This window comes from Miniopterus natalensis, chromosome 16, assembly GCF_054644295.1.
Source record: "Miniopterus natalensis isolate mMinNat1 chromosome 16, mMinNat1.hap1, whole genome shotgun sequence".
Lineage (NCBI taxonomy): Eukaryota > Metazoa > Chordata > Mammalia > Chiroptera > Miniopteridae > Miniopterus > Miniopterus natalensis.
This window is the reverse complement of record NC_142096.1, coordinates 23,764,997-23,909,175: the sequence shown is the minus strand read 5'-3', so window position 1 is coordinate 23,909,175 and position 144,179 is coordinate 23,764,997. Positions and strand designations below refer to the sequence as shown.

At 40.6% G+C, this 144,179-nt stretch overlaps 3 protein-coding genes, 3 non-coding genes and 1 pseudogene across 7 annotated transcripts; 3 read left to right on the top strand and 4 right to left on the bottom strand.

Annotated features, from left to right (window-relative positions):
* The window catches only part of LOC107532151 (mesoderm-specific transcript homolog protein-like), an 11,781-nt pseudogene extending 3,933 nt beyond the window's left edge, over positions 1-7,848 (top strand).
* A 36,708-nt stretch (positions 7,849-44,556) lies between these two features.
* Positions 44,557-45,572, top strand: CRH (corticotropin releasing hormone). The gene has a single exon (XM_087825172.1). The coding sequence runs from the start codon at positions 44,557-44,559 to the stop codon at positions 45,199-45,201; it is 645 nt and encodes a 214-aa protein (XP_087681298.1). The 3' UTR covers positions 45,202-45,572.
* Positions 45,573-46,707: 1,135 nt separating this feature from the next.
* Positions 46,708-86,770, bottom strand: TRIM55 (tripartite motif containing 55). 2 transcript variants are annotated; one of them, XM_016206416.2, is made up of 10 exons: positions 86,490-86,770; positions 85,789-85,961; positions 80,403-80,568; positions 78,461-78,556; positions 67,026-67,259; positions 66,657-66,679; positions 66,429-66,553; positions 64,931-65,196; positions 63,329-63,616; positions 46,708-47,558 (listed from the first exon to the last, which is right to left on the bottom strand). In XM_016206416.2, the coding sequence occupies exons 1-10, from the start codon at positions 86,655-86,657 to the stop codon at positions 47,436-47,438; spliced, it is 1,662 nt and encodes a 553-aa protein (XP_016061902.1). In that variant the 5' UTR covers positions 86,658-86,770; the 3' UTR covers positions 46,708-47,435. The 2 variants fall into 2 exon arrangements, with proteins under 2 accessions (XP_016061902.1, XP_016061906.1); XM_016206420.2 differs by lacking the exon at positions 63,329-63,616.
* A 6,047-nt stretch (positions 86,771-92,817) lies between these two features.
* On the bottom strand, positions 92,818-92,890 carry TRNAA-AGC (transfer RNA alanine (anticodon AGC)). The gene has a single exon. It is a non-coding gene; the product is annotated as a tRNA-Ala (tRNA).
* A 738-nt stretch (positions 92,891-93,628) lies between these two features.
* On the bottom strand, positions 93,629-93,722 carry TRNAY-GUA (transfer RNA tyrosine (anticodon GUA)). The gene is made up of 2 exons: positions 93,686-93,722; positions 93,629-93,664 (listed from the first exon to the last, which is right to left on the bottom strand). It is a non-coding gene; the product is annotated as a tRNA-Tyr (tRNA).
* A 346-nt stretch (positions 93,723-94,068) lies between these two features.
* Positions 94,069-94,141, top strand: TRNAR-ACG (transfer RNA arginine (anticodon ACG)). Its single transcript has one exon. It is a non-coding gene; the product is annotated as a tRNA-Arg (tRNA).
* Positions 94,142-105,875: 11,734 nt separating this feature from the next.
* On the bottom strand, positions 105,876-134,550 carry DNAJC5B (DnaJ heat shock protein family (Hsp40) member C5 beta). Its single transcript, XM_087825171.1, has 4 exons — positions 134,432-134,550; positions 118,694-118,907; positions 114,577-114,748; positions 105,876-105,970 (listed from the first exon to the last, which is right to left on the bottom strand). Exons 1-4 carry the CDS (start codon positions 134,548-134,550, stop codon positions 105,876-105,878), a joined length of 600 nt encoding a protein of 199 aa, XP_087681297.1.
* Positions 134,551-144,179: the final 9,629 nt, after the last annotated feature.

Here is a 144,179-nt window from a genome sequence, read left to right as displayed (position 1 = left end):
CTGGGATCCAGGCAATTGGGGTTCGATTCCCAGTCAGGGCACATGCTCGTGTTGTGGGCTGCAGCCGATCAATAACTCTCTCATCATTGATGTTTCTATCTCCCTCTCTCCCTCTCCTTTTTTCTCTCTGAAATCAATTAAGATATATTAAAAAAAAAAAAAATCCAGCAAGATTTAAGGTAGATTCTTCTTCCTCCTCACTTTGAAAATGGCTTAAATGTCATTCCCTGGCCCTCCCTGGGACAGGGCACTAGGTACAAGGCTTCTCTGTTCCGCCCCTCTCCTGCCTTGGGGGTTGCTGGTGGCTGGCAGGCACCCTAGACCTTCTTTCAAGCCTCCATCCACCCTGGTCATTGATTCTTTCATCCTACTCGAGTCGTGCTGTTTTACAAGGTTAGGCTTCTAAGCTTCTGTTTCTTCCCTGTCTCTGGTTTGCCTGGAGCCTGGGTCTAGGGCAGCTGCCGGCTCATTCACTACTTCTTGGGGCAAGGAGAGGCAGTGTGGTGAAGCTTAGTTGTGGAGGTATGTGGCTTTCCTGTGTGACTCACATGACCCTCAGCTTGGGCTTGGGCTGGGACTCAGGGCTTCTTGTCCCATATTACCGCACTTCTGTGGGAAGGGAAGGGGGGGAGAGGAGCACGTTCTTGATTTTTCCAGGGCATTCAAGTGAACCCCCTGTGGTACGTGTTTGCTGGCTTATTTAAGATACTCCTTATTCCAAATATGCTTTAAGATACCTAACAAACATTTATAAAATACAGATTAGAAAAAGCTGAGAAAGGAAGAAGAAAAACAAGACTAGAGACAAAAAGGTATAGACACTAGGCCAATTCAAAAATGCAGACTGTAAAATCTTTTACTAGCTTATGGGTGGATGACAACTTTGCTTCTCTCACAAGCAACACAAAGGACAGCACTGTCCCTGCCTGCCATAGGGCTAATGTCAGTTTCCATTGCTGACAGATTCATGAGGGACAGAGGTGCACTGGATCCCAGCCTCAATGTGCTGGGTAAGGCTCCTCTTCAGGCACATGTTCCTCCTGAGGACAGTGTAGACAGGGCAGGCAAGGCTTCCAGTAGTGGCAGGACTGAAGCAGAGAAAAGACTGTGTGCTTTGGAGTGAGGTGCATTTCAGTTTTAATCCACTGTTCTGCATATTGCTGCGTGAAGTCAAGTAGTTTTCTTAACCTTTCTGAGCTTTGGTTTCTGCATCATAAAATGGGCCAAATAAAGCTTACCTTGTGAGGACTGAATGATCTATGTAGACTCAAAATGTGTTCTGTGAATGTGGCTGTTAGCATTGTCACCACCAAGATGAGCATGTTAATTGATAATTGGCTAATATTTATTGAAAACTGACTATATAAGTAGCTATGCTGCCTTATTCATCCCCACCAGAACCCTGGGAGTAAGACATTATTACTTTTCTTTTAAGATAAGGAACAGTAGATTCAGAGAAGTTGAGAAATTTGCCATGAATACCGAGACTCCATCTACCTTGCCTTTAAGAGGTTAAAAATAAAAAGTGCTTCAAAGAGGAACTTCAGTCCTGCTCAGGGAGTATGATAGTAATATTCATTGCAAAAATAATAGGTAACCCTTATTGAACACCTTTTTGTGTTAGGGATTGTGCTTATGCATTTTACATGAGTTATCTTACTTGATCTTTAAAACAACTCTCTAGTATAGGTATTGTCATTATGTTTGTTTTATCAGTGATGGCACTGAAGCTTAGAGAGGTCACCTTAGCAAGTTAAGGATCCAGAATTACTGAGACAAGCACAGGAGACTTTATTTTTTCAGCAACTAGCCATTGAATAGTTGCCGTGTCCCAGGCACTGGGCTAACTCCTGAGGATTCCACGATGTGCAAAACATACAGGATGGCTGCCTTCACAGTGCCTGGGAATCTCGTGAGGGAAGGAGTCACATCCAGCAGGATGGGGCTTGGGCCTTGATCTCCTGTCCCTTATCCTGGGTTGCTTCTTTTACACTATGCTGAGGGGAAGCTACACGTACCGCCCAGCCTGCCCGGCCATTCTAATTTTTGTAAAAGCCAGATGGAATTTCACCAGAGTCAATGGCCTCATTTTCTGGACTGGTGTTTTTGTTTGGTTTTGCTATAGAACTTTTCCCCAAAATGGAATTTTCCATATGAGCCCAATTTTGAAACAGAACAAAGCTGGAACTTTCTGGTTGAAGGTAGGGAATGGGTCTCCCCTCTCATCCCCAGTGCCACTAGGGGCACATCCCCAGACTGAGGAGAACCCACTTTGAAACTACTGGTCTGGATCATCGTACTTGGTGCTTAGGATGGGAAAACAGACATTGAGACATTTTCAGTCAAGGAAACAGTCCAGTCATGAGAAAATTTGTTCTTTTGATTCGCTTTCTCCCTTTGGTTTCACCCTCTTATATAATTATTGCTCACTAGTATCTTTACATGATGATCGACAGAGAAGGTCAATGTTATTATTAACAGCTAGAAAAAGCTTATGTGGGAGAAGACTGGAAATGGGGATTTTTCATTGATTCAGCTTCTCTGGGCTCTGCCAACCCAGTAACCAGAGACAACCAGGAAATGTTGCAAGGTTGAGGGCATTTCCCCCCACCGCCCCCTTTTAGGCCATTTTTTATTTGTTCTGTTATTTTTCCTATTTGTTTTTAATGTTTTTAGTTTTAAGCCCCCTTATCCTAGGATCTAGCCACTTGAAAACCACAGACCTAAAAGGAGAAAGAGCTTATTCCTTCCTTGATCTGTAGGCATTAGCAGTTGTCCATGTGATTATCATAGTCACATAAATACATATATGCACATCTACAGACAAGGGTGGGGGGAGAGAGAATGGAGAAAGAAAACTTTTCCTCTGCCCTCATAGGTTCAGTTTTTGGAGGCCTGCAAATTGAACTGACAAAAGACAAAGTAGCAAGAGAAAAGACATATTTTTATTCATGTAAGTATGTACATGAGAGTTCACAGAAAAATGTGGCTCAAAGAGGTGGTTAGAATATGGGATTTATTTATCATCTTAATAGGGGAAGGTAAGAGGAAGTAGGGCCTTTACAGAAAACATATGACTTCTTAATAGGGGAAGGGGAGGGGAACAGAGGACACTTATGGGAAAATAAACGACTTTTTGGAAAGATAAATGGGCTCTTAGGATAATAAATGGGAGATACTATTTGTTTTTTTGACAGTCTATTTAGTTGTGGTGTTAAGAGTCAATTTTCCCTGGTTACTTCTGGGAACAGGATTTATGACCATTGAGTTCTTTGGAGAGGCTCTGCTTTTAGGCAGAAAAGGGATTTCAGGAACTCAAATGCCTTCAGCTAAAAATAATTTTTATGTTACAGTGGTGTATTCTGGATCCCCTCATGGCATATGTACTTCCATGATCCATGCCCATGTCCCATTAGGCACAGAGTTCACAGCTGGTGAGAGGGATCTGCAAATGATGATGCCATTTCCAGGATTTTTTCTTGTTTAAGGAGTTAAGCCTACTCTGAGCAGAGGTCATTCATCGTCACCATAAGTTTGGGATTCACATGCTTGGGAGAGCTGGAAAATGCATACTTATTACCATTTCTATCACCTCCTTCTGTTCATTGCATAAAACCTCTTGATTACTTGTCAGATAGCAGACATGGTGCTAACAACTGGGAATATAAGAATGAAAAAAAATCCACACTTTTAAGGAGCTCACAGAATAGTAAGGTATAGTCATGAAATTCATAATTAAATATTGTATGACAAATACAGGGATAGAGAAAGGCTCACAGTGCTTTGGCAACTAATGGAGAATTCTCAACTCTGCCAGGGCAGGGCAGAGCATGAGAAAGGACTTCACAGGGGAGATGGCTTTTAAACTGAGTTTAGAAAGATGGATGGGAGATCACCCAGGGGCACAGGGACACTGCAGGCAGAGGGAATGTATAAAAAGGCATGGGGACAAGAAACCTCATGGAGTGTTTTGCAATTGCTAGTGATGTCATGATTAGAGCACAGGTATGAGACTGGGGTTGTGTGTTAAGGGGAATGCAGATGATGAACCTAAAATACTGTCTCAGGCAGGCTGGGAAGGACCCTAGAGCACCTGAGCGAGAGAGTGGAGGACAAGTTAGAGGGAGAGATCACTGTAAGCAAGGGGCCCAACAGCAGAAATGGAAACCAAATTGTGAAAATGGATTAAGATTTATCCCGTGAACAGCCTGCATCTATATAGAGGCACTTCCACTGTCTACCTGGCTGCACCAAGGGGAAACTAAAAGTTAAATAGACTCCAACAGCAAGTCGGAAAAAGTTGAGCATGTTCTGAAATATCTTTTTTGGCTTCTAGCTTTGATTATTGTCACAGAATATGCACAGCCAGGAAGGAATTATACATATGTATTTCCCAGTGGCTACTGCTAAACTAAAGGGAAAAGAACATTTGCATTTCTTAAGGAATTGATTGAGATTCGAAAGCCACACTGCAAAGTTAATAGTAAAAATGCACAGCTTGAAAGACTTCGCTTTTTGGCATGAAGAATACAGACCAGGTTTACTCTGTCACATAGTTATTAATTGTTTATAATGAGACATTTATAGCCACTCAAGAGGCCTTTTTGATCCTTTGGGAAGAGACATGGAGGAAGAGATGTCTGTAATTCTAGCAGAAATTGCTGTATAAATAGATTTCAATGTGTGTTTAAAAAGAATAAAATAGGAAAAAGCATTTTGTGAGGTGAAACTTGTCACACAAATTGAAACTAAATACAGCTTGGGGGGAGGGGACTTGGGAAATATACATAAGTTAAATGTTTTTCACTCTGAAGCATTTGCTACTGGAAACCAGCATTAATATTAAAGAGGTTCTGGAACCAATTTTAATGTGTGTGTATGTGGTGGCTCCGCGACACCAGCAAATAATTCTCAGACACCAGAACTAATAGTGTCAATTCTGACCCTATCTACCCAGAGATAGAATCAGATTCCACAGATAAAGGGCTCTGTCCCACAAGATGACTCTACTTCAGAGGCCAGTCACAAGCCCAGGTTGTTACCTGTGCTTCTAACCAACTGGCTATAAATCAGAGGTTCCTATGACTACCTCCTTGGGTTTGATTAATTTGCTAGAATGGGTCACAGAACTCAGGAAAACCCATTTACTAACTAGATTACTGACTTATTACACAGGATATTAAAGGATACAAATCAGCAGCAAGATGAAGAAATAGGGCAGGTTCCCAAAGGACTTTCTGGCTTAATGGAGTTTGGGGCCTGGCAAGGTGGCTCTCTGAAAAAGGGCCAATGAGCTGTTCTTTCTTGGGTTTTTACTGAAGCTTCATTACATAGTCATGATTGACTAACTCATTGGCCATTGGCGATGAAGTCAATGTCAAACCCCTCCCTGGAAATCAGGGGTGGGACTGAAAGTTCCAATCATACTGTCTAAACACAAGGTTGGCTCCTATTGACAATCAGCCCCTACCCTTGGGTCAGGGCCATAGGTCCCCTCATTAACATAACAGAAGACACCATTGTTGCTCTCATTACTTAGGGATTTCTAAATGGTTTCTTCCGAGCTGTGAGCCAAGAAACGGGGATGAAGACCAATATATATTTCTTTTTGTTTTTTGGGTGTTGTTTTTTTTTTTGTTAATTCTCACCTGAATATATTTTTTTCCATTATTTTTAGAGAAAGTGGAAGGGAAGGAGGGAGGCAGGGAGGGAAAGGGGGGGAGAGAGAGACAGAGAGAGAAACATCGATGTAAGAGAGGTTGCCTCTGGTAAGCACCCCGACTGGAGCTGGGGATTGAACCTGCAGCCCAGGTACATGCCCTTGACCAGGAATCAAACCCATGACCCTTTGTTGCATAGGCCAGCGCTCTAACCACTGAGCAACACTGGCCAGGGCAAATCTATATTTCTTATTATTAATCAAAATATCACAAATACTGATTAGGAAATTAGCTAACAATTTAACGTTAAATAATTCACATTGATTTTGATTTAATAAGCATCATGTTAAGTAAATAGCAAATGTTTCCTCAAAGCAATAGTACTGGAAATTAACTGTCATGGAATAGATGAATTCCTATTTCTTATGGAGTCATTAAGTTCCATCAGTTGCCTGATCTTGAATGCACAATGACAAGACAGGACAGTTAAATAAGGATTTAGCTAAAACTAGACTCAACCATGTTACTAATAGTAGGGGTGGAATATAAAATAGTAGCTAAATTTCCTCCTTGCTTCATACATCCAAGCAAATGGTTCCAAGCTCCGCTATTGCTATTATTTTTAAATGTCTTGAAGCTGGGCTGTGTCTCTGAGAGGAAGTGTTGATGTCTAATATCTGTGCTTTCTTTTATGTTTGGCATTTATGTCTATTTAGGAATCTTCATTATGCTATTCCGTTTCTCCCAAAAGAAGATAAAAGTTTGATTGTTTAAATATTGTTGTTTATGAAATTATATATTCTTATACAAGCAGTATATAACTACATCTTTTTTTTTCTTTCTGGAGATTGTAAAATATGGTAGTCCTCTCTAACACCTGCCATCGCCCAACACACACATACACACGCTCCCCTGTTCACAATTAATAACATAATTTTCTAGTCATTTCATTAGTTTCACATGCAAATGTGTATATACACACATATATTAGTATAGTGGTTATTTTATCTTGTTTTGTTTTGCAAAGAAGCATCTGTGCCTTGCTCTTTTCCACTTGGTATATCTTAGAGATCTTTTATTCCAGTACAATTGGTCCTCTTTGTTTTTTCTAATAACTGCATAGTATTCCATGGCATGGATTACTATAATTTATTATAGTAATAGTAGTTAGTTTTAGGGCTCCCTCCCCCTTCAAGTTCTTATTGTTACAAACAGTGTTGAAATAAATATCCTTTTAAATATGGTGGGGATCGGGACATACTACCAGAAACATGGTACCTTGGCATATTGTATATTTTAAGCTGAGGGAATTTGAGAAATGGCAGGTGCAGGAAGGACTCTCTGATCTCTCCCTTCTTCCCTGTGTGGGTCATAAGACCCTCATGTGAGGAGTGCCCTCCCTATGCGTGGAGGAAAGAAGCATCCTTATCTCTGAAAATGGAGGGATGCCAAGAGGAATACAAATGAACTGGCTTTGCTGGGTTTCTCCTAGTTTATACCTTTAGCTCATACCCTTCGTCCTATTACATTTTTCTACAACTTTCAACTCTTCATCAAACCTACAGTAAAAATGCTCTCAGGTTTAACTACTTCTTCAGGTCTTTGTTTTCTTATAAGGGCTCCTGTGTCTTGTAAAAATTATATTAAATATAGGTTCAAGCAGAATTGATCTAGTCGGCTTACCATAAAGAGTCCATGTCTGTCGAATGTAGGTATATTTTTTGATACTCACCATCCTCTCCTTATGTAAAAGCTTCTCTAAGATGGAGACTTGCTGTCACCCATCCTCACACAGTTGATGAACTCCTTTGTATTCTGTCAAGGTCTCATCCCAGCCTGTGGGCCGTACCCCTGACCCTCTGACAGTGAGCTGTGGGACATGTGGGCAGGGATATGCAACAATTATGGGAACTTATTTCACTATTGACAGTCTCTTTCAGTACATCAATCATAGGAAGAGGTTTACGAAACGCTGGGTGGGATCTCGTGCCTCTGTAACAAATCCCATTCATTTTATATACGGCCTTTGGATCTGGTGAATCCCTATCCAGAGTTTTTGGAGCTGTACAGAAAAATACTGCCAAGGTGCACAGTGTCAATTCTGGATGATGACATTAGCCACTACCCACAACTAGAGGGTCCCACGATCTTCCTGAATGCATGTATGGGCTTCATCAACTCCTTCTGAGCTGGAAAGAGTAGCTTCCCTGTATTACCTCCCTTACTCCCTTATCTGTTGTGTATTCCACTTAGAAAGAAAAGCCCAAAAGAGGTCCTGGCCACCAAGCACTCTTCTCTTACAAAGGTCCACCTAACTCACATTGGTGAACAACATACAGTAAAAAGCCAGTAGAAGCTCCAACTAAGGGCAACCTAATAATCCACCTCTTATTCCTTTGACATCTGATCAAGTATATGGACTTGCCTTTGCCTTTGTTTTATTAGGAAATTCTGATAAGCACTACTACTCACAGATGCAGAAAGATAGACATTCTTTTGCATAAACGTCTTTCAACAAATATTTAGAAGCACTCATTTCTGGCCTAGCCCCAGTTGGCATCTTAAAGAATGAGGAGATGGTGACTGCTTCCCTCTCTTTGAATGGCTTTAAGGGCACCTGTTTTATAAAGTTTTCTATGCAGCACAGCTTTAAGGGAGAGTGAGTCTCCCCTGTGATAACTTTGGATTTATTTCATCAGCTACACCTAATTATAGACATTTTGTTAAATAGATTTTGCTTTAAATAATACAGTATTCTAAGTGTACTTTAAGACTATGATTTATGTACACATATTATATATATTTTAGAAGGGTACTAAACCAGCAGATACTTACTCTGGCAGAGTAGTGAACCTTATTAAACACATTTAACTTCTGAATAAATTGAACTAAATCTAAACTATTTACATTTCCTAAAAAAACACAGGACATTAAATACCAATAGCATCTATGCCAGGGAATTACTGTTATTAGCTGGAAAGGCCAATTCTAATAGCAAGTAACAGTCTGACTCTTCATACCTCAGTGCTTCGAAGCACACCCCTCCTGGGCTAAAGTGGAGGGGAGGGGAGTATACACAGCCCACGTTACCATGTTGAGTGTATACTGATTCCTTTTATGATGATTGCTTTACTTCTCACTGGTTGTCCCAGAGAGGCTTCCTTGCGTAGCTCCCCAATTCTTGTACTTTACAGACAGGAATGTTCCAGAAACTTTAAGAACAAATTCTGAAAAGCCTATGAGCAAATGGTGCCAAATACTTTTTTTTAAAGCCACAGTTTCAATGTTTTAGTCAAAACAGGATTATTAAGTGATTATTTTAAATTCTTTTTTTTAAATTAGCAACTTCAAGTATAATAACTGAAAGTGGAATATGTGTTTATTTTCTATTAATAAAAATGAATTTTGACCTAAAAATGCACACACCACTGAGTATTTGTTGAGCTCATTTGGACTAAGCATGTCATGGAAATAATCTCATATAAGCCTCACAGCACTCTTGGCATGGGTGCTTTTACTACTCCTCACTCACAGATGAGCACATCCAGCTAGTGGCTGATCTGATCTAGAACCTGAACTCTGATCAACTGATTCCAAAAGAGCCTGTGCATTTTATTTCCCACAGAAAGGTGCCTTTTCCATCTCCCCCCTTCCACCACTTGTTCTTGTGAACAAGACACACCTCAGAGCCCTTTTGTGGCATGTGTCTCTGTGCTAGTGTCATATTTCTGGAACTCGGCTAAAAGTCTGGTATTCAATTAGGACAGAAATCAAATGTCTCCCGTCTGCAAAACCAGCGCCTTGCCCTTCCTGAGTTAAAGATTCTCATTTACAGCTATTAATATTGAAATAGATGAGATCTATCATTGTATCAGCCATCAATTTTCCCCTGCCTTCATTGTAGACTGTGGGATAGTTCTGGGCACAGTTCAAGGCACCTGGGGAAGTAAGGAGAGGAAGCAGAGGATTTGAGGATTTAGGAGCCAGAGGGCTCTTAGCTTTTTATCCTTAGGGCCCTCACCAAGAACCCAACTATGCTGGCACCCTGATTTCAACATTCCAACCTCCAGAACTTTGAGAAATAAATGTAATGATGAGAGATTGCAAAGAAGTGAGAGAGGAAGAAACACCAGTACTTCCTCCCGACAAGTCTGGCTCCCTGGATCAGGCCCTACAGAGGCTTTGGTACCTGGGAGCATGAAGATGCTGGGTGCAAAGCGGGGGGGCACAGAGGTGAGACCAAACTTGATCTTTACTTTAAGGCCAGTCCCCATTCCATGTAAACCTCAGTGTAAAGTTTTTCAAAGGAACTTTAAAAGCAACCATGAGGAAGAGAAGTGGTCCTGCCTCTCTGAGCAGCATCCACCACACCGGACTCCCTCTGGGGCCCTTCAGAGCCTCATTCAAAGGGGCCACACATCAGATTTATGCTCCAATGAGAGCGAGTTTGTGGAGCAGAACAATGTGACCTGTGACGGATAGCCTGGAACTTTTTGAAGTCCCAAACATTTTAATTATCATGAAAAATTTAGCCCACTTCAAATGAGGTTTTCACAAGCCCCATATACATCGGAATTTGCTTGAGAACATGAAATAAAGTTTCCCATGGCATTTGCAATGTGGCCGGACCCCCACTTATACTGGACCTCACTATGAGCACCATCTGGGTTTACCTACAGAAGATACACTCTGTGCATTTCCTTTCTGAGGTGTGGTTGGGGACAAAGCACAAGGGGAGGGAAGGAATTGAAATAGGGAGAAAGTGGATGGAACTTAAGTTATTCTCTATGACAGGTGGCCTTTAAAGTTGTCAAAATGAGACTGAGTCACTGCTCTTATTCAGCTGACGTATTGGACTAAATGTGAGAACACATTTAAAGTACATAGGAAATGCTTGGCATTTAAGTGCTTAATAGAGCCTTATTGACAATAAGAGCAACATTATTTTATTATTTTAAAAATATATCTTTATTGATTTTAGAGAGAGGAAAGGAGAGAGACAGACAGACAGAAACATTAATGATGAGAGAGTCATTGGGGATTGAACCCGCAACCCGGGCATGTGCCCTGACCGGGAATTGAACCCCCATCGCCTGGATCCTAGGTCGATGCTCAACCGCTGAGCCACGCCCGGCTGGGCAACATTATTTTTTTTATTACCTTCCCCCTCCCTGTAATACCCTCTCTCCTTTTCCCCACCTGCCTCATCTTACCTGTCCTCCTGTGTTATCCCTGAAGTCTTCCCGACTTGGTCTAGGTCACAGTAATACATTCTTTGTTTAATGCCATAGAACTTATATCTATACCCTCATTGGGCATAGACAGCATTTTACCTTGTATTCTGTTCTAGGCACACAGATATCTCACTTGAAGATAAAAGTGAAGTAGGTGGAGGTAGTGATTAGAGCATGGAGTGAGATGCCAGAATGACTGGGTTCCATTATTTCTTAGCTATGTGAGCAGGTGACTTAGCTTTCCTAAGCCCCAGTTTCCTTACTTGTAAAATGGGAATCTACAACTTACACATTTATCATGAAGATTTAGAGATAAATATGCAAAGCACCTGGTACACAGGAAAAATTTTATTTATTTATTTATTTATTTATTTATTTATTTATTTATTTATTTATTTATTTATTTATTTATTTATCTTTGTATCTCTGTCAGAGAACCTAGAAGGAAGGACACTATTCATTTCATAAATATTTGAAATAAAATTGAATCGTGTTTTTTTAATTGATTTTTGAGAGAGAGAGGAAGGGAGAAGGAGAGAGAGAAAATTAATGTGAGAGTGAATTAAATAGCTGTGGCCCCCCCTCCCTGCACACCCCCTACTGGGGATCAAGCCCACAACCCAGGCCTGTGCCCTGACTGGGAATTGAACCAGCAGCCTTTCAGTGCTTAGGATGATGCCAACCAACTGAGCCACTCCGACCAGGGCAGAATCATGTTTTTGCAGTCATTTTAAGATAAAGGTTTTATGAAACTGGTACCTTCCATACTTTCCTGGGCATATAAATCCCTTGGAAAATTTAACTTGGTAGATTTGGAGTAGAGAATTTGAGTGTGATGATTTTCACACCACTTGGCAAAACAGCTGTAAACTCAAAGGATGATTTAAACCCTTCACTACTATGTAAGGGTATCTGCTGCATAAAAAGAATGGACTTATACCAGTCTCTTTATAATTAACTCACATTGCTGTCCAACCTCTTTGGGCAAAGTGACCACAAGAAGAGGTGGGTAGTGTGAATAAGTAGCACTGCCATCTTCCTACCATTGGGTTAGAGCCATTAGCTGCTAGAGAAGTTACTGCATTTCTAAGTGGGCGACAGAGTATTTTCGTAATTGAATGAAATCTTTATTGAATGAAATTTTCAATTTATTTCAAGGCTGTATAATGTGGTAATTAGAAGCCTAGTTATATCTGATGCCCTGAATGGCGATCCCAGTGTTATCTCACAATAGTCACGAGGCCTGAGCAGAAAATTACAAGCACTTCACTGTGATAATTGCCAACCTCAGAGAGCTCCAAGGAAAGAATGCCCGTGGAATCAATGGCTTTGAAAAGCTAATGCACTGCTCCAACATCAGGCATTGTTATCAATAAAGAGATTTTGTCTTTTATGAAGCTGGGGTTGCTAGAAAGGAAGTTCTTTTACATGACACTGGTTTCTTTTTAATTCACCAGTTCATAATGAATTGGTTCTATTGAAGCATGAACTAGGCTGAGACCAAGATGAAAGAAGAGCAACATCAAACAGGGAAGAAAAAAGAACATTCAGTCCAGAAGCATTTTCCATTGTGCAAGGATGATCTTGAAGATTTTCTAGCGGTAGCATTTGCAGCTTTAATAGCAAACTTGAAATTTAAGCTCAATCTACTTTCAGGCAGCAAAGGAGTTATCTTTAGAGATGCCCAATATAATCTTAATATTCAGATAGATTCAAAACTAATAGACAGCAACACCTGGAATATTTCACAGGGTGTAACCCAAACAAAGTAATTTCAGAAAAGTGGATAGTGGTCTGTCTGCTCAAGCCTCAAAATCAAGAGATTAACCAAAGAATTTATATGCATAAATGCATAACCCATGGACACAGACAATAGTGTGGTGAAGGCCTGGGGTGAGGGTGGCTGAGGGGTAGAAGGGGTCAATGAGGAAAAGGGGGGGCATCTGTAATTCTTTTACCAATAAAGATAAATTAGAAGGAAAAAAAAATCAAGTACAGAAATCCAAGAGGCTGGTGTTTGAACTCCTGGAATAGGAACTGAAAGACTGGCCACAAAGCAAGGATATATACACATGAGCTGCACATACTACCTCACAGCATATGCTGCTTGACATCATTCCTTATAAAAACCATTTCTTCATTTCTAAGTCTTTAAGTAAATGGTGTTTTTCCAATAGACACTATATTATCTTACCTGAAAAAGGCGAAGGACTTCCCAACAGAGTGAATAAATGTTGGAGAGCAAAACCCCCCAAATCTGCTCTCTTCTCACTTTGTAAAAATGTTTTTGAAATATTGATGATATTGATGTCACACTCTTTAGATGGTTGTACATATGAAATGGTTGTTTGTTTGAGATTTAGTGGTACTGAGGGGTTTTATTTATGATGAGGAAGTCATACAAGTGTGAGCTATGATTACATATTATATATAAAACATCTTTATATAATATATATAACTCATATAAAAGTGGCTTGCAAGTTGAAATATTACATCATGTGGACTTAAGTTGGAAGCAAATTCTATGATATGTCATATTTCCAGACTGGTATGTGAGATCAAGACCCTTAGGTACTGAGTTCACCTAGCTGCCTGCCCAGGCCTGCACATCTCATGATGGTGTTCATGAAATAAAAATAATTAGATTTTTCTGTGGTTTTTAAAAATTATTTGAAAAGAAAGGTAACCCAGTGTTGCTGATAGAAGTAAGGAGAAAGCTGAGGTTGAGGACAGTTATAGTTCTTAAACAGGAAACAGAAGTTTGGGGTAAATCAAGCAGTGGAATGTAAAATTCAGCAGTGACCCGGTTCTATGAATATAAGCAATTCACCATATATTCTCCACAAAAAGAAGGAAAAAGTACTTTGTGAAAGAGTTTCAGCTGGTGTCTCAGCTAGTACAAAAATTGCTCATCAAGTGAGAGATAAAATTTTAGTGGAAATTGAAAAGACAATTTGTGGTATAATGATATGCACAAGAAGCCTGTGTCTATACAGAAAACTGAGTTGGGTGAAATCTAGAAATTTCTATAATTAGGATCTTGGGGATTTGTGAAAAACTAGATACTTATCTTTAAAATGAATTAAGTATTTGAAGAAATTTACATCTATATGTCTACCTATTATCTATCATCTATCATCCATCCATCCATCCATCCATCCATCCATCCATCCATCCATCCATCCATCCATCCATCCATCCATCCCTTCTTTTGTAAAAACCAGGAGTGCTGTGTATCAGGCACTGTGTTTGGAGGAGGGTTATAGACTTCAAGGGATATAGACTCATAAAAGAGAAGGTCTTTGAAAGAACACTTACTATGAATTAAGGACTGATCTGGTGCAGGATTGGAAAGAGCATAACGCTTATGGTTTATCTCTTCTTATCCATTTTCTACTCACTCTACTTTTCTATGTTAAAGAATTTGACAGGTAGGCAAATCCACTAAAACTTAACAATCCCTTGATTTTTTTCTTATCAATTTTTCTTCAAATAATCCTTAATTGGTCCTGCAAATTGTACACCATAAGGCAGTTTGTTAACAAGATATATATAGAGCTAATACAGGAATGAAAGCAAGAGTTCTCACTTTGGTTTTCCATGACTTCCTATGGGTTTCTGGTGATTTGAAAATAAGCATTATGAATTATTTCTTGTTTCTAAATGTGCTTTCCACATGGATGGGAGAACCACCATCGGTGCCAGTGGTTAAAGTGGTTTCTGAAGGAGGACCCAGAATCTCAGACTAGCTTTTTAGCTTTCAAGATATCAATTGCCTCCCCTTATTCCACTCTTTTTCTCCATTTTCTACATAAATACTATAATAGCAAACACATTATCACACAGTTATTAAAGAGCCTTTCCTATATTAACTCATTTATTGGTTACAGTTACCCTAGGAGGTAGATGTTGCTATTATCCCCATTTTACAGATGAGGAAGAGGGACTCAGATTGTCACTGTTCACCATTGCACAGCTGGTAGATTGCAGAGCCCAAATTCAACCCCAAAATGTCTGGCCCAGAAGGGTCCATCTTCACTGCCTCTCACACCAAAGTTAACCCAGTGAGGGAAATATCCTTTATCCACCATATCCTCACTCACTATTGGAGGAAACAAAGAGACTCAAAGAGGTTTTCCTTCCAGTGGATCTTCTATTGCCTGTCCATCTCCATCTCATTTGCTTAACTCATGGGAAAAGGGCAAATATTACTAGAGCTTTAAAGCATTTCTCATTGGGAACTGGGAGAATCTTAAAACCATTTCCAAGTATGCTCTGGTTGTAGTCATGGCTCCATGTCCTTTAGACACTATAAGATAATTAAGGTGATAAACGGTCCACAAAAGCAGACATGGTATTTTCTGTTAGAAATGTGTCTCCCTCACTCTGCAACCAGTAGATAATGAGTTGCTGTCTGGTAAACAGAAGCTGTTTGGCTTTTAGGAATTTCAGTTTCCCCTGTTCCTCACCGACAACTAGTGGGTACTGGATGTGATAGAGGATCTGCATCAGTTCTAGACTGGTGCCAGGCCACTCCTTCCCTGACCAAACATCCCCAAAGGCCTTTCACTCTCTCCCTTTAAAGCAGTAATAAAATATGCCAGAAATAAAAATCAAAGTTCTCATCTTAGCTCACAAAATGGTTAAGCCAGCTTCATGTAACCTTGACCTTTTTTCTGTGAAACATTTTTTGAAACTATTTTAAGTTGTTGACAGAAATTCCATTTGAAAAAAAGGTTAAAGTAGTTTTCACTGGGCTGAGGGGACAAAAAATCACAATGAGCTAAAGTTCCAGGGGCTTAATTGACCTATTTCTGCCAGTTTTGCAAAAGTGCAACACCCTCATCCTTCAAGAGGCTGGATGACAGTCAGGGCGATCCATGACAGGCATCCTCCCTGTGTCTGGAATTTCTCTACCCATCTGCCCAGGTGACTACTCAAGGGCGTGTGGTGACCAGGCTGTCCTGAGCAGCAGGAGAGCAGGAGACTGCCTTCTCCTACTGAATGTATTATTCCTGCCTTTTCCTCCTTTTTCCTTCCCTTTGGGACCTCAAAGAATACATTTTGATTGAGGGGAAAATACAACTCAGAAGTGAACTCATCTAGGTGTGGTCATGAGTGTTTTGTCCTAGCTGTGCTGGATCTGATCTTATCAGATGTTACGGGGCACTGAAAGAATATGGCACATTCCTTAGATTTGTAGGACCAGGTCACAGCTGAATTTCACAATCCACTTCTTGATTTATCCCAACCTTCTGTTTTATAGTTAAGAATTTTAACTACCTTTGACCTCAACTTTCTCCCTGCTTTTATCTGCAAGGAAACCCCATTGCTCACTTTTTCTTATTTGTTTTCTTTTCCTTTATTTTACTAATCACAGCAGTTTCTATTGAAATAATTCAACCTTGGACTGAATGAAAAAGAAAAGATACCTATTTGTATGTCTGAATCTTCCATTAGACAGCGACTTCCCTAAGGGACACAGTGACACAGGGCAAAACTCATTAGTGTCCATTAAGTAAGCAAATAAACATTTTGGCCACCGTAAACTGGCTGCATCACATCCATTCTTTTCAATGACCTAAATTTGTTGATCCTTGGTGCCAGTTTCCTAAGTGTGAATGAAGCCTATGCTTTACCACATACCAACTGTGTGATTCAGAGCAGATCTCTTAATGTCTTAGTGAGTCATTTATTAAAATGGCCCTATTTCATTGGGCTGTTGAATGGTTACATTAGACAATCCATGTGAAATCTTATAGAATTGCCTGGCTTACAGTAACTTATTTCTGGCTCAATGCTTGTGCTTCCCACAGGACACCCAGGTGAGTTCTTTTTGGTTGACGGACACCTCTGATGCTCAGCACACTTTCAGAGTAGAGATGACTGGTTGGTCCTTTGTGTGGTGTAGGCTGAGGCACCTGGAGACATACTCAATTTTTAGAAGCATTAAATAACAGCCACCTTATTATGCTCACATATCCTCTGGGGCAGGAATTCAGAGTGCAGTGGGGATGTTGTCTATTCTACAGTGCCTGGTTCCTCAGCTGGGAAATGTGATTGGCTGGGGCTGGCTTCACCAAGGCTTTGTCACTCACATGTTTGGCACCTGGGCTGCTGTGTTAATTTCCTAGGGATGTTATAACAAAATACTACAAATTGGGTTGCTTCGAACAACAGAAAAGTTCTGGAGTCTAGAAGTTTAAAATCAAGATGTTGGCAGGGTTTTCCTCCCTCAAAAGCCTCTAGAGAAGAATCCTTTGTATCTTCCAGCTTCTGGTAGTCTCCAGGTGTTCCGTGGTTTATGGCAACATAATTTCAATCTCTGCTTCCGTCTTCACATTCTTGTCTTCTCTGTGTGTCTTCCCTTCACGTGGTGTTCTGTCTTTGATAATAATAAGTTAAGGTCCTACCCTTTCCCAGTATGACTTCATCTTAACTAATTACATCTGCAATGACTGTTTCCAAATAAGGTCACATTCTGAAGTACTGGAGGTTAGACTTCAACGTATCTTTGGGGGAGATACAATTCAACCCCATAACAGTTGGGGTGACTAAAAGGCTGGGCTTAGGTGGCCACTATTGACTAAAGCACCTACAAATGGCCTCTCAGACTTGGGCATCTCACAGCTTGGTGGCTAGATTCTGAGAGGGAGCATTGTGAAAGCAAGCGTTCCAAGAGAACCAGATAGGAGCTGCATGGCTCTTTATGACCCAGCTCTGAAGTCACACAGTGTCATTTCTGCTGTACTCAATTTGTCAAACCAATCACAATCCACCCAGATTCTACCACTTCATGGGAGGGCTGTCAAGGAATGTTGGAGCTATGTTTTACCCCCCTCCTGTCACACACACAGCTTGGGAAGTTTTTCTGAATTTTCTCATTTTGATTTCCATATTAAAATACAGAACACAGGATCTCCTCTGAGGAAATAAAGGCTGCTCTCTCCTACATTCCATAAAACATTTTGCAGCGTCATTTTGAAGATGGAATACTAGGCTAAACTAGTGTATTTTTATATTTTAATTTAAAAAATATCAAAGAATTTTAAAACAGAAAAAATTAGACTGGGAAAAAGTATTTTTGAAAATTATTTTTATGAGCTGAAAATAGACGACATGACATGAGCCATTGACAGGAAGCGGGAAGAGTCTGTTAGGCAAGAACACAGCGATCCCACAGCAGTATAAGAATCAGGGCTGTGGCATAAGCCTACTCGTTGCTGCTTGATTTTAGAGAGCAAACTGCCAAAATGTTGTGGAGAGGTGATGTGAATATCAAATCATCCTACTTTTTTCCTAATATATTCCTAAATACACTCAGCATATACTTTCTTATTGAGCTTTCTAAAATGGGGCCTGGAAAGGCAGGCAGATATATGACCATCTACTGCAGGGACAGATATCACTAAAAAATATGACTTACTACATGTATTTTCCAAAAACATGCATCAAGATGTTCATAGCAGGGTTATTTGAAGTAGCCCCCAACTGGAAGCTACCAGTATGCCCACCAACAGCAGAACGGGCCCAGTATAGTTATTAGCAGTGGGATACTATACCGCATAGTGACGAGAATAATCTACAGCTACACCCAACAATGTGAAGGAATCTCATGAATGGTGGTGAGCAAAATAACGTAGATACAAAAAAGAACATACTGTGGGATTTCAGTTTTATAAAGTACAAGCCCAGCAGCAAAACGAATCCATGCTGTTGTAAGGCTGGTTAATAGTTACTCTTGGGGAAAGTGCCTGGAAAGGGTGAAGGGAAGGGCTTCTGGTGATTTTCTGTTTCTCTATCTGGGTGCTGGTTGCATGGGTGAGCTCAGTTTGAGAGGTTCTATGCTTCTATTATTTTTCTGGATGTATATTTTGCTGGAGTAAAAAAAAAAATTTTAAAAGACCTGCACTCAACCACCAGGCTATGACAGAGAGTGAGTACGTCTTACTAGAGAACACACAACTTGTGTTGAGACTTATAGTGTTCATATCCAAATGGCTGGCTTTCTTGGCCTTTCTGGTGATATGTTTTGTTTCAGCAAGATATTTTTATTTTTATTACAGTAAAATGGGTACTGTCGCTGAAATCTGTAAAAAATGTAGTTTAATTCTGGTCCTTGCTTAAAGGGTGAGTCAAGGAATAAGGGGGCCTTTGAAGGGACCCAAGACTGTAGAACAAGAGAACCATTGGCTACATCAGCTGGGGAGAAGAGAGAGTACCGAGGGAACAAAAATGCCCGTTTACAATATGGACTTTGCTGGCTTTCCTTTCACCTCTCTTCCCTTCCCATCCAGGGCTCTCACTAGCCAGGATCTTCCAGGATTCCATTTTTTGTTCCAACTTCCATCCCTCAGTTCCATTACCCATGTCCTACTCCCCAGGATGTTCACATGGAATTCTGTGAAAACTTTTTCTCCTTTGGGTGTCCTCCTTGTTTTACTTTCTCCACTGGGACTGATGGCCACCTATCTTGGGGGTCTTGGTCTTTTGTGACAAACCACACTCAGCAGGTTTCCTTGAGGCCAATTTTCTCAAGGGCCTTAGAGCCTTTGGGGCAGCAGACCAAGCTTCTAGACTCCATTGCCCAGCAACAAACCAGTCACAGATCAGATGCATACTGTATATGGTGTGTTTCCCATGCAGTGGCAGGGAAGGAATGGAGTGCATTGGTTATTTTGTCAAGTTGGCAGCAGCTCCCTTGAAGAAAACTGCCACTGCACTGATTGAAAAGAGTGCCTAATGAAAGGAAAAAGAAGTCACGGGCCAAGTCCTGAGCTGAACAATTCCTCGAATGCAGCCATAGAAAATGTTTTCCAGGGCACTGTGTCCACATCACTGACTAGGAAAGTTTCCCCATGGTTTGAGCAGCACTCTGCTTCTCCTGCCTTAGTGAGGTGAGCAGCACATTTAACTTCAGCTCCTGAGACCTTCTGCAAACCACCCAGGTCTTCTCCATTCCTCAGCTGTGTTTGAGCAAGCAGATTGTTTACTAGTAAGGAAACTGGCACTGGCAGCTTCTCAGGCTCTGATGAGAGAAAAGAGATGTCTTCACATCAGAACAGTTTAACTCTAAATGTAGTGTATCCACCAATTGAAATTTAGAGAGAGAAAGAAATTTAATTATCAGGTTGTGGTGAGTAGTGTCACAATTACTTGAAATATGAGAAATACATCTTTTCAACAGCTTAGAGGCTACAGCTCTTATCTTTGTTTCTAGTATGGGCACCTCAGACAGGGCCCAGAAGCCCCAGCCTATAACTCATCATTTCGTTAAACACTCAGCACAGGAAACAGGAAGTATTTGACTGCAGTGTGGAATGTTCCCTATTAGTCATATGGTTCTATTGGCTCAGCTCATTCTTGTCAGATTAATAGATATATTAGAGGTATTTAGAATTAGAAGGATCTAGAGAGAATCCTGTCCCATGTTCTCATTAAAATTTTTTTTTTTTTAAATTAAGAAACAACTCTAGGGCCAGTGAAATTAAGTTACTTGTCTGAAGTATTACATCAGCCACAGAGCTGGGACTGTAGTTCAATTTTGCACCCCCTCCCCAACCCACTAAAGACTCTTTACTGTGCCACTCTGATGACACACTTCCTGTAGAAGTCTTTCACTGTTAAAATGAATTCTTGCCTGAGAGGTGCATGTCTCTAAAATGAGGACCGTTTTGGAAATAATCAGGAAAGAAATAAGATCCATCAATCCCCCACCCCCTGTGCCCTCTTGTCTCCACAAATCCAGAATATCCAGCCATTTTCAGTGTCCACTGTGAGGCTGAGACTGAATACCGAGGATCTCTAAGCAGCCTGCTTCAATCTGTAATCACTCTGGGGGAGTTGGTTGTATGCTGAGCCATTAATGCTGGTGTAAGGGTCCTTAGGGGGTCTTAGGGAGTCTTTGTAGATGGCGGCTCTTCTGATTGAAGCCCAGGCATTCAGTTCTTTGTGGGACACTCCCCCAACTGCCATCCCAAGTCTACACCATGATTACCAGATACCCAAGAGAATAAAAATGTCTCTTCTTCTCCTTGAAGTCTTTCTGGCATTGGAAGACCTAAGACAGAGGCAAAACTTTCAGCAACTTTTGGCTGGGGTTTAAATTTAGGTCTAGCAGAATTTAGATATTAGGAGACTATAGTGTTTACTTAGATAAATTGCCTTTTGCATGGCATTTTTTATTCTCAGAAGACACCCATAGTGAGTCCAAGAGAAGATTCTGCTCAGAGTTTTTCCAGGCAGGGTTACAGCTAATAGCAGTAGAGGTGAAGGAAGCCGTAGCCAACACTGTGTGCCACACTCAATACTGCAAATCATGGCCCAGTTAAGTGACCTGACAATTCTGAGTTTCTGAGCCCATCCCCATGACTAGTGCAGCTGTCAGAAGTAGATGGGCCAACTCTAGGAACCGTGAGTATATTTTAGAAAGATGTGAGATTTTAGATATACAAGCTCTTCTATTTGCTTATACATATTTTCAATGTCTAGCTCCCACTCCCTAATTTATTCAACAAGTATTCCTTCAACCTTTGCTGGAGAATCTTGAAACAAGCTGATAAATGAGCTTTTATTAAGCTCATACTCTGTGCCAAGCACTTACACATACATTATCTCTACTGAATTCAAAATATCATTGTGTGTTAGGTTCTCTTTCATACAGATCCTGAAGTTGTGGTGCAGTGAAGTTAGGTAAATTGTTCAAAATACACAGAGACACAGAGCCGTGACTCGGACCTGGGTCTGCTGGTTTGGGGTTCTGGGTAGTTTCCTACCAGATTCGCCTCAACCACCGAAATTGTTGACAGGAAACGTGTGATTATTTTACCAAAAAGAATCCTTCAAACTCAAAATCTTTGGTCAACAGTCTAACTTAACTAAACACATAAATAATAGTGACTTGATATAATGGATAATAAATGCAATGCAATTTATAGTCTACTCAAAAATGCATTATACACCTTTTTGACAATAGATTTACCTTCATTATTGGCTCAAAATTAATTTTAAAAAATTGTTTCCTGAACTCACATCAATTTAAAAGACAAATAATCTAGAGATCAGCTAGAAGTCAGCCTGGGGCCATGGTGGGTCATAACTCCAAGGACCCAAATGTCAGCAGCAATATACAATCACAACAGCATCAATGACTAAATCTGCAAGTGGAAAAAGCACACACAAGTCACCTTGTAGAAACAATTAAGTTCTTTAAGAGTCATGCAGTTCTAAACCTGGGAACCCTCACAGCTAAGAGGATAAACTTTCGAGTCTGAGAAAACAGGTTCAAAACTAGGCTCTGCCTGTCATGTACCAGCTACCAGCAATTAGGAAGTGAGTGAAACCTCAACTAAGCCTTAGTTTCCTTCTCTGAAAAATGGTGTGTTTGGGAGTGGATCACAGTGGATTAGGATACCTCCCTGAGAGGATTACTGGGAGGCATAAATGCCTCTTAGCACAGGGTGGGGCTCATGGAAGATGTACGGGTGGTGGCAGCTGTTGTTATTATTAAATATGATGTATGATGATAAGCAAAATAATAGCTTTACACATTTACACTCAGTAAATTAAATTTATATCAGGAAGCCAAAGAGTCTCCTGGATTAAACATCTGATGAGAGCTTAGACAGATTGACCTTTACAGTTCATTTCAACCGTGAGGGGCTTGATTTTACAAGCCCTTTTAGGAGTTGAGTGCTAATTTTAAGCAAGATCCTAGTGTCATGTTACTTTTAATTAGGTGGACTATTAATGAATAGATAAATAAAATATAACAGAAAGAAAACCACAGATGGAACTTGCATTCATCTCCACTCTTGTGCAAAACCTCACAGTAAAGGCATTTAAAATACATGAACCTATAAGAACAAGAGAAGGGGAGAGATGATGAGAGAGAGAAAATTTTGGAAGTTGGAAGGCAAATATGAGGGCAGTAACATGCTTAGTAGATCAGGGGCAGTTGAAAGCTGTGTGTATGTGGAGGGGAGAAGCCAACAAGAAAGAGTGAGAGAAAAGCAAGCCAATTTTTATGTGGAACCTTGGAAAGGCTTAGAATAGGAAACACCCAGAACCGCTGAAGGCAAGGGTGCTGAGCAGGGCTGAAAGCAGGCTTGGTTGAGAGTTGGCTAAAGGAGCACTAGGACCCCAGGTCTCCCCCTTGCCACTCAGCCCAATGGCTGCCTAACCCCACCTCTTTCCCAGCTTTTCCACAATCACCTCTGGCCATCTCATAAGAATTTTTCTGAATTTGCCACAGCCTTTTTCAGTCCACTTTACCCCAAAGCATAGATACAGAGCTTCTCTTCATTCTCCAGTGCTTACTAACACAATATGAAGTAACCATGTTCAACAAACTTTATACTGAAAAACGGGAAACCTAAAACAAGATACTGTATATCACTATTCCCAGATTCCATCGTCATGTTCCTTTGAACATGGTAGACAATCCTCTACTAGTTCTCTTGCTCCTCTGGCCCTCACCCTCTGCCCCTGGAACAAGGGCCTGCCCTTCTCCATGCTTGGAAACCCCTTTATCTTGTGTTCCCAGACCTACAGTCAAAGTAAAGGGAAACCTGCTGACAGTGTAATAGACAATATAATAGTTGATAATATCATTGGCAGATCTCGCCCAATCTGAAGATAGAATTTGTCATTGTTGTAGTAACAAACATTCTCCATGTGAAGCATCTAAAGTTAGAGCATTCCTTCTATTCAGGGCTTCTGCAAGACCAACAGGTAGTAGCTACTTCTCTCTGTCCATGACTAAGGAAAACTCACAAAAATGAACCAAGAACAAATGAAAGATGACTTACCCTCAAGAATGTATTCTAAATTTTACCCAAAAAAGCAAATGCTTCTAACAACTCTCTAGAACCAGTTAAAAAACAACAATGACCCAAGTATATCAAGATTGAGATAGAATCTCTGAGCAACAAGAAATTGTTGAGATCTTTCTCTAAGTTATCATTTGGCTTCCCATGACATTTCCTTTCTGATTCCCCACACAATATTTGTTGTTCCCTTTTTGGTGTTCTCGTTGTTGTACATTTACACAAACAACAATATAATTTATAGCTCTATTACAGCTTACTAATGTTATTTGTTAGTGGGACTGTCTATCCTGGTAATTGTGAGCTATTTGAGGGCAAAGAGTATTTTAATTCATCTTTATATTCCTGGCACATAGTAGGTACTTGGTAATGCTGCAGCTGAATCAAATTAGCTGTGGTGAAAAAACAAAATACTTCTCCTCAGTCAGCATTTGTGTTCTAGGATCCATTCCAATATGCTTCCAACTCAAAAATGTGATTTATGAGACAGGCAGAGAGTGAATGGAACTGAATTTTTGCAAAACAACTTCTCTTTAAAGGTGGGGGGGGAAGTCATCCACCTTCCCAAGCTAGCTATTCTGTCCCACATCTTGAAGCGGTAAAATAATGGGTGCTGCGTTCAGAGAGGACTCTCAGAAAATAAATGAAAATCCAACTTGAGTAACGCAGCCATAGACTAGGAGGGAAGTGACGAAGGGTATCACTATCATCCTGGTATTTTTAGAAATCCTTTGGTGACAGGTCAGAGTTTTGAGAACCAGAAGATGATAAAAATAATCTTATTTCACAAAGAAGGCGCTCTCTCTCTCCCTCTCCCCCCCCCCCGTATATATATCAGGCTGATTTTGAACGCTGCTTGAGAATGTTAAGAAAATAATTTTAAGTGTTAGTGAAATGATAGGCTTTGGGGGCAGACCCAGGCTTGCTTTATAAAAGATGTATCTTGGTGGCAGTGGAGGTGGGGTAAGAGACTTTAGTGATGTTGGCATCATAAAAAATCAGCAGTAGATGTAGGTTTCATTTCCCAAAATTTCAAGAGAAGGCTCCACCTGATAGAATTTCATGAGAAATATAGAAAACTGGAAGTGGCTTTTGAAGTTATTAGAGGTGCCTGGGGAGTCCTCCTGGCCCCCACCAGGTGACCACGCCATCCAGGTCTTAAGGCGCCTTGTTTCCCTTTATGTTCAGACTGCAGGGTTCCGTCAGGGTTCCGTAAGGGTTCCTTTTGCAGCTTCCCTTTGTAGCTATTGCTGAGTGGTCCCATAGCCATGTATCTAAAGGAGCGTGGGGCTCCCGATTTCAGGTAGAACTGACCCACTATTTATACTCAGCCACATGCCTCTCTAATTGTTTAAGATTATTAGTCTTAAGTAGGACAGAGAAAATATCATAAATAGTTTGTTACCTGTTCATTTAAGAAATAATTTAGGCTGTTTATATATTCTAGCCACTAAAAAGAGAGCCTACGTGTTTATTTAAAACATTTGTTTCCTTTCTCATTTAGAATATACTACTTTAATGTAAAAAATGATTCTACAAGATTTATATGTAAGCTGCTCTTTTCTTCATACTTATTTCACTACCATTTTATTTCTTACGTTTCTTCAGTCTGAATATGAGCCTTGAATTTATTCCCTTTATGTCTATTTTGAATAATTTTTAAAACATGAATTAAAAATATAAATCCACATATCAAGGATTTATGAGGATAAATCCTTGTGCACTTATTTCTTTGGAGTGGAGAGGTGACCACTGTCAATAATCTGAGTTTATTTTACTGAATAGTAGAATTTTGGTAAATTGGGTTTTACTTTGGCCAAAGAGACCTGACTATAAGACTGATATAATATTGAAATGTAAAATTAAGAAATATGTAGGGGCCAAAAGAATAGTATTCTATGCTACTACAGTAAAGCATAGTTGACAAGAGAACTTTTGAATGGCTTACGTCATTCACAGTGTGCCCCAGGACAGCTCTGGCACTGTTCTTGGATGACATCCAGTGTTGCCTCTTTGGGGTGATTTGAGGAGTTTTGAGCTGTTTGCTTCAAAGTGCCACCACATCAGTACACCTGCCACAGGGCGCACATGTTCCTCCATCTGTCAGGACTTAGGTGCTGAAGGCCTCCTGCAGAATGCAAACGTTTCTGGGAGGGACAATACATCAGTACATAGCATCTGGTATCATTAGTTATCAAGTTAACTGGCCCATCTAAGTGTGGCTCAGAGAGAAGGGGGAAGGAGGAAGGGATCTGGAGAGGCAACGTTTTTCTGGTCCAAAAGGAGGGAGTACCACACATCTCATCTCTGAGCAGCCAGTGCTGGGGGAGGGGAAAGGAGAACACTGAGATAAGGAAGGAGGAGGGATCAGGTGTGTGGGGGGACCACAATGACTTCACAAAGTTGCTATGAGGCTGCAGTTTCTAATTTGGCAGAACCACGTGAAATAAGTAATATTTCAGAGGCAATTTATATAAGTTCTCTCCAGTTTCTCATGGAGTTTCCATAGATCAAAGCCTCTGCTGTTATAGTAACATAAAACATCCTTTCAGAAACTGCACAGCCAGAGCTTGACACAGGTAACTGGAGTGACCCAGCTCCCTGAAGACAGGTATTGGGAGGTTCTCTCTGGCAGCCATGAGCAGCCTCCCATCAGAATCTCCCTGAAGTTCTCCACTCCTGGCAGTCACCTGCCCTGGAAGCATTCTCCTCACTGCAGCATGAGGAAGAAAGGCAGGAGTACCTCCCTGTGACTTGGGACTTGCAAAAGATGTCAGGAATGAGGGTGAGTCAAACATGAGGCAAAGTGCTGCAGTTGGGGGCCCAAATGATCCCTGCCAGTGCCTTTGGAGGCTGTACACTGCTATGGTGCCAATCACTTAGGATGAGTCTCTCTAGGTCCTTTGATGGGCCGTTAAAGCCTTGGTGAATTGTGCTGACAGATCACCAATGCTCATGAGCCCAAGCAGAGAAGAAGGCTGTAGGTTGCCAGCCCTCCTCCATGGGATTCCCAGAGGAGCTAACTTATAACCACAGGACAGTGCATTTATATAAACATGTCACTGGGGGATTGGCTCTGGGGCAGAGGATTTTCTGACTTTGCTCCTTTCTTCCCAGCAAGAGCTATAATGTAGTGGGAAAGAAAAAACTTAGAGCGACGAGGCCATGCATTCAATCACATTCTAGCAATTAAAAGCTCTTGTCATTCAGGACAATTAATTTAGTCTCATTGCATCTCATCTCAAAAATGCAGATGATTATAATAATTGCTTCGTAGAGCTGTTGAGAAGATGAAATAAGGTCAGGAGTGAAAATCTGACATTTATCAAAATAATGTTTGTGAGATTCCCAGTGGCAAGAACTGGCTTCTGATCAGAGAGTTAGTCTTTCTAACTCAGGTTCCTTCTGAGTAGCCTAAGCTTTGGGAGCACTTCCCTGGGATTTTAGATATGACAGGAATCTTAGAAATCATTTTGTCCAGCCATCATACTTTAGTTTGTATTTAAATTCATTCTTTATTAAAGAAATGCCTGTGTACATTTTTAAATAAAACATTTATAATGAAAAAACAAGTTTTCTACCCTTAGTGCACCTCAGATCCCACTCTCTAAAAGATAATATCTTGATGAATTCAATTTTAGACATTATCTTGTATTTGCTGCTCGATATATGAGTATTTAGTTAATTATACCTAGCATCTATACCTGTCCTCCCAATATAGTCTTACCACTATTTTTAGTTTCTTCATGGCATAACTTTGTAAGTTCAAAACTTAACAATTTTATTTCTAAATTTATCATGAGGCTATAATCCTTGACTTCACACTTTGAAAGATGAGGCTATTGGCACCCCTCCCTTCCCTTCACCCCTCTTCACTGCTTCCCACTTCCCAGTTTCTATCATTTGAATTTTTATGTCTAAGTTGCTAAAGTTGGTGATATTTACATTTTGTTTTAAAATTCTAATTAAGTGCATCATTCCTCGTTTATAGGTTGTTTATAAAGGCTTAAAATCAGTAAACTGTTTACCTAAGTGGTTAAGTAAATGTGGTTTACTATAGAGCCAAGTGGAAGACAATCATTACACTGCCTCTCATGTTCAGCATTTTGTTTTTCCCGGAGTTTCTAATTGAACTTTTTTTCTTTATCACAATTTTGCTCTTGTCATTTGCTCACTTTAAAATTTTTAAATTATATTAGCTATTCCTCAAGTCCTATTTCCCCCCCCAGGGGGCTTCCATTCTCCTCTGGTTGATTTCTAGGTTTGTGTTCATATTTTGTTATTCTGAGACTTGTCTTTGCTTTTTTGGGTTGAAGCTCATGCTTTCTGGATCCTAAGATTTCTGTGTGCTTTTTGTTTTTTATTTTTTATCATGAGGCTATAATCCTTGACTTCGCACTTTGAAAGATGAGGCTATTGGCACCCCTCCCTTCCCTTCACCCCTCTTCACTGCTTCCCTTTACGGGTTAAAGCAGATACTCCAATAATTTCCTGGATACAGGACTGCCTCAGACAATTCATGGGCTCATGTGGAGTATAGTGTTTTATTGGACCTAATTTAGAATATTGGTTAAAGATGAGATACTTGCTTTTTAATACTTAATCAGTGTATGTGAATAGTTTTTTTTATTTTTCAGTTCTTTGTGGTCAAATGCACTATTCCTGACTATCTCCCACCATGAGAAAAGAGTAGCAATACTATTAGTACTCAGAATGCCAAGCTCTTGAGAACACATTGCATTGAAACAATATAGATCTGTATTTCTGCAATTCTGAAATGCCATTTATTGAATGCTGGTTCTATTTTTAGTTAAGATGCTGCATCATCCATCATGCCACTCCTGTATATTGGCTTCCAATGACTCTCTCAGAGGTTGTTGCTATATTTCATTGATGATGACCACAAATGCAAGTCTTATCCGGAATACACAGGAAAATGTGAACAATAATTTATTTTCTGCTTATGTTGAATTTACCACTTGGAATTTTATAACATAAACATAGAACAATATGTCTTCCAACTCTGTCTTCTCTTAAATGTTTTATGTGGTAATTGCTGCATTCCTAGAAAGGAACTAATTTTATTTTAATGTTAGCACTCTGCCTTCCATCCACTGCCACCAGTGGAGAGGACTGTAGGAGGAATGAGAAGAGCAGCCTTACGGGCACAAGGAATGTCTGTCCCTCATATGGCATGGTTTCATTCAAATGAGAAAGCATCATGTCCTCACATTAAAGGAGGCAGGAGAGGACATCATTTGGGCTCAAACAAAATGAAGGATACCACCTGCCACCCTGGGATGCTCTTGCAGGCAGCACCATAACACAAAGCCAGGCAAGAGTTGACAGACACATGGGCCCACACATGTAGCTCAAGCCAAGAGTCCACAGTGTTGAACCTAGAACTTGTCCTGTATTCTATGTTTGAGAGTCACTTAAAATCATCGTGTCAGTGCCATTCTGGCAGTCCAGTCTCACGTAATTCTGTGAAAGATGACACCAGGCAGCAGGAGCAATTCACTTGCCAAGATGCCCTCCTGGAACCAGGGTTAGTTCAGGACCTCAGGAAACCCGTGCATGAGTCCAGAACTCCTTGGGGCATCTGGACAAGCTCAGGTGCAAGAGAGATTATAAGAGAGCACTGGGAAGGGGATGAAGGGGACGGGGGCCATGTGGATCCTGGTTGAGGCTTAGGTGCCCCACCAGGAGGGTTCTGCTAGCCCTGGCTGGCTCCAGCCACTAGAGGAAGGAGGCCTTAGGAAATTTCAAAGACGATATTTTGGAGATCAGCTCCCATGAAGAACCAGATCTGAGCTTGGTTTATCCAGCACTGCTAAGTCCCAGACCCAGGAGGGAACTTAGAACTTAAAGAAAATTACCCCTAAGAGAGTAGGAGTCTCAAGGTGTGAAATGTAATATTTTGCAGTTTATGCATTTCTAAAAATGGCTTTTTCTGCCCTCGTCCTTGATTGTTGGGTTGAGTATGGAATTCAAGGTTGACAACCATTTTAACTCAGAACTTAGAAGGCTTTTGCTCCACTGCCTTCTCAGATCCAGCGTAGCTGATGCAGAGATGTTTGAAGGTGGTCAGAGTTCTTATTTTTTATAGTTATCTTTTCAATTTTTCTCTTTCCTGCTGAAGCTTCTTAGTATCTTCTCTTTATTTCTGACATATTGAACTTCTATAATACGGGGTCTAGATATATATGCATGTAAGTGACTTAGGTAACTCATTGTCATGGGCACTTGATTGGCATCTTAATTTGTACGTTTATGTCCTTTGAATCTTGGAAAATCCTTTGGGATATCCTTTGGTTTCTTCCTCTTTGCTTTTCTCCCTGTCACTCTATGGTTAGATGTAGGACCTTTTGGATTAACCCTCTATATATCTTACCTTTTATTTTTTCACATCTCTTTATTCTACTACCTGGTGGTTTTATTAGACTTTCTCTATAATCTATTTGAACTTCAGAGTCATATTTTAATTTTACAATAGTTCTTTCTTGTTAGCTATTGGTAATTTTGTTAATGCAATAACTTTTACTCTTTCTGGGAATATTAATTAGAGAATTTTTTATTATTCAAGCATTTTATTTTCATTATATTTTAAAGAAGTATCAAAGTTTGAAAAAAAGAACAAAAACCAAAAACTGAAAACTGATCCTTTACTTCAGATAGTTTGAGAATCATTGTAATTATAGATTTTAAATATATATATATCTTTATTGATTTCAGAGAGAGGAAAGGAGAGGGAGAGGGAGAGATAGAGACATCAATGGATGAGAGAGTCATCACTGATTGGCTGCCTCCTGCATGCCCCCAACTGGGGATCGAGCCCGCAACCCCGCAACCTGGCATGTGCCCTGACCAGGGATCAAACTGCTATCTCCTTGATCCTAGGCCAACGCTCAACTGCTGAGCCATGCCTGGCCAGGCTCATTTATTCTTTTAGTTATTTCCCCAAACTCTCTGGCTGATGGCAAACCTTGCAGTGGTGTGTGTGTGTGTGTGTGTGTGTGTGTGTGTGTGTTTGTATACTCACACACACCCAACTACCTGCCTGGGTCTGTGTTTGTGTGTGTTTGATGTCTGTGCATTTCCATGTGGCATGTGTACGTGTGCGCATGTATTGGGTGCACTAAATTTGGGTTTGCTCAAAAAGGAATAAACAGAATTTTATGAGAATAGCCCAGAGTACAGTGCTATTATTCAGTGCTTCTTCTAAGAACACACATGCTCAAAGTTGCTCATCTTTACCCTTTACATCCACAAAGCACTCTGAGGTCTCTTTTAACATGTTGATGGATAGTGATTTGACCCCAGTCTCCTGTCACCTGCTGCCTGCAGGGCTCCTGTTGCCCATCAAAGTCAGCTCTGATGAAGTTTTCAAAGCACACACAGCAGGTACAAGAGAGCTGCACCAATGGGCCTCGACCCTCTTGTCCCACTCTGAGGAGGGGCCAAGAACTGCGACCCCTGGAGCCCACAACCTTGAACAGCTGAAGGCACCGAATCCTGGGCTGGGGAGTAGGAAGAATGCTGTGGACTGAGTCTCCAGGGAGTCAAAAAAGGGAGAGATGGAGATGAGTCTGCAGGGGAAAGCACAGTGTGGAAGGAAGGAGGGCAGGGTCCAGTCATTTTTTTGTCCCATTTCTTCAAACATTATAAATGCTAAGCTAGAAGGGACTCTTCCATCTTCTTTTCCAGTATCCGCCACAGCGCCCAGCAGACAGTAGTGTCTGGATACTGGTTGATTGATATGTGTATCCTAGTCTCTGTTTCAATAATACTTACATGGGATTTTATTATTCATGTATTCAACAAATATTTATCGAGCACTTACTTTGTGCCAAACATTATTTTAACTCTGGGTTACAATGGTGAGCAAAACAGATGAAAATCCCTGCCTTTATGGAGAAATAACAATAAATCAAATAATTAAGATCAAATGTGATTTCTAAGGAGAACAAGTAGAAAGCAGAAAGAGAATTCAAGTGTGTAGGGAGAATGGGTTAACATTTTAGATATGGTGGTCACAAAAGGTGTATAAAGACTTGAGAGATTTCCTCAGGTAGGGGATGAGAGGCATTTTCCTTTTGGTTCATGCTGTAGTAGACTCAGCATGTCGCTTACAAAGTGGATGTTTCTGTTTGGTTGGTTTCCGTACATCTTTATTTGCCTCTTAGAAGAATCGGTGCTCCCTCACTTCTGTCTTGGCCCATCCCTTCACTAGGCACTGGGTTTCATCTTGCCCATCTTCTTCAGATGTTTTACTCATGGATATGGAACTCTCACCTTTCTGCGAGCTCAGGTTGAAACTTGCTTTAGTATCTTCCTTCTTAATAAACAAACACCCTTTCTGAACACTGCAGCTGCCTCTTCCTACCACTTTATTCTCTTTTCATTTTTACAACAAAACTTTTAGGAAGAATGGTCCCAATTCACTGTCTTCACTTCTGCTTCTCAACCCATTGCTATATGAATTTCCTCTCAACCATTAGAATGATACTTGTGAGGGTCACTGTGTAGGTTATAAAACCTGTCACTTGGCCTCGAACCACTTTTCTAGATTCTTCCTTGGGATCCTATGGCCAGGAGTCTGCAACTCTATTTCTCCTTTGTCATCTGGTTTCTACTGGGTCTTGCTGAGGGGATATTAGAGGGAGACTGGCCAGCAAGAAGAGGCAGAAAGGGTTTGTTCTTCCCATTTGCTTGCTGATTTCGCCAGCATCTCGCCAGCATCAGCCCTGCACTACAAATGTAGTTAACTGGTTCCAGTCTCCTGCTTCTACCAGCACTATCAGAGCCACCCTCATTCCCCCTTCCACAGAAGCCCCAGCCGCTGCTCTGCTCGGTCCTATCTTCAAGCTTCTAAGGTATCAGCTCCAGCTGAACGGGATCCCCACCCCTGAGTCCCAGCTCCCTGAGGTCCTTCTCTGAGCTCCGGAGATATCAGAACCAGCTTGGCAGCACCCCTCTTTAAAGGCCTGAGCCCAGCCCCATGGGACCTCTCCTCCATGGGCCTGGATTCCAGGGGCTCCCATCTCTGCCCTTTGTTTCCCTGGTCCAGGGGAGTGAGTTATTCCCTGCAGTTAAAGTTCTGTGCTTTCTCAATGTTCCCTTTGTTTTTTCAACTCTCTAACCTCTGTTTACCCAATTCTTTATATTAAATCTACTCTATTGAAATAACTAGGGTGGTTTCTCTTTTGCTAACTAGACCCAGATGGATACAGTCATCAAAAGTCTCCTGGTTGCCAAATGCAATGGATCTCTCTCAATCTTTGCACTATAGTACTTCTGTGCAGTATTTTACTTTTCTGACTAGAGCTCTCCTGCCCACCATGCCTCCAGCTTCATGATACCATTCTTTCTTGGTTCTCTTCTAACTTTTGAACTACTTCTTCTCAGTCTCCTCCATTATCTCTTGCTACCCCTTAATGCTTGGCTTTCCTTAGTTCCCTCCCTGGTCTTCTTATCCAGCTCCTCCCAGGTCATTATGAGCCATGGCTTCAACCTTTTGCTAAAGATTCCGGTTCTCCAGCCCTGCTCAGACTTCTCTCCAGAGCTCATACTCCTGTTTACAACTATTGCTTAGATATTTCTACCTGAATATTCCCCAGGCTCTGCAATCTCAGTGTTTCCCAAATAAATTTTGTCATCTAATTCCAAACTGCTCTCCTGCTATGCTTACCATCTGCCCCACTGCCTAAGGCAAAACAATGATGAGATTGGTTTGGACTTCTCCTCTGCCTCACATCCTACCTTTTCTTGCATTTAACATTTCTTGAGGCAATGGGTTCCATCTCCAGCCCCTGCCATAGTTCAGATAATAAAAGCTTATAGAGCACGTACTCTGTTCCACTAGATATATTAAGGACTTTACATAAAACTAATTTAATCCTCACAGCAATAACCCTGTGAGGTGAGTCCTATTATTATCTCCATTTCACAGATGAAGAAACTGAGGCACAGAAGTTTATATGGCCTACCCAGTCACACAACTGGTAAATCACAGATGTGGGATTGGAATCCGAGAAGACAGGATCTTAACCATGCTGTTTGACAGCTTCTCAAGCACCTTGGACTGATCCCAGCTGAATAGGTCTAAAGGTTTCTGACTAGTGCCTCTGCTCTTGTCTTGTCCAGCATTGTGCCTGGCACACAGGAGGGACCCAAAAGTGTTTACGCTTATCATCATTTTACTTGTTATCCATCTAGTCGAACCAGCCTGACTGTGTTTTCTAAAATGCAAATCTTCCCTTGTCATTTCCCTGCTTAAAGCCTCACTGGGTCCCCAGCAGCCCAGGATCAGGTTTCAGGTTCAGAGTCGTTCAGGAGCTGGCCGTTACTGACCTTTCTAGCTTGGCCTTCAAGCACTTTCCCCTTTGCACAACTTCACACATGACAGGAAACCACCTGTAATTCTTGGAACACCCGGAGCTTCCTCATAGCTCTGACCATTCCTGTTCTTCCTTCCAGTCCCATCTCAGGTATTTCCCCCTCCATGGAGCTCTTCCCAAACCCTTCCTCTTTTCCCCGTCAGAGTAGACGTCTTTCTCTGTTCTCACAGAGCATGCACCACAAATGCTGTTGTTGATGACATGCCTTCCTCAGTGGGCAGTGGACACCTCAAAGGCAGCAGGGGTTTTACATGTTCATTTTTCTCTCCAGCATTTAACTTGGAGGCTGGGACATAGGAGATACTCAGTAAATATTTGGGGGACTTGTAAGAATTGTTTTAGTACCTCTGGCCAGTTGAGTTCAGTGGTTAGAACCTGAATTGGGGCCTAACTCAGGGCACAGGTGTATCTGCTGAGGGATACAGCCCTGGGGACAGTCACAGAAACGGAAGTCACTTGTATCAGGTTGAATTTAGCAGTGTGATCTTGGCTGCCTGACAGTCCTTAGAATAATATAAGAAAACTTTTACAAAACAGTGTGACCTGCACTTGGCATTGAGAATCCAACCAAATGCAAAGGCAGCTTGCTAATCAGCTCCTTGTGTCTTGTCTCATGTTGTAAGAAAAAAAAGAATCATGCAAATGTCGTATAATTGTCTGTCTTCATTATGTGAGCTTGTTCCTCACTTCATTATGCACAGAATTTTAAAGTTCTTTCTGCCTCCTTCCCATTTCAGATAGCTAATCTGAAGGCTCAGGAAAGGTGCATATTAATTAGCAGGACACCATAGAACAAATATTAATTTAGAAACTGGCGTGAAGCATAGGCATCAACTTACACCCTCGGTTAGAGAATGAGACACTGCGCATAAGCCTTCAAGGCCCAGCTATTTGGGGAGGTTTGAATCTATTCTGAGGAAATGCAAAAGCACGTTTGTGAGTAGATTGTCCTGATTGCTCCTGGGAATGGCAGTGAAGGATGGATGGAATGGATGTTGAGCATGGTATATAAATAAGAGGTGTGAGGATTAAAATTATAGAGAAAAAACCAAAAGCAAAGAGCGAATGACTATGGATAATGCCTGGATAAATTTTCAGGGATGTTCCCACTGAGCCCAGCCATTTTAATCAGTGTTCTCTTGAGTGACCAGAGCATAAACAGTATGGCATTCCTCAAAATCACACCTTGTGGTTACTGCTGAGGGCTGAGACAGCCTAGGAGCGTGCCGTGACTACGGGGCCTGTTCCTTTACGACCATATAACCCACCCACCCCTCCCCAGAGCTCCTGGGGAATCTGAGTGGAAAGAGGAGAGGGAGAGAGCATAGGAACTCTTTGGGGATCCCAGCACTCTTCCACATATCAGCTGGGGGACATCAACCAAGCTACTTGCCCATTCTGAGCCTCTGCTTCTTCATCTATGGGATGTGGATAGTAATATGGACTTCCTCACAGGGTTCTCGTGAGGATTAGAGAGCAAAGGGAAGTGAGGCTTCTGGAAGGAGCATAAACAAGGCAAGCCACTATTATACTTTTCCTGACCAAAAGGGAGAAAGCTACAGGATTGCAAAGTTCCCAGAGGAAATGTCTTAATGGGCAGTTCCTGAGAACCTACACAGCCCCTTTCAGCAACCCCCAGAAGATTTCTGATAAAACCCCAGCAGATATAAACATAGATTGACATTTTTATATTCCATCAAAACCCCAAAGTCCCAATTTCCAGCCATCGCTTATGTCTATTCTTAGCTGTATTCTTGATTCTTAGTCAAGTATGGAGTTGGCCCAAAGATGGTGCTCAGTGTTGGGGAGAGGTGACGTGGTTTCAGGGGCTCTGACATTGCTTTGGGGATGTGACTGAGACTTGGACAGACACAGGACTCTGCTTTGAGCCATCCCCTTCTTGGTACTCCTAACACCATCCCGACCAGTCTCACCACCCTGGCCCTGAACTAGGGAGTCTGCCTGTGCATATGGGAATGGAGGTCTCAGTGGTACTGCTCTCCATGATCAGGAGCCACCCCCGTGATTAGATGCAGAAATGGAAACGGGAACTACCACAGATCTTTTGGAGAAATCCATATCTCCAGCTTCAAGGAGTTTAGTGAAAAGTCCACTCTTCCTCCATCTCCCCAGCAGAAAGCCCTATGAAAAGTTAGACCAGTGGAGAGAGATCCTGTTTATAAGTACTTGAAAGGTGCAAACATTAAGGTAAGAGAAAACTGAAGGGCTGCAGAAGAGACTATCTCAGAATGTCTTGTGGAACAGGATGAACGTGAAATTACGAAGGAAATGAAGTGGAAGAGGCCTGCCAGTCGGGCTGGCCTTCGGGAAAGGCACGAAGGTAGTGTGCCTATGTGCTCCTGCTGCGTCCCTCAGGCTGGAGGGTGGACCTTCCAAGGACTGATTCAGGAAAACACCTAAGATGAGTAAAAGGCAATTTTTAAAATATCTGGTGAATGATTATTTTCTATTGCCTGTCAGAGCAGAGACTAAGAATGACATAATAGTAAGGTTGTCTGGGAGCATTTAGGGCATGGAGAAAAAATGAACTCTCAGCCAGCTTGAAGGCAGCGGGTATCCAGGTCACATTTGGATAATCTGATGGGTCTGTGGCAGCCTGCAGGGCAACATAGGCTTCTACAAGAAGTGGGGGGCCTATTGGCCTTGGGATAGAAAAGATATGTATATATTCTTGTAGTTTATTTTTAATTAGGAATGTTGTTTTTAACCCCCCCTTAAGATGCAAAATTCCCTTTTGAGTGCACCTACTTTCAGTTAAATCAATAAATGTTTAGGTTGAGAATAGAAGTTTCAACAGAGAAATAATCCTTAAATGAGCAGACATTTACTAAGTAGAGAGACATCAGCCAAAAGATACTTCCCAAGTCTAAATGATGCTATTCCTAAGTAAAAATGTAGGGAGACAGGTAGGATCCTAAAATGCTTATTGTATTACTAAGTGAAAGAAAGCCAGTCTGAAAAGGCTATCACATGTGTGATTCCAACTATAAGTCATTCTGGAAAAGACAGAACTGTAGGGATAGTGAAAAGATCAGTGGTTTCCAGGGGTTGGGAGGGAAGGAGGAAGATATGACTAGGTAGAGCACAGGGGATTTTTAGGCACATGGAAGGATTCTGTGTGACACCATCAGGGTTGATACACAACATTATATGCATGTGTCAAAACTCAAACATATGGAGCCTAATAAATACTGGATACAATGATAGGCTCTGAGGAGCTGAGATTAGATAGAATCACTACCTTCAATTATAACAATCTTATCATTAGCCCAACATCAATGACTAATGTTAATTGAATGCTTCTTATATTCTAGGCCCTTAATTCCATTATCTCATTTAATCCCACAAACCTAAGAGGAACAAATAAGGAAATTGATATTTTATAATCATTTGACAAACAAGGAAATAAGTTTGGGAAATTTAAGTAACATATCCAAAGTAATCCAGCTAGGAAGTAATAGAGTCAAAACAGTACTGAAATAGTTTCACAACTGCCAAACTCAGAAATCTAGTATGTCCCCACAGGAAAAGGAAGCCAGGTAACACTCTTTACTTACAAAGTTGTGTTGAAAAGTTTTATTCTTAGTAAAATCTTCAAGTAAAGATATTAGAATAAATTCTGTCATAAACAGGAACCAGATATGGTGTTCTGCTTCAAAAAGCTGAATAACTTTCCACAGAAGAAATCTATCAGATTATTTAATTGTATTTCTCCATTCAAATAAAATCCCTTCGTTGCAATTATTGTTGCTGATAAGATGAAAGTACATTAAGCACAGGCAGAACTTCACAGCTATTAAGAATTAAAGTACAAAGAAAACAAGTTGGAAAATGAGGTGAGGCTCAAATATGTGTCTGTGTTTAACTATATAAATGGGAGTGTTAAATTCACTACAGCTTGATGTGGTTAAGTCTTTTCTGTTATCCTGGGAACATTGTTGGTCATATCACTTCTAAAATTTACATAACAGAGAACAGTGAATGTGGCAAATCAGAAATCCTTTCTTTCCCATCCGTTCAAGAGTTCATTGACTCACAGTTATGAAACCACCTAGAACTGAGGTGGCCTTTCTCTTAAGTGGGCCATACATAGTCAACTTCCAACAACCAACAGACACTTATGCGTAAGCAGTGTACTAGAAGTTACAATGGACTACAAAGAAGTGGGAAGTAAGCTCACAACAAGCTGGGAGACAGACAAACAAGCACACCCATGAAAATTAACTGTAGGTTTCATAATGATAGCTAACATCACATTTCCCATAGATGAATGACAGAAGCCTCAGAGATAAACAGAGCTACCAGCAAGGTTCACAAAAAGATCTGAACCCACAACCAGTAGCAGCATCTTTGAAATCCACAGCTCCTGAATGTTTGCTGCCCATCGTCTCTGTTCACCCCTGCTACCCTCATTGCCTACTTCCTCTTGAGTACCTAAATATCCTTCATGAAAAACCCAATGTCACCCATTGCAATCAGTTCTGTCTAGAACACTTCTGCCTTTTCATACCCAAAAGAGGTCCTCCTTTGCAAGATGGACCCACAAATTTCCACTGGGCTAAATTACTGCAGAGACCAACTCCTTCCCCTAACTAGAAAGTGTGCAAACAGACCTGACTATTTCTTGGGTAGTGAGGGAAGGCTCAGTAGCTCCTTGCTGTAAGGTGACTCTTTCCAGGATAATCCCTAGAAGCCCTGGAAATAGATGTCTCCCCATACCCTGAAACCATCTCTTCAAGGGGGGAAAGTGTCATTTAAAAAGTTTCTCTAAGAGTGGTAGAAAATGACTCAATAGCTCTAATCATGGACTTTAATATGGGTGGCAAAGAAAGTGTAGCTGGACTCCTCATAAGATGCCTTGGCTTATTATATTTCCCATCTAGTCCCACAGCAAACATGCTCAAATAAGTCTGGGGAATGCTCAGGATTTGGGGATTTACACTGAAGAAAAAATATTTTAAAACACTAGAAAATTCTGCAGTAAAAAATATGTTTAACCTTTCTTTAACACCCGCACCCCACCCCTTTTAACCTTTTGTAACACAAGTAACATTCCTAGGAGATCTCTTTGGGAATCTTTCTTTAGAGTGAAGAAATGTTCATGAATATAAATACCTATTCAGGATGCTTGGATGATGGATTTCTTTTCTTGTGACTAAGTATTGTAAGAAGATTAGTTCCTGCAAATTGCCCTTCCTGACAGAAAGTTCACACACATCCTCTCACTGCCCTCCATTCATTATCTGGAGCCTAAAACAGAAAATTCGATGGATTATGATGTAAATAGAAAGGTCAGTCTTGTCTATCAAGACAAACGCTTGTTAGAGAAGCAGAACTATGGCCCTTTTCTAATGCTCTGAATCATCTCCCCAGGGTAGATTACTTCCTAACTTCTGGAAAAATAAAGGGATGGGTAACAAAGTCCTTGCCATTTTCTGAGGAAAGGAGATAAAGCACCCAGTGGTAATTTCTGGGTGCTGAGAGATTTATTAACTGATGGGGAACTGAAAGGAAGCCCTGCCCCACCAACCCCTGAATAGGAGTGTGGCTGTCTACAGGTAGTGACCTGGGCTCTTAGAGCAATCCATAGGAGACCCTGCCATTGTCTTGTACAGCTCCTGTCATCACAGCACTTGATACTCATTAATAGAAGTCCAGTGGTAATTGTTACCGGCTATGTTGGCTCTCAGCTCTTGAGTTCAGCAAAGAAAGAATTCAGAGCCAAGAACTCTAGCACAAGAGGAAGTTTATCTATCTACCATGTTTTAACATTTGCTAGGGGCTGGAGTAATGAATATGGCAATTTATAAATACAATCAAATCTCTGTTACAGAGTTTAAAGTTGAGCCAGGAAGATACATATTGTACCAGTAATGATTTAAAAACGTGAGCTCTATGATGGAGGGCATTCATGATGTTAGGAGAACATAGAACACAGGTCCTAAACCTAATCTAGGAACCTGGGGAAGATTCCTTCAACCAATTAGTTTTCTTTTAAATAAGAGAAGGGTCTTTTTTTGTTTTGTTTCTTGTTTTTGTTTGTTTTTAAGTAGAGATTCACAATTAGGAACATAGTGTTACCTTAATTTAAAAAAAACCATATGAGCTTAGGAAAAATTCTCAAGGGAAACAACAGAATATTAACTGAGATTACCTTTAGATTCTGGAATCTGAGGAATTTTGTAGTCTTCTTTATACTTTTCTAATTTTTCCAAGTTTCCTACAAGGAGAATGAATATCTTTGATAATCAGAAGAGATCATTAGAAGTTACTGTTACCTGTGAAGCAGTTAGATATTTGTACTGTTTGAGAACCTTTCCTTGGCCCTTCCCATAGAAGCAGAAGGTAGTTAGTTATTAATCTACCTCAAGCACAATTACAAGCAGTTACCAAACCATCTGTCCACCCTAGACTGTCACTGGAGATGGTAGATTCATTTCAACAAATGTTTCAGTTAGCAAACTTGGAGACTGTCTTTGCCGTGAACTTTGCTAATAGAAGCACCCATTGGGATACTGTTATACAAGGAGATGCAGACAACAGGAATAAGCCTAGTAGTTACCTATTATTTCTTATATTTCTTTACTCATTAGATTGCTGGGCCATGCCTTTTTAATTTTAACTATACCCTATGTTATGTTTTATTTAAATTGGTTCTCCAATGACTCCTTTCAAAAAGTTATTCCTAGTTGTAAGACAGAATCTGTCAGTGGTGATTTTTATGGACTTGGGTATTTAGTTTACTGCACATGTAAGTCCTCTGCATCATGTTAATTCTCCAATCACACATCTGTATCATTATTTTGAGAACCACATCACTCTATACTTATCAAAAGATCTCTGTTTTCCAAGGTGAACTCGGTGAAAACTCAAATTAATGCATCTTAAGTTGGCAATGCATTTAAAAACCTCATGTTATAATGACAAGGTTCAGCTTAAAGGCAAACTGCAATGTGTGCACACAGAAACTTAAAATTTGGTGCCCAGAGTCTCTTTGTTCTCATGCCTAATGAGGTTTACAAGTGATCAGATTTACCAGTATGAGGAAAGTCTAGGAAAAGGCACCTCAGCACTGGTGTGTGACTATGACACTTTACCTAAACCCATCTTCTCACCAGTTTGTTCATGTTCCTCTGCTAGAAAAGGAAGTTCAAAGGGTATTGTTCTGTTATGGAAATAATAAAGGCTGGTAGTCAAAAGAACCAACAGTAACTAGTTGAGTGAATTCATGTAAGTCACTTAACCTTTCTAGTTCTCACTGAAACCAAATTATCTTCAGACATTTTTAAGGTGAACATTCAGTGTTTTGATGAGGTCTACCTTTTGCATAAATTGTGAGTAGGGACTACTCTGCACAGTCCCTGTTCCTCTGGGATGTAGGCCTTTTGTTCCTCACTTTTAGTCAGAGCCACTTTGTCCCTAACCAACTACCTACTCTAGGAAAGTCTCACAACAAGGATTCAACAGTGGTGAAGGAGCTATATTAAAACAACATCCTCCTTGTGGCCCAATAAGATAGGCCTACGGCGTGTGTCTTCTCTGGAGGAACCTCCCAGGCCTCCCTAGAGAATACCCTGGTCTTACCCCCTTCCCCATCTTCTTCTGCATCCATTTACTTGAACTTTGCCTTCTGAATCTCCTTCCACCTCCAGATTAACATCCAAGCTGATATCTGCCAATGGGGACAGAGAAGGATTCATGAAGGAAAGTAAACAAAAAAGTTGAGATTCATTCCAACTTAAAAGGGATAAATACTCACACACAAAAAATTAAGGCTCTGTATGCTCCCTACCAACACAAAACACAGCTTTCCTCTAAAATCTCAACCATTTTTCATAATCATGATCTTCTATTAACAACTCACATCTTTCCCAAGAGACACATTTCTTTCTCTGTTCCATAGCGCAATGATCCATCTAAGGCTGACTTCTGTGGAAACTGCCAGAATTTCTCTTTTTACCTTCTTTTTATTTCTAAGAGCAGTTGTAGATTGGTATAGAGCAAAATGGGAGTCGAACTATGCATTACATCATTTGTCATGTTAGCTACAAAGGAAGCAGCAGAGGTACCAGAAATGAAAATGAGGAAATTTCTGATAAACAACTTTCATGGTTATCTAAAAGCTGAATTGAATCATAGATACCGGAGCTTGGCATTGCATTTTGAATTGCACAATTAGAGGTAACTGCCTCCCACCTATATGATAGTATCAATTTAATTTGAAATGTGAGTGTGATTTTATAGTCATTCCATTCTGTGGAAGTGCCAGAGAGCATTTATTTATCAGGCTCCCACAGAGCACATCTGAATTCAGCAAAAGAAATGGTTAATAATAATAATAATAATAACAATAATAATAATAAAAAAACTGGGTGTCCCTGACATGGATACTATCATGGATGTTAATAGCATTTGGAAGTAAAATGAATGAGTTTACCTTTTTACAGGCTCACTTTGCATCAATGCAAACATGCCCTGTTATCAAGCAGCTAAAACCTTTTCCAGTATAGAAAAGAAAGCTAATGGGTGCTCTTCTCATGGGGTTTGCACTGAGTAAACTAAATAAAGATTGTTTAACTCATGCACCTCTCACCGGTCCTTTCTCTAATTTGGGAATAAAAAAAGCCCACAGTTACTTTCAGATTGTGAGAGAAGAGACAAAGGAGGAGCAACATGGTTCTGGAAGAACTTAAAATCTTCGCTGCACCCCAGGCAGACCCTGGTTTGTGCCCCTTCATCATGGGAGTAGCTCTTGCCATCATTTAAAAAACTTGAGCTGCATTTTATGAGACTTATTGGTCTTGCCTCTGCAGACTCATAATTCTGTTGCCTGTTCTTGGGGAAGAAAAAAAGAGAGGCTTATAAGATGAATGCCCCTGCACTCCCACCCCCCTGTTCTTCATTCTTACCCAGGCAGCAAGGCCGTGGGGCATTTTCTCTTAGCAAAGGCATATTTTCAGATTCCGAGGTCTGTGCAGGACAACTGGTCAGAGTAGTTAGGAGGGCAAGGGGAGAAGAGGGTCCAGAGCCACCCGCTAAAACTGGTTTCGGCTTTCCTGGCAGGCCTGCACCATGGTAGACCTCCCTTCCCTTGAACTTCCCCTTCCTCTCCCCTACCATTCGCCATCTCTTTTTCTGATCCTTAAGTTGGTCTTTCCTAGTAAGAGGCCAATATGTTTTCACACTTGGGAAATCTCATTCAAGAATTTTTGTCAATGGACAAGTCATAAGAAGCCCTTCCATTTTAGGGCTGGTTGACGTCACCAGAGAGGCAATAAATATCTGTTGATATAATTGGATGTGAGATTCGGTGTTGAGATAGCAAAATTTCTGCCCCTGGTTCACTGGCAGGGCCCTATGATTTATGCAGGAACAGAGACAGCACGCAATCGAGCTGTCAAGAGAGCGTCAGCTCATTAGGCAAATGCTGCGTGGTTTCTGAAGAGGGTCGAAGCTATAAAATCCCACTCCAGGCTCTGGTGTGGAGAAACTCGGAGCCCAGTCCGTTGAAAGACTGAAGAGAAAGAGAAGGGGGTGGGGAAACCCACAGTGGAAGCAGAAAGGAGAAGGAAAGAAAACGCCTGGTAAAGCCCCGGAGACCTTAATCTGCAGCCGGGAGCGCCCCAGAAGGTAGGGAGCGCCTAGACGGGCCGGCCTCCAACTTCGCGCCGCCCGAGCCGCCGCCGTGCCTTCCCTTGCGCGCGCCTGTGTGCGAGTGTGTGCGTGTGTGTGCGTGTGTGTGTGCGTGTGTGTGTGCGTGTGTGTGTGCGTGTGTGTGCGTGTGTGTGTGTGTGTGCGTGCGCGCGCGCGCGTTTACTGTGCCTCAAGATCCCGTAGTAGCTGGGATGGGGCAAAAGCAAACTTAGACGGCTACTCATTGTTACCCGGCCGGCCAGTTACTCCTCGCTGGCTGTGCAGACGAGCACCCCGTCGACCCCGATCCCTGAAAGGAGGACGCTGGAGCGGGGGTGGGTACGGAGGAGGACCGTGCAGCCGTTCTTAATTCGGAGGAAAACGCTGAAACATCCGAAAAGGGGTGGGAGTAAGAGCGGCTGAGACCTTAAATTTGTAGATCCTCTCTAGAGCTCGAGAGATCAGTTTCAGGAATCCCTGGAAAGGGGATTCAGAACCAGTCCCTTCGGGAGGGGGGTCTTGGAAGGAGAAGGGTCACTCCAGCCTGGCGAGGGGCTGAGCTCCGGCGCGGAGCCCGCAGGCGTCCGCTTTCCTGCTCCGTCAGTCCCAGTTCTGGGGCTTCAGCACTGCGGACAGCGCCCGCCCGAGCCCCGAGCCCCGAGCCACGTCCAAGCTGCCCGGCGGGAAGATCCCCCACAAACACACTCCCCCAAGCGCACCCCCTAGTTGAGCTAAACTCTGACCAACTCTTTCTCTCTTTCCTTCTCTTAGCGCCCCTAACATGAGACTGCCGCTGCTCATGTCCGCGGGCGTCCTGCTCGTGGCTCTCCTGCCCTGCCCGCCATGCAGGGCCCTCCTCCTGCGGGGGCCTGTCCCGGGCGCCCGGCGGGCTCCACAGCTCCCCCAACGCCGGGATTTCTTCCAGCAGCCGCTGCAACCCCTGCAGCCCCTGGGGCCCCTGCAGCCCCTGCAGCCGCTGAAGCCCCTGCAGCCGCTGAAGCCGCTGCAGCCGCAGGCTGAGCCGGCCTTGCTCCGCACGGGGGAAGAAGACTTCCTCCGCCAGGGTAACCTCAATAGGAGCCCCGCTGTTGCGCTCTGGCTAGCCTCCTCGCCCCTGTCGCGCCGCAGCGACAGCCGCCTTTCGCCCAACGAGGTCGCCGCCAACTTTTTCCGCGCGTTGAGGCAGCTGCGGTCGCTGCCCCCGCGCCGGCTCGACAGCCCTGCGCACCCGGCGGCGCGCGGCGCCGAGCGCGCCCTCGGCGGCCGCCAGGAGGCACCGGAAAGGGAGAGGCGGCTGGATTCGCCGCTCCTCTCGCTGGATCTCACCTTCCACCTCCTCCGAGAAACCTTGGCAATGGCCAAGGCCGAGAAGTTAGCGGAGCAAGCTCGCATCAACAGGAAACTAATGGACATGGCTGGGAAATGAAACGGTGCGTTTGGCCAAAAAGATTCTGCATTTAGCACAAAAATCAAAAATAAAAATACAGTATTCTGCACCATAGCGTGGCTCTGATACCATTTGTTTATTTTTATATAGCTTGAAACGTAGAGGATGTCCAGCGAGAGCGCCTGTCCCCTAAATTAGCATGCACAAAGTGTATTCATGCACAGCAATAGCAACAAAATGGTATTTGCATTGTCTACTTTTAGTTTCCATTTCTAGGTGTCTTTAAAGGTGTTTAAAACCCAGGAGGAAACGTTTTGAAGAAGCAGATAGAAGTCACCCAATTGACTTTGTTGTGGTCTGAACCAAAGAGAATGCCATTTTCTTGAGTGGGTAAGAGAAAACATGTAAGCTCTTTGAATCAACTTTTCCTTGTAAATGTTTCAGTAATAAAACATCCTTACAATCCTTGGTCAATTCGGCTGTGTAAGAGAATGTTCAATAGTTATATTTTTAATAAATGCTGCAAAGGTAATCATGACTTTATTTTTCCTCTTCAGTGATTTTTCCTGTTCAGCTACTGGCTTCCTCCAAACTGATTTAAACACAAGAAAAAACAAAATCCCTTGCATTTTTTCCTACTACAAATACAAACATAAGTCAATGGCTTACACAGATCCTGGAATCTCCCTGGGCTCATCTCTGTATCTCAGATTACTCCTCTGAGATTGAGTTAAATAATTTGAGAAGTTGCTCCCAGCTCTAAGACTTGTTAATTCAATACATGGAAGATCAATTCATAATGGAAATAACATTTAACCCTGATTAACTATAAGATGTAAACTAATTGGGGAGAATTGGGAAGGAGGAAAAGAGAAAGGTTGAGGAAGGGCATTTTTCCAAACTATAGGGCCAAATGCTGCATTTTTTTTCCTATGAGAAAGTTTCGTACATCATTCAGCTATTATTTTGCTACCATAAAATATTTTTTCTAAGCTATTTTCCAATGCCTACTTCTCACAGGAGAAACTTGATAGCCTCTCCACTTAAAACAACTAAATTTAGTTGCTATAAAATGGCACTTGAGAAAATTTTTATAAAGAATATTTTGACTTTAATAACTCCACAAATAGCCTCCTCATTTATGTCTACTCCAACCCTAATCACTGTAATTCTTAGGAATATAAACTATCTCTATTCACTTCTAAATTCAAACAACATGTCTAATTGGTTTTACAGTGCATTCACCTTTGGTAGTTTAGTTACAACTTTAAAAATTCAATTGAATGTTTAATACCTCAAAATTAATTTGGATATATGAAAATGCTTCTTCCCTTGGGACTCTTTAAATACACTTGACTAATGGATTAATAAGATAAAATGAAACACTGAATAAATCATTATAAGACTAAGTTGTTAAAAACAGCATTTATTTAAGAGTTCATACAGAGTAAAGCTGTACTTATGTTCTGAAGGAGGCATTATGGTGGGACAAATAAAACATGATTTAAATATATATACATATATAATGTATTGTGTATGTATATATATTTAAACACATGCAGCTGTATCTCAGAGGATACATGAGAAAGTAGACAGTTCCTGTTGAAAAGTTTTTTATTTTTTCAATTAAAGTGCCTGCTATCTGCATATTTAAAACTGAGATTAGAAAATGTCACAGGAAATGTCCTAGCCCTTTAGACTTCTGGACTATGAAAGTGTCACCAGAGCCAAAGAACATTTCTAGATATACATCCAGCGACATATATTACAGAAAAGAGGAAACCTTTGTGAAACATTACATACCTTTGGTCAATGATTTACCCTTTGTCCACATGTTGATAAATCAGTCACTTCTGAATTAATACTGAATTTCACTGACCATCCACATTGTTAATAAGGAAAGAGAATAAGAGCTACTATGATAGAATAACAAAAGCTAGTGCTTATCAGAGACGAGAGTGTAGTGCCCACTTTTTCCAACACTTACCACTTGTTACTGACACGCACTCACACATACCACACTTACACATCCTTCATGTTTCCCACACAATAAAAGATTTGCATAAGATCAAGTTTCTTTTTTTCCAGTGCTTTCTGCAACTGTTTCCCCTTAATACATTAGATAAATCATCTGGAATTAAAGATTTTATTTTTTTGCAGAAATCTTGTTCAGAGGTCCCTTTTATCATCTGCATCGTATTAATTTCATCTAGGTTCCCTGCTGCCTGTGTGAGTTTCAGCCAGGCAGACGGGGGCAGCAGTTGGAATGAACATCATTCATTCAGGGAGTTCAACCATGAAAAAGAGAAGACATGGCGAGCTGGCTCAGAATCAGCTCCAGTCCCACTCCCTGAAGCTGCAGCTTGTCCCTGGAGGGAAGGGTCCTCAAATCCAGTCTGCAACAGAAGAAAATCTGAGTCAGAGGAAGAAGAGGCTAGTTCTTTTGGGGATGGTCCAGCCACTTTTCTACTGGGGAGAAAGGATCATCATAATAATAATTATATAGGACATAATTATTATTAGGGATGGGAAGCAAGCTCAGGTTATCTTGACTATGGTCAAGAGCCATGAAAGTAATTAACACTCATGATCTAAAAAGGGGCAACAGTAATGCATGCAGTGGGAAGTTCTTGGGAAAGAGTTCAGGCTATTTTACTTTTTTTTTTTAAAAAAGGCCACTTGTACATTATTTACTGAAATGAAAGTTGCCTTGAAACTAATGGGAATTTGGATTTAGAAAAGTGTTCAAAATAAAGAAAATCCTGTTTTAAATGACATTGCTACATCACATGACATGGTAGGACATATTACTATAATGTCTCCACTGCTAAAGTAAGAATTTCCACTAGGTTGTGAATATATATAGTATAATTTTTGTTAAAAATGCAGTCTTAGTTTTGAGCAAATCATGAATGAAAGGACTTTTTTAAGGCCATAAATCTAATAGCATCAATATTTCTAAAAATGTACCTGTCTTTTATATAGATACCACTATAAAAGACATTTATCTTTTATAGATACCTGACAAATACAAGTTGTAATTTTGAAGTAGTTGTTCAATCTCATCTATAAATGAAATTTAGGTATTTATGTCGTTTTGAGTTTAAAATATAACTTGGTAAAATGAGGGACAATTATAAAGAAGTCCTGTTGAGATGCAATTTGAGGTATAAACTCAAACTCCTTACATATAAAGGGACCATGACAAACACAGGTCTTCCTAGGAGAACTACCAAAGACAGGCTGACACATTCTGATGACTTAGATTATCCCACTGGATTAGAATGCCACTGATTTCAAAGCAATGAGGTAGGCACATGCATTCAATCAGGTGCTCGGGTGATTTTATGAAGCTGCTAAATGAATGAATACCTGGCACAAGCAAAGCAGAACTTGGATATTGGATACATATGTAGTTTCGTTGCCACTCAAAATACTTTCCAGTGAAAAATGAATGTTTGTCCTGCACTTTACCTGATTTTACCCTAAATACATGTTTTGGGGTAGTGTTTCAAGTTCAATAAAATTATCCCAAGTCCTTATGGCTTTGGGATTATCTCTCCCAAAACCATGTTGCTCCCTAATATGATGAAATCATATTAGCCACAGTAGAATAAAACTGAAACATGCGGTTTTCTATGAAGGAACAGTTGAGACACCAAGTGCAATTGGGCTTTTACAAAAAGGCTGCTGTTGGATTCTGCTGGTAATGGGTTGGCTAACTCAGTGTTCTTGGAGGTAGAATGAACATCATCTTGACAGAATCCTGTGCCTATTTGTGCACATCAAATTCCTCTCCTCCCCACCATAGTCACCTTACTCTCACAAATCCTAAAAAAAGAAACAAGTAATCTGGGCATATCACTGATCTGTAAAATACTTTTTTCTAACCATTTTATATGAGTGGAGAGTGAAGTATGCCTAGAGGAACAGACCATTGGGTCCATTTTGTAGCCTTTTTTCCTTGAAGACAATTTCTAACCTAGAAAAACTACCCTGACAGCTGTTTTAAAATATCTAGTTGGGTCAGGTATTCTCTGCAGAGGGATATAGTCTTCGTGCAGCAACTGGTTGCTAACAAACTATTTGGGACTGCTTTTGGAATTTCTCTATATTTCTGTGCTTTTCTGTACCCAAGTTTAAAATCTATCTCTCATTTTAAATGTTTTAGTTACTAATACTCTACAGCCTTCAAAACTTGATATTAAACAGTTTGGGTTTGCTGCTTTCACACCCTCATGTTCTCAGTCAGTTATTAGATTTTCCTCCAGACAATATGTACCTTATCTTTCAGATAAGCTATCTTTCAGGGAAGAAAGGCCAGTGCCCGAGTGGGGGCCAAGAGCAGAGTTTATCCAGAGTATCTTTAGGTGAAAAATATTTTTAAAATCAGGGGCAAGGATATGGAGAAAAAGAAACTCTTTTGCTGTTGGTGGGAATGTAAAATGGTGTAGCTGTGTGTGGAAAATAGTATGGTGGTTCCTCAAAAAATTAAACATGGAATGACCATATCAGCCAGCAATTCCATTTTTGGTTATATGCTCAAAAGAAATGAAAGCAGAGACTCACAGATATTTGTACACTCATGGTTACAGCAGCCCTATTCACAGTAGTTAAGAGGTAGAAGCAACCCAAGTGTCCATCACTGGATGAATAAACAAAAGGTGGCATATACATGTAATGGAATATTACTCAGCCTTAAAAAGAAAGGAAATTCTGACAAATGCAACGTGGACGAACCTTGAGGACATTATGATAAATGAAATAAGCCCATCAGAAAAAGGCAAATACTGTATAATTCCACTTGTATGAGGTATTTAAAGTAGTCAAACTCATAGAAACAGAAAGTAGAGTTGTGATTGCCAGTGGCTGGGGTAGCGGGCACTGGGGAGTTCTTTCCTGGGTACAGAGCTGCAGTTTTGCAGCGTGAGGAAGTTCTGGGGATTGGCTGCGCAACAATGCGAATGCACTTAACAACACTGAACTGGCATTTAGAAATTGTTAAGATGGTAATTTTTATGTTACGCATTTTTTTACCACAATTAATTTTTTTAAAAATTAGGAGACGTCACATTAAAATCTGGATTTGTAGGTTCCCTTGACAAAACGGAAATGTAACAACCCAGAAAGAACCTGCACGGCGCGCTAAGCAGTGCTGCCCCTCAGACCGCGTGCGCTCTCTCCTGCTGGCCGCACGACCAGTCCTCCCTTTCGCCTCCTCATGCGAGGCTGGTTTCAGTGGCTACTTATCATTGTGCTTGTACAGTTGCTATGCTCAGAGCAGAGTTAAGAGGAAAGCAAACTGTATCTTGTATTTATGCTTCTATCAACATTTTCTTTGACTTGACCTGCTTTCTCGTTAATGTTACCTTCTTAGTCTCCAAGAGCATACCAGCTAGTTACTCTTAACAAAAGGCCAGTTTTTAGTAGGAAGGTGTCAAAGGAAAGAGAATAAAATGCTCAGTGGAATATTTAGCTTGATTTTTATGCTAAATGTGATGATTTTTTTAAAAAAACAACATGCTTCTTTTGACAAGATTCTTGAAAATCAAAGCATGAAACTGCCTTCAGTGTTCAATTAGGCACCTAGCATAGGGGATATAACTGGGTGCAGTTTGGTGAACATGTTCTTGCTTTGGCTTGGGGACAGTACCTGTAGCCCCTTTTACCTGAATGGATCTCGCACCACATACTCCACTGACTGAACATGTCTGGGTAGCCACATTTAGGAGGGGAGTTGTTATTATTTTTTGGCTGACCCAAAGTAAAAGAGTGAGCTCTGCCAGGTCATTTTATCAGTAACCAGTGCCTTCAGGCTACCTCTAAGATTTTTAGGGTTCCATGAAGTGCCAGCCTCAGCCTTTCCCCAAATGGTCATCCCCCTACATCACCCATGATCCTGATCCATTGAAATTTATGTCTTATGTCCCATTCCCTCAGGCTTATCCAAGTGATAGTAACTGATGTGATGAACTGAACTGCAAGTAATATATTAATGGGTGACAATGGCTTGATGTTTACTCCTGCAAGATAACATTTTGCCTAGAAATGTCCATGTCTTATTCTGAGGGAACACTGTTGTGGACATGTTAGCCACTCTGCCAGGCCATTGATGGGATGCTAGGGACAGTGAGGAAATTTGTGTCTAGGTCCCTACACTTGGGCCTCCATCTCCTCTCTGCTGCTGTGTCAATCACAAATGCAACTCGACAGCGGGATCTGGTGACCACTGCAATGTGAAATGCCAGTCTTTCTAGGCCTATTCAGAAGAACGCTTGCCTGTCTATAACAAAATACATTACCGTAGAGGAATTTGGATAGGAGGGGTAAGGCTAGACTTGAGGCTGCTGAGTGGGCAAGCACCTGTGTCTACCCTGCACCTGCTAGGCTGGGTCAGAGAATCAAAGCCAGATGCTGGAAACAGGTGTGAGTAGGAATGCTGAGGTCATGTTAAGAATGTTTATTCAGAAAGACTAAACCCAAGCATTGGCCTGCCCCACTACTTAGCATTCCTGAACCTCAGGCCTTTGGATAGCTTACGCATTATGGATTCTGGACTGGAAATGAGAGTACAGCCAAGAGCCTAGGCCAGTCATTATGCCTGAGAAGTAACTGAGGCAGATCTGTGACTCACAGGCAAGGGTCTAAGCCCTGGAAAATGTCAGGCAGGTCTGCCATCGTGGGCATTTCTCTCACAGGAATGCAGACATTTCTGCTTAGCAGCGGAGCAACCAAGATACGTTAGGAATGAAGCAAAGAACCGTGAAAATATAGCACGCTCTCCATGAAAGCTAGAGGAAGAAGGAAATAAGTACATCCCCTACCCCCCACCCCCACCAAAGGAGCCCAAAGGAGCTCTGGAAGGAAAACACTAAGAAGCATTTTTTTCTTGGGAGGATTTTCAGCTATACACAGAGTGATTGAAGGAATGGGTGAAGGGAGTTGATTTGGGGGCTCTGTTGCCATTAGCTGCTTCCTTCTTGCTAAGGGAAGATCTGAAACCAGAGTAATTTCCTTAGGCCTATGAAACAAGAAGAAATTAAGCTCGCTCACTTTTTCTTAACCCGGAAGATGTACGGTGTATTCTGCTTGTTTTGTTTCAAGCATGGTGTCTAGGACTTGATGGGGTCAGGCGGGGAGCAGGAAGAAGGTAAAATGGGTGTGTCACAGCCTAGCAAAAACTTAAAGCCAGCTGTTCTCTCAGCTATGGACCTGGCGATTGTGTGTCCAGTATAGAGTGTGCGTGTGCTCACCATTTCTGAAAGGAGAGCTGAATCACAAAGAACTGCTAATCAGATCATTGATTCTTCAGTCAAGGGCTTCTTTGCCTTATGTTAGACAAATAGGCCAGACAGGTTCTCAAGAGCTATGGGAGGGTGAAATTATTATACCCAGTTGGCAGATGAGAAAACAGACTCAGAAAGGCTGAAGAACTTGCTCCAAATAATTCTAAGGATAAAGTGCTGAGAGTTGTTAATAGAACCACAAATCCAAAGAGAAAAAGGGCAGCTAGAGCTGCTGAGCAGATGAGACTCAGGGAATGGCCAACTCCAGCACTGGAAGCCAGCGAGAGAGACAGATTGGTCAGCAGCATGGGGTGCCACTACAGGATAGGAATGCTCTCATTTGCAATGGACAGCCACATCCCTGCAAGCAGTAGAGGCCAGAAGCGGCCACTGTCCTGTGGAGGCTGTGCCAAGGTGTCATGGGTGGTGTGTCCAAGCAGGGGAACCCTTAGTCACACTATTTTTGCTTCAGTCACATCAGCCCAGCTGAAGTGGGGGTTCACTCACTTTTCCTAGATGTGGGCTTGGCCTCTATTGTACTGCACACGCTCCATGGGGAAAGATGAGGGATCATTGGGCACCAAGCTCCAACTGCTCTATGATCTTGAGCAAGTCACTTATCCTCTGTGATCCCTCAATATAAGATAGGGAAGTTTAACAATTCCTTATATACAGTTATTGGGAGGTTTAAGTGAGAGAATCTCTATGAAAGACTGTAAATGATAAAGCAGTATACACACATTAGTTACAGCCACTGCCACGTGGAATTGGTTTTTTAGGTGCATTAACATGATGGTGGATTAATCCTTCCTTTGTGGGCTATAGTGGAAACAAAGGCATTTCATGGAAGCCACTGAGATACATAAATAAAGACAGGAAAAAATCCACAGGATGTACAACACTAGCACAGGTCTTAGGTTAAATGAGAATAATAAACAATTTAAAAACAGAGGAAGCAAAACTCAACTAGCTATGTCATAACAACTTCCCCAGAGATTTCTCCCTGGTGCCTGCGTTACTGTTTTCATGGAATTGTAGAGCTGTAGACACAGGTTGCCAGGGGAAATGAATTCATTACATTGCTCACACACAATTTATATTATATTTTCCTCTTTGGAATGGATACATTCATTTAGCTTCTTATTAAAGTGACATTTACTAAGGATGCTATTTGGTCCTGAGATGTTTAGCCTACAGTTTTAATATAGATATATATTTTTTGTCATTTTACAAAAGTCCCAAATTGACAATTATTAGGATGTCACTTTTCCAGCAGGAAAAAAAAAATAAGCCCAGAAAAAGAAAATTGCAGTTGTAGGATACAAATGAAAAAGCATTAATAATGTTAATGGAATGACCTCACTAAAGCTTACTTGTTTAAGAAAAACCTTACTCTCTTCTATAATTTGTTTCTATGTAAAAATGCCTGCATTTCATTATTATAACATCTTGTAATTTCAAGGATTATTAAATTCTGGACAATGTGAAGCAGTAAATGCAGGCCAGTCCTGACCACTGATCAGTCTTCTATTTTTACTAAGCTTTGAAATTCCAGCACAGTCAGGACACAGGGCTTATCAGTGGTTTGTAAGCTTGAATCTCCTAATTCAATCTCTCTCAGTAGGGATTTCTGTTAGAAAATAATTCGACACACTGAATCCCTCAATTAAATTTAGAGAACATAGTTACATTTTCATTTATTTCTGTTTGTTCTGGAAAATTAAATAAATCATTTCAAAAAACACAGGACCAACAGTCACGCTCATGGGAAATCATGTTTTTGATCTCCTGCTTAATTTTTTGAAATGTTCTATAATAACTTGTGAAATTAATCTTGCTCAGCAAAGAAGCCTTCCAGCCCTCCAGCCTCAGGTATCTCTCACCTCTCAGTCTCTGGTGGCAGCTGAAGTTGATGTTTGCCCCTGAAATCAGTCAATGATTTGGTCTCAAAGGTTATTTGCCTGAAAATGGTTTTATTTTTTCTGTAACACCTTGTGGAGACACAGGGCTCCCCAGGGATGCTTTGGCGTATTGTTCATTCCGATTTAGAGAAAATAGGAATATTTTCAAGGGGACTAAATCTTGGGATGATGAAAAATTTGATAAGGTCTCAGGTCTGGGGACACATATTTGTTTTTGAGAGCCTAAGAAATAAAGCCTGGGTTTCAAGAAAAGAAAAGACTCTTTGCTCCTGCCAGTCTTTTGCACCATTTAAATCATAGGTCTTTCTTTTTCCCCTTTCCTTTCCTTTCCTTTCCTTTCCTTTCCTTTCCTTTCCTTTCCTTTCCTTTCCTTTCCTTTCCTTTCCTTTCCTTTCCTTTCCTTTCCTTTCCTTTCCTTTCCTTTCCTTTCCTTTCTCCTTTCCTTCTTTCCTTTCCTTTCCTTTTTCTTTCTTCCTTTCTTTCTCAGAAGTTTTTTTTTTTTTTAATTTTCCTCTGGAAGTACCTTTATGGAGCCTGGGTTGGGAACTAAGATGACCATGGGCTATTTTTTTGGGTGACATTTTCCATACGGGCCTTGACCCCCACACATCCTTTTGCTGTTTCAGAATGAAGAGCACACAGGTGTGGGTGACCCACACTGTTCCTCAGGCTCTGTCTCTAAGCTCGTGCTATGTAGAGAGGAACACTCAGGACAGAAGGGACAATCTGCACCTTCTTGGATTAGGAACCTTGGGCCTTCCTCACTGAGAGAACAAGCCTGGTGCTGGAAGTCCCTGGCCCATGACAGAGTGACCTCTGTGGGAAATGGTTTAGACAGGATGACGAGTGAACTAGGGCATAGGTGTGTCATGAAAATGCAGAAACTTTAGCTCATAAAGCAATTTACATCAAAACTAAAAATAGGGACCCACAGACCAGTGACAACTAATCACCAGACTGTAAAATTCAGTCTAGTCACTTAAAAGCATCAGGAACCTCAGTCATCCTGGCCTTGCTATATTTGGCCTTGTGCATGGCTGAAGGGGGAAGGGGAGGCAGGCTTGTTGGATTTAGGCCATGAGACCTTCCCTATGGCCAGCCATTTGGAATGCCCTAAGGGCTGTCAGCACCTACCTCCTCCAGGCTCCTTCCCACCTGCCCCCTATCTTTTCTAAGCTACCTTCAAAGGTAGTGAATGAGGATCCTCTTATTAGTCATTCAAGAAGGCAGAAAGAAAAAGAGGAAAGATAGAAAAGAAGTTATCTTTTCTTAACACTTACCTTGGCATAAATTCTTCAAGAAGATATGACAATGCTAAATGTGAATATGTCTAAACAGAGTTTCAAAAGTGATAGAAGTTAAAAGATAAATAGACAAATCCACAATTATAGTCAGAGATTTCAAAATTCCTCTCTCAGCAATTGATAAAACAAGTTAATTAAAAAGCAGTAAGGTGCCTGACCAGGTGTGGCTCAGTGGTTGAGCACTGACCTAAGATCCAGGAGATCATCGTTCGATTTCTGGTCAGGGCACATGCCCAGGTTGCGGGCTCGATCCCCAGTGCGGGGCTTGTAGGAGGCAGCAGATCAATGATCACTCTCTCATCATAGAAAGATGTTTCTATCTCTCTCTCTGAAATCAATAAAGATATATATATTTTTAAATCCATAAGGTTATAATAGATGAACAACACTTCAAATCAACTGGCCTAATTGATATTTGTAGAACACTCCACCCAACACAACAGAAAATACAATGTTTTCAACTGCACATGGAACATTCACCAAGTTAGGTCATATTTTGGGCCATTAAGCAAATCTTAATAAATTGAAAAGGACTGGAATCATATAAAGAATATTTTTCCTCCACAACAGAATCAAACTAGAAATTAAAAAGATATCTAGAAAATCTCCCAATGTCTAGAAATTAAATATTACTCATATAGATAAGCCAGAGGTCAAAGAAGAACCCAAAAGGTAAATTAGAAATATTGTGAATTAAACAAAAATACAACATATCTAATCTTGTGGGATGATCTAAACAGTGATTAGAAAAAAATTTACAGCATTAAATGCTTTTATTAGAAAAAAGGAAAGATTTTAAATCAATAATCCAAGCTTTAACCCTAAGAAACTAGAAAGAGGAGAAAAATGAAACTCAAATTAAGCATAAGGATGAAAATAATAAAGAGCAAAAATGAATGCAATATAAAATAGATCAAAAGTAGGACAAAACAAAACAACAAACCCTAATAAAACCAATAAAGTGGAGGACTTACATTACCTGTTCTGGAGACTTCTATAAAGCTCTAATAATCAAGCCAGTGTGATACTGGTAGATGAACAAACATACAGATCAATAGTACAAAACAGAGCATCAAGAAGTAGACCCATACAATATGGTCATTTGAATTTCTATAGTCATCAAGGTAATTCTCTGAGGAAAGGATAGTCTTTTCAATAAATAGTGCTGAAACAAAAGAATATCTATATGGAAAACAAACAAACACAAAAACTAAAAATCTTTATTTACCTCACATATACAAAAGTTAACTTAACATTATCTTAGATCTAATTTAAGATCTAAAACTATAAAAAATTCTAGAAGGAAACAAGAGAAAATCTTTTGGTTCTGAGTTAAGCAATGATCTTTTAAATAGGACACAAAATGCACATATCATAAGGGCGAAAAATGACAAGTTGGACTTCATAAAACTAAAAATGTTTGATCTTCAAAATACATTGTTAAGAAAATGAAAAAGCAAGCCATAGACTGGGAGAAAATATTTGCAAAATATGTCTGATAATGGAGTTTTATCCAAAACACATAAAGAACTTTATAACTCTCTAAGAGGATAAGCAACTCAATAAAAAAGTCAGCAAAATATGGGAACAAATACTTCATCAAAGTAAATATAAGAATGACTAAGAAGCACATGAAAAGATGTTAAACATCATCAGTCATCTGGAAAATGCAAATTAAAACAAGAAAATACCATACACATCCATTAGAATGGCAAAAATGTAAAAGATTAACACAATTCCAAGTTCTGTCTAAGAAGTGGAGTAACCAGAACTCTCTTTCATTGCTGGTAGAAACACAAAATTGAATAGCCACTGTGGAAAAGCTGGACAGTTTCTTAGGAAGTTAACCATGAATTTACCACATAATCCAGCAATTCCACTCCTAGGTATTTACTCAAGAGAAATGAAAAGACACATTCATAAAGACCTATATGTGAATGTTCATAGAAGCTTTATCTATAAATAGCCCAAACTGCTAACAACACAGCAACCATCTATCAAGGGATGAATAGATGAATTGTGGTATATCGATAAGATGGAATACTGCTCGAAATAAAAAGAAATGAGCTACTGATACATGCAACAAAATGGATGAATCTCAAAAGCATTATGCTGAGTGAAAAAGCCAGTCACCAAAGTCTACAGAATGTATCTTTTCATTTATATGACCTTCTAGAGCTGGCAAAACTGTAATGACAAGCAAAACATCAGCTGGGACGTAGGGAGGAGATTAACTGCAAAGACACCTCAAGGAACTTTTTGGAGTGACAGAAATATTCTGTATCTTAATTGTGGTAGTGGCTATACAATGCTACATAATTATAAAAAGTTCTTGAACTTTACACTTAAAATAAGTAAATTTTAAAAATCACATATCTTTCATCTTTTCATTCATCTAATATTCTGTGACTGTCTCTAATGTGTACATTCTGTCTTTGCTCTACTGGGCAATTGGTTCTAAAAATGCCTTTAGGTGGACTTCAGAGTTGAGTCATAATGGATTTTTATGGGCATCTAAAGGGGTAATAACAGTTGTGTAAACATTCAGGTAAATGAGTGCCTAGGAGGAGAGCTGAAAACAGTTTGGGAAATGAGGATGTATGTAAGAGCTTCAAGGCACGAAATATATTTTGGAAAATGCAATGGGCTATCCATTGCACTGAGAATCTATTATTATTGTCACTCAGAGTGATATGCATCAGTCCTAAGTCCATAACCCTCCCAATTTAAACATCCTGAAACAATTTATAAAAATGTTAATACTAAGTTTTTTCCTCTCTAACATTGTATAAATAGATGAAACTTCTCATTGAGTAGTTGCTTCATTTTCCTGGTGAGGAAACTGAGGCTCAGAGAAATTAAATGCCCAGAGTCAGGTGTAGAAGCAGGAAGACTGGGACCTAAATCCTTTTCCTAATTTCATTGATCTTTTCAGTGCCCTAAGTCTTAGCAGAATTTCTGACCAACTTATTTGTCTATTTTCAGGCTTGAAGAATAGAATGTGAAAAGTGGATATTCTATTCTCAAAAACAACAAATAGCTATAATATTGTAAAGCTTTTCAGGTCTTGTACAACTAAAACTTCATGCTCTGGTGAAATATATGAGTTGTGGTTCTTTACAGAGGCAGAAATTTTAATGTCAAAGTCCCTATCTCAAAGCAATTGGCTCTTTGTGGAGTGTGTGGGGGCAGCGTGGGGATGGAGGGGAGATGGGGTAGTCTTCTGACCTTGAGGCAGCTGCCATGGTCCAGCTCAAGTATCAGCTAGAGCAGCTGCCAAGTTAATCCGCCAAATAGGGGGACATTTTTTTGGAAATCCCTGTTCCCTGTACAGCTCCTATTAAATAGTTTGGGCAAGTTCTTCCACACAAGGCCGTTAAACCTCACTGGGAAGGGAGAAAGGAGAATAGGGAGGGGTTTACATTACTGCTCCCACTTCTGGAAAAATCTAATTGCCACTCATATTCCCAATAAAATACCCAATTGCCCGTGGGGATGAGGGGTGGGGTGGAGGCAGTCCCTGTGTTAGCACCCAGGTATAACTGGCATGTAAGTAGTACAGGAAGAGGAAGGGCAGCCAATGGAAGCAGACTGAACCAGGCATCTCCAGGAAATGAGGCTCACAGGGCCTGCTTTCCAAGGGAAGCCCACCTGTCTCACAAAGTCCTCCCCACCTTACTGTTGTTCTGTCTTCTGAAGTTAACTAGGGCCTGGTGTAATTTTTTTGAAATAAATTAAAAAATTAACACATAGGTCATTTTCACCAAACTCTCTTAGCATTGACTGAACATATAGCAGGCATGGCCTAGAAAGGTGGAAACTTAGGGGGCAATTTTGCAGCTAAAGACTAGTTAATGTATAGAGGCTTTACATAGTTTGACCTGTGACCTCTTTCAACAGGTTTTTCTGGGAGGAATGGGGTGTGATTGGGTTCAAAGTGCATCCTGCAGACGGATGAACAGGAACCAGGGCCTTCTATGAGATCCAATTTGATGTAGTGCTGAATTCAAACCCTGCTGAGAAATTATTTTTTCTTTGAGAATGAGGGTGGGGAAGGCAACAATGCTCTTCCAGTCTATCAAAAAGCAGAGTCCTCATTCACCACTGGTGGAGAGAGTTGATGTCTAGTTTTTGCCATGAGTTTCTAACACATAATTTGACTATGTGATTAGGTGAAGAGAGGGTACATGATACAGTAGAGATTGCATGAAATCACAGGCAGCAAAAGCAAGGGCAGGTGAATTGCCATGAGGAAAACACCTGGAAATAGAACATTGGTCTTAAAATATTTGCAGTTCCACTGATGAGGTCTGAAGTGAGTTCACAGGAGAGCAAGTAAGCCTGAGATGCTTCTGAGTTTCTAAGGCAACCTCATTCCCTGACATGGGACCAGTAAAGAGAGGTCAGACCACCAGTGAATCAAAGAGGACTTTGTATTACATTCTAAATGTTCAGGGGAAGACTAATGATGAAGTATGAAATCCCAACAACCTAACCTTGCATTGGACAAATACTAAGTTAGTGAGTTGGGTTCTGAGGTGGTGAAGGCGAACCAGGCCTGCAAAAAGTTCAGAGGCCAGGAATCTGAATCAGTGGTGAGGTCTGTATCAATCTGTCCATATCCTCTCTCACGGATCAAAGACTGGTACTCCATCATACACAGATTTCCTTCTCTATGTGAAAGGCTCTTTCTCAAACACTAAGAACTACACAAGCACAGCTCTTTGCAAAAATGAATGTCACTTCACCCTACCTGACCTCATCCCCACTGCCTCACCTTCATCTCACCAGACAGGCACATGAATGTCAGTGTTCATGACATGGGTTCAGTGGATGGCAGACAAGAAGCATGACTCTCCCCCTGCAGCCTCAGAGAAGTATTGCAAGGATATATGGCAACTAAGCCCAAAACCTGACTTCTCAGAAGGTAAGCTGGACTCTTCAGACAATTATTCAGATCCACATTAGAATATTCCAATAACGCATGGAGTTTTCTCTCTCCCCATTTGCCCCACTGAGTCCATGGCCAATACTTCCTCCCACTTCTCTTCAACACAAATAATGACAGAAGTAGTTAAGCACCTGAGCAGACTATAAGGACACTCAGAACATTCTAGGGGCACAGGTTTCTGGCTGATTATTAGACAGTGGGGTCAGGTCCCACTCACACACAGAGTTATGACAGGGATCCACAAAGATCCCACTGCCTTTGCTGAGCAGGCACCTAATGAGGCAAAAAGGAACTGCATGATAGAAGCTTCCAGAAGAGTCAAATGTGAACCCGGGAAAAAGTCAATAAGCCAGAAGTAGCTGAGGCCTTTCAGCACCAGTCACCCTGAATTGCTTCTGAGCTACAAGCACAGGGAGCTGGGTCTCAGGTCCAGCAGGGTCATTTACTAAAAGTGCATGGGGTTTGAATCTTTAAATATTATTCATTAAGCTGATAACATTCAAAAGGTTATTAAAGTAGTAAGATGGCAGTCCTTCAGCAAACCTCATAACAATAATCAAGAAAAGGCTTGACTCTGAGAAAGCTGTCTCAAAAATAACATGCTGTTTGTTGACTCTATGACTTTTCTCTGGTTCTAATTCTTCATGGCTGATAAGTGAACATTGATCTCTGGCTCTTTACTAATTCAGATCTCACCTGATTGCAATCTCCCTGATGTTGCTGTACCCAGGGCATCTTTCTCTCAGGGAACCCCCTCTCCTAGGAAAGACAGTATAAAGTCTGAAGGTTCAAAGACAACTGAGAAGTCACCTAGTCCACCTGCCCACCAGACCAAGAATTGCCTATGTATCCCTAACAGGAGTCATCTGGCCACCTCCTGGGCTCCTCTGGTGTAAGGAGATGAACTGCTGCTTCTTAATCTATGGAAACCCTACAGAGTCCTTTGCTGCTCCTCCCTTGGCTTTAAGAGCAGTGAATTCCCACAGCGTCGTGGAAGCCTTTTGAAACTGGCCTCCCCCAATGGCCATTTGGAAGGTCCTTTGTTACTGGATTACTGAATAATTGCCCGTGGAGTCACTTCTGAGTCAGGATTCCCCTCCATGCATGATTAGATAGTGAAGCAATTCTCCTCAGGAAGGTGCCTTGAGGTGATTGCATTGTGGGAACTCGAGGCCATAGTATTGTCTAGAAACTTGGTTCGTTTTAGGTGGCTGAGCCTCAAGGTTGGGGAGAAATTCATCTCTGGGCCTACAGAAGAGAAACATGATAAAAGAAACTACATGAGATGTTAGTCAAGGGAAAAGAAAACATTTCCTACCCAATAAAGTAAAAATCAAGCACTGAATTTGACTCCAGATGTAGTGAAGTATAAGAAAAGCCAAAAGTGCTAGGCAGATTGCTAACTCCTGTGAGGAAACAAGAAGAAAGCTTCACTGATATTATCACAAATAATTTTTCCAACATCATTTAGATGGACTTTTCATTTTGGTTCAGAGCCTTATTTTGTGCTCCTCACAGGGTCTCTTCAGAAATCAGCTCCTCCTCACCCAGCTTCCACTAAAGATGTAAGAATTCCCACACACTTTCTAGAAATAATCAAAGTCTGCTCCATTTTTTTAAAACCTGAAGTCCACCTCAAAATGTTTACTCAAACTAAACATTTATTTTTGTCATTTTCATCTGTGAAAATATATGGCACAAATTCCTGTTACTTTTAATTTTCCAAAAATCATTTCCTTTTTTTATCTCATGAAATGGCGGTTCACTTGAGCAGACACAGTCAAGATAATAAGTATTTTTCTGATTTTTGAGAAAATGTTGTTTGTTGTTCGTAATCACCTGATGACCCAGGAGTGCGGAACTAGAGAGTGTTGGTCTGACAGCCCCTTGTCTGGGCGACACACCCACACAGCATTTAAGAATGGCTCACGGCTACGGAGTAACCACGAGCATTCTTCCTTGCGAAGAAATTGTAGATTTCTTCTATGGAATCTCTGTGCCATGCAAACATCTAACCCAGTGTTAGGAAGAAGACATGGACATCCAACTTTCATTATAAAAAGAAAAAGATCAAGTAAATGTTCCTTTTTGAAAAATCCGATGGAAGAAAATCTGTGCTTTTCTGCTCCCAGGAGCACATGCTTAGGAAGCGCTGAATTAATCAAGCCAAGACTGTCTTTGTCTAGCCGTAGCCAGCACACTCCCAGAATCCATGAATCACAGGTTATTTTCCAGAGCAGACTTAGAACTCAATTCAAACGTGCTCCTTGGGGGTTGCTGGGAAAGGCACAAAAGCAGGTTGTTAGACTTTAGAAGCCTAAGGAGGACATAGAATAGGCTGAGCCATTCTATAAGTGGCCTGGCAAAGGGGAACAGGGACACCAGCCAGTCACAGCAGGCAAAGCAGCTTTCAACTGCATGCCTAAGGGCCAGGCTCTCTGGAGCCCCCTCCCCTGGGAAGCCAGGTGTGAGGTCACCACTCAGGTGCAGAGTGAAGTCAAATTGTTTCTTCTTTGTTTTATGTGAGGCTTTAAAAAAAACAAGTCAGCATAAGGCTTGAGCAATAAGCCAGCACTGGGGCTGAGCTGTGGCTGAGATTTTCCCAAGGCCACGGTTTCTGTCTGCCACTTTGGAAGCCCTTCTTTCTAGCAGGACCCTGGGCAGCGCAGGGAAGCATTCAGACACGAGAGCGTCAACACTAACCTGAGAAGTAGCTGCAGGTGAACTAGTTGCCTTACCACTCACTGCTGCCCACTCACTGGCTGCGGCTTCTGCCACTTCTGCCTTCTGCACATTGGAATCCTCAGAACCCGGAGTCCCTATGTGCCCCAGACCTTCTCTCACTGGGGTGGAAGGCGGGTTGGTGGTAGCTTTCCGGGTTTGGCCTTTATACCAACTAGGGTAAAGCAAGGGATCCGCAGTGTCCGTTGCTGCAGGGACTGGAGTTTCAGACTCTGTGGTCTGCTGAGAGCCAGTGGGTACAACCTCCCCCTTAATCAGGACAGATATTCAAAAGTAAAGAAAGAAAAGAAGAAAAAAAGCAGTCGATTTTAGTTCCCTTCGGGCTTGACAGCTGTAGCTCCGTGTGCTGTGCTGCTTTAGCGCATGTTTTAGTTCACCCCACCCTCGGCAAGCGCTAGGGGCAGAAATGCTAACAGTGCCCTCTTCGTGGCCTCTGCAGCGCCCCCTCTTCTTTTCTGGGCTTGTCTTTCACAAGATGGTAGCCTGGCCAGGCAGACCACAGAATTCTAAAACGAAAGTTACTTACAAAACATCAGATACGGGAGAAAGGTCAAACTGTTGACCAAAATTAATTTTGACATACGTGGGCCCCCAAAACCTCTTTTCTAAAACCAACCATTGATCGTACTCTCATTTGGTTACCACCCCTCTTTCAATTTCAGTGCAGCTGGTATACTAGATTTTCAAGTATTTTAGCCTGGTTTCCTATGGAGGTAGAGCATAGACTATACCTCCATCCCTGTGTTCTCACTCAGAGGTTTAGTTCCTATAGGTCATTTCAATCCACTTTGAAAGCAGGTGCAAAAACGGGGCTCCTTTGTGATGAGTCCGCATTGTCCACAAACTCACCAGGTTAGGACCTGCCTGCTGACGGTGTCACGCAGACAGCACAAAGGCTTGGAAACTGTCCAGTGACATCTTAGAAATACAAGGTCAGCCAATCAGGAATATCACTGGGATGAGCTAATTTCCTTAGAAAATTTTTAAACAATTCTGTCAACACATAACTTCATCAAATGATAGATACATAGAAAATGAGACTTCATTTGTTTGCCCACTGAACGATAGAGTTGTATTTCAGGGTAAACAAGAGGGATATAAACTAGCCCAGCTTCTCTGTTCACTTCCTTGATTATCTGTAGAAAGTGCAAAGTTCCGAAAGTATAATCATTTTTATTTTTCACCTTTTATTACATACCCTTACCCTATCTATACCTTATATCTGTATTCAGAGCAGACTTAATCTTCATGATACTGGCTCTCTATGAATATGTGACAGACACTCAATCTCCAGACAAAGAGTGCCTCAAACTTGAGGTTGTTATTGGTGGAAAATCACGTTAAACCAAGTCTGGCCAACCAGCTATAACAGCAACGAATCTTTTGAATAACCTACAGGGGCTTTTCTCCCTAACACTGTGACTGCCCTGAAATCTTTTGTCTTCCACATACAAGTGTCCGGCATATAGTTATCTTTTCCTTAAGGTAGAATAAGTTGTTTAGGCTGTTGGGCAAGGAAGCACGCCCGCATGTCCTGTAGGGAAGAACTCAGGGACGGTTTACCTGTGTCACCGGGGCGTCCACAGCAGGAGCCAAGGCCGGAGGGGGTGGCTCTGCAGAGGAAACAGGAGGAGTCGCTGGGCCAGCCTGGAGCTCTGAGGCCAGCTGAGAGGGCTCCAAGGCTTCCTCCAGACTCTCCTCCTCTTCTGATGGCTCTGCCGGAACATTTTCTACCTCTTCCAATTGTATACCTTCTACCTCTCCCTCTCCTCCGCCTGCCTCTTCTCCTTCTCCCTCGGCATCTTCTCCTTCCTCCTCCTCTTCATCTTCTGGTAAGGTAATATATTTTGAAATCATGACAATTACCACTGCAGCCATGAAAACAATGAACGGCCAGGGCTAGGGGAATCCTCTTTAACAGGCACTTGACTTTGGCCCAAGTACACCATGCTGGAGCTTTGGGCTTCTAGTTAATGTGGAAGGGACAAACGTGAGGGGGGCCAAATCATCACCAGCTTCCTTGCTCCCCGCCAGTACGACGCGCAGTCCTCAGCCCCACCACACACCAGCCCCCTGTCCCCAGAGCCAGTTCACATTGTTATCACACTCAGTCCCAGCTACAGGCTCCTGAAGGGCTAGGACTGTCACTAATGTATCTCCATCGGATCAAATGGAAATGCAACTCTCTTCCTTATCTGAGAAAACATGTCTTATTTTAATTTCTTACCTCCTTTGTTCAGTGAATGCTGGCTTTTGCCAAAATTAATGCCATGACTGTTTTCTTAACACATTGATCTTAATATTCCCTCAAACAATATTAAGGAGAGATGATATTAAGTAATTTTTAAAAAGATGCACCCTGAAGATTCGCTTGTAAAGTTACATCTGTGGCACTAATACAGCTTCATGGCATTAGCAGTGGTCTAGCTGAGGTGTCTCATCATCTAGATGGGCTAGGACGGATCAAGGCCCTCAAAGACTGGTCAGCTCCAAGGTTATTTTCGTCTTTTCAATGATTTAATCAGGATGAATTTCCAAGGTTGGGATTTCTGGGCCAAATGGTGAAGATGCGTTTATTACTCACGGAGTCCACCTAGTCACAAGGACCAAGTTTTATTTCCAGGTGGTGACTTATTCTGTCACTTGCTACTATTCCTGCCCTCTAAAGTTTGATTAAGTGGATATGCTACAATATCTATCCAGGTGTCTTCTGTGTTTTATTTTTATCTCATCTTTAACCTTGCACCTGATGACATTTTACATCACTGTGGCTAACACTTTGTGTAGGGATGAAACTGAGATTTCATCATCACCATCAATTAAATATTTGACTACCCAGAGTCAAATGCCCAATAATGGCATAATAGGCACCCTGATATGCAAGGCTAAATAAACTGTATGATCTTGTAATGAAATAGAGCTTCACATTAGATTATAATCCTTGTAAAATTGTCACCATCCATTCTGAAAGTGATTCTGAATTCACCTTGCCTCCCACTGAACTCCTCTGCGGCTTTCACACACTTGCAATTTTGGCCAAATGGTCACAAGAACAACGAACCTCTGTAAAAATCAATTTCGCGGATTATTTTCTCTTCTCTGTTGAGGTTGACTGTGAAGTGGTTCATGTTCTCATAACCATGCTCTATTTTCTCCATCTGAAATGCCTTCGATGCTTCAGAAATTCTGCAACAAAGACAAATTGCTACTTTCTGTCACTGTTTATGGTTTGATAGCCTTGGGTAAAAATGAAAAGTATGCATTTTCCCATAAAATGAAAATTACTTACTTTTGTAACAGAGTTTTGGCATTCTGTGAAAGCAAACAAAAGACAAGCCTATTTAAATTCTTTTCATCAAGGACTGTGTTGAGACTTAACTCTTTCCTTTGTTGACTCTGAAAATCTCATAGCTTAAGTTTTAAATGCCGTAACTAACTGCTCCTTTGTACCAGAACCCTCTCATATTTAAGCAATGTCATGGTCCCTTAAATATATGCTCAGAAATTTGTTTAAATGGAGAATAAGTACATAATGGACTTATATTTTAGTTGATAAAATAGATCAGAATGAGATACATAAAACAAAAATGTGATGACAACTACTTCTCTAACGCCCACCTGCTTGGTTAGTTTCCTCTGGTGCCAAAAGGAGACTTACCTGCAGAAACACTGCCATTTCTGGCTCATCCATGAACTGGATTCCTGACTCGACCAACTTTGATACATTCTCCAAGTGATCAGAATACTTTTTGATCAGAGCACGGACATGTTCCAGCTTCTCCCCTTGGGTTCGGGTAATGACTTGGGTCATCTCATTCTTCCTCTCCTCCAGGATGCCATACAGGTAATCAAACTTCTCACAAAGTTCCTGTTTCTGCTTTTTGCAGCATTCCTGTTAGTTGGGTTAGCTAATGTTAGAAAGTGTTGGAAAGAATGTCTATTTGGAAAAATCACCTGGACATTTTAGGAGATAAGAAAATTTACTTATGTAGGATCCTTTCCCTTTTTCCTTCAGCTGTCACTTACTTATAGACACCCACTGTGTTGATGCTTTGAACATCCCACTTTTTTGGATTTTGAGCAATCCAAAATCAATCAAATTGGCTAAATGAATCAATTATTTTTCAATCTTTTGTTCGTTATAAACGGAGAATTTCATATAAATTAGGACAGGTTTTGTTTTAAATTATATATTGGTTATATAGCTTACAGGCTTATATTTTGCTTTGGAGCGTGTGTGTAAGAAAAAAACTATGGTATTTCCTGGATTGTACCCCCAGTCTCTCTCTGTCCCGCCTATACTGCTCCTGTTCTAGCTTCAGTCCTCCCGTGTAGATTCTGAAGCTTCCAGTAGCCTTTGCATGTGGGATACCCCCTTCAAGCCAACTAACACACCGCTGCCACTGTCCAAAGAATAACACTTTAACTTTACAACTGGCTTTCAAACCCCTTCATGACCTGGGCCCAGCCTTCCTCCACAATATTTCACTCCTCTCCATCACATACCAGGCCTGTGTCCAACAAAAATAAAACACTCACTTTCTTTGCTCATGTTTTCCCTCTGTTTAGAATATTCATCCCCAATTCACAGCTGCAAATGCTAAACAATCTTAAAGACACGTTGAAATACCACTTCTTCCATGAAACTTTCCTTGATCTCTATGGCTGAATGTCATCTTTTAATCTTCTGAAATTCCATAATAGTATTCATTTATGGCATATACTTGTATCCACCAGGTGCCCTATTTCTCCAGTACTGTCTAAGAGAAGGAAACACTGAATCTGGTCTTGGATTCCTGGAGAGAAAAGCTGTATGGGAAGTCAGCCTTGTCCGTTTGCACTGTGTGACTAAAGCATTTTCAGTACCAATCCAGCTCCTTTTATTGAGTCATGTTTAAATCGTAATTAACTTTCCGGTTGCCTGGTAATTGGTCGTTTTTGGTTTTTCAAGCCCCAGTAAGCTTGGTGTGTGTGCATGCCTGTCTCTTTGGACCTGACTGTCTCTGGGTCCTGGACTTTATAGGTGAGAGCAGGTTTTGAGCCACGATGATCCAACCTAGCTCTCCTGCCTGGTGGGCACTTCCTGGGTCCAGCCAATTTACCTCTGACATTTCTGACCTTGTATGACCTTTATTACCTGTTCTTTCATTTTAGTAAATGTTGTTCTCTTTGATCTCATATATTACTTTCTTCCTTTACATGAGATTCTTAAATATCTAAACTATAGTCTCCTGGGGGATAGAATCTGGGTCTGCCTAGGGCACATACCACCTTGGATAGCAGATGTTCAATACTTATCTGCTGAATAGATTTTTTAAAATCACATTTCATTTCCTCCCAACATATCTACTATTCTCAGATGACCTAAAACAAATAGTTAATTATTAAGATATACTCCACAAATGTGCAAGCAATACATCCCTCACTCCACTGCCTCCTTTGGATAATAATTCTCATCACATTTCTAAACAGTTACAATACATGAAGGAGATCTAATGCTATAGACCATTTTAATAGTAAGAACAGTATTGCTGTAATCCACCCATGCATTCACTCATTTAACAAACAATTCTTAAGCATGCCATTTGTGCCAAGCACTGTGCAAGGCTCTGGGGACTTAACAATGAATCAAACATAGTTCCTGCTCTCAAGGAACTCACAGTTCACTGAACAAGAAAGACTATGGGCCAGTAATGTAACACAACTTAGTAAGCTGGATAACTGAAATATATTAAGGATTTATACCAGGTTTTATAGAAGCATAGAGGTAGAGCCTTAATTCAACCCTTTGTGTGGGTGGAGGACATCTGAGGGGAACAGGACCCAGAGTGGTGATGTTAGCTCAGGAAAAGCTTTTTAGAGGAAGTGATGCCCAAATGTGGCCATAAAGGATGAGTAGGAGTAGAGGAGGTACCGGAGGGGATGGAAATGTGTGGAATCTCAGCAGTTGTCAAAGTAGTAAGAGGACAAGGGCCCACACAGCGTGTCCAGACATGGAAATTGCTGGGCTTACCAAATTTCCATCCATTTCTAGCCCTTTAGCTTGAGATTTAGACTATTTTGCTGCCTAGGAACTGGAGCCTGTTAGTAGCTTCCCAATCAAACTTTTTCTCTGTTTTACCTTCTGTTCTAAGCTTACCATATGCCCACTGCATTCCTGAAATATGCCTTTGATGTTCAGATGCTCTGTTTACTGTGAACATATAATGGTTTCTAGCTTGTTTTTCTAAAATAAATTGTGCACTTGAAGGATTTATAATAATGAGTATTATATTAATATGTGATACTGGCAGAATGTCTTTGTTTCAGAAAAGTTTCCTCCTATATGATTTAATATGTGTGAGAACATTCAAGTTTGTGAAAGCCAAATTTTTTTCAGTGAGACCTATGTGAAGTCATGTGTCATGGCTCGTGTATTTGCACAAGTCAAAGGTTAGATCACTTATTTGGCCCATATAATTTTTATTTAGTGGCTTCAGTGGAACACCACGTATTATTTTATTTCTATCTTGTTTTTTGTTGTTGTTGTTAATCCTCACTTGAGGATATTTTCTCCATTGCTTTTCAGAGAGAATGGAAGGGAGGGAGGGAGGAAGGGGAAAAGAGGAAAGAGAGAGGGAGAGAGAGAGAAAGAGAGAGAGAGAGAAACATCAATGTGAGAGAGACACATTGGCTGGTTGCCTACTGGTTGCTTCCTGAAGGCGCCCCAGTGTGGGGCAGAGAGTGAACCCACAACCCAGGTACTCACCCTTGACTGGGAATCGAACCCACAACCCTTCGGTGTGTAGGCTGACGCTCTAACCACTGAACCACACCAGCCAGGTCTCTATTCTCTTTTTTTAATGATTTGTACTTTATTGAATTTTGATAAAATCACTATCATTTTAATAGCAACTATCATTTGCTTATACTTTACAGTTGAGAAAATGCTACCCCATGCATAGTATATGCTTTATTATTATCATTATTATATGACTACATACTATGTAAAGCGGTTATTATATTACTTGGTACACAGTAGGCACTATGTGAGTTTTTATTAATTTAGATCCAGTTTTCCTTAATTTGAATTAGTCAGCTGTGGAATTTTGAAGCTGCATGAACTATCAGAAGTAACTGCTCCAAACCAATCATTTCATTCATTAGGTACTAAAATTAAGTCACCTTCTCAAGTGATTCTGTCATTTACTGTTGGTGCCTGAAGCCAAGGTCTTTGAACTCCTGGGTCATTGTTACCCCCACCACACCCGGCTGTGACATACTTTAAAGTAACTTGAAAAAAATTTTATGTGGCCTGCTAATCAACTGAATAGGCACCTTTTAACAAATCTGGTATGTTGCAAGTGGGCTCTTAATGATAAAAAATCTCAAATTGTTTCAGAAGTATAATCATTAATTCACTTCTTCAACAAAATTCACTAAGTGCTGCTACGTAGCAAGCATTATGAAATCTAAAAACCTACCATAACTTTCCAGTGTTCAGAACAGTAGAAAAATTATATTTTTTTAATACCCCAAAAAAACACACCCTCACTTCTTTTTTCTCTTGTTTAATATGTGCCTTCAATTTAGTTCTATGCAAAATATGGTAAGAGCTCAATCTGTTTCTGAAATAGGAAAAATACATGCTTCCTCCTTCGAATTATACAATTGGTACTTAGAAACTTTAGAAAGTAACTTAAGATGTTCAGTTTAATCTAATTCAGATTCAAGTGAGAACTACTACATGACATTGAAATTATTCTATTTTTTTCATACCCTCTGAGGTAGAAGCAACACAAAGGGACTAATGTGGGTGCCTTTAGTCTTTCTCAGCTACAAAGCCTTCAACGTGCTGGGAAAGGTGGTAAATACCAAACACCTCAGTTTATCAACTTGCCCTCCAAGGTAATTAGGGAATAATTATATGCTATGAAAGAAAAAAAAATGCTCTTAGAGGCCACCTCCCTACAGATAGTGATTACTCTGAATTTCAGTATCCACTGTGCCTTTGTAAATGTGGACCTGAAATGCTTTCAACAGTGACTTTCTAGTACCCTAAAAATGAACCCGGGAAAATGTGTACTTATGCACTGTCACAATGTCTGCAGGCAGCACACGTTCAGGGATGACTGTGACCTGCAAAGTTGATAGCAACCATGGTTATTGCTTCTCCACAAAATCTTCCTCACCTCAACAGATTTCTCCTTGCCTTTAACATATATTTTTATTTATTTGAGTAAAAAGGCATGTACCTTTAAGCCCAATTCCAGCCTATATTCCTCCCCTTCCCCCCACTTCACTGGATAGTAATTGAATCAACTTTTTTTTGAACTTTCAAGTTTATTTTTTTGAAATATCATCCATATTCTTCCTTTGGATGTCTGTGGTTCTCGTGTCCCGGGGTTGGGGCTGCGGGGCGTGGGTGCATGCACACCTGCATGAGCATGTTTACTGACTGAGGTAACCTCCATTATAAATACACTAGGTGTTGGCCTCCAGGCATATTCTGATGCAGAGCCTCAGACTGCAATGTGACCTTCCTCCTGGGTCTGCCAGGACAGTTGTATTTATTGGCTTCTTAGGAGAACCAAATAAAAGTTGTCTGCAATTCTTTACTGAAAATAAGACTCATCTCATCTCTAGGGAGAACCCAATACAGGTGCACTATAACAAAAAGAAGTCATTTTATACAGGGAAGATTATTCTGCCCATAATGGCATAGTAAAATGATGACACGCAGAATATTTGTTTCTAACCAATGCCATACTATTTGGATGAAAAGAAAAAAATCGAGCAGTAATTTGGAAGCTTTCTTAGTAGTGTGTAGGTAACTTATAATGTTTATCTAAAAACCACTGTTTAGTTGTAGCCTTCATAGAAATGTTAAAATTCACTGACTCTAATTTTTAACCACCTTTATATTTTTGTGGAAATAAGATAAAACAATACACACAACTGCAAAGAGAAGCTTTTAATCGAAAAAAATCGACAATAGATGCTCTTATTCTAAAAGAATGGGTGGCCTGCCCAGCACAGTACTGTCATAACCCCGTTTTTCATGGCTAGACTTTGAGTGGCTCTGAAATGATCTTGTTACTGATTTGTTTTATTATCTATCTCCTCTACTAGAATAAAATCTTCCCGAGAAGCAGAACCTTTTCTCTCTAATTCATCACTATTTTCCCAGCATTATTTGTGCAGATAATGCTCACATGAGAAATACGGTTTGAATGATTGAATGAAATATGACTTGAATCTAGGAACAGTCAGTGCCCATTCAAAAGTTTCTATTTTGTCCTGTTCCAAAGAAATGGGTATTTAACTGCTTATTTCAATGCTTAAAAAAAAGAGCAAGAAATAGCTATGCAACCTTAAGGAAGCCATTTAACCTCAGGCTGTTGTTGTTTTTTTAATCTGTACAGTAAGGGTTGGGATTGGGTGGTTGCTAAGGCCCCTTCTTTCTCTAAAGTTCCAATATTCTACAGGCTATGAAATGCCTCTTTATATGTAAAATGCCTCTTTGATTCCCAGCGAATTTCAGAGTGGCCATCTACAGCACTAAGATATAAATTACATGTCCTAGCCCTGCAATGTCAGTCCCGCTTGGCAATGTGCCCTGGCCACGACAGGAAAAACCTGCGACAATTGTGACCACTGCCCTTACCATATAAAGAGCGTGGCTTTGTGACCAAAATAGAGCTAAAGATAAGCTCTTGGCCCCACCACTTGTCACCGAGCAACTGGCTCTGCCTGGCCTATTCATATCTCTACCACTTTTCTCCATTTGAGACACACTTGTTCGGAGCTGCAGCTCTGGGTCTACAAGTGCCCACTTAGCTTCACTCCAAATACAGTACTTCAAAATTCCCTTCAATAAGCCAAAAAGGGGTTAAAAATGTAGACAGTAGGTTAGTAATACTAAAGAAGGAACTATATTAAGGTAAGAAGGTTCTCCCGAGGAAATCAAACCCATCCCCTCACTCATAAAGGCCCATTACAAGCACTTGGAAGAAGTCCCATGAGTGCAGACTAGAAGGAGAGCCCAGCTCTCTGCCAGGCTGCACTAGAAAAGAGACAGAGACATTAGAAAGACGCTGTCCCTGCAGGCACATGGGCTGGAGTTCAACCCCTCTCCAGCCTGCCAGCCCTTGTGCTGTGCTCAGTGGAACAACTCTATCAATGGCCTTGAGCCTTGAGACTTCCAGACTCCTGCTTTTTTCCTACCATATTGTGTTGTCACACACTTCATGTTAGAAAAATAATTATGTTATAATTTATGGAAATTCTAAAGCTTACTGCTGGGGTTCTTGGCATTAGGGGGTTTCCGGATTAGTCCTGATCATGTAGAAGCTCCTCGAGCAAACTCCCTGAAGGCTGAGGGCCAGGTGAGCCCATCCTGACTCGAATTTTATGGTTCAGTAAAAGCCACAAGACCACGGCAAGCTGAGCAGTTGTTTAATTCACTCTGCTGTGGGTAGTCAGGATGTTTCCTGGAAGAGGCTCAGCCTCCGTTGGTTACCAGCATTTCAAGTTACCACAAAGCCTCTTAGATAAAGGTAGAGCCTTCCATTCATTCTCAAATTTTCCCTCTGCAGTGAATTGCTTCACCCTGCCATCATAATTAACCAAGACTCGGACATGTTTATTCTGACCCCATTTAAAAGATGCTACAGATGCTCCAGTGGTTTAAATGACCATTAACATTAGAATAAATGTGCTCTTTCTAAGACAACTTTAAGGATGACACAAGGTGACATTTATTGCGCCCCTGGCATATGCTTCTTATTCCAATTTAGTCATCACAACAACACTGAAGAAGGTATTACTATCCCTGCTATATTGTTAAGGAAGTAAAGGGACAGAGCCAAAGTAACTTTCCTAGGGTCATGTAATTTAGTGACAGCGCTAAAATTCAAACTCTGATATGCACCCCTATGTTCATTGCAGTATTATTTACAATAGCCAAGATATGGAAGCAGCGCAAGTGCTCATCAGTAAATGAGTGGATAAAAAAATCTATGGTACATTTACACAATGGAATACTACTCGGTCGTAATAAAAGAAAATCTTACTCTTTGAGACAGCATGGATGGACCTGGAGAGCATTATGCTAAGTGAAATGAACCAATTAGAGAAAGACAAGAACCATATGATTTCACTCATATGTGGAATCAAATGAACAAAATGAACTAAGCAAAATAGAGACAGACTCATAGATAAAAGCAGGCTCACAGCTGTCCGGGGGTGGTGTGGGGTTGGGAGGTGGAGGGATTGAACAAAAATAAAAAAAAGAAATAACTTATGGACGCAGATGTGTGGTAATTGCCAGGGGTAGATGGGTGAAGGGAGGTGATTGCTGACATGAAGGAGGGAAAATGGTGATGGATGGATACTTGACTTAGGGTGGTGAGCCTAATACAGTGTATGGATGATGTGCTGTAGAATTGTGTACCTGAAACCTGTATAATTTTAACCAGTGTTGTCCTTCCCCCCAAAATAAATAAAATCCAAACTCTGAAATCTGTTCTTTTAAGCACATATTTCCATTTAAATACTGCCTTAAAAATTACGGCATGCTTATTAACATGATTCTTATTATAATCATACTTAATATTTGAAACTGCATGGACAGTGTTTCAAAGCTGTTTGGGTATATCACTGTTTGGTTTGGAAATACAGCAGATTTGTTCTCATTGCAAAATCATTGGAGAATTGTATTAAAGTTGACATTTTCACATATTGCAAATGCACAAAATCAAATACTTATCATTCAATTTGTAGCTGTTTCCCCTAGACAGGCATCCATATAAAACAGGATTATTTCTAGCCTGCCTGCCACCTGCCTCGGGAGGGCCAATATTAATAGTCTGCTCTCTTGGGGTTCAGTGACATAGGATAAGTGCCATTTACAAAGACTATAAGAGGGAGGCTACATTTTCTAGGGTTGAAGAATGAAAGTCAAGCACATTTTTCTGGGAGCAGAGAGCTCTGGAAGTACACTTCTCCACTCCCACCAGCAGCCCCCCTCCTCAGTCCCAGCCTGTCCAGAGCATCTCCGGGCCTGGAAAGGCGAGCATAGCCCCAGACCATGCTGGGCTCGGCTAGAACAGCCCAGAAGGCCCTCCACTGCCCTGCAATCCAGAGCTCAGGGAATGCCCCAGGCTGACCCACACCAGCTAGGATGGCTAGAAGAACTGGAGGTTCCTTCATCCGCCACCAGACCACAGCAACAGGGAAAATGCCACTCCCTTTCTCACACAGTTCAGACTGCCCTTTTGTGACCAGTCCTTCTCAGTGCCACTCTCATCATCAACGTGAACTCACCTCGAATGGATACATTATTTTTAAAGGACAGCAAGGAGACCACAGCGTGATTTCCCCTAAACTCAGCAGCTCCCCAAGGCCAGTCCTGGGCCAGGTGCCTGCCCAGGCCAGCTCTGCAAGACATTGCATGATTAAGGACAAAATTAGACATGTGTAGGGAATGGACACTTGACCAAAGGGCAGGTGTCAGGCCCCTCATGGGGAGAGGTGTAGTAATGAGGGAAGGATAGAGCCCACTCCAGGGGCTACTCCATTTCCCGTCCCTCAGGGGTTCCTCACCAATCAGAAAAGAGAATTCTTTAACAACAGCTCCCCACCCCCTGGTCAGCAGCCACCACAGGCTTCTCTGAAAATGTTTCCAGGCAGGTGGTAAGCAGAGACAGAAATGAAATAAACAGGTAAAAGGAATGGGCAGATTTAAGACTCCTGCCGATTTGCAGTCTCATCTTGAAGCCTTGCAAGCGACAATCACACACCCTCCTCTAGTAACCTGTGAAAGTACTTATAAAAGTGTGCCATGTTTAGCGAACATTTTTATCTATAATTATAGAGATAATAATCCTGATGGTCACTGCCAGGAAGTTCTTCCTGACATCTGCATTAAATCTCTTCTGCTGATGTAACTTCAGACATGTTCCTTCTAGTCTTGTTCTCAGTGGAAATAAAAACAGCTGTTTCCTATTGCACCCCTGAGCCTCCAAAAACAAAACTGGTTGTCAAACCTCTCCGCACCCTCTCAGTGTCCTCTGACACTGGCTTTGCTCAAAGCCAACTGCAACTCACAGGACTTTTCTCCTGCATATATTTCCTTGCCTAAAAGCCCCTCACAGAAAGGCCATTCCCACGACAGAGATCTCTGATGAAGGCCTGACCAGAGACGAGTATAGAGATTACCTCACTGGCCCACAAGCAACACGCTCCTATTTATACACTCAAGACTCATGTGGTACCACACTGGAGTGCTGATTCATGGCTTAATGTTTGAGTTGTACTTGGCCTTTACTGTAAATAAGTAAAAAGAAAAAAGTTTATATCGTCCACTTTGGAATCTCTTTGGGCTTTTCACCAAGAGAAAACTTTTCTTCTATAAATGGACCCCAGATTTATCATAGGAATATGAGTGCGGAGAAGAGAGGAGATTGACTTTCATGATGTGTGAATCTAAAATGAGATGATGCCCTGCCTGGTGTGGCTCAGCAGTTGAGCGTCGACCTAGGGTCAAGGCGATCGGGGTTCGATTCCCGGTCAGGGCACATACCCGGTTGTGGGCTTGATCAATGACTCTCATCATTTATGTTTCTCTCTCTCCCTCTCCCTCTCCTTTCCTCTCTCTGAAATCAATAAAGATATATTTTTAAAAAATAATAATAATAACATAAAATGAGATGAGATGATTATGGCCAAGGTCTTGAAGTCATCATCTAGGAGCTGGCCTTTGGCTTTTGATAGAATGTGTCTTTCTAATGATAAATAATAAGATGAAGGCATTTATCGGGCACTCACCTTATGACAAGCACTGTGCTAAGCATTTCACTTATGCTTATTTAATTCCTCATAGTAACTATAAAGTAGGTACTATGATTACCCCACTTCTACAGAGGAGAAAACTGAAAGATTGAATGTACATATGACTGGATCTTAAAAGCACAATGCTTAGTTTTTAAAAAATTAAGAAGCATAATGAGAATTACAACACAGTGCCATTTATAAAATTAAAACACATGCATTTAAAACAGTACAAATTTTATAAGAATACAGGTGAATGGAACATCAAGCATGTTAGAGTGGTTATTTACAGAGAAGAGAACAGGAGTGGGAAATGGGGATAAAAGGAAATAAATAGATAACAAGAGGGCTCTTGCCCACAGATATGAAGACAATAAGCCATGAACTGAGCAGTACAGTGCCTCAACTCTCTGCACCTGAAGTTCAATTAAAAAATAAATTACCCCCAAACTTCGAGCAGGGAGGGAGGAATAATGGCTCCAGAGCACAGGGCCAGAGACCCAGGTGTCTTACACCTGCCTCTTTGCAGCATGGCTTAACTAGTCTGTGAATCTTCAAGTCTTGAAAAGGTACCTGCTATAGAGCTAAACCTTTTTAGGATCCAGCATTTTGCCTTCAGCAATTATACAGTTTATGCTTGATCTTGAGAAAAAGTGGATTCCCTATGTTTTTTACATGCCAAACCTAAGTGTGAGCTAAATAGCTAGCCATTCATCCATTTGTTCATAAAGTTTTCATTGAGCATTTATTATGTGTCAGGTATTGGGCCAGGCAGAGGGCAAACTGAGTTGAACAAACCAGAACTCAGGCCTCCATGAGCTCCCAGTTACTGACATATTCTCTAAGCACGGGCAGGCAGATCGCTGTCTCCCTTCGGCCTTTTGCAGCCCTGCCGTCAGAGCACAGATATGCAGCTCACACCTGCACGTGAATTCCTAATGCACCAACTAGCATTTCTTAAGACCATTCGGATTTCTACAAAGAAGTTGTGCTATAAAGGCTGACAACATTCATTTTCATTACTGGGAAATATTTTTCTTGTATTTAATCTTTCAAAATGGGTTGACTGAGAAAGGACAACTCATGTAACAAAACCCTAGTAAATATGGAAAATCTGCCTTGTTGACTCGTGTGGTAACTTCTTGTCCTATACCAGGAGGTGAATATTTTAGAGACACACCAAGAAGGAGGTCATTCTATGAGGATTTCTAGTGTGGTGTTGAGGAGGCCACACCCCAGGAGTTTCAGGCTTGGTTTACACTCCTATAGAGTTTTACTTACCTCAATGGTTTTACAGGTGTCCTCCAGCTGGCTGATCACTCCCTGGACTCGATCATTGCTTCCCACAAGGACAGCAATGCCATCACTGAGCTCAGACTATGGACAGAAAAGAGGGGTGCAAAATCTTAGGGGTTTTCTAGTCAGCACCAATTGTGGATTAATCATAGTATTGTCCTCATGGGTTCTTAACCTAGAATCCATAAAACACTAAAGAGAAACAGAGAGGCTTGGGTCCGTGAACCTCCTAATCTTGTAAGTAAAATTCTGTATGGATGAATACAGAAATGCATCTGTGTGGAAAGAGGTTTCATATTTTTTATCAAATTCTTAACAGACTGTGACCTGCTAAAATCATTAAGAATGCTAAATTATAGGTCACAGATAGAGAATAGCACATTCAAGCTAAAGAATTCTAAGTATTGCTTGTAAATTGAATGAAGGCCAATATGTGACATCAGGAACCCAAAATAAGTGGTTTGCCAAGTGCAGCTGAGGATCAGTTTTACTAGGGAAATGCATATAGTAAATAGTCATCATTTATTCACTTATAGTTATTTTCTTATACTTATTCAGTATTACTTATTATGCACCTTCTAGTGCTATGTGTGCACATACTCATGTACTAAACTGTCACTACAAACTTGAAACTACTAACATTCAAGTGGTTCTAGGGGAAATTACTCTCAGACTCTCGATCTGAAGAGGAATTTGTATTTACTCCCTTCCCAAGACTGGCCTAAGGAGCAGCAGGGAACACAGGATGGAGAATTAAGAGACCTACCTGCTTGGCTCAGTTCTGCCTTTAACTTCTCTATGACACTGGGCAAGACATGTAATCTGATTTTCTCACACATTAATTATGAGAGCAGTGGTTGTAAAACAATTTAAAGCTGTAGAACCCCTTCTTCAAATGGAAGAAATGGACAAGAGTGAAGCTCCTTTGGCCAAACAGGAGGAGGGTAGAAGCCCTGCCATCTGTCCTTCTGTCCATCCCACTATTCAGTTCTAACACACTAAGACTTGGGGGCGGGAGTGAAAGGAAAGATAAATCATAAGTGGACTGGAAAATAAATATTATAATTGTCTTATTAAATCCTGCTTCTTTAACAGTTAGTACGCACTGGTGGGAAATGGTATTGCCCAAAAGTTTGGCTTCCAAATTTGATGCTAACTCTGATCCTTGGTAAAACACACTGACCAAATGTGGAATCTATGATTCTAACAGAAAGAAGTGGAGATGTGGAGCTGCTCGAATTCTAGGTTCCTAGAGTGGCTACACCTATGTGAGCACATGATTCCATGTTTATTTGGGTCAAAAGGATAGGTTCCTACTTGTCCGTGGGTGACACCATACTGGCACGTGAGTGATAAGCTGGGGAGATGCTGCGTTTGGTCAGAATGAGGGCAGTGAGCCTGAGGCCCCGGGGTAGGGGCACAGAGGAGGTCTTTCATCCGCTGGCCCAGGGTAAAAGGTTAGGAAGCAGGTTTCACCTAGCACCCTTGAGGGCCAGCGCAAGCAATGTTTTAAATTGTTCTTTAACGAAACGCCATTCATTGTCTCTCTTCCCCAACGGAAGTAAGGGAGACATGGAGTAAAAAGCTCTCCTTTTCTTATCTGTAGTCTGAGCTCAGAGTCCCATAACACTGCTCATCTCCAGCAACCTCCAAAGGGCGAAAAAACAGCCACCCTTCCCCTCCAATCCCCTTCTTGACACCCCCCCCAACACCCCACACCCCACCTCGGCATCCCTTCCCTTTCTGGCTTCGCAGCACCCTCCAGAGAATCAAGCGCAGGGCCACGGCCACGGCCACGCGCGCACAGCCACGCTTCCCACTGGACCCAGCGCCCTTCCAGGCTCAAGGCCCCGAGTCCCCTTCAGCAGCAGGGAGCCAATCACAGGGGCGCTTGGAGGAGGCCGTGGGGAGGGGGAGGGACTGTTACCTTCTGCCTCTGGAACACGTGAGTGAGAGGAGCCACCTGGCAGTCCTTGTGTGCCCCGAAGATCTTGCACAGGGAGCAGGTGGGCACCTCGCAGTTGAGACAGTAGATGTTGATGCGCTCCTCTTCGTGCTCCTCGCACCTGGGCTGGTCGGACTTCTTTTCAGGCCTGGGAGGAAGTGGCAGATAAATGTGTCAGCTCCCACTGGGGCAGCCCCGAGATGGGTGCTCAGCATTGCAAAGGCCAGCTAGACCCTGTACTCAACAGCAGCCCCACTCCAGAGGACTCCCAGAGTCCTCCAAATTCAGGTTCCCTACAACTTAGCAGTAATGTGCTGACAAATCTCTGACAACCAGCCTGGGGTGGGGGCGGGGTGGTGGAGACTGAGCTGAAGCATTTGCCAATTTCCATGGTGTTGAGTATCCCCAGCATGTCAGATTTCAAGTTATTGAAAGTTCAAAAGCCAGCTAGCGAATTCCTGAAAGTTAACACTGGGCTCGTGGGTTAAGTTAGGAGCGTGCTCCAGCACAGATTCCACAGCCTACTAGTTTCTCAAGAGAACTCCTGCCATTAACCCAGAAAGTTAAATGTAGGTAACTTCCTGAGGACTTGGCAGTGGTTGGGAGTGGGTAGTATGTGCTCAGTGAATGTGAAGAATTATACTGAAGAGGCAATAAGAAAAATACAAAATGCTGTTCTGGGGCATGGTGGACCTTGGAAGTGCAATTCTCACAGATAATCCCCAAGTGTTCGTTTTCCCAACAGGTCAGCACCAACCAAAACTTTTTCGAGCTACAGCAGGTAATAATGGAGAATTATTAATTATGTGCTAGTGAGATGGTGGCAAGCAGTAAAGAAACCAAGGAGTAGTGAAAGCCATTGTGACTTAAGGGAGAACTTGTTTGCTGTGGAATCCCCCGTAGCAGCCCAAGTTCACGGCGCATGACAGCACCCTGTGTATTCCGCTAATCTTCAGCATGGCTTGGGTGTTATGATCAAGATCAAAATTATACCAAGTTGTGGTGCTTTATGCTCTCTCTGGAGGTGTGCATGTAGCTGACTCGCCCAAAAATCTGGACTTTTTTATATATCTTATCTAAAGACTGAGGCTGTTAATAGGTACTTGAAAATTTTAAATACAAATCCAAAACCTTGTCAAACACGTGGTTGTTTAGAAGCATCTCAGATTTGGAACTGAATTTTTTGTTTAGTTGTTATAAAGATCTACCTTTTTAAAAACTGCAGGTTTTTATGGGCCATGATGTCAATTTAGGGGGTCATGACTAGCATTGTTAAAATAAAATAGAATAGCCAATACTGTGAACTGTATATAGTAAGGATAAGTATTGATATGTGAAACTTTTGTTTCAGTTGTACATATATATATGTACATACATATTTGTGTATATATGTATCAATATAGACCTGAAACAAAAGTATATATTTCATGCATATCTATATATCTACAACCGTCCATGTATGTATAGGTCACTAGATCACAAAGCAAAACATACTTCCTATGTGAGACATGAATTTAAAATGTTTGAAAACCACTAATATTGATGTGTGGTAAAATGTAGCTGCAGACCTAGAACTCAGAGGAAGGCAGTGAATGTGCTGATTTACATCTGTCACTAGGTTGAAGTTGAGTGCTTGAGACTGGGAGAAGCCCTGGGTCTGGTAAGGAAATTGCATGGACTGCCAGCTTCCAGATTTCAGAATCTGATTTTTTTTAAAAGGAATTTTTGCCTGGTCTTGTACCAATATGTTTTCTATGAAGTCTGTGACCTCCTGACTTGATTTCTGCCATCTGCCTAGAAGCTAACTGAGGAAAATAAATTCCACAACTGAGAAAATGTATCACCCCTCTGAGGACTATCTGTTTTTTCCACCAGAATGTAAGTTCTATGAGGGCAGGAGCTATGGTCTGAATTCTTTTTTGCTGGGTCCCCAGTGCTCAGAACAATGTCTTGCATAGAGTGGGTGCTCAGTAAATACTTGTTGAATAAATGAGTGAGAATTGAAAGAGAATTTGCCAGATTAATGGATAGTACTCCTGTGCTCTAACATGACTCATCTGGAAAAGGCATGTGAAATACAGGGAAAGGCTGGGGCCGCTTGGCACTCATGAATGGCAAGGAGACCAGACAACAGCCTAAAGGCTCCACTGATAAATGACAAAGCCTGCTGGGGATTGTGAGACTGGGAGTGGTGATTTGGTCTTTGTTTGATCAAAGGCTTTTCCACCTCTAAAACTTTCCCTCTCCTGTGTTTCTACCTCATAGTAAATGTTGAGCAAGCGTCTGGAGCACATTCACTGGAACTTGGCACAGGCAATGCTACTGTGGCTCATCTCTCCCAGGCATTTCCTGAGGGCAGCCTGAGTCCCTTGTGCTGTTCTGATGTCAACAGCTCTGACCACAGACACGTTATAGAACTTGGGTATATTCAGTATATGCAAATGCTGAAGACATGGAAATAGCCATAGGCTCTATGTTTAGTTTTTTATTGAGATTATTTATTTTTCATAATGCAATAGACTGAGAACTACGTCCCATGTTTTTTGTTAGGTTTTTCTTGTTTAGGTGGCAACACGGGCCCAGAGGCATTCCCCATTTATAAATGAGTATATAATGACAACCTTTAGACAACCTAAAAGATATAATAGCCTTGGAAAAAATGTGGCATGTAGAATAAAGATGTAAATGCCCTTTCATGATGTGAGGATGGCCAAGCTCACAGTTGTGGTTCAGGGCTCAGTGCCAAATGCTGGCAGTGGCTCTAGCCATTCAGTGCAGGCTACACTCAAAGAGTCTGTAGGATGCTCTCTCTGGTCTCTGAGATTGCTGGGACCATCCTAGAGTTTCCTGAAGGGTGGGCATCTGGTCTTGAAGAGGCATTTCAGGCAGTAGCTTTAGAGTCAAACTGATCTTAAAGCTTAATTTCAGCTCACCTTCTCCATGTGGTAACCGTGTGGCCTTAGGCAAGTTACTTAACCTCTTTCAGGCTCAGCTTTTACTCAAAGCTAAAAATTGGACTAAGGGTCTTCTAATTAAATATGGCAGAATTTAAATAAACACATGCATTTATTTGTTTCCTGTTGAAATCCCACTAAAATAAGTGACCTTGCAGTACTATTTGAATGTTTAAAATTATATATATGAATTACTGTGAGTAAAATATTAAAAACTTTAAATACGGTAATAATGATAATAATAATAATAATAGTCACAACCTCCCAGGATTATTGTGAGAATTCAAGAATTTGCACATGATGCATGTGTAAAGCACCCTGAACAGTGGTTGAGACACACTCAGCACGTGTTAGTTTGACTTACTGTATTTTAAAGTTAATGATTATGTTCATTATTAAAAGCAGTGAAATTAGTTCCTTCTCTTGTCATTGCCCCCAAACTGTGGCTAGTTCAGCACTGTGCAAAACTCTAGATAAGAAGGCCAGGTTTTGTCCAGATCTACAATCTCTAGCCTTTCTGTAGGAGGTCAAAGTTCACCAGCTTCTTCCTTTCTACCCCCAACCCCAATGACTGTGGGTCAGAGCTAGGTTCATCGCACTCTGTATATCCCAGGTTATTCCAGGGTCACCTTAATATACCCTGAGGCCCAGTATCCTGGGCTGGTAAGGCTGCCAGCCTCTAGGGAACAACTGGGTTTATGCCCAAACATTTGCCTGAGCCCTTTGTGCAGCATGTGGTTTTGTTACCAAGTAAAAATGTTCCAAAGGCAAGTCTCAAGTTCACGAAACAAAAGCATAAGAAGAATTTGATAATCACAGAAACACCCCTAGCACACTCAAGTATGAGCTTCATTGTTGGACATTTGGTTCATGGCTTTTATACAATTTTCTCACCTGGCACTATTTTTGGAACATGCACCACACAGACTTTATAGGTACTAATGTGTCTTACAGTTTTACTCACGCTACAGGTTTTAACATCTCCTCTTCTCTGGATTTCATAACAATTATTGTTATTTCACATGTTTCAAGCTCTCACTGTGGCAAGTAGCAAAACAGAAAATTACTGCAATAACTAGAGCATGTAGGAAGGTTTGTGGTGTTGCTTAATCAGCTGGCACTTACGGAACCACTACTCTGTGCAAGGCACTGTACTCGGCACTGAATCAGTTGTTATATAAACTCCCTTAGTAACTGGTTGATTACTGATTGCTAGTTAATTTTTTTAAAGAGACAGCATGTGAATTTGCATTTTAAACTAATGAATCCAAGCAACAGCAACAATAGTACTTTCCTTCTCAAGAGACTTTCGACTCAAGGGAAACAGTCGACTCTGTATCTGCAATGTCATCAGCAATCATCTTCTGCCCCAGTTCCGTCTTTATCCTGGTGCTATCTAATTTAATTTTGAATCATAAGCAGAAACTAATAGCTATAGTGATTACAGTAATTATATGTTAGATTTATAAAGCAGCTCTCTTTCTAAGAGTGCAAGGCTCTCAGAGCAATGCAGATGTTCCATAAATACATGTCTTCTAATAAGAATCACAATGAGGTCATTTCTAGATGGTCTTAATATTGCTACCAAGCTTTATGGACCTGCCTGACTGTATACAACTGAAAGAGGGCCCTTCACACCATGCCTTCTAGGAATGAACTCTCACAGTGTTGTCTCTAGAAAGGAACTTTATAGCTAATGTGATTTGAAGAGGAAGAAGCCCCCCCCTTTTTTTTTTTAAATGATTGGATGTATATACTGCATATCAGTCAATCAATAGGTAAATGCTAATAGTTCACGGTAAATACAATCTAGAGATAGGGAGACATAACCTGAACTCCATGTTATTTTTCCCCCCATGTCTCTAAACTTTAAGTTGCTAAAGACCAGGGCTATGCCTTGCTTTGCGACTTCCAGAGTCAATATCATGACATGTTAGAGAATTTTGTTTTCATTGTTATCATCTAGATGACTTTAAGGTGAGACTGTCTGAACTAGAAATGGACTATTATGGAAGATTCCATTTCTGTAACTTTCTATAAAGTTTTATACTATATTTTTCTTATGTAGAATCTGGAGTTACAGAGGTCCTGTGAAGTGCAGAAATGCCTATACTTTATATAATAAAAGGCTTGGGGTGGGGCAGCATTATGCCTCTTTCAGTGTCACCATCTGGACTGGATTAGTGTTGAGTTACTTCATTCTTAAATTGATACAAAAGCATGGTCACCATCTCCCTTCTCTCCTCCCATGAGCAACTCTCACTCCCACTGGAAAAGACTGACTTGGAAAAACATTTTGCTATAAAACAATTGGCCTCCAATGGCTGAAAAAGCATTCAGTGTAGTGACCCATTAAAACAACCAAATAAACAAAAACAAGCTTCCAATGGGTTTGATACATGTAAGAACCATACCTGGTGGACTCCTGCTTGTAGATGTCAATGATGTTTTCCACCAGCAGGTTCCTCTGAAGTCCATATATCCCATGTCTATCCAAAACCACTTCATGCCTACAGGATGGGCAGCGGAATCGGCCCCCTGATGCCACGGTGGTGCCTCCTCTTGTGGGCAAGTACGGGTTAGAGGCCTGTTCTTGCCAAGCAAGAAAAGAGGAATTGAGTAATGCCACGGTAGCTTTTCAGAGCCTTCTCCTCACTCTCTGTTACTACAAACAACATCAACTTCTACTTTACGCTTGCCATAAGATAATCCCTTAAGGCCTTATCAGCAAGTGATCCTAAAACACAGGCTCAATGCTCAGCCACAGTCGACTGCAATGTACCATTTCCAATGTGAGGTGATTTTCCATCCAAGGTTTTCATAACCAAAATTTCCAGCCAGAAACTCCAACATTAATGTCTTGGATAGTAATTCATTTACAATTTTGAAACAGATTCCATTAAAAAAAAACAAATATGATTCTTATTATTGAAATAAAATTAGATTTGAGAATAAGAGGAGGCTAACAGCAAAGTACAAAGCAAATCATTAAAATTTTGTTTGTTTTTCTTGAAAATGAATGTAGCCTTTTAAGGTTTCCTAAAGGGATTCGCCTCAAAGTTAAGCACTGGATTCAGAGGAATCTTTTCCGCCCCTACATTCCAAATAAACCTACCTGGAAGATATCACTGGCGCATTTCCTACACAGGTTATGCTGACAGGGGAGAATGACCACAGGCTTTGTGAACATCTCCAAGCAGATGGGACAGATGAGCTGCTTCTCCAAGTTGTCCATGGTCTGCTGCTCTTTGGAGAAAGACTTATAATTCAAAGATGCGCTCATCTCCTAGCCGTCGGCGTGTGCACTGCCAGGGAAAGGGTGCTCCGAATGGTCTCTACAAGTGTTTCCTGGAAGTAATTCCAAGGATTGTGTGATCAAGTGTCCTTCATGTTTCTTTCCGTGGAGGACATTGTTTCTGGCCCTGGTTCCGAGTGGGAGCCAGAGCTGTTTTTAGCAGCTGGGGTCACGTGACAGAAGGCTGACTTGTCCATATAAGCCAGTGACAGGAGGACAGATTCTGACAGGTGACGGAGAACAGGAGCCAGCATTCCTACCTCGGGAGTGAAAAGAGTGAGTGGGAAGTTGGATTACAAACCCCACTTAGACGGCTGTGAGAAGGAGGTCAAAGCAGACAGCTGTCAACAACAAATGCGAATGTGCGTGCGGAGCAGCCACCGAGCCCTGCCCTCTGTGAGGCTTTGGTAAGGACGCGGTGACGGGTTTCTCCAGGGCCCGGCGAATGCAGCCCAGGCAGGCTAGCTGTATAATGAATGCCATTTCTGTCTTGAGAGTTTAGAAAGCAAGTTACCCCAGGAGCATGATCACATCATCTTAGGTGAAAATAAAACGTGTCTTGAAAATCAGCATCCTGGCTTCACAAGGGCCATCATTGAAAAGACTTGGTCGCTGTTAAATATTTCATCTTTGCAAAGGGGGTGGTATGGGAAACATTCTAACTTAAAAACTGATTTCAAACCTTTTCACTATAAAAGTGTCTACAAAGTAAAAGAAAAATTCAAATACCGGTGAATGACTCGATTTTTTAAAAAGGCTGTAGAATAAAACTCTCATATGCTCTTTTCTGTTTTACATTGCTTACCCTCTTCCTTAACCTTCTGTCATCCTGTATCCCCACTCCCACCCCCACACACCCTAAAATACAAAGAAAATCGGACAATCTTTAAAAGGTTAAAACAGTTTGCAACAGCTATCAGCAGTGAGGCAGTAATTGGCTCATGGGGTGGCAGACCATTAACTCATTTTGACATATGACAGGTGGCAGATATCAGGCCATTGTCAACCGAAATGAAAATGAAGTCCTGCTTCCATACCTGTTTCTTATCTGGTCTGAGATATTTACACCCTTTTGCATTTGCCTCGTAGTCCAAGTTGATTTTTTAAATGCTAGTTTCCCTGGTGGTTTCTAATATTCTTGGTCTGCTCCTGAGTCATAAATATCAATTCTGATATTTGCCAAAATTTTGTGCAACAGCTGTTTCATTAATATATATTTTATTATAAATTTTTAAATCAAATTTAAAATGGAAAAGAAATACATGTCTATTTTTTTATGTGATGAATGTGCAGCTTCATTTCTCCCTGATTTTAAAAACCTCAAACAATGAAATCCAGCTAGGTGAGGTCAGTCCCTCGAGACTGTTAACATATCCCTGGTGTGCACTTAATTACCGGGAGAGACTAGGCGGGTGTGACTGGTTATGTGTGGTCTTAGTGTTGTGTGTACTGAGAGCTTATTGAGAATCTAAAAAGCTCTATTAACTAATAATAAGTTATATATATTCATAAACATTTCAGGGATCTTTGGAGAATTTTGTTATTCCTTTCAATATCTATTTAGCAACTACAGTGAAGAAGGGAATTGGTGAAATCTTTTTACTGCATTAATTCAGTTCTGTTAGCCTGGGCAGTTAATTTTGTTTATCAAGGTCTGAGCACAATAAAAGAAAATTTCTACTGGAAAAGACTTTGCAACCTAAAGAAGAACACTTAAACTAATGATACACATTGTAGCAGAGTCTGTCCTTATAAGAGGAATTCATTCTTTCAAAAAAACATTCTTTGCGTGTTTATCATGTGTTTCCATTGTGCTGGCCTCTGGGGATTGGAAAGACAAACTAGACACAGGTCATTGTCCCCAAGGAGCTCAGTCTAACAGTAGAGATGAGACATGCATATACAGAACCGTAGTACAAAACACCATGTTATAAAGACCTACAGAACTTCAGAGATGGAGGAATTAGGAGGGCTTCATGGGTGGGGTACCATTTGAATTGATCCACTGAGGAGCTTTGTTAGATGTGTCACAGGTGGGGCTTCCTAGAAGACACAGAAGCAAAGACAGTGAGCACAGGAGCTCTGGGAATGCTCCGAGGGTGTGGTGCTTTGGGCTGGAGTGCAGAGCATAGCGCTGGCTCGTTGGCAGGCCATGTACACCAGGCTGAAGAGTTTTTAGCACTCAATAAATTAAACAACAGGAGCTTGTTAAAAGTTTCTCACAGGGACCTTTCCATGAGAACTGTGCGTTGGCTAGATTAATTTCACAGTGGTGGTTGGGACAGATAAGACTGACAGTGACCTGGCTAAAGACCAGATGGCAGGTTGTTGCCAGTGGCCTAGGTGACAGGTCACAAAGCCCTGGCACCAGGCGATGGCAGTGGGGAAGGAAAGGAGGAAATGGACTCCGGGTTGACTAGGAAAGTAGGGCTCACAGAGCTGACTCAGATGCCCTCTCTCGGAGCAATGAGCCACGATGTGGTGAGAAGCTGCACAGTGAGTCAGGATGTCCTGTTCGGCTCTGATGTCCACCTCGCTTTGTGGTCTCAGGGAACTGACCTCACCTAGCTGGATTTCAGTTCTTTTATCGACAAGTGAGTGTACTTCATAACCTAATTTAGCAGAATCTGTAGGGAAGTACCCCCTCCCTGAAACAGTATTAATTTTAACAGTGGAAATCCCTAATTTCATTATCTGATGTAGAGTTGATCCCTGCCCTCTCCTCTTTTTCCCCTCTGTTCCTTCTTGCTCTCTGCCTTTTACTTTTTCTTAGAATTGCCCCTGGAGGCTACACGGGAAACTAGCAAGAATCCCATAGGAATATGAGCAAAACTGATGGGTAATAATTTCCTTTCCTCCTCACCTGCTTTTCTCCATTCCTCCAACCTCACCACCCTCAGAAACCAGCAATCTATGGGGTGGGCGTGCGAGTTGAGAACGGCACGTGGGAGTAGCACTCGGCTCTAGGGAGGAACCACAAAATTTTAGTCCACTCCTAAATCATTCGCACAGCCTGAGGGACAAGTAGAATTCTGGAGCTGAATCAGAATTAAAGTCAGCTCCACATCACTGGGATTTGGACTGGACTGGGCCCCCACAGAGACATGAACACCCGCTTAGTCTCCTGAAGGTACCCCGGACTCTGTATCAGTGGTACACGGCTTCCTCCCCTTTTCCTACCCCACCCTTCCCCACACTAGGATAGGGGGTTGAAGCCAAATGGGGGCAATTAGTCGGAAGCCCCGATTGCCCCTCATGCCTGAGTCCCACCAGACCGGGGCAGGTGTATGTTTAGACATTTAGAAGCTGAAGCTCCTTAAGCAGTTTCCTAATCTCCCAGGTAAGTCAGAGGAAGAAAGATGGGTCCCTAAGAACCTGAGTAATTCATCAAACAAAACAGAGGACTTATGGTCAGATAGAGCTAAAGGGAAGTAAAAAATAGATGCAGTTTGAAGCAAAGCAGTGAGGGCAGAGAGCGTGCAGCCCTGGTGGAAGAGAAAACAGGAAGAATTTCCTACAACAAGGACTCGACTCATGACATCTAGAAAACACTTCACATTTTCCTTTTGTCTACATTGTCAGTCCTTTCAGTTTAGCTGTTTATCTATGGGCAATTTGGATATGTGGTTTTTAAATTTTTAGTGAAAAAAATTTATAAAATCTAAAATTAAAGAGAAATGAACTGCCTTGAAAAGTACTTAACAGGAGCCAATACTGTGGCATTTCTTTCATTAAATAGTTTATAAACTTCTGGCTGAAAGCTTGTTTTCATCTTGATAATTACTCCTTTTCTAAATGTTTTTTATAAATTTTACTTCATCATAAATATCTCTGAGAAGATGTTTGAAAACTAACATATTGTACTTTCCTCTGAATATTCCTTGGCATAATTCACACGCCAGGAATGAACAGTGCTAGTACCAACAAGTAGCAGATATCTTAGCTAAGGCCTTCCCAGTGGTTATGTCTGAACCCCTTACTTTGGCTCCAGGCCCTCCTTGACTCCGTCCTCAGCATACACAATCCCCCTACCTCCCCTCCACCCCAGCCTCCTAATTGATTTCTCTGAATTCACTCTTGCCTGCTGCAATCTATTTCTCATGTGTCAGTCCCTACTGAAATCCCATTAATGGTCACATTACCTCTAGGATAAAGATATTAATCTTCACTCTGGTCTCTAAGGCCCGATCTGGCCCTCACCTATCTCTCTGGCCTAACTGTCTGATAGAAATAAGATGTGAGTGACATACATGAGCCATATATATAATTTTAAATTTTTAGTAGCCACATTGAAAATCAGAAACAAATGGAATTTTCATTAATATATTTTATTGAACCCCCAAACATATAAACTATTATCATTTCAACATGTAATCAATGTTTTTAAAAATGAGATATCTGTAAATAGAGATGGTTTTATTTTTTCCTTTCCAATCTAGAGGTCTTCTACTTTATTTTTCTTGCCTTATTGCACTTGCTAGAAACCCCAGAATGGACATCCTTGCTTTGTTCCTGATCTCAGGAGGAAAGCGTTCATACTGTTAAGTATGATGTTAGTTGTTTTTCATTGATGCCCTTTATCAGATTGAAGAAGCTCCCTTCCCTTCCAAGTCTGCTGACAGTTTTAAAAATCAGGAATGGATGTTGAATTTTGTCAACTACTTTCCAGCATCTACTGAAATGATCATGTGGGTTTCCTTCTTTAGTCTGTTTACTATGATGAATTAATGTTGATTTTGGAATTTCGAACCACTCATATTCTTGGAATAAATCCCACTCGGTCATGAATTCCATTCCACACGTGCGCTGCTGATCCTGAGACCTTGTGTGAGTTCTTGCTCACTCATCTGCCCTAAACATGTGTTCTCCACTTGGATTTGGGGTGAATTCCTCCTCATCTTTTTGACTTATTACTCATTTCTTGTTCTTTTAGTCATTTATAGTTTCACTGCCAGCTCCTCCTGTCAGCCAGCTAGAACATCCATAACCCCCAAATTTGGGACATATCATCCAATAAAAGGATTCTTTATCCCACTTTGTAATTTGTTTCCCCCCAAACGATGAGGGTGTATTTTAAGTGAATCACTATGTATTCCATTGAAAGACTTTATTGAAAAGAATAAAATGAGATGAAAACAGAGGCTGTCCTAAAAAATGAAAGATATACTAATAAAATACAACAGGTTGTACATTGGTAACAAAAATGGACAGGTTGCCTAGAACCCTAAAATGGACATTGAATAAAAGAATCACCCATTATTAATTGTAATCCTCGAAGAAGATATGATTTCTGCCTTTGTGTAGAAGATTTATGTTTGTGTTTAGAACTGCAGCATGGTTCCAACAGCTTTTTTGTGGCTGTAATCTAAAAAATTAGGATAAGGAGAGCGTATTGCCGGAAAAGCCTTTGTGTGGCGCTGCTCCATCTGAGCCTTTCAGCCGGGGAATGTGTGTTTTCGCCTTGTCTTTGTTTAACAACATAGACCACACTCAGGGGCAGCCCTATACATAACTGTCCTCCAGTTAACTCCCTTAGAGCCGACCTCTCTCCGACTCTCCACGGTCGTCTCCCAGGGGGAGGGCGCCGGGGCTCCCCTCCCCACCGAGCCTGGTTTGGGGCCCTTCTCCGCCTGGCCCCCCCCCCCCCCCCCCCCCCCGCCTCCTGCTCCGGAGCCCGGAGCCCGGCATCCGCTCCACGCACGCGGCTGAGATGGAGCCGAAGTCCTGGCTCCCGCGGCTCAGCCTCAGTCGGCGGCAGTCAGCGCACTTGTCCAAGCTCTCCGTTTTTTTGTTGGTGTTTATTTTCCGTCTGTCAGCTGCTATTCTAACTACCCGCAGCTTAGCCCTGGACGGAGCCCTGGAAGTGCAGCCATCAGTCGGAAATCACAAAGCAATAGGAACGGCAAGATGCTGCTGCAATTCGTCTCCACTTAGGCGTGAGAGGGAACCAGTTTCGTGAACTTCACAAAGCAAGTGGGTGGAAACTTTCAGCGCTGGGAGGATAAGCTCCCAGCACCCGCACCCGTCCGGGGATCTCACGGAGCCGTAACTTCAGGCTCGCCTCGCCCCTCACTCGCCCTGTGGCTGACTTTGAGCAAAGTTCGGAGCTAAGTGAGAATCGAAAGAAAAACGAGGCCGGGAAAAAAACTGGAGGATGCGGGCATCGATCCCGCTACCTCTCGCATGCTAAGCGAGCGCTCTACCATTTGAGCTAATCCCCCGCCGCTGGGCGAGGCGCCTTATCTCTTCCCCTAGAGAGAGGTCAGCGCGCGCAGCCGCCGAGATAAGCCGTCCCGGTCCCATTCCCGACCTTCCTCGGACCCGAGGCCAAAGCCGCAAAACGTGTGGGCTCCTCCTTCGAGCCGGGATCGAACCAGCGGCCCCCGGGTGACGGCGGACGCGCGGGTACGGTCCTCCGCGCCGCGGCCGAGCTGTGGGAGGGAGCGACGGGGCGCCGTGCGCGCTCCTCCCCACAGCGCTCAGACCGTTCTCGGGTTCGCGTGCTTCCCGCGGCTCCCTGCCCGACTCCCAGGTCCCTCGGGGGCAGGACCTTCCCTGCCGACCTCCCACCCCCTCCCGGCAGCCAGCAGCCCGGTGAGCGCTCCGGTGCCCACCTTACCGGGGGCTCTGAGGAGAGAGCCGAGGCCCCGGGGAGCCGGCGGCCTGGCCGCGCTGGTTTTATCTGCGCGGCTCAGGGGCTCGGGGAACGTACGGACGATTTAGAAACAAGAAGGAGGCTGTGACCCGGCGCCGGCCGAGCGCATGCTCGCTGCCCTGCTTGGAACTTGGGCCGCGGCGCCGCTTCCGGGCTCCGCAGAAGACGCGAGACGCTGCCCTCGGCCAACACTGCAGCAAAAGCGCTCAGCCCTGCGCTGTTCTTTAGTGTCCTGTGTGTGAGAGCAGCTGGCCAGGGAAAGCGCCTGTCACAGAAAGTTGGGGGCGAAAAAGACACACTCGTCTCCTTCGAGCCGGAATCGAACCAGCGACCTAAGGATGACTCTCGATGGGGAAACCAACTACAGTCCTCCGCTCTACCAGCTGAGCTATCGAAGGGACGGACAGCGAGCCTCCGCCTTCGGAGAGTCAACGCAAAAAGCAGAGCGCGCCTAACTTTAAACAGGGATAGATCTGCGCATGCGTAATCCCACGGCGGGAGCCGTACGCGCCTGCGTCCTTTTACGCAGGCGCAGAAAAACACCCCGGCTCCGCCAGCGTGAACTAATGACCCCGGGGTAGGGTCCAACTCGGTGTCCAAGGCGTGTGGTGCCAGCGCTCAGGGACTCCGACGCCGCTCCTGCCGCCTGTCGTACTTTTTCTTCACTAAGTGTTGGGCGGTGACCGCTTGGTGCGGCCTCGCTGCTCTACGGTCTGTACAACCCCCGTGCGCCCCTCGCGCGAGGGGCCAGTGGCGCAATGGATAACGCGTCTGACTACGGATCAGAAGATTGTAGGTTCGACTCCTGCCTGGCTCGGCGTTTTTGTCACCTCACGTTTTAAAACCACAGATGTCAAAACCACCCCCACTTGCACCCCCGGGACCCTTTACTTTCCCTGGGTCCTCCAAGCCACAAACGCCCGGAGTAACTGACGGCCCTTCGCAGCGTGAACTCCGGCGACGCCGAGAGGCTCTGGCGCTAACCGGACGCCGAGGCCGCGCCCGGGCCGTGGAGGACAGAGGGGCGGAGCTCGCGGGCCCGGGTGGGCCCCCAGTTCCCGCGGCGAAGCGGCTCACGGGGCAGGGGCCCTCCCACCGCCGCCGCGCCCTCGGGCCTGTAGAGGTAGCTGGAGACTTCACAGTGGCTGCCCCGCTAGAGAAACCGGCCCGCGCGTCCCAGGCCGTGCAGAGGGCGAGGAGCTCAGGCTGGTTGCGAGGATGCGGGCCCTGTTTTATTTATTTAATATTATAGGTATTGAGCTCCTCCTCGGCTGTAAGCACAGCATGAAAATTATCGAAGGGCAATGTATTGGTTTGAGCAAATAGTATTTTAAAGTTGCATTAGTCTTATTTGTGGAGAGTTTAGAATTATTTCTTAAAACTCTCCAAGTAAAATAGCAATTCCTAAAAGTAAAAACTTTAGTAAAATGTAAAGTTCGGGAAGAGATAAATTAAGGAAGAGGAAATGTGAAGTTAGGGGAAAGGGCTGGTTTTTAAGTGGGAAAGCGATTTCCTTAAGGCTACAAAAATAAGATTAAAAGAAGTTAAAAATTTAGGGGTTGGGGGACAAGCAGACTATTGGAACAAAATAATGGTGGGTTTTATTTTTGTTTCCTAGTGAACATTTTGCCATTTTTCACATGTAACAAGCTGATGTATCTTTGAAGTTACATAGTGTTTCTGGGAGTTTAAAAAAAAAATCTCCAAAAAAAATTTATCTCCATGGTAAGTTGGGGAGGTATGTTATACCCCTCCCCTCAATTTATGGGCAGATCCTTGTAAACTAGGCTAAGAGAAAAGAGCCTCCACCTTATTTGTACCTTTTCGTTTTACAAGGGTGACAACTAAGGTGTTTATCATCTGCAGAGGTCACTGTCATGGCCATTGTTGCACTGTGACAGAAACCCTGGCTCCTTGGTGTAATACATTTTTGATGCACTTTTTCCCCCAACAGCTAGCCAGACCAGACTAACATATTCCAAGAAGGCCAAGATGGTACAAGATTTCTGGCTCTCATACCTGTGACAGAAATTCACACAGTTAGTGTAAGCAAGAGAGACATTTATTATAAAGATATAGATGTCCCGGGGAAACTAAGGATGAAATAAAACTGGGCCTTCTTATGGTTTTTTTCTGAGTGCCTCTCAGCTCCTCTTACACTTCTCTAGGGCAGCAATTTTGTAACCGGTGTGCTTCAAGAATTTCTAAAACATATAATACCTATTTAGTCGGGGGCACTGACCTCTTTTCCCTTAGATAGTCAAATAAAAAAATGACAACAGCCAACAATAGCTGTCAGTGTGAATGAATCAAAATTATACCTTTTCTTGGTCAGATTGGCAAAAATATATATTTTTTGGTGTGCCACAGAATTTTAGTAGGTAGTTTATCTATATACCAGGAGATGAAAAAGGTTGAAAATCCCTGCTGTAGTGCACAGAGTTGGAACATGGTGCTGCCTCCCTGCAAAAGTTCCTGACTTTTATCTCTCACAGTCTATTGCTGTAGATTGAATATTTGCGCCCACTCAAATTCATGTGTTGAAAACCTAATGTTTAATTGATGGTATTAGGAGGTAGGGGCCTGTGGGAGGTGTTTAGGTCATGAGGACAGAGCCCTTATTATGAACAGGATTAGTGTCCTTACAAAAGAGGCTCCAGAGAGATCCCTCCTCTCTTCCACTATGTGAAGACACAGAAGTTAAAAAGTCTGCAAGTGGGAAAAGGGTCTTCACCAGGACCTGACCATGCTGGCAGCCTGATCATGGACTTTCAGCCTCCAGAACTGTGAGAAATAAACATTGTTTATAAGCCACCTAGTCTGTGATGCCTATTTTGTTATAGCAACCCAAATGGACTAATACCTCTATCAATTAGAGACTCTTCTCTTTCTTAGTCCTTACTGCAAAACTTTTCATTTTTCTAGCCTCATAGATGCACACCCCTGACCCCTGAAATGTGTCCAGGGGTCAGAATTACATGCAGCCATCAGGTCGGCTCTCCTCTAGCCTTATGGTTGGGCATATATGATTGTATCACCTCGTTCCTAGGATCCCAGTGAAAAAATAATAAAGATATACAAAAAGCAAAAAGCCTTTTGCAGCATGGAAAACAACAGAAGGTACAATCAACAAACTTGAGATTTTAATTTCTGTGATGTGGAAAGCAAATGATATTATATAGATGCATAGCCCAGAATGGAGAAAACCACAGCTCAGAATACACATTCTAGAAGCTAATGGAAGCAGAACCATTCTTCCCATGGAGCTCCCAAGAAGCTCTAGGCACAGAGACAGCAGCACAAAGGTCAGAGGCCTACAAAATTGTGCAGCTGCTGCAGCATTTGTCCTCAGCTGAAGCTGCCTGAGAACTACTTAAGCAGAGTAGATTTACCTGGGGAGAGCCCATGGGGTGAGTATAAGGCTGGGAGAGAGGCAGTGTAGAGCCTAATAATAATAGACATGGAGAGAAAGAAAGGCCATCCACTCTCAAAGTGAGTCCCTCCTTGAGTTGGCAGTTTGGGGGATCTTGGGACAGGATAGCTATTTTCTCTCATGCACCATAAAAGCCTCCTAGGGATAAGCAGACTTTCCCATTTATGGACACAAACCTTGTAGATACAAACCAAGGTAGTCCTTTATTCATGAACATAAATAAATGACTGTCAGACATGGGAGAGGGAACAACAACTTAAAAAAGGAAAGTCCAAGATGAACAAATAAAGTAACTGAGCCAGGAGGAAACCAAGATAATACAACGAATAGTACAGAACTATTTTTTAAAATGCTAATCGATATCCTCAGGGACATCTAAGAGGATATTGCAGTAGTATAAAACAGAGTAAGATGTTACTAAAAGGAGCAACGAAGAGGATAATGGAGTGCTTGAAAATTAAAAGTGTGATTGCTGAGGTGAAAAACAACATGTTAGGCATGACTAAAGATCAGATTTGGAGTTATAGAAGATGGAATGGAAAATATCTCCCAGTACACCAGCATATAAAGAGGAGGAAATATAAAAGTAAAAGCATGGAGAATGGACCCAGAAGACACAATGCCTATCTAGTCAGTTCCAGAAAAAAGAAAGCAGAGAGAATGCAGGGAAAGGAATGGAAGAAAGACATTAGTCATCAGATTGAAAGGGCCATCCAAGTAGGATGAATGGAAAACAACTATGCCTGGACAGAGCCTACTGAAATTTTAATGCATCGAGGGTAAAGATGAAACCCTAAAAGCTTTCAGATATGGGGACAAAACAAACAAAAAACAGGCAAGCTACAAAGGATGAGAGTCAGATTATGCTCAGACTTCTTATCAGCAATGCTGAATACTACAAACAGAGCAAAACCTTCAAAGTTCTGTGGGGAAATAATTTTGAAACTAGAATTGTATAACCAAAGTAACAGTCACATATGAGGACGGTTCTCACTTGCAAGGTCTGAAACAAAAATAGTTGAGGATGTTATATTGATTGGGCTCTCTAGGAAGCAGAAGCTGACACAGAACTAGAGTACAGAGTTTCACTGGGGAGTAACATCTATGAGTGAAAAAGGGGAGGACACATGATTAGGTAGGGATATCCATTAGACAGTGATGCAGACCTAACGGTCTCTGTCAGTCCCCTTGATAGCTTCAGAGCAAAATTTCCCTTTTGAGGCGTCCTAAGTTGGGAAGAAATGGCTAGGCCCTCCTCTAACCACCTTGTTCAGACATTGGCCAGAAGCTGATAACTTCCAACCCTGAAAGAATTAACACCTGGAGGCCCTCAGCCATCCTCTTTGCAACTAGGTAGTATGTCTTTTCTTGAAAGGCAATCTAGCAGCAAATCTCTGTGGCTGCCACAGATGTACTTCAGCCAAACAAAATAAGAATCCAAGAAAGAGGACTACCCAGGACTAAAGAAAAAAAGGAACCAACCAAGAAACTCAAAATACATCCCAAGTTGACAATGACGCAGCAAGTCAAGAAAGCAATCAGGACAAATTGGGGTAAAACAAAAAGGGTCAGAAGACTCTAGGAGTATGATTTTTCAAAAAGAAAGTGGATTCTTCCACAATAGTAATGTGATTAAGGACCAGGAAGATGTTAGAGATATGATGTCACTTTTCTCAGAAGCAAACCAAAGATAATTAGGAATTTCTAAAAAAGAACAAAACAAAGAGCTTCATGATCCAAATTAAAGCAAACTGAAATTTGGCACAATTTTGAGAAATTAATAGCATGTGTTACAGACTAACTTGTGCCCCGTCCCCCCCCCCCCGAGTTCTAATATTAAAGCCCTAACCCCCAGTACCTCATAATGTGACTGTATTTGGAGATAGGGTCTTTAAAGAGGTAATTAAATTAAAAATGAGTTGTTTGGGTGGGCCCTCAGCCAATATAACTAGTGTTCTTATAAGAACATATTAGGACACAGGGAGAAAGAGACACCAGACTTGTACACACACAGTAGATCATGTGAACACATAACAAGAAGATGGCCATCTGCAAGCCAAGCAGAGAGACCTCATAAGAAATCAAACCTGCCAACACCTCCATCTTGTACTTCTAGCCTCTACAACTCTGAGAAAACAAATTTCTATTGTTAAAGCCACTCAATCTGTGGTATTTTGTTACAGTAGCCCTAGCAAACTAATATAGGGATAGTGAGGGAAGAGAAATTTGCTTTCTTTTCTGCATTCTTTGGTATTGTTTGCATTTTTATTTAACTGTATACAAATTATTTTATATAATGTGTGGAGCATAGAGACCAGTTATTGTCATCTAATACAGCATCTAATAAAAATTGTTTAAAAATAGAGGAACTAATACCCAAAGATGTGAAATGACTTACCTTCAGTAATAAAGTTGCACAATGGCAGATGAGATCTCAGATCTCCTGAGTCACCAGTTAGGACTGTCTCAGTACTACTTGGTCTCACTGTTCCCAACTGAACATTTGAATTAGAGAGACTGGACTGTTGGACTGCTTCTTGGGAGGAAGGAGGTTGAAAGGTGGCTTTTGATGTCAGGCTAGGTCAGATGATGACCAGGAGTAGCAGAATGTTCCATTTATTAAAGGGAACTCTCTTCTCTTACCTCTAGGACCCAAAGATCAAACCCTTAGTATTTGATACCGATGGTGCTCCATAAAAGTTTTGTCAAGATACCGAGACCTGGAGATAAAAGCCATTGTTCAGCTTGAAAAGTACTTTACACATATGCACAAGAAAGAACTTTTAAATAAGCTGTTCTATAGATCAGGAAGCTCTACCAAGAAATAATAATAAATAAGTAATTTCTTCAGGATGACCCTCAGATTAGGGAAGTGGGGGCTGAACTCAGATTTACTGATTTCTCACCTGTGGCTTTCTGTAAAGATGTATCATGCCCAAGACGGCTATTTTGAGAAGCCACAGAGATTGTTTCTGAGATTAGAAAGGGAACCATTCTGGAGAACTCTAGGGGAGATTGTTGATTCTTGTTACTTGCAGTAGTTAGGGTCTATAAAATCGCCACAAACACTGATTTAGTGAATAGTGAACTATTGCTCCTAGGGAAAATATAGGGTTAAGTTCCTGTGAGCCTCTGTTCACAGCATTTTCATTTTTACAGTAAGAGAGCTAAGCTAAGAAGGAAGAACATTGCCTTGTTCAAACTCAGCTGGGGAACTCAAATGCCATCATTCTGTTTATGTCTGTGAATGAACATGAAATAATTCTAGCAAGCAGACAAATTTGCAAATATGGAATCTGTGAATAATGAAGATTGACTGTCTTATTAAAGTCAAACTAAATCCTGAATTATATGCCAAATCATTACATGAAAAGATCTTAGTGAAACCAATCCTCAGCCCCTCACCTTTATTAATGAGGTTAACAGGAGCCATTTGTATTGCAGAGAGGTGGGTGACCTTGGCCAAGCTACTCAACCCTTCTGTGTTTTAGTTTCTTAGTCTGAAAAATGGGGAATGATAATAATGGTGATGGTACTTGTCCCATAGTTTGTAATATTAAGTGAATATGTAAATATAAAGTATATAAAGCCAGTATAAAACTCTTAGGGCAGTGTTAGGTATGAAGCACTACAATCATTGGTTATTATTATTCATTTGACAGATTTATTTTTAATTTATGAAAGAATGAATCCTCTTTTTTGAATACAAATGCACCTGTGATCCTAAAAGCCATCACTTTCCACCTCCTTTCAAATCCTTTAGTTTGGGGGAAGGGGAGTGCTGAGAAGACATGAGAGAGAGAACCAAGAAAAGCAGAAAATAAGCAGAAAATTGAATTATTTTTCTTTTTTATTAAAACTTTATCTTCTTATGACATGCATTTTTTAGGTAAAGTTTTTGTGGCTAAAAATTAATTTCCTAGTATGCTATATATTGTGTTTAAATACAAATTTCATGCTAAATACAACAAACTTTTGAAATGAAGGCATTTTATATAGAACTGTTATGCTGATGAGGTTATCAATATATAGACAGTAGTTTTCATTTTCTGATGGCTTTCATTTGTTACCTTTAAACCTAGGTTAGCTTTAAAATATTACTTTCTGAAAGTATAATACATACTCCTAAAAATTACAGTTTAGTAAATAGTTAATGTATACATGTACAAATAGATAATTCTAAAAAACTTTAAGAAAATGTCAGAATTTCATCACCAAAGTGAATATATGCCCTAAAAAATTTCCCCCAATTCTTCACCAGGAAAGAAAGTATATCATAGATGAGCCTTTGCCTGACAAAGATGAATTTGAACATCTCAGGCATGGAGGTACTTGGATACCAGAGCAGATTACTCAGAAGTAAAAGGAAAAACCCTCACAAGGAAAGATACTCCCTCTCTGCCCCTTGGAACAAGGGTGTGTCTGATGGGCTATCAGGCATTGGAGAAGCTGACAACTGAATTTTCAACTATTAGAAAGCTCAGATATATGATTCTAGAAATTTAGTTTCACTTCCTGGGGACAGCCATGGAACAGCATGAAAATTCCCAAAAGTTGTGTCACACTTACCACCCATTCATTTGGCACTGAAGATGTTTAAGTCTCCTTTTGGAAAAAGGCTCTTCTCAGAAATGGCATATGTTGTGAGAGTTAATCAATTAACCAATAGGTATTTATTAGTTTCCTACTTTGTTTTAGCACCGTGCAAAATACAGATGTAAGATATAGTTCTGGAAATCATTGCTAATTTGAGCCATCTACAATTTGGAAATGGATTTGTTTTACAAAAACTGGTTACCTAAATATGTATAATCTAAATTTCTTTGTAATCTAGAACTGTTCAGGAATAATATGAAGATTAATGTGATTTAGGTGCTTAGGTGCTGCAGATTGGAAAAGGGGACATTTGGAGAGGACAACCAGGTGTCTCTGTGTGGAGGACTGGTGCCCTGTAAATGGACATTTGTTTTTATATCAGTGAGAAGGGAGGGCAGGGTGCTGAAATTTTTTAAAAAGATAACTCTGTAATTAGGTCAGAGCCTTGATTGGATGCCAAGCTAACATACTAATGTTTACATTAATTTAATGTTAAACCCCCCTAAAAACTAAGGATTCTAGCAGCTTTTGTGTTTCTAGTAGTAGGGATTTCTCTATTATATAAACAGGTTAATTTACTCATTTTACAAATGTTCCCTGACAGTCTATCCCATGTCAGGCACTGTTTTAAGCATCGAGGATTCAGCAGGACACAAAAACAGACAAAAATCGTTGCCCTTGTGATGTCAGAGACAGAATAATCAAGATAAAAAGTATGTTGGTGGAAGGGACTAAGGAGAAAACAGAGGAGAATGGGTGAGGTGGGGATATTATTCTAATTCTAGCCAGGATGGTCTGAGGAAGCCTATATAGAAGTGACTTTTAAGAAAAAAGTCACTGGGAGAAGTCTCCATGCTCTAAGTACATTATATGTTCTAAATGAATCTAACTCTGACTCAGAGCTGCAGTTTAACACTTGTCAATACACTCAGAGAATTGTTTGAAAAATACTTTTGTTCTCCCTTTGCCTATTAACATTGTGATTATTTGTGCTTGAAGTTAGGGGGAAAAGACATTCCTTTAAGAATATTCCATTACCCAGACCATTTCCACTCTCTCCCTCCCCAAACAGGTGGGGTATATTTGCAATAGTTCAGTTTATCTAAAAGACCAGTCAACGGTAAGGTAGGCAGTTGACAGTGATGAGCAGAGAGATTAGGAGACTAAAACAGAAAAATGAGGGTCGAATGGAAGAAAGGCAGAGTGGGAGAGGGAGGGGGAGAGGGAAGGAGGTAGAGTACTAAGAGAAGGGACAAAGGGGAAAATGAAGTGAGAGAGACCTAGGATGAGGGAGTGAACAGAAAGAGAAACACAGAATGAGTAAAAAGGATAGGGGGAAAACAAGTGAGGAGCACTGACTGGTTCAGTGTTAAAGTCCCGGAGGCCAAAAGCTTGACACACTGTCACTGGGCTGAAATCAAGGTGGTAATAGGGCTGTGTTTCTTTCTGGAGGCTCTAGAGGAGAATCCATTTCCCTGAGTTTTTCAGCTTTTAGAGCTGCCTGCATACCTTGACTCATGGTCCCCTCCCTCCTCCACCATGAAGTCTTATCTCTGGCCATTCTCTAATCTTCAATTGCATTTTTCTGACCATCCCTCTGTAGTCACATTGGCCCCTCTCCATAGTCAGGAAAGGTTCTCCATTTTTAAGGATCCATGTGATTAGATTGAGCCCACTTGGATAATCCAGGGTAGTCTCCCCATTTCAAGGTTCTTGATAACCACATTTGCAAAGTCCTTTTTTCCATGAGAAGTGATATATTCACAGATTCTGGGAATTAGGACATGCACATCCTGGGAGGCCATTATCGTGCCTACCACAGAAATCATGTAGCCTTAACTGGAACTCTCTCTGTAGGTTAGAAGATCAGGCAGTACAATACCAGGTAAGTGTATTTCCAGGACAGGCCGTGTCAGATGTGTTTTAGTCTACATATCATTTGAAATGTAGAAATAGAATGTCATTTATTCTCAAAGAATTAAGAAATGCATATTTTGGTAAAGAAAAAATTGTATTTTTATTATGTTCTAATGTAAGACAGCAAAAATAAATGGATGACCTATGAAACTTTCTATGAAATCTACTCAGGTGGCCTGGAGGCCAGGATTAGGTAGCGAGCCACTGAAGTGAGCAGTTCATTTGACCCTGCATGAACCAGGGCTATGCAACCATTGCTGAGGAACGTGGTCAGCATGTCCATTCTTTCCTTGATGTTTCTCTGCTAAGATACTTGTGGATTCAGAATAACTGCTGGTGATTCCAAGTGGCAGCTCCCACCCCTTGACTCCCACAGGATGTTTAAGTGGCCCCTCCTCAGATTAAGAGTTGATCCTTGTGTCTGTGTAACTAAGGGACATTCCATGGAATTAATTTCCTCATTCATAGGCATTTGTGTGCTTGCATTTGATACACATCATTGTAATTAGAAACTAGCGCTTTGTGGGAAGTATTGGTCAGGACTCCTTCAGGAATTTAATTCCACCATCGGATTCTGATTCTGATTCATGTCCTTTTCTCATCTTAACCACTCTTGTACCAGCTCTCTGGGCAAGCTGGGAGTAGATGTAAAGAAACTCCGTGTGAGAGAGAAAAATGAGTTCTGAGAGAGAAAGAGAAGATGAGCTTTGTTATGTGCAGGTTGTTATTTGAAAATAGGCCTCAGGCCCAGACAGTGTTGCTCAGTGGTTGAGCATTAACCCATGAACAAAGAAGTCACCAGTTCGTTTCTCGGTCAGGGCACGTGCCCAGGTTGCGGGCTCAGTCCCCAACAGGAGGCATGCAGGGGGCAGCCAATAGATGTTTCTCTCTCACATTGATGTTTCTCTCTATCCCTCTCCTTTCTCTCTCTCTCAAATTCTATAAAATCATATTTAAAAAAAAAAAAAAAAAAGGCCTCACGAAAGAAATGTAGTGGCTCCAATTATCCACAGGTGGGGCTATTTATCTCAGAGTTCTGAGCTCATCACTGGGGCTGTTAGTATGGGTTTCTTCATGGGTCTTATTGAATGAGAGTTCATGCACATAAGAAATTCACATTACATTTTTCTGTGTGTAGCAACATATGCAAATTGATGTAAGATCACCTTATATTTGTTAAACATTTGACTTTTCAGAGTTCTTTCACCTCAAGTCTTTCATCTGGTTTTACTGAAGATGACAGCAGATATGAAAACAGTCATAGGGAGATGAGCCATATTATTCTCACCTCACGTAGTCAAAGGGCTAGTTAATTAGAACTGAGATTAGAAAGTTTCTTAACTTTCAAACCAGGGCCCTTTCTACTTGATTATGTAGATTTTTTTTAAAAAATTCCAATAACTCAAGAGTTAAAGCAGAGTTTTAATGACATCAGACTGTAAGAAATATCACACCAATTCTCACAATGTATATTTAACCTTAATTAATTATAATTTGGTGGTAGGGGAACAAAGAAAAAGGAAAAGGGCATTTTATAATATCATATAAAAAACAACAAGATCTTGAAAAATGCAATGTTATAGAAAGATCTAAGAACGACCTTGAAAAACAAACATTTTTGCTGCTGTACTGTTCAGAAATAGCACATGGTTTCCACCACATAATGAATATCAGGATCAAATAAGTAAATGCAAAGATGACCTCTAAGCTTAAATGTTTAACAAGCAGAGAGAGGAGCGTTTTCTGGTCAATGCAATTAATCCCACCAAAAAGTGGGACAAGTGATATGTCTTTAAATTTAGGCTATCGGATTTAGAATTCTACCTTTTATCTCATGTGTTGTTTTTTTCTTTAGTCTAGCTAGGCCAGTTGTGCAGAAATAATTTTTACTTAAAAATGATCAACACATTGCTTGGGACTGGTTTGGGCTCAGAATGATTTTTTCTGGATCATTTATAAAATCCAGGTTGGAGTTTTGTTTTATGCTAATCTAAAAGTACGCACAAACCCTGTGTCTTCCTGGTTTTGTCAATTTTCAATAAATTAAAATTTTTAATCTTTCAAAAATATACTTTAAAATAATATAGTTTGTCTTTTTTACCTAATAATTTTTCCTGCCTTTTGAAATATTTCTGTAGTCATATTGAATATTTATAAGGATAAATCTCCACACATGAAAAATTCCTCCTGTGTATATTTTGCTGGTATTTATGGCAGATATGAATATTGCATTTAGCTAAATAGATGAAAAGTAGGCTGTTCTTTAGAATATTATTTTAGTCTATAAGGAATGAGGTCTGGCTCACATAAAGGGCAGATTCATAAAGCCTTTCCTGTGCCGCTGTCTTACCTCATGCAAGGAGCATAATACAACTCTTCAAGTCTTTATTCATTGAAATGGAGTGTTTCATTAGGAATTCTACTTAAAGAGTACGTCTGCATACTGAGAAAGTTATGTAGGGAAAGTTATCTTTCCCTAACCTAAAAATAAAATACAAATGTGGAAAAGTTCACAGCATTTCATGCCTCCTACCCTCTCCCCACGACCACCTGGAGACATGGTTGAACCAAGAGAAGGTACTGTGGACCCTCAATGGGCTCAGTATTAAGAGTCTGTGCAATAACTTCGAGGTCCTTCTCTGATTAGCTGTGTTTTCTCATTTGCATTTGTAGGCTGGAGAACAACTGGAAAGTCCATATCTAAAAATAAACAAAGCAAAACAATAAATACCCTCTTATCATGCTATGTTTTCTTTAATGGGGCAAGTGGTGGATATTTTTGTTGAAATGATGATTGGCAAATCAATTCAATAAGATATTGAGGATGGCTACCATTTAAAGGACTTCAGAAGGGAAGAGACATTGTCTTTACTCTTCTATCAGTTCTATCAGTAATAGAAATATAAAACCAAAGCACTGAACCCAGCTTTCAGTTTGAGGCAATTGTTGAACTTGGTTTAGTTTTTACCATCTTTTGGGAATGAGGATAGGCCCACTACATATGTCATATAGACTATATATATTTATATGAAAAATGACCCCTAGAGTTGTACAGTGCACAGTTGCATATACAGCTCTTGTTGGGAGAGGCCAAAACCCAGAGTTTGCCTAATAGGAAGCTCCCTACATAAAGCCAATTCCCAAAATGATTATGGCTCTCTAAATCACCATACCTCTAAATCTGCAAGGAAATCTTTTAGTCTTGAGTTTTGGTGCTGAAGTGAGGGAGAAAAGGGCTCCCCTAAAAATATTTAATGGCAAGCTAATGAGCACACAAATTGGCAGACCAAATGTATAGTACCTGTATGTCCAAAGATAGCTCAAGCTGATAATTTAGTTTAAAATGGTCCAGTGCAAGATGTGCTCCCAAGCACCTAGAAGAAGTGAAAGGCCCCACCTTTAACTCAGGCCTCAAAGAATCAAAACCTTGCAAGAAACATGAACTCATAGTAAAAACAAATACAAGGAGAGATAAGAGATAGGATATAGGAGGGAGGGAAGGAGGAAGAGAGGAAGGGAAAAATGGAAGGAGGAATGGAGAGAGAGATATTGAGGAAAGATTTCAGATAGAAACAATGCATACTGAATGAAAGCCAGTAGGAATAACAGAAGGCCCAAATCAGACCCAGAAAGACTTTAAATCCTGCACTTACCAGACACAATATTTTTAAAATAGATTTGTTTTTAAATGATCAAATGAATTTTTAAATTAATAAAAAAGAACTTCTAGTGATTAAAACATCTGAAATTTTAAAACTTGATGAATGAGTTCAACAGCTAAAGAGAGAATTAGTGAAATGGAAGATATCTGAAGAGATTAATCATAATGTGACACAGAGAAACAAATAAGTAAAATATAAAAGAGGTTAAAAGACATGAAAAATAGAATGATACAGCTTAACATATCTAATAAGACTTTCATAAAGAAGTGAAGAGCAGAGGCAATATTTAAAGACTTAATGGCCAAGAATGTCCTAGAATTGATGAAAGACATCAATCTACAGATTTAAAAACCAACCAGGATAATAAAGAGAAACTCATTTTTAAAACATCTTAGTGACATTGAAGAACAACACAGGTATATTGTTGTTCTATAGCAAATATGGAAGCTAGAAAACTATGGCATTATATTTCTAATATGCTAAAAGATACTTATCAATTTAAATTTATTGACAAACCCTCTTATTGTTACATTCTTTTTTTTACACCATGATATACAAGTATTTTCAGATAATCAAAACAAAAATAGTACCATCAGCAGACCAAATTTAAAAGATGTAATTCAGGCAGAAAGAGTTACCAGATAGAAAGTTTATGCTGTAGAAAGGAATGGTTAGCAAAGAAAATGGTAGATATGTGAGTAAAACTAAATTATTATTGACTGTATAAAGCAATAATAATTCATGAGGCTTAAAATTAAGTTAAAACTAGAATACAATAATAGTGTATAAATCAGAATGAAGGTGATCATGGGATCTATACTGTTGGAAAACACTTCTAAGAAGCAAACAACTTCCTGTGGCCCTTCAAATTATCTTCTCCATGAGATGGAATGAAGGAAAAGACCACCCATTCTTTGGAAGGTGGAGATGCTGGTAACAGGGAAGACCAGGTCAACAGTTGAAGAAAAAAGAAGATATCTCATTTGTGGTTACCAGAGGGGAAGAGGGGAGGGAAAATTGGATGAAGGTGGTTAAAAGGTACAAAAATCCAGTTATAAGGTAAATAAGTACTGGCGATGTAATGTACAACATGATGGCTGTAGCTAACCCAGAACCCAGTAACCACTAGGCAGCTGCTCCCTGTTCCTCCCTTCCCCCTCCCCCCCCCCCCCCCCCCCCCGGCCCCTGCAATCATCAGTCTGTTTTCTGCCTCTATGGTTTTATCTATTTTATGGACATTTTATATAAATGGAATCATACAATATTTGTGCATTTCTGGCTTCTTTCACTTAGCATCATGTTTTTAGGTTCATGCACACTGTACTTCATTCCTTCTTATGGCTGGATAATATTTCACCTCTCTTCTGCCTTTTTGCACTTTTCCCCTCAGAGCCTTCTGGGTTTCTCTCAATCCCTTTCCCCTCTTCCAAGTTAAATCCTACCACTCTTGCTCTTCTCTGATGAACTGTCCAGGATTCCAACTGCTTTCCATCTATCACATTTTACTAGGATGATATGGGCCTTTGTCTGAGCATATTTCAGTTTGAGGTTATTTGCAAATATGATCTCTGCACAACTTCTGTTTCACCAATAGAACAGCCCAGTGTGACTATACCTGCCTTGCCTGACATCTAGAGCGCCGTTTGCTATCTTATCCACAGGATATTGGGAGATACTGTGCCAAATGCTTTGCTGACATCAAGGTTCATCCCTTCTAGGGTTCTCCATCCCCATAATCCCCTACCCCTTAACTGTTCCTCATTTTTTAAGTCTTCAGCCTTAAATGTTACCTCCTCAGGGAAGCTGTCCTTACCTGCTTCCAGGTCAGGCCCCCTAGTGTTCACTATCACAGCCCCAGTACTCCTCCTTTAGTGAGCTTATTGTACCTGAAAATTAACTCGGTGTGATTATTTGTTGAATATACATCTCCCCATCTTCTCTGCTGGATTGTAAGATCCAAGGCAACAGGCACCATGTCTTTTCTCTACCTCTTAGCATAGTGTTAGGCAAATATTAAATGCTCAATTAATGTTTGCTATTGAAAAACTCTCTCGAAAAACCTGTCGAGTAAATTTGCTCACTGAACTTTAGTGCTGAAAATTGAAGAAACCTCGGGTCCACTTTGAGCTGCTTCTGGGGTAACATTCAGAGCTGAGTCACTCGTCCTGCTCCCTGGGCCCAGGACTTTGATGATGCTTACTTAATATTTTCATATAAAGAAACAGCAAAGAGCTTTGGACTAGTTATAAGAATTATTTTCTATCTCTCTGTCCCTCTCCCTTCTTCTCTCTAAAAATCGATAAAAATTTTTTTGCAAAAAGGAGGAATAATTTAATATTTTCCTTGATGTCCTTTTTCTGGTCTGTAAAGTGCGATGAATGCTGGACAGCAAGTACAGTAAATGTCTCAATATCTTGACCAAGAGCAAGAATCTAATTACAAGCTGTATGGCCTTTTCAGTTCAGTGGGGCTGAGAATTTATTTGGGTTTCATCCAGGTGAGTAGCAGGAATAGTTAAGCAATCAACAGATTTTTCTGTGCACTGAATCTCACATTTTTAGATCTAAGGTCAACACTATAAAATCTCCTCCTTTAATTAACTTGTTCCCTTTTATTTCCTCTCCTTCCAAAAAGAAGGGGGAAATCATGACTCCACAAGAAATTTTTTGGGTTTAACTAGGAGTTTTCAATCTATTGCCTTCAGCTTGGGGGGAAATATTCCTGAATTTATCTCTTATGTTTTTGGTTTGCTGTGCCAGACTGTTCAGGGATAACTAGCTCCCATTTATGCTCTTGCCTCTGTACTCCCCCCCCACAGACACACACACACACACACACCCCCCAGGGAATGGGGTTCTACCTCAAGAAGGTCTATAAATTCCTTTTGGATAGTAGAATTCTGATTTTATTGTGGCCTTCCGCTAACACAGAAATAGGGTCTAAATGAGCTTGTTTCTTATAACACTCAAAACTTCACAAAATGGCCTGGCCGGTGTGGCTCAGTGGTTGAGTGTCAACCCATGAACCAAGAGGTCACCAGTTTAATTCCCAGTCAAGGCAGAATGCCCAGGTTGTGGGCTGGGTCCCCAGTAGCGGGCGTACAGGAAGGAGCCAATAGATGACGTCTCTCTCTCTCATCAGTGTTTCTATATCCCTGTCCTTCTCCCTCCCTCTCTAATAATCAATAAAAACTTACTTTTTAAAAAGTTCTCAAAGTGAAACTTCTAATTTGTGAACCTTTGAAAGAAAGAATTTATCCTTATATTTCAAGTTTCCAAGACAAAAAGGAAGGATGGGCTTTATCCCACCCCAGACCCTATCTCTCTTATATTTGTTCCTGACTGATCCATAAGAATAATAGAATTCCTGTGTTCCTAGGATTCCACTGAGAGTACATTTTTATCTTGAGATAGAGATGAGAATCAGTTTTTAAATTCTATAGTTTCCAATTAATATTACAGATGCCACCCTTTTCAATGTTTCCCTTTTATTTCTTAAGGATAGAGCTGGATTATACCCATTCACATAGTTGAAGGAGAAACAATAACCTAAGCAAATCCGTCCTCTCTACTACCAAATCCCACTCTGTACCACTACTCTTGAACAGAGACTAGTACCATGTTATAGCATCAAAAGGTATCTTAGGCTTTAGCTAGTGTCAAGGCATAAATTCTCATAATGAAATAAATGTTAGACTGAGGAGCAGTGGTGGTGAAGTTACTGTACAGTTAATGAAATTTAAGCTTCAGGGACCTTTGATTGTGCAGACCCTTCCAAGGGCCTTTTGGGATCCTATAAATGTGTTTACATTTTTGTAGATTTGCAAAAGTAAGATATTTTAACCATAACCAAACACTGTCTCTTTCCACTTTTCCTCCATCATGTTTTTCTTCTTGAGGATTGGCCACAGAGGGGCTATGGACATTTTGGAGATTCAGTTAAGGGGAAGTATAGTTGGGGATAGGTTTCACTTGTGTTTAGTGTGATATGTTTTTGTGGCTTGCAGCAACTCTGTGTATAATTATTGGTAGCTATACTGGCATAGGAATGGCTTTAGGGATAATCCTATAGCTCACTATGCCAATTCACTTGCTGAGGGGGCATGAAGATCCACACCAGCGGTGGTGTCACACAACATGAATGTGTCCAGTGGGCTCTGATCCTGGAAGTATTGGGTGATATAGGGGAAACAAGGTTGGAAGTATGCAGAGTCAAAAACTGGTGTGTGGGAAAATTTTTCCAAATTTTACATGTTATATATGAAACCAACTTTCACAGATTTGACAACAATCCTGTTAGATGGGCCAGGTACAGAAACTCAAGTATAGAAACTAGGGTACAGAAACTCACCAGGGCAGGAAGGCCTGGATGCCTAGCAAGGGGACAAAACTGGGAAAACAAGGACTTTATCCCCAGGATAATCTCTTCTCCCCTAGCATATTGCTGGTCATGGTTTAGACCCGCTTCCTCCCTAAAGATAACATCTAGGCCTCAGTTGTATTTCAGTTCCAGGCCCAGATAAGCAGCGAAACCAGACCAGTGGTGCCTCACTGACTCAGGACTAGATACATTGACTAATGACTGACCCCCTGCCCTGGCAGTGACCAATCAGTAGAGATGATGTCCCTGAAAGAGCACACCTGGAAAGCTGATGAATATTCTATTGAGACCCTCCCCTGAGACCTCCTTAAGATTCCTACCTGCCTGTAAGAAAGAGATACATATGCTCAGGACAAAGGACCCAGCATGCGCTCAGAAGGGGAGCATGCTAGCACCATCTCCATCCCTCCATCCCACAAGACTTGCAAGCAGGGGAGCAATGGGGAGCAGCAGCTCATCTCAGGTTTACCCCCAGACCTGTCTCCAAGGCCCCCTTCTTTCTCTTTCTCCAACTTCTCAGTGAGCCAGAGCAGCCCAGCCTTTGTTCTCCTGTTGTATCTTCTATGCTGTTTCTTGTTTCACTGCCCCAAGTCTGCCATCATGGACTCAGAGCTGTGTAGCTCTGCCCTTTGAATAGCCCCATCCCCTTTTAATAAACTTAATTTTTCTTTATTCACCTGTCTGAGATGGTTATTTAGCCTGCCCGAGCACCGCAGACCATTAAGCTTTCAAATCCCTAAAAATTTAGACAACATTACCAGTAATGAGTTGTAAAACTGAAACTTTTCTAACCTATCAATCATAAAAAACAATTTTTGATCAAACATGCTAGAGGAATTATTGTGGACAGATTTTACTATTACAGAAAATGATATTATAAAATTATTGTTAAATGAAGAGGCAAACAAAGAATATGCACCCAGAAAGCATAGGGTAAAAGTATTACAGAGATGTGCTAGGGAGTTAATTAAATTATTGCTATTTTTCTAGATTTTGTGATATTTTTGTTATTTGTCAGTTTTTAAACTTTGCAATTTCTTGCGACTTCTCATTCTAAATTGATATTCACTTTCTGATTCAATTTTGCATTTGTAATATTGTGTTCTTTTGCTTAAAAAGGACTGCCCAAATTGTACAAGTTTTAGGCCCTGCAAAACCTGGATTAACTCTGCATAGGAGCTTTTAAATATTTAGGAATGGAATAAAGCTTTTCCTTCTTGTTTAAGACTTCTTAGTAACATAGTCAAATGGGATCATGATTTTACTTAGTCTATAATCTGACCTCTGCAATGGAATTGGTAGCTCTAGGGGAATCAGAACTGAGAACAGTGAGAGGCACATAGATTTATCACCAGTCACCCTGCAGGGAGGAAACCTGAGTGGAATTTGGCACCAAGGATGAATTTCTGTTCCAAAAAAGAAATCTTCTGCAAAGAAGGTCTGCTGAAATGACCTGGTGGGACTTTGATCTAATTTAAAAGAGGAAAGACTTTGAGGCTTTTCAGAGAATTGTGAACACTGGATTTATGATATCTAGGTTCAATTCACCTAGTTTTGGGTTGCGCTGTATAAAAGACAAGTTAAGATAAAGTTGTTACAGTGGATGACAACGACAACGCTCTCCTTCCTACCCTCTGTCAGTGACTGGGGAGTACTAGACAGGATTGATGGATGTTTTGGGAGATCCTATGAACAATGGGGACAGACCTCTGACATGATCTTTCAATAGTTTATCTCCCTCGCAAGAGCAGATGGGATTAATACATGGGCTCATTATTCCTAAACAAGTTATGCCCCTTCTCTGAAGAGGATTTTGTATATATGTATCTTTTTTTAGCCCATTTTGATATTTATGCCACCATTAAAAGACTTGTCCTTTTATATCCCAAATAAGGCAAAAGAAACTTGTAATCACATTTCACCATGGACCCATAATTTGTCTCCAGGGACAGTAATAAAAAATTGTAAGAACAACCCTGTTTCCTGAACTGGCCACCCAGTGGCCCCTATAGGAAGGGATCGCAGGTTACAGAAAAATCTCTTCTGTCCTCTATGAGCCCCCAACCCCCAAATGATGTGAGACTAAGCATGATTCACATGATTGAAGACTCCTTCCTTTAAGCTGGAGTCAGGGTGAGTAATAACTGGATACTACTTGGCATCATATTTGATCGGGAATAAAAGATACATGCCAGCCTTTAAGCAGTCTGCTGCTTGATGTCATGGAATTTCTGTTTCATTGTGATGCAAAGAATCAAGGTATGGTACAGTCCAAAGAAGTGCACCATTCCTAATTTCAGCAGTTCTGACAACACTGGGCCACTATCTGAATTACCAAATAATTCTCTTATTTGGCTGTCCAGGGTTCTTTGTGATTTAGTGATAAAGTCTATAATTCAGAATAATTATGCATTCTACAGGAGAAAATGGCAGTAGGATTATGGCTACAACACAGAGAGGACAATGGCAGGTTTGACTCCAGCTTGTTTAAACAAAGACATTTTTCAGAGAATATGAAGTATTCTTGGTGCTGTAAATTCTGTGAGATTTTATCATTAGCTACATTTTTTTCTTTATGATTTCTGGGCAGAATGAACTTAAAAATCAAGTTATATATCATGGCTATGCATATACATAGATAGACATGTGGGGGTATTTTAGCAAAGCAAATAGTCCTATTTACATAGGACAATATCCTTCATGCTGGTTTGAGGCTAGCTCTAAATGTGTAGGTTTGGAAGGAAGCTACATTTCTAGGGAAGAAAGACTATGCTCCCCTAGTTCTACCCAAAACTCATTATCAAGTAATCAAAAAGAAGAAAAGTGAAGGGTTGTTGACTTTTCCTCATGTCCATTCCCTTCTATTTGAATAGAGATATTAAATTAATAGGCTGAAATGCTTCTCTTGGGAGAAATTTCTACCTTGGTTCTCCTACCCCTGGGCACTACTGAACCTCCCTGGGCCCAGAGCTCAAAGTCTTACAATGAGACCATGAGTTGTATACGAGTTTTGCATATTGTACTAGATCAGCATATTTCATGATTTCTTTCTAATAATGTCAGGCTCTGTTTTTCTCTGTTGCTGGTAAAAGTATCTGTCCTTTCATTCTCTGCAAAAGAAATACCAAGGCTGACAGCCTGTGGGGCTCTCCCCACTTGGTTGATGGATTTCTCTCATTTTAGTGATAACCATCACCGTGGGACCTGGTGCTTGGCCAGGCCTGTGAAGGGACACCCACTACCTCTGCTCTCATCTTACTCTACCTTTTTCCATGTCGGTTTTGATCTGCTCCTCAAGATCTTCTGGGGACACATAGAAGTCCTCTTCTGGCTCCGATGACTTGGGCCGGCAGCGTCCACAGCAGCAGTTGCAACAACAGCATAGACAGCAGCAAAAATAGCAGCCGGTCAGGAGGCCAATAATGACGAACAGGGTCTAGGAGAAACGGGAAAAGCAAAACGGGGGTGAGGAGTAGAGGGCATGGGAGAACCCCAGAAATTAAGTGTGTACCCATGTACTTCCAGAGGCCTGAAGACATCACAGTCCACCCTGCACCCTCATCCTTATTGCAATGTAATCTTTTTAGTTTCTTTGGAAACAAATTCCGCATAGAGTTCTGCCTAGCAAGTTAAACCCAGAGGAAATGACTTGTAGCCAAAGTAATGATGTATGACATGTTCTTCTTTATTCTTAAGCTATGGTGATCATTATTAAGAGTAAAGCAAACAAAGCAACCAATCAACCAACCAACCAGCAAGCAAAACCTCTACAGGTCTCACCAAGGGGGCAGAATCATTCTCACCAAGGGAGCTGTTGATGGCTCCCCCTCCCCTAACCACATTCCTCTTAGTCTCAGCAGAGTCTCTCTCTTCAGTTTCTTTTGCACTCTCCCCTCGTCTCTATCCTGGCTGGTAGGGCTTTAGAATAGATCCTGTTATCTCTGCTCTGGACATTTCAGTAGTAGCCTCATAACTGGCCTCCCTGCCTCCACTCTTGCCTCCTAATCCACCTTGTGCATTGCTGCTGGAGCTTCCTGAAATATATGTCCTCTTGAATGCGTGCAGCTACTCTACTGTCTCTTAGATAAGGCTGGAGCTCCTTATTATGGTCATCTGGCCTCTGCCAACCTCTTCCCTGCACCAGCCTGCCCTGTTCCTGCCATAGCTTTGCTGTCACCATGGATTCATCTGCCTAGATGCCACCTACCTCCACCAGCCATCTAACAAATAGCCAATCTGTGTTTCAGAGTCATCTCAAAGATCCTCTCTATGACATCTTTTCTGACCCTCTCCCCTTTCGTGCCCCAATTGTACTTCATACAAACTTCTACCATGGTGCTTTATTTGTTGACACTTAGGACACTTATCAGTTTATAGGTCTATCTCAGACTGGGAGATTCTTGAAGGCTAGAACTATATTTAGTCATCTTTCAACCCCTCCTACCTAAGGATTTAGTACCTGGCATGTGGCAGTCACTTAGTAAATACTGGTTGAATTAATGAATGTATGAAGTAATAGATAAGCAAATGATTTGTCCCTCCTAGTGAATAGCACCAGGATCCCCCCACAGGCATAGAAATTTGCTCGCTAAGTTTGCCATAGCTAAAGATTAAAAGAAATTCTCCCAACCCCTCAATTTGAGGTTAAAATAAGCCAAGTTTTGTTAACTGAGAAAAATAAATTTATAATTTTATTTAAAATGTTATTTGAAATAGAAAGGAAGTGATTTATACATCTTTGAATCAGAATGCAGATTTTAGCTAATAAAAGGAACAAAGGAGATAAAGATCACTGCATGTGTTTGCAGTTCTTCAGAGACTTAAGGTGGTGTCTTTTACGTTGATGAACCTCGCTTACCCCATTCCTGCTTCCCAGCCCAGGACTCCATCTATCTGACTCTGGCCCCAGTTGTGGGGTGGAGCCTATGGGCAGCTTGGAGTGAGGGAGCCTTAGTCACACCCTCACCACTGCAATCTACATTTTCATAAACTCAGGTAAATTACTCTGAAAATAAAACTGTAACACCCTCCTCCTCAGCAACTACCTCTGAGACCTTCCTGTGCAGTATTCTTGAGTCATTGCCCCAACAAGCTCCTCCTTTCTTTACCTACTTTTGTCCTTTTTAAAATTTTTACTATGCAATTCCCAAATTTTTCTCTTTTCTGGAAATTTCCTTTAATTCATATACTGTTTTGTTATTTAGTTGTTTCCACTAGATTGTCTGTTGCAGAAATAACCTTGTCTTATCCCTTTCAGTGCTTAGCATGGTACTAGGTGCAAGTAGGTGTCCAATATTTTTAAAATACATATTTCCATTGGTACACATTCATTCATACAGTGCTTACTTAATACATGATCACTGTGTGCCAGGCCACTCTAATGGGCCCTGTGCAATTAAGCTTTGACACAAGTAGAAGGGAAAGGAAGAATTTTTTGTAGGCCCATTTTTATTTTTTATTATTTTTTTTAATATATTTTTATTAATTTCAGAGAGAGAAAGGAAGAAAGAGAGAGAGAGACAGAAACATCAATGATGAGAGAGTCATTGATCAGCTGCCTCCTGCATGCCCCTCTTGCTGGGGATCAAGCCCGCAACCTGGGCATGTGCCCTGACTGGGAATCAAACCCCGATCGCCTGGATCCTAGGTCAACGCTCAATCACTGAACCACTCCTGGTGGGGCTGTAGGCCCATTTTTAAAGAGCCACATCAGAAATTACTTTATATACCTCTTACACTACTGGACATCTTCTTGTCTATAAATTTTGATTAATTTTGTCAACTTTCTGAATAAAGAAACCTATTCTCATTTTTATGCAGGCGAGTCCCAATATGCAATCAAGTGCCAGTGTGCAAATAATCTAGAATTCCAGATGGACCTTCCTATGGGAAAAGTGTTATGTCTGGAGGTTAGGTTCCTAGGCAAGCCCCCCAAAAGCCCATTTTGTTATATGAACATTTCAATCTATCATCAGAAGTGACATTGTCAGTACATACACTCTCATTCCAAGTTCCAGATATGCTTGGTAGGAACTTGTCTCCTTCCCAAATCTTCAACAATAAAGAAAGGGATTTTCAGTGGGAATCCTAGTTATCCCCAAGAAAAGGAAGTATGGAAGCTGAAGAAGGCAAATGAGGCTTTAAGTTGCAGACTCTCTCCATACTTATGTTCAAAAACATTCTCTTCCTGCATATATAAAACTCTTCAATGTAGCAATATGTATTTTAGTGGAAGAAAATACCAATCAGAATACTACAGAACATGAAATGGGTCTATTTGGAAATCAGCAACTTTTTAAATGATTAATTACAGCTCATGAATGTGAGTTCATATGATTTCACAAAATGTGTGAACTGTTCAGATGTATGTGAATTGTCCAAAAATATGCTGGTGGGCTATCTGTATGTTCATACGCAAATACATTTTTATCAGAAGATAAGGATATTGAAACTCATACAGAATCGTCACCAAACATACATTATACTAGGGATTCCTAGGAAACCACGCAAAATTTACTGTCAAAAATCAGTTCTGATTGCACTAAGTCCTTAAAAATGTTGCCATTTTCTTGACCAGAAATTTTTTTTCTCTCTCTCCCTCTCTCTGTCTCTCCAACTTCCTGTCCTTCACTACTTAATTCTCTCCTTTCCCCCTCATTTCCTTCACTACCTCACCACAGGCTCCACATGAGCCTATGACATAATTGTCATGCACTCTCCTAAGTACTGTGTTTGCTGATGTAGCCTATGCTACAAATAGTAAAGTACATGGCTAAATTTGTTAATAATAATTTATTAAACACTCGTCACACTCATAAATTATTTTCAGTTTTGAGCAATGAGTCATTTCTTAATTAGTCACTATGAGGGGAGAGAAGGCAGTCAGAATTAACCTGAAGCTTCAAATTCAAATATAATTAATGTCTGGAAGTATTTCAAGTCATGCTGTATATTACAATCATTTGATGAGCTAAAGCAAAAACAATCCTCAGATAACAGCTTTCCATCAAAGCTATATCTCCTTTTACTTACAAGAATTTAATAATATATGCCTGGCCGGGCATGGCTCAGTGGTTGAGCATCGACCTAGGATCGAGGCGATCCAGGTTCGATTCCGGGTCAGGGCACATGCCTGGGATGTGGGCTCGATCCCCAGTGGGGGGGGGGTGCAGGAGGCAACCTATCAGTGACTCTCTCATCATTGATGTTTCTATCTCTCTCTCTCTCCTTTCCTTTCTCTGAAATAAATAGAGATATATTTTTTTTAAAAAGGATTTAATAATATATAAGGTTAGGCTTTTTTAGAGATTGGGTATAAAAGAGTGAATATCATTATCATCTAACAGGAAATTGGTTTTGAAGGGAAAAAAATATGATTCACCTTTGCCCACCAGCTTGACAGCATAAAGTAGGTATTAACATTTTCATCTCCAAATTGCTCGGCCACATAGAGTCCCAGCGATCCGTACTTGTCATATATGTTTCTCTTGGACATGTCAGTAAGTATTGTATGGGCATTGTTGATCTCTTTAAACTTGTCAGCAGCAGCAGGATCATCTGGATTCTTGTCTGGATGGTGTTTCAAGGCCAACTTTCTTTAAAAAAAAAAGTAAGGAAAAGTGTCACTTGACAGGAATTACAATGACATTTTAGAAGGGCACTATCATTTGTATATCCTTTGAACATGTAAATACTGTGAAATGATGATGCTGATTTAACTAAGCAAATGCCCATTAAATGTTGTCTCTGTTTCTAATGTGCAGGCACAATAGTATTGTTTTTCCTCTCACATCCTCAAAGAGATTCTCAACTGCATGGTTGCTGAGCCTGAGACATCTTGCTGTTGGCAAATATGTGAAGGTTATTTTTACCTGGAAGCAGATCGGTACCCCACCTCAACATGCAATATGCATGGAACTCTAAGAATTCTAGCAACAGGACCAGCTTATGCCAAAATTCCATTTAGAACTGGAAGAATTTTCCAGAATTAACAAAATTTCACACCACATATTCTATAAGTTAAACTCAACTATCAAAAAAATTTCTAATTTATATTCCCTTAAATAGACATTATAACCCCTTCACAAATCTTCCACAAATTCCCTTTGTTCTTCTGAACAAATAAGTGACTTCCCTTGTATTCAAATGTATATTTTACCTCTTTTCAAATAGGTCTTTCCACTTCAAATAACTGATAGATATTTACTTCTGAGTAAAGGGCCCTGTCTTCTCTGTGGACCATAAAGCAGTTTGTAAAGGGTATGGGTATGCATTGTGTTGAATTGTTTGTGTGTGGGAGGGGGTGGAGATGCCTTGGGGGTATTCTTTATTCTTCAATTATACTCAAGTATTAAAAAAACCTGTAAAATGAAGTAAGAAGTGAGCTTATGATAGGCTCTGGCTGGTGGCCCTCTACAGATAGATTTAAATGATTAAAGCCATGTTTAGAATTGAGTCTATAGTATTTTTTCCACTACGAAGTCAACTAATTTTATGACTATCTTCTGGAAAGTCCACATGACTTATTCTCCCTACTGTGCCCATCATAGGTTTATGTAAGAATACATCTTAAGGTTTCATTTTTTATCAGTTTAGATTAAATGGTTTTATTTTAATGCAATAATAAAAGCCATAATAGCAGACAAGTGTATCTTATAAAGCAACCTATACAATAAATTGGAAAAAAAGTCACACCTATCTTAGGAATGAAAGTATTGTTCGGTTAGGAAGTAAGTGAATAATAAAGCAGTTTGGTATAAGAATGCTTAAAAAGTACCAAAATATTTAAAAGTATAAGTCATGCTATATAACTTTGAACTCAGAATAAACAAAAAGAATAAAACAATGATGGTTCATTTTAAATTTGTTTAACCAAAACATTTTCCATCCTTTTTGAGAGATGTTTGGGATATGTATAAATTCTTAAAGATGGAACCATTGGAGACATTTTTTATGTGCAGAATTTATGATGAAATCTTGTGCTAGTAATACAAAATGCCTAATTTGTCATTTAAAAAAACTTTTATATTTATTACATGCCAGCACTATTGTAAGGATGTTATAAATATCCATTAATCTTCACCACAACTCTATGAGATAGATATTATAATTCCATTTAACAGATGAGGAAATTTAGCCACCAAGCAGTTAAATAACGTACCCAATGTCACACAGCTAATACAGCCAGGCTTTGAACACAAGCAATCTAACCCTGGGCACATGCTCTTAACCACCAATATGCTGCCTCATATATATTTTTCAATTAAAAAAGTAAGGCACACAGAATGTTAGTAGGCCATTGTAAGGACTTTGGCTTTTGGTCTAGGTAACGTGAGAAGCCATTGGAGTGTTTTGAGGAGAGTGGTATGATCTGACTTTAGTTTTAGCAGGACCATGCAGTCTTGGAGATGACAACAGTTAAAGCAGGGAGACTCTTTTAAAAGTTTATCATGGTTCAGACCAGCATGGTAGTGTGGAGGATGCTGTGAGAAGTGCTGGATTCTGGATATATTTTGAACACTAGATGGACTGGATGTGAGATGTGAAAGAAAAAGAGGGCTCAGGGATGGCACCAAAGATTTGGCCTGAGCAACAGGAAATTTGGAGTTACTGTTAAAGACTTAGCAAGAGGTGTTTGTTTTTTTTAGTAGTAAATGGTTTGCTAGGCTTTGGAGTTCTATTTTGGACACCTCTGAGATGCCTATTAAACTTCCAAGTGGAAATAAGGGTAGAGATGTCTATGAGCCTGGGGCTCAGGTAAGAATTATGGGACATGTACGTTTGGAAGTCCTCAGCAGGTAAATAGTATTTAGAGTCATAAACGGGAAAAGATTCCCAAGAGAGTAGGTCCAAGAGAAGTTCAAGGACTGAACTTTTTAGGAAGGAGGAACCAGCAAAGGAGATGATAAAAGAAAGATAAATGATGTAGAAGGAAAAAAATCTGGAAAATATGGGATCTTGGGATCCAAGTGAACAAAGTATTTGAAGAAAATCACCTGTGTTGAATGCTATTGACAGGTCAGGCATGATGAGGATTACGAATTGATCACTGGATTTAGTTAACAGAAACCTTCAGTGACTCTGACATACCCCGCCCAAGCATATATACACATACAGACAATTGTATATATGTCTTTATGTAGGGAACAGTAAAGCAGAAAAATACATAGAAAAGAAAGAGGAAAATGAAAGGTTATAACCACAATTAACTGTGCTTATAGATAGATGTACATTGGAATTATAGGTGATTCTCTGTTTTGTGTTTTGTTTTAATAGCTGAAAGTTTAGAGTTTGTTCCCTTAAATGGGCCATGACAAATTAGAAGAGGGAAGGGGAAGAAAGAAAGAAGTCGTCAAACTTTAATGATACAACAATCGTCATCAAAAAACCTCAAGTGGATTCTTTATACACAGTAATTTTAATGGCTCAATATTCCTGGAATTCTCATTCTATGGCCTGGAATATAACTGCAGCATTTTCCCCTACTAGTTCCAGAAGTCATTTCCAGGCTAGTCAAATGCAAGAGCTGTTAACTTCTGCTTTGAAAGAAAGAAATCCCTGGAAAATGGCCCTTTAGATACATTTCTTTGTTTCTAGTATTCAGTTGTAGACTGATACACACTGCCCACAATTAGCCAGAGAAGCCTGGCTTCCTGTCATATTTTAAGCTGCTTGGATCTTTGTCAGCTCACAAGGACAGATGCTCTCAACCATTTATCACATTCCTCTAACAATGGAGTTGGCAAATTCAGAGGACTGGAACACCTCCATTTGTACCAAGTCCAATTCCTGGTTGCCAGCAGCATTTTGACTTCTCTTGGCAGATACTCTTGGCACTGTGGAATCCTCGGGAAATATGGCTAGCAGAGGCAGTTGCCAAAATTACACAACTGCTCAAGGAGGTAGTTGATTGATGACCCACCCCCATGGGAATTACCTATAGAGCGAGAAAACATGTATAGGATTTAGGGTGAAAGGAAGTGCTTGGTTTACATTTAAATGTACTTTTACTCATTTATTTTAAATATCTTTGTTATAATTTCTCATTTTATACTTAAGATTGACATAGTACTCAACCAGAATGTGAGCCTTTAATTTTAAATCTCTCTCTACCTTTAGTCCTACCTGTTAATCTGGTCTGGCTATAACTAATATTAGAAATAGCAACAAAGCTCTAATTTCCACTTCAAAATCCAATGACAGCTATCAACTAAAATGCATAGTGAATTCAGTGAGTGGTAGATAAGCTAAACATCGGTTCATATTTGTAATTTCTTAAGGCCCCTAAGGTCTACCTATTTTGAGGCAGTGGAATAATTCTAAGAATTGTAATGTTCCACCCAGTTCTCTTCCTTGCACCATCTAACACTCAGATGAGATCTACCTATTACCCTCTATCAGTTTCTGAGTCACCTAAGACCCAATACTGACCACATTGCCCCAGCCCTAATCCAGACCTTTCTCCATGGGGTTGGAATGTCGGAGGAGACCGCCTTGTTTGGGAAGGCTGGCCTCTGAGCCTGAGGAAGTTCCACCAGGCATGGCTGTCTATAGCTGCCTTTCCCCATTCAGTATATTTTCATATGCTTTCTCCAGTTACCTTCTGTTGCTTCCTATCTGAAAGATTTCCTTATTGCTGTGGGACTTTCTGCTAAAATCCCTCAGCCACGAAGTTTATTGTTCCTCCAGTGCCCCAAAAGAAAAACACCTGCTGCCTAAGACAAAAGAATAGAAGAAGGAGAATGTACAGAGCCAGCATGCATTGCAAAGGTAGCAAAAGAAAGCAAAATCTGAGCTCATACTAGACATGGACTATTCTTTCTAGAAAAATTGGCTACAAAGGGAAGGAGACTGATAGTAGCTACGAAAATGAACTGCTATAAACCAGCGTTTGCAGGTGAAAACAAACCCTAGATTAGTAACCCTAGGTGTATGGCAAGTTTTGCAGCTATGGAGCCTGATAGTATGTCGTAACACTGGAGGTTCCGTGGTGCCCTCTTGCACTCAGTGAAAATTAAGAAACCATTATATGAGTTCTAATGCACATCTGCCTAACATTTGGTATTGACAGATATTTTAATGTTTGACAATCTCCTTTTGTGGTTTAATTTGCGTTTCCTAATTTTGGATATCCTCTATTTAACTGCATGTTAGTTTCTTACAAGTTTTTAGTTTGATGTTTAGAATTAATTTGTAGGGTTTCTTAGAAATACATATTCTGTATATGAATCTTTTGTCAGTTATATGCATTCATATAACTGGGGCCATTTCTGGGGCCTCTCCTGGGGCCATTTTTGGTTGTCGTTGTTAGTTTCTTTATGGAATCTTTTGATGAACAAAAATTCTTAATTTTAATTTAGTTGAATTAATCACTTTTCCTGAATTCAGGAAGATATTGTCCTATAATCTATAACTCTAAAATCTTTATAGATATGTCTTTCATATGCAAGTCTGTAATCCATTTGTAGCTGATTTTTTAATGTGGTGGAAGGTAGGCATCCAATTTCATTTTTTAAAGTGGATATCCAACTGTCCTAGCACCATTTATTACAAAAACAAATCCTTTTCCCGTATTTCTAGGCTCTGTATTCTGCTCCGTTGGTCTATTTGGCTATTTCTGGGCCAACAACAGTCTTAAATATGATACCTTACAAATATGTCTTAGTATCTTAAGAGGAAGTTTTCCATATTGTTCTTTCACAGTTTTGTGGCTATTCTGGGCTTTAGAATTAGCTTGTCAATTTACATACACACACACAATTGGGATTTTTATTGCAATGGCATTGACTCTCTAGGTTAATTTGGAGATCGAATTTTGTATAATATGCCCATTTATTTAGAACTTTTAAATGTTTATCAAAGTTTTATAATTTTACCATATAGGTCCTACCTACATATATTTTAATAGAGTTATTTCTAGGAACTTAACTTTTTGTGTGTGGTTTGACATTAAAATATTTCTTAATTCATTGCAAATATAAAAGATTTTTATATATAAAAGCTTTTTGTCCCACAAACTAAGCTTATTTATTAATTTTAATAAATTATAGGTTCTTTTGCATTTTCTACATACAAATCATATAATCTGCAGAAAATGATTGTGGTTTGTTTCTTTCACAATTCTTACATCATTTACATTTTCCCTTATCTTATTGTCCTAGCTAAGACCTTCAGTAAGATGTCAAATAAAACTAACTATAGCAGGCATTCTTCTTCCCTTTTTCTTTTACATATTTACTAAGAGTAAATGGATCTTGAATTTTATCAAATGCTGTTTCTGCATCTGTTGAGGAGATATATTTTTTTTCTTTTAATCCGTTAATGTAATTAATTTTTTAATGTTAAGTGAAATTTGTGTTCCTGGGATAAACTCAATTTGGTAATTATGTATTATTTTTTATTTATTGTCAGACTCAATTTTTTCATATGTGCATTGAATTCTATAAAATTCCCTCTAAGTGCCACTTTAACTGCATTCCACAAGTTTTAATGTGAAAATTTAGTTCTAGATTTTTTCTAAATATAGTTATGGTTTATTTTACCAATGAGTTATTTTAAATTGTGCCTACTAATTTTTAAACATATTGGAATTCTCTTGCCATCTTTTTGTTTTTTCTCTCTAGCTTGATTGCCCTGCAGTAAGGACCATATTCTATATTATTTAAATCCTTCAAAACTTGAGACTTGGCTTATGTCTCATTATATGTTGAATTTTCATAAATTTCCATGTGGCTTATGTCTCATTATATGTTGAATTTTCATAAATTTCCATATATTCTTAAAAGAATATATATCTATACCTGTTGGGTGCTTTGTTCTTATATAAGAGCATTAGATTTTGTTTGCTAATTTTTATTCAAATATTTTATATTCTTAGACATTTTACTGATCTATCAAGCAAGGTATGTTAAAACCTCCCACTATGACTGTAAGTTTGCATATTTCTCCTATAAGTTGTCACTTTTTGCTTTATATTTTATAGGCCATGTTCTTTAGAAGCACACAAATTCACAACCATATATTCCTAGTAAATTGAAATTTTATCATTATGAAATATACCTCTTTATCTTTGGTAATACTTTGTCTTTTACTTTGGTATTAATGAAGGTATACCAGCTTACTTTGGGTAGGCATCTACGTAGAATATATTTCTCTCCTCTTATTTTTAAATTTTCTGCACCCTTATATATGAGGTGTATCTTTTGTAAACACTATGTAGTTTTGTTTTGTTTTATCACAATGACATTCTTTTTCTTTTAATTGAAGCATTTAGTCTGTGTTTATTTTTAATATAATTATTGCTATATTTCTGGTTAAATCTACTACACTTTTTATGGGTTTGTATATTTAGAAATAGAACTTCCCTTTTAGTTTTTCTAGTTGTGCTCAGCAGAAGGGAGAACTGGTACAAGTTACCTAGCCGGTGATAACCAGAAACTCCTAATTCAGAAACTTCTGGTTACTTTTTATGTTTATATTGTCTTCTTTCCAGTATATATTAATTCCACAAAAGGCTTTAATACCACTGTTATATAAATGAGCCAAAGTACATCTATGTTGACCGCTGCACTGTTTATTGTTTTACTGCTGGCTGAGACCCATTAGCTCCAAAGCCCACTGGTGCCAAACTGAAATTTTTATATATTCAAGTATTTAAAAAATAACCCAAACAATCAGATTGTTAGCTATTTAGAGCCTGCCTGCTTTACATACCTGCAGGACCTCACCCTACATCTGCTGGCCATTGATAAGATACAGACTTGTGGTTATAAGACTCAAGCTGCCATGGCCCTTTGGAGCTCTCTGTCTCCGAGACTCCTCACTAAGCTCCTGAGTGACACCACCTAGATGGTAAGCCTCCTTTCCAGCCTCCCCCTCTCCTGTGCCCTTTTCCCTTCTGAGGGTGGCCCTTTGCCATATGCTCTGAATGGCCTCATGCTGTGAAGGACTTCCCCACTCATGTGATCCTATTGAAGCACCACCCAATAAAGCATGTTGTGTGTTTCTGGCTTTCTTGGTCATATCTTTTCTCTTGATCAGCTCCCAAGTCTCTCAACCCCCTATAGCCATTTCATGTATTTGTACCCAGTATAGTTTCACTCCCTGCAAGAAGTTTTAATACAATATTCTGCTGAGAGAAAGCTGGAATAAAAGTGTTAGTGGGGCTCAAGGAAGCAGGAGCCACTGGGCCAGGATTAGTACAGAGTCAAGAGACAGAACAGCAAGGTCAGGGCACCATTTGACTTCTAACTTCAAAAAATGATGCCAATATTACCTCTGCTATAAAATTATTTCTGAACACCTGCTAGTAATTTGACCACCCAGGGCTCTTCAAAGGTACATTACACAGCCCTATGATTTTCTCACATTTACAGATGGAATGTCTGGGCATCTCACCCCAGAAATTGGGTGTTTTCTAGGATCCATACTCACATTCGTGATCATGAGATAACAATAGGAACCATAAATGATGATCTGTTTCAGAGAATTGGTCGTTTCCCTCATGTAGAACCACATTGAGAGTCAAGTGCTGACCTCTAGTGGCAGTCAAGATAGTGATTCCACTGTACTTCAATGATTCATTGGCAAATCATCTCAAATTTTTACTAGAATGCATAATAACTTGAATTTATGAGACATTATAAATTGAGTATGCTTTTGAATATTACAGCACCCAGGGAGCATTGCTTTTTCTCACTGATTTATTCATTTATGCTTTCATACATGCATTTATTGACCAATTATTTATTAAGCACTTAGCCCATCAGGCATAGCAATAGGTGCAGGGTACATGGCAAGTAACATATACTGAATGATGCCTTGATTTTTTTTTAATCAACAGATGACCTAAGAAGCAGTTGGACTTAACAGTTAGTATTGCTAGAAGAGGTGCACTTCATTACCTTAAGACTTCTAAGGACTCCCTCTGGATCTTACTATTTTAACCATCAGAGGTATAAATATGAACTTTGCTAGTAAATACCAAAAGCCACATCTATCCCAGTACAAGGACAGATGTCACATTACCTGGTGTGTGCAGTCATCTCCTAGGTGTGCTGAGAGTGAACCCGCTTCCCCGCACTGTCTAGAACTTGAAGCTTGGTGCTCATTCTGGATCCCTCTCTCTATTTCTGTTTTTAAATCCAACCTGGGACTGTGAGCCCTGAATTTCACTCCCAGGCTTCCTTCTCAGACACTGGCTTTCACGCCATCCTCCAGTATAGCCTATCACTCAGATTCTGGCCTTAGAATTCTTTGGACTCATGGCAGCTGTTTTAAAGTCAGAGACATGACGGGTAAGAGCAGTGGGCCCCGGAGTAAAGCAACCCAAGTGCGTGTGACTGTGGACAGTTACTTAACCTGCCTTTCTAAGCCCATTTCCTCAAGTGTAAAGTGAAGACAATAATAATACCTACAATACAGAAATGTGAGAGTCAAATACAATAATGACCGCAAACCACTGAGCATAGTGCCTCACACATAGTAAGCATTTCGTATATGTTGGAACGTGGCTGGTCCTTCTGGCTTTTTTTTACCTTTAATATAAATTGGTGTAAACTGTAGTAAAATTAAGACTGCATTCACCTTCTTGGGGAAGACTTCTCTAATCCTTAGTCCAGATCGGCTGTCTTTGTTATATACTCTTGTGGAACCAAGTTTTTTCCTCCAGGGCTGTATCTCATCAGTAATTATACACTCATTTTTGTCACCATTTGATTAACTTCTGCCTCCTACACTAGACCTCATGTTACATGAGGTCAGGAACCATGGTTTGCTTGTCATGGTACTCCTGGAACCTAGTATAGTGCCTGGGACAGGAATGAACTATGGCGTGAAGCATTCACTTTTATTTAAATGATTAATATGAATCCTATGCTCAAGTTAATCTATTCTGCTCACTACAGGCTCCTTGTTTGGCTTGTCTTTTAGTGTACATCTTTTAAACCTTCCTAAATCTAACTCTATAAGATAAGCTCCTTAAATGGTACAAACTATGTATTTATATATAGAAACAGATAGGTTTGGATATACATATGTATGCATTCATCTCTCACAGTAGACTGTGAGTAAGTATCCAATACTAAATATGTATTGAGTGAATGAGTGAGTGAAAAAAAAAATGTCATTGATCATTATGACTAGTGCCCAGGAACAGATGAAGTTGAAGTTGCGTGAAGAAATAAGAGGATCAAGTGGGAGATTTGCCACAGGAGAAGGGAGGTTGTGCAGCTGACCTGGAAGATAATTCTGATATAGCCTAATAGTCTCTCGTTTCTAGTGGAAGGTTTTAGAATTCAGGAAACAAATGAATGCTTGATAGAGATTAATTTCAATTTATCTTGTGAGCTTGAATCATCATTTTGCCTTGTAAATATTTACAATTCTCCTGTTAGCTATGCATTCCCCTGACATTTACACTTTATTCATCCTCAGCCTCTGTTATGACCTGTAATTGCTCATGATGATGGGTAAAAGCACCACAGTTTAGGATTGCCACAAATCACCATGGAAATGACACTCCTTCCTGCTCCTTGGGAAAATGGCTTTGACTCACTTTTGTCTACTCTGAGGCAACTCACCTCTTTTAGAGATGGAATATGAGTTCCAGAAAGTTCCATGTGAAATTGAATGAAATAGAAGAATCCATTGAATTCCTGCTGCTCTGTGAACCAGGATATTTGGTACCTTGCCAACAAGGAGAAATTAAGCTCATCCATGAGGCAGACAGACCCAGGTGCTGATGTATAAAACTAGTTTACCCTGATTTTGTGGTCCCTGAGATGTTAAGGAAGAGTTAGATCTCAGTCAGTAAGTAGGCCAGCTTTTTGGTAGTTTCTTGCACCAAGGGAAATCAGTCAGCCTCCCTTTCCAGCATCCTAACCTTATTTTTATCTAACTTCAAAAATGTGCATATCAGTGTAAATAAAAACTAACATTTAAGTGACACATGAGATTTTAAATACTCGAGACTCGCATTCTCCAAATTGCATAACTAGCTGTATTTTCTACAGTTTCCCTTCCTTATCCACTAACTACTCATTGAAGGTCCTATAACCATTCCAAACACACCTAACTGAAACAATGGCCTTTCCTTGCTGATCTGCTCCTATTTACTGGGTCACTAAATGACTCCCTGTCCAGCTAGGTAACCAAACATTTGAGAATGATCCTGAAGAAACTGAGAATCAAGGGGAAAACCCAGAGGCAAAATCTATTTGCTGCCCAATTTATTCTTGTATCTGGTAAACATTAGCCTGGTGCTATAGCTGGAAGTGCAAGAAAAACAAAGCACAGAGCCTTCCCTCAGGGAACTGATTGAGTGGGAGAGGCAGAGAAGGAAAGGGGGAAATGAGATCTGTAAGGGTTTCATGCTCTGATAGGACTGCACTGTGGGCTATGCAGCACAGAGGGCTTCAAAGAAGGCCCCCCACAGGCTCCTTCCCCCTAACCCACCCAAATGGCTCTTTGTAATCATTTTGGGTATAACATTTGGGTCTCTCTCTCTCTCTCCCCCTCCCTCCCAGCACCTCCTACCTGCTTTGCTTCCCTGCACAGCACTTACAACATCTGATAGACTGTATGTTTTACTTATTTACTTATTAAGCCCAGCCCAGAATATGGGCTTCAGGAGTACAGGGATTTTGTCTGTTTGCCCAGCACATACTAAGTGCTCAATAAATATCTGTTGAATAATTATTTGTTGAATAATTAACAGAACTTACTGCTAGAAAGCCATTAATGATTGTGAGAGATTCTAGACATACTAGGGGCTGCTAAGTGCTCTGATCATCCTTCTCGGCTCCTGCTATGATTAGGTAGCAGTATGAGGTGTAGATCAACAGTCTACTGACTTTGGAGTGAAGGATCTTTATGTACCAGGCACTATCAAGAAAAGAAGGATCTAATCACACACCTAAAGTGCTTGCTGAGCAGCAAACTGTATTTACCTCTTTCAAGTTACTAAGGAGAATACAGAACAGGTAGCCTTGTTTGTTGTAGGGCTATGGTAGGGATGTGGATGCATCTCCCAGCTATTACAGCCTACTGCTCATGGCTGGGAGTTTGAACACATCAGGGCATGCTTGGAGGCCTGGAGGCAAACCCCCAGAAGTGCCCCAAGCCTGAAGAGCCTTCCAGAAAGAAATCCATGTCATATACCCTGCTGGGGCACCCAAAGCTGGGTAAGTCTGATGAACCAGTGGGAGTGGGATAGGAACTGCAGACTCCTTGAAAACAATGTCATCTTAGGGAGTCTCCTTCAGATTATGCTGGATAGGAGTGATAGTACACCACCATTTTATAACAAGGAAGGAAACGTGATATGTACTTAGATGACTTACATTTAAGATAGTTATTATGTTAGGGCTTAAATCTATCATTTTATTATTTGTGTTCTGTTTGTGTCCTCTGTTTCTCCCTCCTCCGTTTCCCTTTTGTCTTCCTGTGGGTTACTTGAATATTTTTAAGGGTTCCATCTAGATTTCTAGATTTCCTTGTAGTGTTTTGGTGTGTATTACTATATATATATATAAAACTTATCATAGTCTACTGATATTGTTTTACCACTCTGAGTGAAGTGTAGAAACCTAACTCCCATTTGGGTCCCATTAGCCTCCCCAGTTTTAGATATAATTGTCTTAAGTATCAGATGATGTTATAATTTTTATACTAATCACCATGTGTAATTTAGAAAACTCACGAGGAGGATGGTCTACTATATTTACTCATATTTCTGCATTTTTCATTTTCCTTTCTCCCTTCCTGATGACCCAAGATTCCTTTCTTCATCATTTTCTTTCTTTTGAAGGACGTCCTTTAGCCATGCTTCAAGCGTGTACATCTGCTAGTGATAAATTCTTTTAGTTTTCCTTTATCTGAGAACATCTTAATTCCTGAAGTATAGTATCTACTAGATACCAAATTCACAGTTGGCAGTTCTTTTAACACTTGAAAAACATTGTGTCGCTTCTTTCTGGCCTCTGTTGTTTCAGATGAAAAATCTGCTGTCATTTGAGTTGGTGCTCCCACATAAATAATGTGTTGTTTCTCTGTCAGCGTTCAAGATATTTCCATTGTCTTTAGTTTTTAGAAGTTTAATTATGATGTGTTTTGGCACGGATTTCTTTAGATTTATCCCATTTATGGTTCACTCAGCTTCTTGATCTGTAGGTTTATAGATTTTGCCAAGTTTGGGGATTTTTAGTCATTATTTCTCTGAATACTCTTTCAATCCTATTCTCCTTTCCTTCTAGGACCCCAATGCTGTAAGTGTTGGATCTTTTGTTACAGTCGTTCAGGTTCCTGAGACTCTCTTGTCTGCTTTGTTTATTTTCTCTCTATTGTTCGGACTGGCTAAGTTCCATTGATCTGTCCTCAGCCTCACTGATTCTATCCTCAGACTTCTCCCTCTATTACAGAGCTCATCTAGTTAGTTATAGCATTTCTGTTATTTTCAGTTCTATAATTTCCATTTGGTTCTCTTTTTTATAATTTCTTCGGTGAAATTTCTATTTTCTTCACTTGTTTCAAGAGAATTTGTAATTTTTTGCTTAATCTTTTCTATTATAGTTACTTTAAAATACTTACCAGATAAATCCAATATCTGGTTCATCTCAGGGTGGAATTCAGATGATTATCTTTTCTCATGTAACTTGTGGTTTTCTTGGTCCTTCATACAATGCGTGATTTTCATCTGGACATTTTAGCTATTATATTAGGAGACTCTGAGTCCTATTTATATTTTTTATTTTAATGGGCAGCCACTCTGGGTTTAACATGCAATTTCTTGTTTGTGGTCCTTAACCAATTCTCTTTCTACTTTTCACGGTTCTCTTTTAGTTGTCTCTTGCATTATTTCCAAGTCTTTTTACTCATGCTTAGTGGGGAGGAACAGGGAGAGACAAACCTATGCAATCTTGCCCAGACCAGAAGGTCTGTATATATGCTTATATAGGTATAAGATCTCTCTAGAAGGGTACACAAGGAATTGCTTTCCCTGGAGAGGGAACTTGGGGACCTGAGGTATGAGGGAGACTTTTTGTATACCTGCTTGTATGATCTCATTTTAATCAGGTGAATATATTATCTGTTCAAAAATAAAATATAAAAGAAGAAAAAATGTCTTCTAACTCAGCCTTGTTTTCAAGAGCACAACCAAGGATTACAACAGAGGTCAAGCAGCGTATGGATTCAACAGTTGGTAATTTTATTAAATTTCACTGACTTTCAATTTCACTACATATCAACTGCTTTGATCCAGATCCCTGAATATAACAATAATATTCTCGGTAGCTTTTCAGCCTGCTCATACACTTCGAATAACTTGCAGAATACAAATGTGTAATTTAGATAAAAGCAGATGCTTTGGGCAGCATACTAGTACCCTAATCAGCTGAAAAAATAATATTTGTATGACATTAAAACAAAATTAATAGGAAGATGATGATTATATGAAAAGACTTCAGGTTGTAATTATTAAACTTGCAAACAGCTCTGCATAATTAGTGCCTTAATTAGGATATGGCCTGAAATTTTAGCATACAAAATTAATAAAGGCAATTAAAAGTCACATGTGTAAAGTGGGTTTTAAAACTTACAAGGTTGTTAGATATCATTTTTTCTCATTTTAGAGAGCACCTTTGTAGGTATCGAGCTTACATTACAATTACTTTGATTCCCAACTCCCACCCCAAGCACAGTGTCTCAGCCTCAAAGCCTTAAGAGTCAAGTTTAGTGACCCTCATCCAAGGACATCCATGCACAGGGCTGAGCAGCTCCCAGGCACACTCCTGGATAGCTCTAGGACACAATGAGCAGCAAAGACTCTTTCTCCCCCGAGTACCTTAAGTGAAATAGAAGCTAGAAGATTGATACTGACTTTGATCAAACTTAACCATTTTCACAGAGCTGTTTGGATTCAAACGGCAGTTTTCAACACTGTCACTTATTCTTCAACACATGCTTCTTGAAGGCACTTTGAGTCCTACAGTTCATGGTGAAAGTTCCAATCCAAAGCTAAAGAATTTTTCCATCACTAGATAAAGATGGAGAATTCAGTAAATTTGGGGGGGGGGGGGGGGGAGGTGCTAGTGATTTAGGAAAAAAATAAATCTAAAATCCTACCTTCATTTTTCATGTCAAACTCCAAACTGCTCAAAGATTTAATATATAAAAAAGTAAAGTCATAAATGTACTAGAAGAAATGGGTTAATATTTTTATAATATTGTACTTGGGAGAGGCTTTTTTTTAAGTATGTTTTTACTGATTTCAGAAAGAGAAAGGGAGAGGGGGAGAGAGGCAGAAACATCAATGATAGAGAATCATCGATCCACTAGGGATCCACTAGGGCACATGCCCTGCAACCTGGGCATGTGCCCTGAGAGAGGGAATTGAACTGTGACCTCCTGACTCATGGGTGGATGCTCAACCACCAAACCACATAGGCATTAGAGGTAGAATTATAGATAAGTGTCATTGTCTTTATTTTTAGTAGTTTCCAAATTTTCTATACTAAGTAAATTATTTTTGTACTCAATCCTTTTTTAAAAAAATGTCTTGGAGCTTTAAAGAAAAAAGTATTTCAATTGTCCCCCAAAATAGCTAACTTGGAACTAGATCAGATATGAAAGATAAAAATTGAAGATTTAAAAAGTATAGCATACAATACAGCAACAGGCCCCCATTTATTTATTTATTTACTTACTTACTTATTTACTTATTTATTTATTTATTTATTTTTAAATCCCTCTTCCAGAGTCTTTGAAACTATATCATATGGGTTATGGGTTAAACCACAACTCCTAGTCATTCACAGTGAGATCTCTCTTTCTCTCCTCCCTCCATGTTTCCGCCCCCCCACCTCCACGTCTCTCACTGTAGGCTTAGAACATAAGCTGCCCTTTCCTAAGGCCCAGCATCATGAGGCAGTTCTTTCATAAAATCAACGCCTGCCTCTCTATTCCTAACTGCCTGTTTATAGAACAGGGAACACAAGCTCAAAAACTGAGATAGCCTGGTCTTAGCAGGAAGAAAATGTCTTTAATTGGAAGCACTTGCCAATCACAAAGTAACTATCACTAGTATAGTACAGGAAATGTCATCATTGAACTGCTTTTGTACCTGTAGGTTTTCTTAATTTCTTCATGTGATGCTCCCTTATGCAGACCAAGAATTTCATAGAGAGCTTCTCCAGAGGTTGACATAGTCCGTTGTCTTTGGTTAGGTATATTACATGCCATTTTCTCAAGCTGTAAGGCCAAAAGGGAGAAATAGCCTTGAAGGTTATGCATACTGGATCCCACTCTCTAAAAGGGAAGACAGTTCATTTCTGACCTTTTGTAAAATGACAACCTAAAGTACATTTTTGTGCCAGCTACAAAATGAGGGGAGGAGAGGGTTAGGATTGTCAAAAGCAGAACTTCAAGTCAGTATTAAAGGCTACAGGCAGCTATGCCAATGGAATATGGCTTTGTCCACATGGTTAAATAGAAGCAAAATGTTATCTAAATATTCAGCTAATTCAGAATTGTGGAGAAGCATTCCTCACAGGTCAGGCATCTGTAGATTTATTTTTGCCAAAATTTGTATAACTCCTTTTTTGTCTGCTTTCCTAAGTTAGCCAACAATGAAAATAATCACCCATTTTACCTTGACCCTATTGGCCTGGCCATTGTTAGGGCAGGAGTTTAAAAAATAAAAATAAAAAACAAAAACAACTTTTTGTAAGTATCAAGGGAAAAAATCCTGGTCTTATCTGGGAGCCAGCTTAGAACTTATCTGCAGCTCTGTGATTCCAGAGATCCCACAGTGCTCATGGGTTCTGCCCCTACGATAGCTCCTTTCCCTGAGGTCTATCCAGAAAGAGTTGTGCTATCCCAAGTCCCAAGGAGTCATCTGCCTGCTATGTTCTGGCTCTAGGAGGGGGCACCCAGAGTAGCAAGCACACCTAGAGGCATTCCTGCATCTACCACTTAACCTCTCCAAGCCTTAATGTCTTCAACTGTAATATAAGGATTAAAAGCCCACATCATAAGGATATCTTAAGGATTTAGAAATAATGCATGTAATGCACCCAGGACATAGTATGTTCAAAGGAAAAAGTAGCTATTTTTATTAAAGGTGGCACAGTGTGTAAATCAGAGTGCACTGTAGTCAGACCCTCTGGGTTGGAATATTGGCCTTGACATGACCTAGTTGCATGGCCTTCCCTATCTGCAAATTGAAGACAAAAAATGTGCCTAAACACATGGAACTATTGTAAGAATTAAATTAGTTAATAAATTTTGAAAAATGGACACCATTATTCACAGCAGAATTATTCATAAAAGCCAAGAAGTAGAAACAACCCAAATGTTCATAAACAGCGTGGCCAGCGTGGTTCAGTGGTTGAGCGTCAACCCCTGAACCAGGAGATCATGTTTTGATTCTCTGTCAGGGCACATGCCTGAGTTACACGCTTGATCCCCAGTAGGGGGTGTGCAGGAGGCAGCTGATCAATGACTCACTCTCACCATTGATGTTTCTGTCTCTCTCTCCCTCTCCCTTCTCTCTGAAATCAATGTAAAAAAAATTTTTTTTAAATGTTCATAAACAGACAAATGAAAATGTGGTATGTACATGCAGTAGTATATTTTTCAGCCATAAGAGAAATGGAATTCTGACACATGCTACAATATGGATGAACCTTGAAAACATTATGCTAAGTGAAATAAACCAGTCACAAAAGAACAAATACTGTACGATTCCTCTTCTATGATGTACCTTGAATAGGCAAATTCATAGAGACAGAAAGTAGGATAGAGGTTACTAGGGGCTGAAGGGGAGTAGGGAATGGGGAACTGTTGCTTAATGGGTATAGCCTCTTTTTTGGGATGATGAAAAAGTTCTGGAAATATATGGTGGTGATGGTTCAGTATCGCAGTGATTGTACTTAATACCACTGAACTGTATACTTAAACATAGTTAAAATGGTAAATTTTATGTTATACTTTACCATAAAAGCAAAACAACAACAACAAAACATAAGAACTACTTTGATTGCCAGCTCCTCGGACCACAAGTTCCTTGAAAATCATCATTCATCTCTTGGCTTTGGATCTTGGGTAGCAAATGCTATGAGTGAATGAATGTGAGTGAATGACTGTAGCAGGGCCCAGAATATGGTGTCAGGGATGTGGAGAGATTCGTGTTCAACTTAGAGAATCTATAGAGACAGTGGTGGCAGCAACAGAGGCCAATGGGCATGTCTCAGTGTCAGGTGGTAGGCTCGCTGGGAGCCAACTTCCCACCTCTGCTCCCAGCAGGTTCATGACCAAACCAACACAGGCAAGAGCAGAGCTTGCCCAGTGTCACCTGGTGGATCAGGATAGTTTTAGGGGCCTCTGAGACCCCAACATTGTATAGCAAGTGCTCATAGTCCTACAAATTCAATTAAGGGGGACAATGTGAAGAACTTTAGGATGTTTTTGTGAGCTTTTAGCTTCTAAACATCAGATCTCAGGCAACAATCCTGCAGGCCTGAAGATGTTGAGGACAACCCTCACCTACCTGAGGGTACAACTGTGGCATGGCTGCATTGTCCCCATTCAGTTAGCTCCTCATGAATGTGGAGACCCTGAAGGCCAGAGGGGACCTAGTCCCAAATCCCTGGCTCACACAAGGACAAGAGGAGAAAAAAATCCTGATTTTTCCTGCCACCAAACAATATCTAACAGATGTCCATACTGACAGGAAGCCGCTCAGTAAATTGTAGTACTTCTTTTTATTACTGCTCTGCTTTACTTTTCTCACCTACCCATCACAGTGTCCCTAGGAAGTAAGCAATTCAAGGCTTGGGGCTCTGTCATTCATCCCTATATTCTAGCACTGCAGCTCAGCCCTGTCTCGAAAGCACAGCCCAGCTGACTAGTCATAACGGAAGGAAATATTGCCTGTGCGACTGACACCCTTCCTACTTCCTTTCCTGCCCCTTGTTCTCCTGCTGCCACCACACACACAGGCTCAGGATACTGATGCTCTGCCCCACACATCTACCTAACAGTTCCCAGTAATGGAGGCAGTCAGCTGACTTCTCACAAGTCACACTCTATGCCACAAATGCATGGGATTTGGAAAGTAGGGATTTCTGTGTGGCTTGGTGGACAAGGAATGGGGCCACCATTATGCTTGTCTCTCTGAGATTTTAAGATCTCACTGGTTGGCAAGATCACCAAAGTCACTAAAACTATATCAACATAAGGATTCAAATGCTAGGACTGTAAAATATGGAATTAGAGGTCATCTAAACCAACTTAACAAATGCCGTTTGGGGCATTCTGGCCAGAGATTATCATAGGAAACAACTTTACTATTAGCCTATTAGCTCCCCCTATCTGGGGAATTCTCAGGTCCCCACTGAAACAGATGCTTTTTCTGAAACCTGCCTCAGTCTTACCTAATCTCAGCTGAGACCAGGAGTGGGTACCTGACCCAAGCCAGACCAATTAGAGTCCTTCCCTAGGTTTTTCTTTCTCTTTATTTCTTCCTTCTTGTTCTTCTTCTTCTTTTTTTTTTTTTTTTTAATAGGACCATCTCTCAGATGGTAAAATCTGTAAAATGTAAAGTTTGGGTGTTGTCGGCTCGCCTGAAATGAGCAGCAGGAAGAGATGGAGAGAGAGCCCTAATGGGGTTCAGTCACCTGTTTCCAGTCGTTTCTGGTGCACTTGCCACTCTTCCCTTACTTGGATCGAGCCAATAAAATTCCTCCCGATACACAAATTCATACTTTTTTTTTAAATTAAGCAAATGTCTTTTTAAATTTATTATCAATTTCAGATTGAAGAAGGGAGAGGGCAAGAGAGATAGAAACATCAATGATGAGAATCACTGACTGGCTGCCTCCTGCACTCCCCCTACTGGGTATCAAGCAGCAACCCAGGCATGTGCCCTGACGAGGGATCAAACTGTGACCTTCTGGTTCATGGGCCGATGCTCAACCACTGAGCCACAGTCACCCGGGCACACACATTATTTTTTTTTTCATTTGAGCATACTTTAGCTAGAGTTTGGTCACTATCGACCAAGACTCCTTAGTGTTACGTGCTCTCAAATAAACACCAGTAGTGGTTCACTGAACACCTCCACGCCAGGCTAATCCATTGTGGATTTTTCTTAAATCACCTCACGTATTCTTCCTTTAAATTGAATGTAGCTTTTAGGTACTTGGGAATGAATACTTTGGGGAAATAACCATGATAGGCTAGGAAATTCAAACCAAACAGATTCAGATGTATTATGTAGACATTATGAGTATGGATAAAAGGAGCAGTGATAAACCTGGGTGAACATGCTTTCATAAAGGAAATGTATAGGTAACTAGTCAAGAGCACCAAGGAAAAAAAAAAGTATGGCAGGTAGTTACCTTTGCTTTATCTATTTTTCTCTATGTTCAGCATTCAAAAAGAAGTTTCAATTTGAGGGGACAAATGTATTAACTCTTCATAATCTGTATCATGAAATAAGACAGATGTCATGTTTCCCATAAATCAACAGATAGTACTAAAATCAATTTCAACAAGGCACAGACAAGGACAGTTTCCACTTTGGGAACATCCTACTCCATGACCAGCTTTGATTCCTTCTTACTTGGGTCTTGCAGTCACTAATCCAGGAAAAAGATTTACAGATTACTGAAGATAATCTGCTAAACAGATTATGATAACACCACAGAAGACAATTCAGTTACTTATTCAAAGTCTGCAGTGCAGGCCTGGTCTTTAGGGAGATTGCAGATTAATATGGGATACAAAACTGAAGGCCAATAATGAAAGCAGTGTTCAGGGTTAAACTAGTACTGAGTATAGAGGTCAAACAGTGCAAGAAGGAATCTTGTGGAAGACAAGGACTCAGTTTTGTGCCACCAGAATCCTAGCAATGTGCCTGGCACATATTAGGTATGTGATAAATGTCTGTTGGGTAACTAAATTTAAAAGTGGTTAACTTGAACAGGAATGTTAGGGAGAACTTCAAGAAAATATGAGATCTGAGATGATAATACTGTTACCACTTGTTTCGGTAGAACTTGGCACATCCTTCTATTATGGCCCTTGTATCTAACCCTAACCTTGGATCTTCATGGACTTGGTGGTCAGTGACTCTCTTGATCATCTCCTTGCATGTATCAACATGAAAGAGGACTTTCTGGTTGGGGGCGGGGGGGCTTGGCACTGAAAGAAGAGGGACATTTTGACAGTTTAACTGGGACATTTTTTCCCTAAGGCTGCGTCCTCCGAAGTTATCCCAGGTGTGAAACAAGATAGGGTCAGTTGGGGGCTACTCTGTCCAGAGAATAGTACTGGAAACAGCCTGGGATTTATCCTTCCCTGTCCCATGGCCATCCCTCTACACACACCCCTTCCCAATGGGAAAGAGGAAGGCAGACTGCATCTCTCAAGTAATTTCATGCATAGAAACTCACTCCAACAAAGACGTGGTAACTCAGTATTCCTTTGACTTATGCATTTTTTCAAATCATCTCATTTATAAATCTAATCACACTGTAATCTGTACCTCAGTGAAACCTGGTAGCTGACTTGCTCTGTGGTATAGATTGGATAATATTCAGAATGGGCTGTTATAGAGAGTTTGGAAATTTTTAATTATCTGTATCACCTTCTTTGCCCTATTCCCCAAAGATTTCCTTTCAGATAGATAAATGTCTCTTAATTAAAATATTTTTTAAAAGCCCGTTTACATCAGTATTGGAACATAAAATACAGAGTTGGTCAATGTGGTTAGTAGTTGGCAAACTACAAAATGAAACATAAAGGAACCAAAAGACTGCAGGTTGCTCTCTATGCGTCTAGCAGTAGCGACCTGCTCCTTTTTCTGTTTCCTTGCTGAGCTAGAAACCAGACTCTTCATACATTATTGATATAGACAATATTTAGTTTCAAATTCAATAGAGTAGTACATTGAAATCCTTAGTTGTTTTATCATGTAAAAATATATTAAGCCCTGAGGACATACCAACTACAGAGTAATAGTGAAAACATCCCTTAAAAGCTCTCCTTAAGTAACCTTAAAAAATAATGGAGTCGTACCTTTAATTCCTTATGTAAAATATAATTTTTATGAATTCTTTTTCTGTAGCCTGTTCAATTCTAATATCCCTGTGCAAAATTCAAGTCTTTATTATTTATTCATAGTCTCTCATCTGTAAGCTATCCAATGGAGTAAAAAATGTTGTCATGCAAAGTTATTAAGTAATTTAATTTTGATCATCCAGTACATGATACTTAATCTTCTGAACTTAAATCTGTTCTAGCTGCATTACAATTCATTAATACCATAATTTCTCAAAGCACTGATTACAATACAGTCACTACCAAACCACATATGGCTCCCCTGACCCTTGGTAATAGATATAATTGAAAGAAGGTTCAGTACTCCAGTGATGATGGGTATCGAATGAAAAATAAACACATATTTTAAAGGTTCTAATTCCAGGAGTCCTACAAATGCTGTTCTAAATTTTTTATGTTCACATGAAATATTCCTTTCAAAGCAAAAGAGCTTCATCTATATCTATTATGTGAATTCTGAAAAATGGAAAAAATCAAACAACACCTTTCTTGGCAGGGTCCCCTCCCAGTTGAGAAAAGAAATATGGGCAGGAAAGATAATACTCAAACACAGCAAAACCGCTTTGATGGCTTGGATTGGGGACACCAACATGCTCCACCGTTTTGTTATTACTTCTGTAATTCCTCCATAGGAATTCATTTATGGAGCAAAATCTCCATATTCAAATTGTGTATCTTAAAGCTAAACACACATCCAAAATGCTAACTCTGTGTTTTAAAGTAATAATTCTTCCTAGCATGATTACTTATTTGCTATGGAAGAATAATCATCTTAATTGCACTGGTACTTATGTAAGCAGCAACCTCAAGACAGGCAGCTCAGAAATGTTACAGTAACCCACAGTACCTGTTCCTGTAACTCCGATTCTGTGTTCTCAATCGGGAACAACTTGACGATTTTAGCTGGTCTGGAAATCGATGTGCAAAGAAACAAAGGAAGGCAAAAACGAAAGGAGCTGTTCCATACCTGTTCCACTGTTTCAAAGCAAACGGCTGCTCCTTTCCATCATTCCCATGCGGAGTTAAGCGGGTCAATGGAGTCAAGTTACTTTTCATTTGTTACTCTATCAGCCAATTGGTTATCCCTCTGGAAAACATAACAGAGAGAGAATAAAACATGCATGACCATAAAGGTTGCCATTACAAGGCATCTAGTGATACCAAATAATGCTACATCTAATTTGCTCATTAGTCAGTTGGTACTTGGTTTAACCAAACACTACAATGGAACTGCCTCCAGGTTTCCACTTTCAGTGAAGAAAATATGCTAATCTCCTGACATGCAAAGTGAATTCGTTTACTATTTTTATTGATATATAATGGACAAAACATTATATTAGTTTCAGATGTATAACATAATGATTGATATTTGGACATATTGCTAAATGATCACCACAATAAGTGTAGTTAACATCCATCACCTGACACAGTTACAAAAATTTTTTCTTGTGATGAGAACTTCTAAGATCTATTCTCTTAGCAACTTTCAAATATGCAATACAGTCTTAACTGTATGTTACATCCCCATGATGTATTTTATAACTGGAAGTTTATACCTTTGACCCTCTTCGCCCATTTTACCCAACCTCCAGCCCCCATCTCTGGCAACCACCAATCTGTTCTCTACATCTATGAGTTCTGGTTGTTGGGTTTTTAAATTCAATATATAAAAGAGATTATATGGTATTTGGCTTTCTCTGTCTGATATCACTTAGCATAATGCCCTCAAGGCACATCCATGTTGTCATAAATGACAAGATATCCTTCTTTTAATGGCCAAGTGATATCCCATTGTGTGTGTATCACTTTTTTTTTTTTTTTTATTCATTCATCCATTGATGGACACTTAGGTTATTCCCATTTCTTGTTTGTTGTAAATAATGCTGCAGTGAACATAGGGGTGCATACATCTTTAAGAATTAGCATTTTTGTTTTCAGGTAAATACGAAGAAGTGGAATTGCTGGATCACATGATAGTTCTATTCTTAATTTTTTGAGGAACTCCCATACTGTTTTCCATAGTGGCTGCACCAATTTGCAATCCTACCAAGAGTGCACAAAGAGTTCTCTTTTCTCTACATCCTCACAAGTAATTGTTATTTCTTACCTTTTTTATAATAGCCATTCTAACAGAAGTGAGATTGAACCTCATTGTGATTTTGATTTGCATTTACCTGATGATTAGTAATGTCGAGCACCTTTTAATTTACCTGTTGGCCATCTTGTATGTCTTCTTTGGGAAAATATCTATTCATATCCTTTGACCATTTTTAACTCTGGGATTTTTTTGTTTTCAAGTTGTATGAGGTCTTTTTATTTGGGGGATATTAATCCTTTATCAGATATATGATTTGCAAATATTTTCTTCCTTTTGGTATGTTGCGTTTTCATTTTGTTGATGGTTTCCTTTGATGTGCAGGATCTTTTTATTTTGATGTGGTCATACATGTTTATTTTTGCTTTAGTTGCCTTTGCTTTTACTGTCAAATCCAAAATATCATCACCAAGACCAATGTCAAGGAACTTACTATCTTTTCTTCTAGGAGTTTTATGGTTTCAGGTTTTACATTCAAATCTTTAATCTATTTTGAGTAGATTATTGTGTCTCATATAAGACAAGATTCCAGTTTCATCCTTTCGTATGTGGCTGTCCAGGTTCAACATTATTTATTGGGATCAACAAGATGATTCTTTCCCCACTATATATTCTTGGTTCCTCTGTCAGAAATTAATTGGCCATACAAGTGTGGCTTTATGCCTGGGCTCTCTATTCTCTTTCATCTGAATCTATTTTTAATGCCAATACCATACTGTTATGATTATTATTGCTCTGCAGTATAGTTTGAAATCAGGGAGCATGATACCTCCAGCTTTGTTACTCTTTCTCAAGACTGCTTTTGCTATTCATGGTCAAAGTGGGTTCTTTTAGATTTTATTTTCTTTATGTTTAAGGCTAGTAATAATCAATTGCTTTAAAATTAGTGGAAAGACCATGAGCATTAATAAAAGGGAAACTATAATTGCTCGGTACACAATTTAACTATTTTTATATCTGAACACTTTACCCTAATCTTAGTCAAGAGGACTGAGTCACAGTTACCCACACCTTAGTCAAGGTGACTGAGGTAGTTTTAAGAATTAAGGGGTCTCTCATTAAAAGTGCCCAACCTCTCATACACAATAAAAAGTAGTGAAGAAATAGTTTCTGTGATTTCAAGTAAGCTCCTACAGACTGAAAAAGTCTTAAATCAAATGAGAGGACAGGTGTTACTCCTGAATTTGGCACAGTGAGGTCTGGTTCCTAGGCTGAGTAGAGTTTAAGTGTGCTGCTCTGCATGACAGGTAGCAAACCCTGGGGCTATTCTGTGTGAACGGTTCAGCACTCTTGTCTCTAGATGGCACTGTTTTTTGTTCTTTGCATTTTTTTGTTTTGTTTTTAGATATAAAGGAATAAAAGGCTATTTCTCATAGATCCTGACTTCTAGCGAGGGTTTAGGAAGCAGCCCATCATCATGCAGAGAAATGGGGGGGGCGGAATAAAGACATTTAGATCTAAATACCCAAGTTCCAGAATCATTTCAGCTTAAGGACAATGTCCTTTGATGAAATAAAAATAGTTGATGTATTAATAAGTGAAATTAAGGGTGACTTTTTAAAAAAAGATCAGTTTGTATTTCAAACTCAATTTAATAAATATATTTAGTAAAATTCATTATTTTGCACAATTAGCTTTCTTCTTAAATTAT

Excerpts from the sequence above, each read along its gene's own strand:
- DNAJC5B (XM_087825171.1), bottom strand. The coding sequence starts at position 134,550 with ATGGCATGTAATATACCTAACCAAAGACAACGGACTATGTCAACCTCT. Across the intron at positions 114,749-118,693 it reads TGTCAAGCTGGTGGGCAAAG|ACCCTGTTCGTCATTATTGG; the intron begins GTGAATCATATT and ends CGTTTCTCCTAG. Across the intron at positions 105,971-114,576 it reads CAAAACCGACATGGAAAAAG|ATATGGACTTTCCAGTTGTT; the intron begins GTAGAGTAAGAT and ends GTTTATTTTTAG.
- CRH (XM_087825172.1), top strand. The coding sequence starts at position 44,557 with ATGAGACTGCCGCTGCTCATGTCCGCGGGCGTCCTGCTCGTGGCTCTC.
- TRIM55 (XM_016206416.2), bottom strand. The coding sequence starts at position 86,657 with ATGAGCGCATCTTTGAATTATAAGTCTTTCTCCAAAGAGCAGCAGACC. Across the intron at positions 66,680-67,025 it reads AAATGGCAGTGTTTCTGCAG|AATGCCAAAACTCTGTTACA; the intron begins GTAAGTCTCCTT and ends TTGCTTTCACAG. Across the intron at positions 47,559-63,328 it reads CACCTGCAGCTACTTCTCAG|ACTGGATTTGAGGACCCTTC; the intron begins GTTAGTGTTGAC and ends CTTCTGTTGCAG.